General features: G+C 42.0%; 2 protein-coding genes across 6 annotated transcripts; one reads left to right on the top strand and one right to left on the bottom strand.

The window, feature by feature from the left end:
* Positions 1 to 34,448: 34,448 nt before the first annotated feature.
* CDK8 (cyclin dependent kinase 8) lies at positions 34,449 to 107,224 on the bottom strand. Of its 3 annotated transcripts, none has more exons than XM_080614030.1 (13): positions 106,903 to 107,224; positions 81,517 to 81,592; positions 72,207 to 72,317; positions 68,999 to 69,139; positions 53,213 to 53,270; positions 50,333 to 50,464; positions 48,044 to 48,187; positions 45,937 to 46,006; positions 44,853 to 44,925; positions 41,817 to 41,914; positions 40,342 to 40,420; positions 40,064 to 40,219; positions 34,449 to 35,516 (listed from the first exon to the last, which is right to left on the bottom strand). In XM_080614030.1, the coding sequence occupies exons 1-13, from the start codon at positions 107,028 to 107,030 to the stop codon at positions 35,391 to 35,393; spliced, it is 1,392 nt and encodes a 463-aa protein (XP_080470156.1). In that variant the 5' UTR covers positions 107,031 to 107,224; the 3' UTR covers positions 34,449 to 35,390. The 3 variants fall into 3 exon arrangements, with proteins under 3 accessions (XP_080470156.1, XP_080470155.1, XP_080470157.1); XM_080614029.1 differs by having other exon boundaries at positions 40,064 to 40,222; XM_080614031.1 differs by lacking the exons at positions 53,213 to 53,270; positions 72,207 to 72,317; positions 81,517 to 81,592; positions 106,903 to 107,224 and having other exon boundaries at positions 40,064 to 40,222; positions 68,999 to 69,124.
* A 6,426-nt stretch (positions 107,225 to 113,650) lies between these two features.
* On the top strand, positions 113,651 to 121,614 carry RNF6 (ring finger protein 6). Of its 3 annotated transcripts, none has more exons than XM_080613205.1 (4): positions 113,651 to 113,740; positions 117,519 to 117,728; positions 118,289 to 118,396; positions 119,594 to 121,614. In XM_080613205.1, the coding sequence occupies exons 2-4, from the start codon at positions 117,536 to 117,538 to the stop codon at positions 121,327 to 121,329; spliced, it is 2,037 nt and encodes a 678-aa protein (XP_080469331.1). In that variant the 5' UTR covers positions 113,651 to 113,740; positions 117,519 to 117,535; the 3' UTR covers positions 121,330 to 121,614. The 3 variants fall into 3 exon arrangements, with proteins under 3 accessions (XP_080469331.1, XP_080469332.1, XP_080469333.1); XM_080613206.1 differs by having other exon boundaries at positions 113,695 to 113,755; XM_080613207.1 differs by having other exon boundaries at positions 113,702 to 113,740; positions 117,524 to 117,728.
* The last annotated feature ends 282 nt before the right edge of the window (positions 121,615 to 121,896 follow it).

A 121,896-nucleotide genomic window follows, 5' to 3' on the forward strand; every position in this document is an offset into this window, starting at 1 on the left:
GAGTTCTAACGCTGCCTTTCCTATTTCAGTCTCGTTAATGAAAAGCAAAACAAAACAATAAGCTAGCAAATTTGAGCTTCTCTTAGATATCACAGCAGGCACATGGAATGACTTCTCCCAAGCATAGTGATAGCTCTTACCACATTCATAGTACTCTAATAAATGCTGCTTGGAGCTGCTCCAGGCAATTGTAATTAATTCTCAGTAGAATGCTCATAGTGGTCACCCCGGATCAGAAAGGTCAGGAGTTTGTCTGTGCCTTTACAACAGCAGTAAAAATTAAATACCCACTTTCCCCAAAGGTCATCGCAAGCTGAATGCACGAAACGATCAATCTCAATCAGTTTCCCATTCCTTGCTGTTTCTCATTATTTCTGCAGTTATCCAAAAAATTAAAAGTAAGCACATAAACAAATCAAAGCAGACACCAGTTCTAGTGTTGATATAATCCTCTCTCCTGTGCAAGTAACTGATGAAGATGCAAAGAGGAAAAGTGAGAGAGCCCCCCGGAACACGTGGAGAGCCATTCACCTAGGGGGACTCTGCCTTTAATTAATCTCCCTGCCTTCTTAGGGTGGCTAAAAGAGGAAAATCCAGGCTGGCAAACATCTGTTGCACCGCGCATGCAGCAGTACTTCAAGGTAAAAGCCCACGGAGCCTGAAGAGAAATGTTTCCACTGCTCACGACTGGGCCCGCCGCGGGGGCGGGCGCGGGGTGAGGGGCGCCGCCGCCGCTCAGCACCATGGACAGGGTGCGCGCCAGCCCCGCCGCCGGGGAAGGGAGAGCTGCAGGGGACACAGAGACAGCCCGGGAGGGGTGGCCCGACCAGCGGCCCCTCGGAGGCTGCCGCACCTCCGCTCCCCTCCCCGCGGACCGCGGTCCCGGCCGTTCGCTCCCATCCCGCCGGGCAGCCGGCCGGGAGGGGCAGCAGGCTTGGCGAGGCTGCGTTTTAAAGTCTGGGCTCGGCTTTGTTTTCCATAACTCGTAATGCCCTTTGGAAAGGGCAATGTGGAATTGGCTGTGAGATCTCTTTCTGGTTTTTTGTGTTTTTTGTTGTTTGTTTTGTTTTGTTTTTTTAATTATTGCTGCATATCTTGAAGCCTGGCACTTCTGCAGAGGAGGAGGAGGGAGGAGACCAAACATAAGAGAAGAACAAAAATAAGGAAGAGAAATAGAGTACTCAGTGTGAGGAATAGTGTGCACTCAGCCGAAGTTATGCACAAAATAATACTGGTTCTGGACCATTCTGACCATTCAGTTACTTAAAACTACGGTCTTCCTGATGGGGAGAACATCAGTCAATTTTTTCTTAGTGACAGTTGTAAATCCAGCTGCCTTTTTCAATATTACTGGATTCTCTTTTCAGTGCAAGAAAGGTCAAATTTGTGATTTTATAAAAGAAAAAAAGAAGTTTTACTGCAAATTTTTTCCTGCATCTTCTGCCATGTGTTTCCTTTATCTGACAAATCATAGTTTCTTTCTCTGGCCTGGTGGAAATCCTGAACATGACATCACTTCTTTCAGAAACCATGTAATTTTGCTTGTAAATGTCAAATCCCATTGTTCAGCATGGGAAGTGCCAACCTCAGGGCCAAGGCAGACAGGTTGGCTTAAACAAGTGCAAGAAACAGTCTTCAAAGACAATTGGACCCGGGGTGTCATTACACTGCTGATTTCCCAGGAGATACTCTCCATCTCTGCCCATAGGCTTCTTGCGGACCCCTGCAAAGTCTTCCCAGCCTCCCTCTCCTTACATCAATCTCTGCCTCCCTCTCCTCCACTTTATCCCCACTTATGTGCATCATCTCGCTCACTTTGTTTTTCTGTTTAGCCATTGTGCACCCCCATTAAAACAGCCAAGAAGCAGAAAATGTTCAAGCCATACTGCCTTTTCTCAATGCCCTACTTCCCTCAAAAAGCCAGAGAGCCAAACTAAGGTGGATACCGTCACATTCTACCTGATGTTCTCAGGAGCATCTCTTATATATTTCACTTATCTTGTCTGCAACTCATTGGGCAGTCAGACTCTGAACAGTACAATCTCAGAAGATCTTTGGCTGCTGCTGAAGTACAAATGAGAAGAAATTATCTGTCTTCAACTTGTACACAAGATAATTTAATTTTCCATCAAATAGTGGTCTTGTAAGAGACGCAGACAGATGATGGACTCTGCCTGGTGTTTATTATATGAAGAGCAACAGCGGCTATGATGCAGCCCTCCCTCTTTGCTCTGTCTATTGATTCCCATCACATAATTAAATTGTGAACTCTGAAAGGGAAAGCCATCTTTCATTTCAAGTACTGATCAGCATCTAGCCCACCAGGGCTCTGAGCCATTATTAGATCTCTGGTAATACTGCAATGCAAATAATGAGGGAGCTGCATCTGCCTGCTCACTAGCCCCAAGACTTCATGCTTGCCTAATGCAGAGGATCTTATATATCCAATCACACAATAGCCAGAGTGACAGATCATTACAGTGCTATTGTGCTGGAAGTGTTGTTATGAGTATAAAGGATTGAGCCGGTTATTAATCATCTCAAAGTATTTTACTTGGGCACAAACATAAATCAAAGCACTCCATCCAGTTGGGTAATTATATTCTGCCACAATGAATTCCTTCTAAAATTTCTACCAATAATATTATTTTTCACTTCCACTCCTAAAATCTGTGTTTTGTTGCTTTACACCACTAAACAGCTGATGTATTTCTCTTCTGGGGCAATCAGTTGCCTTCTGTGGAAATTCAGATATACACAGAGCTGCACTATATTCTTTATGTAGCCATCAGAGAACTCTATAAAGCCCTTTCTTCATACTAAATTATTCATACATGCACAGTTTTCTTATGCTAAAGAAAATACACTAATGATGTTTAGCAGCAGAGCTCTTTTGGCAGCCTTTTTGAATGCCGAAGCAGTACACATTGACTCCTAAATCATATTTATCCCATGATGTCATCAAATCCAAAAGCAGACAGGAAAGAGAGAAAATACTCTAATCTCCTCTTAATGCACCTTTCAAAATCTCCACATAATTTGGACAGTTCTGAATATAAAATAGAAATGTCATGTGCAACTGGCTATTTATTATTTAGTATACAGGGATGTATCACTGTGCATTCCTTTATAATACATGAAGGGAGCTTTCAGTTAGTAAAACAGGGAAAATTTGGCCCTTTAAACAGCCACACTTGAGGACACTTGAAAAACCTCAATGAACCATAGTTTCTAGAGACTTGTGCTGCTATTCATATCTACCACTTAGGATTTGTTCCTTGGACAGAGCAATTCCCCCTGACCACAGTAAAATGTTGGTGTCCAACTGAAAATAGCATATTGGAGGATGCCATGCTGGTGGCAGTGCGGGTCATTTCCCTTATTAAAAAATAAGAACAATAAAAATCACTTGCTGGTTTCCTCATGTAAGCCCTGCTGCACTGCTTAAATCAGCTTCAAAAGAGAGGATAAATGGACCATCTTTTCAGAACAACATCTTGAAATGATGTGCAACATCTGATACCATCAGTTTTGCAGCTATCTTTGGAAGCTTCTCTGGCTTAGCAGCAAACTAAAGAGATAAGCAAACACATACTAGGATCTGCATCGTTGCTTGGAAACAATCAGTTTGGGAATGGCATAATCCTATTAGTCTAAAGAAGACCAAAATTTTAATAGACTTCATGCCATTCAGATGCAAACTCTTCCTCTTGAATCAAATTTTACTACAGATATATAACAGCTTTTCCTCTTCTCTTTTTTTTCCTCCCTACTAAAGGGCATACCTAAGTGCCTCATGGCATTGCAACAATGAATAATGATGTGCTAAACCTTTATTGATTTGCCTGGCATTCTCATAGACTCCCCACTCCCAAAACATATGCACTGAATTACACACTGATGTTTGCAGTATAAAAAATACATTGCCTTCAAAAGAGGAGGTTGAAGAGCTTAAAGGACTCCTAGTGGGATATAGAGGTCTGGATTATTCAAGCTGGGCTTGGATCAAGAGCACATTTGGGAGCACCGAGGGATGTTCATACCACAATTTTAGGCAACTGCATTAGTTATTGTGTCTGATTAGAGTCCTGCTACTGAGAATGGAGGAACACGAGCACCTCCAGGGACTGAGCCAGGGGATGGGTCTAACTTACTGTCCTACTCCTTCTCTGTTGAATACAGAAGGAGCACGCTACCTTAAAAGATCACTGACGTTGAGCAGAGCATCCTCAGGCCTACTGTAATGTACTTTCAGCTGTCTCATGAGTCAGGCTGACACCCTGGACTGCTGCAGCATGGTGAAGCCCTGTGCTCATGCCGCAGTGTCAACCTGGAGGGTGCTGGGCCATGACACAGTTCCTTAGCTCCAACATGTAGGTAGTTCTAGTGGTGACTCATGAAGACAACTTTCCAAATTAAAAGTGGATCAGAGCATCAATAAAGAAATAGCGGATGAAGCCTGTAGTCTTCCATGGATAGAATGCCAGTTTTGGAAGTGCCAAACTACACTGAAATCCATCTCATTGAGAGAAGCTCTCATTTACATGCTGAACTCCCACTCACTTCGGTGGAGCAGAAACTTGTGTAAAGTGTACATACACTCTAGTGCTAGTGAGAAGGTCTCCTGCCTTGTGGTCATGGCTGCTGCCTTCAATTCAGCCAAGAACAATATTTACCTAACCTTACCGTGTCAGTGTGAAATTCACATAATGGCCATTGGCAACTTCTACTGAGCATATATCAAGATCAGAGCTACGATTTCATACCTGGTCAGCAGCAAGGCAAAGGATAGGAACAGTCTTATGGACGGACCTGCTTCTTCACCCCAAGACACTTTTCTTTGAGGCAGTGTTGACACATGCAGGCTAGGAATAATACTGAGGCACCTACTGATGTTGCCTGGTCTGAACTCCGTTCTCTCAGGCTGTCAAGCAAACCTGCACTTTCAATGGGTATAATATTCCTATTAAAAACAGAAATTGTAAAACTACAATTGGGAGATGATTCTCAAAAGGCATTTCTACAGCCAGCAGAAAGCTTCATGCCAATTGCTTAAAGAGGCTTTGAAAGTTTTCCAAGACGGCATAACACAGGCCCAGATCACTCCTACCAGTTTAGCTTCATAATTGCCTTCCCTTTCAATACTTATTTTTGTCTTCAGCTGAGTGCCTCCCTCCGCACCGTCCAAGTCCCCTCTCCCTGCCAGCATCCTTCAGAAAGGGCTGAATAGAGCTTCCCTTCCCACCCTGCTGTGCCACAGATCGCCATGGGCAGAAGCACAAAGTGCACTTATCCAGCTGTGCCCAAAAATATTTCCAGCATTCCCAGCATGAAGTGTTAGAAAGTCCATCCCTCAAGGACAGCACAGCTGACTGCCAACTCCTGAAACCTGGAGCGATCCCACAGGCTTTGGCAATTTCTGCTTTGCCAGCACAGCTCTTGCAAGGCTCAACCTTTTCTGTCCCCAAGAATTACATGACCAGCTGAGAAGAGGCAATATTTGTGTTTCAGCCTCTGAGGGTTGGGTTTTACTGAGACAGGTTTCCACAAGTAACTTCAATGAAAGATCATACTCTGAGCAATAGCACAAGTTCCAGGAGTTTCCAAGAAGCCTTTTTTCACCCTATATAATGTCTGTCCTCAGCCGATGCTGAAGATCCCATAAATTTTTAAATGCTGTATTTAGCTTAGAATTTTTCTAACCTCCTTTTCTGCCATTTCTGTACATGTTGCAGAAGAGCCAGTCTGACCTGAGCTCTCTAAGACTGTTCTTTATTCTTTATTAACTGTTCTGCTGGTGTCTAGATCTCCTGGGCACTTGTATTTCCACTTCAAGATCTCCTGTGGTGCTGTCCTTACTCGTGCTTCCAAGCCCTGAGAAGTTTTTGAGCTAGCTGCTTCAGAAATGCAAATCAGTGGATGAGAAGATAATAACCTTTCCTCATTTGTGTCCCTTAACTACTTTTTCTGTTAGTTAAAAAATCTTTTCTTTTTTTCCCTTGTCTTTTCTGTACCTTCAGCATGTGAATGATCAGATACTTCTTAGTTCTTCCTCTTTGGACTTTTTTTATATATATTGCTAATAACACACTCTTATCCTAAAAAGATTTCTCAGCTTCTTCAGTCTCTAACCATGAGATTATTCTTTATTAATATATTATTGTTAGCTGGCTGTTAATTATATAGATCTGTGTGGGATACAGCTGTGTGTGCACCGAGCTGGTCCTGATGGTCAGCGTTTGCTGGGGAGAGGTCAACACAGTGTGAGAGTGATGATGCTAAAGTAGCTCAATGCCCATTTTTATTTTAATTTTTGACTTTTCATAGGAATAGAGGGGTCTTTCTGCTCCATGTGTGATCTGAGCTCTTTTCCTTGATTGTCCCTCCAAGGAGCCTGGGGTTGAGACGGCTGTGGGTGCAGTTCACATGGAAATGTCTGCAGTCATCACAGCACACATTCTGGGAGTCTGAGGCTACCACAGGGAGCAGAGGCTGACATCAGCAAGGAGACACAGGTGAGCCAATGGTGTGGAGCCCAGCTGGGTGGAAAGAGGAACAGCCAGGGAAGTGAGGCTGATGTTACCAAGGGAAAAATGGCCTTTCCAGTAAGGCTGGAGGCAGCAGATTGTGACAGAAAGTGAATGTCCACATGCTGTGGAGTTAAGAGCTTGCCTGCCTGTCACAAAGCGCGATGAAGCTGAGGATGAAGAATGAGCCACAAGCTCTAATTTTCCCTGAGAGGCTTAAACATTTCAAGTACCAGTACCCATAGCCCATAGCCCTGTAACTACAGCGCTGGCACTGCTGCTGTGTGCGGTGCTGAGTTTGGAAGGTATCAAGACTGAGGTTTATCAGGCTTTTTTTGTCTGAACTTCTGTTAATCTGTCTTAAGCCTGATTAGGTCTATCTGTATTTTTTTTCTAATGACTAGGAGGCTATGCGTGATTTGTTTGCTTATTTTTGCATGCTATAACCATAATGTTTACATTGAGAATAGCAACAAATAGCTCTTTCATGCAGAATGAAGCCTTTATGTCTAACACAGTGAGGTGGTGTAGAGGAAGGCAGGCTGGGCACGATAGGTGAGGCCTTGAACATGAGAACACAGGGCACGGCGTACAGGCATGGGATGATAAGAGAAAGGGCAGAGGCTGACATGGCAGAGGCCAAGGCTGTAAGTGAAATGAAGAACCTAAAGAAATTAAGATCTGGGAGCTGAACAAAGCATGTGTCAAGGGTAGCAAACAGAGCAAAGAAGAGGTATTTAAGTAAAAGATACCACATATGTAGATTTGATTGCAATGCAGAGTGGCAAAGCAAGGTGTGAACCAAACTAGCAATCTTACAGAAATTATCCCTATTGGCTTCTACAGAGAGGAAGAAACCATCGAATTCACAAGGGGCTCGAGCGTGTTGATGCTACCCTCAGCCCCCCAGCCTGAAGTCATCAATCTGAGCACCCAAAAGGGCAGTGGAAGGAGTTGCAAAACACTGGGAAAAAGACTAGACAGTAGGACTGGATGTAACAATTTTAGCTGTATTGTTATTATAGAAACTTTTTCTATAGTAGTATTCCTTGCTTTTTTATTACTTTATTTTCCTATAATAACTAGATCTGTATTAATAAGAATTCTTTGATTAGATCATTTAGATTTCACTTGCGCAAACAGCAGATTCTTAGCTCTGCATATGAAGTATGTTTCCTTTTTGTTCATGACAAGGTTTTGAGCTTAACACATTCAATAAATCCTCTATGCCTTGGGGACTGAAGCAATTTCTGTTTCTCTCTGTGTTAACAGCTATGCACACCAGACACCTGAAGGCACTAACATTCTCACCATTCTCCCAGAGCAGTGAGAATAAGTGGGAAAGAGACAATCAGTAGCCACAGAGCATCCATTAGAGCCACTCAGCCGGAGTAGCAGCTTCACTGAGGCCCTGCATAACCACCCCAGTATAAAGCATTTCTATTTCCTATGAGAAACCTTACTTTTTCACATGACTCTGCAGTGCATGCAGGTAATTCCCACCAACTCCCAGCAGCTCTATGCTGTGTGGTTTTTATGTGCTCCTCCTGCTTTTCTGAGTATGACAGAATGAGGTCCTGAAAAAAGGGGGATCATCCCCAGTATCTTTGTTTCGGCATTGTGGTGAAGGGGCTCTAGCACTGTGTTACAACAGTCTTCAGCCAAGCATCACAGAGCAGAAGTAAGCCCCAGCTGATATTGGACATATGGGATCCATTATACCAGCATGTTGCCCACAGAGGCAGAGTCAGCTCTTAACTATGGTCGGTTTATGGTCATTTTGCCTGAGGAGAGCAATTTAAAGCAGGTGCAGCATCACCAAGAAATGACGCCAGTGACCTGCAGTTTCAAAGGGATTTCAGCATCTAGGTGGAAGTACAGCCTTGCTGAAACTATTACACACTCCTCGGGATACTTCTTCCTCTACTGCTGATTACTTGGAGTTGCTTTTCCTTTGGTTACTTTCAGGACTTCCAACATTTTGCTCAAAATCCCAACAATTCCAACATTTTGCTCAAAAACTTCCCGATCTCTGCTGAAATGGATGAATTCAAGAGATGAAATGCCAGCATTTCCTTCTATAACCACTGAGATAATCCACTCGATTTCCAAAGCTGCTGCCTGCAAGTCTTGCTCAATAGCAGGAACTCCAATGGGAATTCAGTGCCTCTGAAAGTCCAGGAAGGGAAAAAACAACAGGCTACAGAGAAGCTGGAGAGGATATTGGTGAATGAAATAGAAGAGCAAGTCTCTGAGAGATGTGGTATCCCTGGAGAAGGGGATGCCAAATCTGACTGCTCTATAGATTTTTAGGTTGCTTTTGAAAAAAAAATGTAATTATGAATATGTAAAAAGAAGAAGTTTGCACTGACAGATGAGCACCTAAATCCTTCGTGGAAAAAGTCCATTAAAGAGGAATTTGAGGGAGGAAATGAGAGTTGCTGGGGACAGGAGAGCAATCCTCTATGCACAGTGTACATGTCCTTACAGCATGCATGCATTCTCCTTGCATTAACTATGTCTCTGCCCTCTAATTTAAGGTTGCATTTTCCAATAGTAAACGTTTCACAGCTGCAGAAAGGAAGTGGCAGACAGCCTGTAATTTACTGCCAAACATCACTCTGAAGAAGTTTGCAGTCTGTGATAATGTTATTGTTCCTTCAATTCAGTTCTTTTAGCTCATCCTTCATTACACACAATGCTTCACAAAGCCGCCTGTGTTTAGCAGCATTAGCCCCTCAAGCAGGAGATTACAGTAAGAATATTTAAAATTTTATTACTGCAGCTACTTGTTTAAGTCCCTAGTGGTGGGAAGTACAAGGTATGAGTGGGAAGTGCCAGGAAAAATCATTCCTGTTTGTATCAGGCAACAAATAAACCCCACACTTCTAGTACAATTCGACATAATAAACCCTCAGTGCAATTAGCCTGTAGATTAGTAGTTTTATAATTCAGCTGTTCAGTAGTGATTCAAACCTGTTGTATTCCATCTATCAAGTAACGCTATAAATAGCTTTAGCAAGCAAAACAGACCTGCAGCTTACTGTTTCAAAATGCACTTTTCCATTCCAGACTTATGATCTTTTTCCTGATAAAACTGTCTGAGGCTGACTTGGATTAAATGGATGCAGTCTGAGGCTAAGCTAAAAGTGTATAATCTGTGTCAGTGCTGAATGGACTGGGTAAGTATACCCTAGCCCAACAATAGGCCATTTCTCTGCTAGAGAATATACACTTTACCACTTTCCCAGGCAAGATATGCATCATCCCTTACCTCTGAGGAGGGATAGGAGTTTGCACAGAGAATCACTGCGCAGGCGGAATCACACAGGCAGGATTCAAAGCAGACAGATTTGCTGTGTCTTTCAGCTAAAGGCTGAGGTCTGCTTCTAATTATGATACTGTTCAAATCCACATAGGAATAAAATCTGTGAAATCCAAGGGGTTTGTTTGGTTGGGGTTTTTTTTAGTTTATTTTGATTTGTGATATTAGTCTTGTTGCAGTTCCCCATCAATGATTCATTCCAGAAACATTACTTAGTGTCACCAAGCCTCCTGAGGAAGGAGTTTGCTCAGGTCTGTTGCAGAGCTGTTACTTACAGACCACAGGTGATCGCTTTGGATTTGTGACACTGTACTTGGCACCCAGATTATTCCTGTACTTCTGGATTGGATCAGTACCCAATATGTCCTCCGCAGTGTTATATTTAATTGGTTAAGATGTTCCTCTTCTGTGTTCCAGTATGCTTATTTCCCCAACCAGGATACACCTTTCCTCTAGAGAAATAATACTCAGTGCTTCAAAATTTTCTTGTGCTGTGGAAATACACTGCTTCTTTATTGAAAAGTCTGTGTTTTACCCTAAAATATGATTTTACCCTCTGGGTTGATAAACCCACTTAATACTCCACTGTCCAAACTCCACTGCCTTATTTTCTATGTCTTCCTTCTCACCTTAGTATGGAGAGAAAGAGGGAACTGTGCAGGTTAGATCACTCACCTGCTTCATGGTAGCTAATTGGTCATGCTCTTAAACGTGGCCTCTGTCCAGCAGATAGAAGTTTCTCCAACTCTCGTAATATCTATCAAAAGGAAATATATACCAAAAGGAACAGGGCTCCTGTAGACTTTGCTTCAGTTGGTAAATCAGAAACAGGAGTATGAATGATCTACCTTTTTCGTATCAATCATTAGCTGTATTTAATCAAATAGCAGGTCAATAAAGGCTTGTGATCTGATAAGTTTTTTAAGTGAAATGAACTTAGACAAGGCAGACAAGTTGATCAGGCATTTGTGAATTTGGGTTTATTTTTCAAGAAAAATTTTGGTAAGGTTTTGTAAAGCTAACGTGACCTCAACCATGTTACATATATAGAGGTGGTATAATTAGAAGGTAGTTCACAGTTAGCCAGTATTATAAAATTCTCCGAACGCTTTGGTGGATAGATCATCATATGTAGTTTTAAATAAGAATACAAAGAAGATTGATTCAGAAAAAGTAATCTTTTCAGAGCAATTCTGTGGCTGATTTTTTTCCCCAAATGCCATCTTGTTCTGTCAGACTGAGAAGTTCAGCTGCACAAAAGGGAGAAACTGCTGCAAGAGTGTGCTTTGTGAGAGTGCTTTAAAAAATCTACTAGCAGAAAATGCTTGATTTGCTTTCTGATTTCCTGCTAAAGAATTCTGTGGCCTCTGTTGGTAATTTGTGTCTGATCAGTCAGGAGCAAGTCTAGTAGAAGCGTTACCCAAGCTCTATCTCACTGCAGTGTAATAGAAGTGAGAAGTGGTCTCTGTGTGATTTTGTTTTTAGTTTTAACTGTTAAATTGACATCTTAAATTATTTTCAGAAATACAGTATGCTTTACTGTACTTCTACAATATGCTGAAATAGAACTTTTGCTTTGGTTTCTTTAGGAAATGATGTCTGTCATATTCAGGGATTTGTGACACACAGAGATGGGTAGGTGTGAGGCATCTTTGGACAGCAAGGTTTGTTCTGGCAGCCCTTATATTCTAGCTTTTACCCAGATTTCCTCAGTTAGCAAAGAGCACCATAGCAGCAGGGAACCCCAGAAAGCACCACAGAACCTGTATGAGCAATACATTAAAGACCACTTGCAGAATAATTACTGTCTTTGCTTTCATCCTTGCATGACTGGCTACATGCAGTCTCCTTCTAGTGACCAGCAAGTCGTGACTTCCATCTCCCATGTGAATGCAGATTGCATCTTCAGGGAAGACTTTTCAGAAGATCTTGCTTCACATGGCTGCTGACCTGTAGGAGCATGACTAAGAACATGGCGTGATGTGATTAGATGGGGTGATACTTCAGGTTTGTTATTAACAGTGGGAGACATTTCAGCTACTGATCCCTAGAGAGGCTGGGAGAGATGTTGCTTCTGCTTGCTGAGGGCAGGTTTGAACCAGAACTTGGCATTAAAAGATAACAACCCTAAGAATAATCTTTTTCAGATATTTTGTGAGTCCTTAGGTACCTGATTGCATCTCTGGGTGAAGGCTCCCTCACATCTCTTTGTTAAGGGTTTGTGATACCTACAGATCAGCACCTCACACTCAAGCTCATCTGAGCCAACCTCAAGAGTAAACACCGGCACTGCTGGTGAGACAAAGCTCCGTTTACCCACCAAGAGATATGGTCAGGTTTCTGTTAGAAGACTGCAAACTAAATTGCCAGCAAATCATAAATACAGTTTTAATCTCAGCCCTGCAACACAATGTGTCTGTTTGCTTAGATTATCTTAGCAAGGACATGTCTCCACTCTGAGAAGAAAGGGTTGAAGGCACCATCCCACTATCAAGGTATCCCACTATCATCTATTGTTCAGAAGCAGAGACCTAAGGCCTATAAACCAGCTTTGCGTTGGTTTATAGGCCTTAGGACTGGACTCAGAGGTAAAAAGGCAAATGCTAAGGAGAGTATTTAGGAGACAGGCTGGAAATTAGGAGCACCTTAAATATCTACAAACCATCTTTCCTCTGGTCTCTAGACAAGATAATGTAATACATTGCTGTTATACATTTTCCTGTAATTGATCACAGAAAATATTTGTGAAGATCGTATGGTTTGCTGTATACTTGCAGCTCAGATGCCTATTTGAATATTGCCTTATTTCCATCCTTCTCCCTCCAGCAAATGTCACAATCAGCACAGCAGAGCCTTTGAAGGTTTTGTTTTCCTCTGATAGCATGAAGCAGCCCAAATAATATCAATGGGCTGTGGCTATAAAGCTGCACTAGGGAGAATTAAAGCAGCTGAATAAACATGGGTCGGGTTTGGCTAACACCTCAGGGTGAAATCTCTAGGTCACTTTGGCTGAAAATGACAGTCTGAAGTGGGTCACACATCCAGGCCTCCGCTCCCCCTGTTTTCTAGGCTCTACAGTCAGTCTTCATAGGCAAAATAAGCAGGGAATGATTTCCTGCTGACCCAGTGGGGTTAATGGGCTCTGAAAGGGCACAGGAGAGTGCTGGAGCCTACAGAAAAGAAGGATGGGGACAACCATCCTTGGGGAGGACAGGACAGTGGAGAGGAGGTAGAAAGGGAGTATAACACTGCTGCAGTGATGGTGATCTCCTGCAACACTATCCAACTGCACCCTGATTCTCTGCACAGGTGATAGAGAGGAATAATCATGTTTTGAAATGGTTGGTTTTAAAAGACACAATAAATATCCTGACTGACACCTCTCTGGTAAATATGTATAAATTCCCTTGGATAACATGTCACTCGGGGTATTACAGCTCCAAGTGCCTGGGTAAGTTTTACTGCTTCATTTTCTGTCGGCTGGCTAATGGCTGTGAAATTCCCTCCCAGCTCTTAGTTTGAACACTACATCTGCAATTTAAAAGCACTCACTTGTTTACCCCTATGCTAGATAAAGAAAGAGGCTACATGGGCTTTATAGTGTGTTATCCTTGTCGCAGCTAGGGGGATACCAGAAAGCCCAGTCCATCAGCACGGCTGTAACCTTAAGTTGATAAACACACAGAAGAGCTTCTCCAGCAAAAAAACAGCTTTGAGCACCAGGAACAAAAAGCACCCAATTCTGCAAATATATTATCAGCAGCCACTGCAGCACCTATTGTTTCTATTCATAAGCTCCCTCCTATATCTTTGCCTCTTTTACTTCATCAGTTTCAGGCTACTGAGAAATTCCTCGGTTCCCAAATCAGGCTCAAGCTACTGTAACCCCTGGATGAGCTTGAAAGCAACTGATTCTGATTTGTTTTTTGCTCTATTATCTCAAGTTTCCTCCCTTGACCTTTAGAAGAGATACCATTCAAACACTCTGAAAAGAAGCTCTGACTTGCTAGTTACACAAACTTTCAAACAGAAGGCATGCATAATTAGATCACCCAGTTTTGCGCAGCAGCAGAAGCCTTATTAACAGAAAGCAACCCTAGAAAAAGAGCTTTTTCTTAACCAAAGCAAAACTACAGTGCTCTGAGGCTGAAATGCTGAGAAAACTTGGACACTACTTAGCTATTGCTGTCTTATAGATGACATAATGCTGCTGATTAATGGACTCCAAACACAACTCTTTTTAGTTGTCTTTGTCTACAAGCACATTTAAATAAGAACATTTCTGTCACTGGGCTGAACTCTCTTTTAGGGACCAATTCTCGTTGCATTTGCAATGGAAACAAACACCAGTAAAATAGCTGTATGGCAAAATAGGGTCATAGGGAGTTCACTCAGCATGGAGTAACAACTTGGTACTCCTGCCTGTTAGCGATGGCAATATATCACATGTCAGGCAGCACTTGATGTTACACATATTTGCACAAAGTGAAGCTAAAACTCAGGCAATGGTAGTGATGGTCATTTGGTTGTTAGAAAACTGCTGTTACACAGCTAAACAAGCAAACATCAACTCCAGGAAGATTATGGCTCCTCCAGACATGGCTGATGTTCAGTTACTACAAAAGCTTGCAACCTGCTCCTCAGCCTAAGGCTAGCCTACTTACTGGGCTACTTGACCATTATAGGTAGCAAACTGTATCTCTTGGTGTTTATCTGGGAACACAGAGCAATTTGAACTTTTATGACTCTCTCCAAAGACACAACATTAAGAGAAGCTGACAGTGTCCACGGGAGATAGGGACCAAGATGATGTCCAGATCATAGCCACAGTTTGGGGCTGTGAAAACCTCAAACAGCTTCGTTTTTCCTCTCTCATGAGAAATGGAGAGAATGGAGACAAGGAGAACTATCCTGCAGAGCTCAGCTCATTTGGAAGGACTCCAGTGGCCTTGCGCAGGCACTGCATGGTGTCTTCAGATCACCCGTGAGCAAGGTGCCTGCTCTGCCTTTATAGTCAAGGCAGTCCCTGGCTCTTGAGGACAATTTTACTCCTCTTAAAGTAGACAGTAGCTTAGCTAAGATGGATGCTTGGCAGATGCAAAGGATGTGTCTCGCTCTTGGTTTGGTTTGGATCATGAGTGAGCTTTAGAAGAGATTCTCCTGATTATCTCCATGGAGCTTTCCGTGGCTATTGAGAACAGCCCAAATATTCCTTCCAGCATCCTCCTCCTTATTTTAGGGGGAGCTTCAGATAATGAAACAATTGTCAAATTTGAAAGCTTTTCAAAGCAGCTCTTTTACTCTGGAAGGAGGTACACTTTGTTCTTCCTGAGCAATAGCCCTGAAGTCTGATCATGAAGTGTGACCATGACAACAAAGGAGAACCTGGACCAGGGTGGCAGTGGCAGATGCAGTGTATATGGGTTTCAGCCCCTGTGCACTCCATGGCTCTCAAGACAGTGCAAAGCTGACTGTTTCCTCATGGGGATGAGATGAAGGCCAGGGTCACCAGAGCCCCAGTCCAGCTGACAGACTATTGACAGCTCCCGTCATTTCTTAACTGGGCCAAGGGCACAGCTGGGAAGGAGAATTCAATTTGAACACTACAGCTTGGTGAGGAGGTATTGACTTCTCTTTCCCTTTTATTTCTGGGCAGAAATTTGTCACGCTCGCCTGTTTTTTGGTGGAAAAGACTTTCCTCTGGGAGTTAAAATGAAGATATTTTCATGAAAAGCAAATTAACTTCTTTGGGCTCAAAGCATCACTGGAAATTAATCTGCATGTGATAAGAAGTTCAATGTCAAAAGGCAATGGATGTTGAATTTTACTTTCGTTTTATCTATGTGGTTGCTGAGGACATCCTCCTCCTCTCTCTTTCCCAGAGGGAGATGGTGCTGGTGCTCTGCCTGTACCAAAGGGTCAGTCACCCTCATTTCCTCCATCAAAATGATTCAACTTTCTCCATGCAAAAAGACAAAGCAATACCTGACCAAAACAGGCTCTGCCACCCCTCACTGCAGCTCTGGGCCAGTCCTCTCTGGGGCTGGAGCAGTAAATTCCATCTTGGCCATGTGCCTTGGAAAACAACATGTTTCTGACAGAAATATGGCACAGCTTCAGCTCCCCAACAGCTCTAACCATGGCTCATGTCCTTCTGGCTCTTCAGTGACCCCCTTGAACACACCCATGTGTTCTCACTTCTCATGTACACTGCCCGCAAACACCTTAGCACAGGGAGCAACTCTTCATTGGATATTCGTACAGCACTTAACACAATAAAGTTTACAGCAGTTTGGGTTTGTTTCTCCTTTATTTTTTTTTAGAAGGGACCCCAGAAACACAAAAATAAATACAGGCAGAAAGCAGAAGATTATGTTACCCACCACCTGATCCAAGCTGTTATTCACTGACATCATAATGGATCTGTTATGCTGAAATGTGGATTTTCTCAGCTGGTCATGGAATACAAATGTGAAGTCAGTATGAGCTAAAGATTTGTAGCCAGGTCCAGCCAGGTCATGGAGTGCCAAGAAGATTTTTCTAGTCACCTAAATCAAGGAATTGTGTGAGCCACAGGACTAATAAATCCTGATGTTCTGTGTCCTTCTGCATACATCTCTACTGCCTAATGAGGGGACAGTTGCTAGGGTTTCCTTCCAAAAAGGAAGGAAGTTCACTCAAACCACTTGAGACCACTTCATCACTGGTTCTTGAGATAACCTGGGAGGGGTAGGACTTGCCATCTGCCCCAGGAGCTCCCCAAGGAGCTAAGGGAAGCCAGAGCACTGGCTACAGTAGTACTGGAATACCTCTGAGGAAGTCTGGAAACACCATTTGTGTTTGGAGCTTTTTCCTTCCGTCACTTTGTCTTGCTTAGAGGAACCACCAACTCTTTGGAAAAGCAATTGTGCTTTGTGAAGTGTCTAACATAAAGGAGCTCTGACCCAGGCAGGTGCTTACTAGAGGAACAGAGTTATCCTACCTTGTGAGGAACTTGCTGGTAAGCTGCTCAGATACTAGAAATGGAGCTGCCTTGGTGATGATGGCTTTTAGTTCTAGAGAACAACTGCTCACAACATTGTCTCCTGGCCATAAGAGGAAGGCAAGTCCAGACCTTTCATTTCCCTATTTGTTCCCAGCATGATGAAGCAGAAATTTCTTGTGACCTACTAAGATTCCTGTGGGGAGATGGCAACCATTTGAAGAGCAATCTGATGAACTGAACAGATTAACAGCATGCTCTGCAACAGACACAGGAGTGTCCTTTGGAAGTCTTTGAAAGATCCTGCCTAGAATTCCCTTTTATTGGCAAAATATAGTTATGGCTCCTGTTCCCTTATTCTGCCTTGAGAAAAAGCCAGGGGAGACTGTGAGTCACCCTTCTGCTCCTCCAGACGCCCCATCTGATGTCCTGCCTGGAAAGTGGTTGTACCTGTACCCATCCTGGGGCTGCTCAGTTCCTGCTCTTGTGGAAGCAAGACAGATGGAGCAGCACTGGAGAACTGGTGCAAAAGTCTCTCTTGACTGAGAAGTAATGAGTACTGAACTACTTACCTCCTCCAAGGGGTCACCACTTTTGACAGCTGAAGAGCTCAAGGAATACTTGTATCTGATGGCTCTCTCAGGGATTAGACATGTCTCACTCTTACTGAGTGGAAAGAGAAAGCTAAGGCCACACTGGCACTGCTGGTTATTTCCTTCCGTCCTGCTGCCCCCATCCAGTCAGCCTCATTTGCTGTTGTCTTTCATTACTCCTTTTTAAGATGTAACAGATGAGTTGTGGGTGATGTCCTGGTGTCTCTGCCCTGCTACCACTTCCATTGCACCATGTGGGAGCTGCAGGGTCATGTGGGACACCTGGAAGAAATCTCTGAGTTTGTCTTCATCACCCTGAGCAAACTTGATACCGGCTGTGGAGCAGTAATCTCCACTTTGTGCTTCCATGTGGTACCCTCTGAGAGCTGCGAGAAGGGATCCTTCCCTCTCCCACCAGCACTCAGTGCTAAACTGAAGGGCTGCAGCATTATCACTGCTTCATTCCCAGTGTCCAGGACCTGCTGCACACTGTGACCTACTGACACAAGTTCCCTTGGGACTGGAACATGAGGGAAGACCAAGCCTACCAAAGACCTGCTCCACCTTCTCCTCCCAGTCCCACCCATGAGTGCTTCCCTGCTCCGATCCGTCCCGCTGGAGACCAGTCCACAAGAGACTTTCTTGCTTGGTAACTATCTGTTGACTTCCTTTAGCATCTTCTGAGTCTCCGCTGCCTTTCTCCCTCCCCCCAGAGGCCTGGCAGCCCTGAACCCTTGCCCAGCAGAGCACAGCATGGTGCTCAGAGGTGATGAGGGGTTTACACAGTAGCCTCCCATAGGAGGCTTCTCCCCTTCTCTCTGCCCTCTTCCTCATGCCAAGGGGGCAGCAGCAAGCACATACAAGCTTCTCTGTGGCTGTATTTGCTGCAAGTGCAGGGAGAGCAGAGCTGGCCACCCCGTGTTGCACACTTCAGTTTGTTCTCAGGCTGTCACAGAAACTTTTGAACTTGGCCAAGTTCAGGTCCTTTCCAGCTTCAAACAGCCTTGGCAAAAACAGTGTCTGCAGCTCAGGAGATTGATGTGGACTGGAAGAAGGAGGCAGTTGATGTAATTCTGTTCCCTAACCTCCTGCGATGGGGCTTGGAGAGAAGGGAACAGAAAGGTGTGATGGGAAGAGGAGGAGGAGGTGGGAAATCGCTCACTGCTTTAATGAAGGCTTTTCAAAATGTCTCAAACCTTGTATCTGGATTCAAATCCTTTCCAGAAATGAACAGTGGGGTACATGGTGCCCTTGTTCGAGGCAGCCAGCTGTGGTAATGCAAGATACCCACACTGGTACATACTTTTTGGTTGATCTGGTTTTCCCCTTCTTTTGTAGAAGTTCCAGAAACGTGGTTCGGAAGGTGTAAGTGTGCATTTCAGACTTTGGGAACACATCCCTTCCCTTGGAGGAGGAAGGCTGGTTTTGTGACAAAGTTCATTTTTCCTTCTGTGGAGCTTTTAGAAACCAGCTTTACAGAGAATAATATTTAAAAGAATTTGTTTGGAAATGACTGCAGCCTTTTTTTGTATTGCAGCACACTGGAATACCTGAAACTCTCCTTCAGGTGCAGCAGCCTTTCCTAGGCAACCTCCTGCAATAAACCCATGGAAAGGACATCACGCTCCTGAGATGAGGGATCCTGAGATGTCCCCATCTTCTCTCTGTCAGACCTTTAGCCCACCTGTTGCACTGTCACCCACTACTCACGACAGGTCCACAGCTCCCCCGGAAAATCCACAGGGAATCATCTCCCTCTTATGGTGCGATCCCGTACTACACTTGGGTGCTCCTCTCCGAGTTCCCCATCGTTTGCTGCTCCAACGAGTGCTTGGAAATGAGGAGCCAAGAGGTGGCATCTCGCCTGCCTGCGGCAGGTGGCCAGACAGAAAACAGGTCAGCTAAACCATCCCAGGAACGAGGGGGTCTAGAATGGGGATGGGCTGGAAATTAGAAGAGGTTTAACTGCTGGGGGAGGAAAATGGGAGCGGGAAGGTGTGACAGGGTTGTTCAGTTGAAGCGAAACCGGAGGAGGGGATGGCCTGCAGCTGCTGAGGGCTGGAACCAGCGAGGCAGAGCTCCCAGCCGGGCCTTTACACACACAGCCAAAAATACCTCTTTGCCCTGGAGCTGTGCTGGCTGTGGCTGTGCTGGAGAATGCGGTCTCTCCCCGGGGGAAGGATGCCAGGGATGTGGCACAGGTCTGTTTGCCCATCGCACAGGGAGCACTGACATGGCAGGACTCAGCACTGGGGCTGGAGGCGTTGCCCTCACCTCTTTGTCTCAGCTCTTACAAATTCCATACATCTCTTGTTGGCATCTCTGGTAGAGCTTGGTCTTACAGCAAAAGGGGCTGCAGCTTGGGAACAGGGCGCTGACAGCCAGGCAGGCTGCCATGCCCACAGTCCCAGCTTGCAGCCTGGCTCTACCCTGCACATGATCACCATAGTAGACCTTGTGATCTTGACTCAATGGCTGTGCAGGGAATAAGTTGTCAACCAAACTTGCCAAAACAACCCTTACAGCTGCAAGAAAAGTGCAGAAGGCTGGGGCAGGGCTGAGGCATGCCCATGCCACCCCATGGAAACCCAACTGCCTGGCTGGGAAGCACTGCAGCTCCTGGCTGAATGGGAAAGTAGCTCTTTCCTGGCAGTGCCCAGCTGGGAAGGAAGGTGGCATGTGCCAATGTCCTGCCTAGGGCCCCTTGACTGAAAGACAAGGCAGCCAATGTGCTCTGATGGTGCTTGCTCAGTACTTCCAGCACAGCAGTCCCAGACCAGGCTTGCACAGAGGCTGATCTTGGTTTTCATCGTCAATCTGGGAAACAGGAAGCCTTCATGGAGCAATTTCTGCCATGTCTGTGCATCAGTATTAAAGAGGAATGCAGGAGCTTCCCTGTGTCCATGTGACTGTGTTCACAGAGCTCAGGGCAACTGGGGAGGCCTCACTTCATGATAAATATTCAGAGAGCAAATCCAGCCTAGATTAACAAGGATTCCCAGTGACACTGGCTACATTAATCTGAACGGCCAAGCTGTCCCCGTTTTGCTCTTCACACTGTGTGATTCTCACCAATCTCACAAGTGCTTGAATGATTGCTTTTAAGCTGGACCACTTGTGTCCAGGTGACACCAGCAGCATCTCAAGAGGAAGTACAAGAAGTGCAGATCATGGCAGAGGTGCTACCCCTCCACAGAGCTCCCCTCCACTTCCCACCGCCCAACCACCTCTCCTGCAGCTCAGCCAATGTCACAGCCAGTTAAATACACTAACAGCCAGGTGCTTATCCTTTGACATGGACCTGGGAGTTATCCAGGGGTTACTTCTGCTTCCAAGCAGTGATGCTGGCTGGGGCCAGGCTTCATGGGCTGCTCCCGTGCCCAGTCCTCTTCTGTGAGTTCTGTCCCCAGATTAAATCACCTTTATGCACTGCAGCCGTAGTGAAGAGGAAGAGCCCGACACAGCTGAGGCTGGGTTTGTATTCTGACCATGCTCATCCCTTCACAATCCCAACCTGGTGAGTGGCTGAGTGCTCTAAGGCTGCTCATGTTGTTGGGTTACATCCTTACAGTGTGAAGGCTTGGAGAGGGAATGAGCTCCCATTAAAGATGGGATTGCTATTTACACCTGGCAGGGAACAGGTCAGGAACAACTCACTTCCAAACTGCTCGGGTACCTTCCCTGTAATGCTGCTAGGAGAACCTGCATACGGTTAGCCCTTCTGCACCAGATGTGCTGCTCTCGAGGTGAAATTCCTCGACCCAAAGACCCATTAATCACCACAAAACCAAGGCAGAAAGCAGGAGATGGGTGTTCGTAAATCCTGGATTCTCATTTGCAAGGAATTGTCCAGTTCTAAGTCTCCAATTGTAATCACATTCAAGTTACAGCAAAAAGGAGGAAAAAAAAATCTGAGAATCTGTTTGCTATTCTGGAATCTCTGACTAATGTTCCCTACAGATGCAATGGCTGAAAATTAAACAGATATCATGGAATTGAATGGATAGTCATGGTACAGCAAGCAGAGGTAGACATGTCCTACTGAAGTTGTAATTTAACATGAAAAGTACAGGGGGAAAAAGCTGAAGAGAAGAGTAAGAAGGATACCTACTGTGAGGGAAAGTGGTGATGGAGAGGGAGGAAAATTGCCTGTTGAGAGATTTGTGCAAATCGCCAAGTGTCTTGTTCACACTCCATGTCCTGTCCATGCTCCCAGTGCACAGATGTCACGGGAGGTCCCTGTCCCACCTGGAAGGAGCATTTGGACCATTAAGATTTCTTTGTGTGACTGGCTCCTCCAAAGCAGGTTTTTAATGGGCTGCAGTGATGGGAGCTGCTTGTGGCATTGCTTCTGGTCACTGACTGGGTGACATTTCACTTGGTATAAATTACAAACGTTACAACTGAATGAGCAGTTTGAAATTCATAGAGTCATAAACTGGGAGGCCGGGGGGGCCATTTACCATCAGCAGCTCTGACCTCTGCATAACACCAGCCATAAAACCACAGCCGGGAGCTCCTGCATCCAGCCTGGCAATTCCTGCCTGAGCAGGAGTGAATCTGTGAGAAAGACACTCTGTCTTGATTAAAGTCCTGGTGTGACAGGGAGCTCATACATCCTGGCTGAGGTCTCCTCATTACTTGCACAGAATTCATACCTTGTTCTCCCTTTGGGTTTGCTCCTCTCTACAGGGTTCCTTACCTACATCGCGCACAAAGCTCCCCTGCAAAAACCAACTGGATATTCAATTGTACCCAGTGGTATTTGGCTGCCTTAGGGACCATTGCTGGGGTCTAGATTCATAAATCACTAGGGGTTTAGTCTGGGGGCTGGATTCATAAATCACCCTGAGCAGACAGGGTGGCATGTGATCACCTGCAGGTTTTGGAAACACCAAAATATTCAGGTCATTCATCAAATATATCTTACACAAATGATTCACTGAGCCCTCATCTGAAAGGGGTCAGTGGGTGCTTGTGCCCCCAGTAAGGGAATACATGGAAAAGAGAGAAGGAGGGGGTCGGATGGGTGAAAGGATTGCCCCAGGGCTGATTAAGGAGGCAGGGTGCTGAACCTCACCAGCAACTGAGGACTGAAAATACAAAGAAAAGAAAAAGGAACATTTTAGGAAGCTCAAATGCTGTGGGAAAGATGCAGGAAAAGAGAAAAGGGGGTTTGGAAGGCAGGTGCCAGGTGGAGGGATGCGTGTGCTGGGTGCGGGCTGGAAGATGCTTAACACAGGAGGGCAGGGAACCAGATAGATTCTCCACGTCCACACCAGCGCAGACCCTGACCTCCCATCCCCATGGCAACCCTAACTCGGCTGCATCGCACCGAGACAGATGAAGGCATAAATTGAACAGCAAAGCCAGGCACCTCAGACCCTCGGTGCAGCCGAGTGCGGGTTGCTGGGGAACCATAACTTTTTAATCACGCTGCATTAAGGGTTTTATTACTCTGCATATTTATAAGGGTTGGTTTATTCAGATCCGTTGAGAGAGAGAAAGAGGGATTTGCCATTTTGACTGTCTCTCACATTACCCCAGGTTTTTCCCTCGCTTTGTATTACACCGATGCTGGTGCGGGTGACTTCGGTATTGCTGCTGAGGCCCAACAGGGTGTAGAATAGTCACAGTGTGTGCAAACAAAACTGCAAACAGAGATGCTAAAGAGAGAGCTGCAAAGAGTCAGAGGAAGGGATTTCATCGAGGGGGTACATCAGTGCTGGATACAATATGTAATATTTCTGTGGATTTTGAGTGAAAAGGCAGCTGAGACAAACATTAGGAGGTGTTTTACATAAATGGCAGCTACAGACATTTCAACAACCAAAGGGAAAATAACATTCCTTTCTGGAAAGACTGAGGAATAAATTCAACCCAGAAGAGACATTTTTGCCCTCCAAGGCATTTGCACACCCTTGTTATTTCCCTTCCTGGCCTGTACGGCCTTGCTCAAAAACCTACTTGGAAAGCCTTTGGAAAAACATTGCCACTAGTCTTTGTTTGAATCAGCTGGAAAATAATGTCCTTTCCAAAACGTTTGGAAAGGCACAGAAATGACCTAAAGAAACTTTTGGAGGCTGTCCCTGCCTCAGGGCTCAGACAGACTTGTTCCTTTGGATTTGGCTGCAGTGATTTAATATGTCCCTCCAAACTGCATACTTTCACCCCACTGACCTGAGTATATCTGGGCTTCTTGCTGAGCCCATTGGACTGGCTAGATGGGAGGTGTGGGATGCTAGGGCCAGGCATCCCCTTCTTCAGCCCTGGGGAGGACCAATCTCAGTGCTGGGAGGCTGTGTGCAGCCTGTGCCTTGGGAGTGATTTGGCTGCCCTTGCCAACCTTACAAACAGATGAGCTCATTGCCACGAAAAGTCCCTTCTGAAAGCAGCAGGAAAACCAAAAGCTGCCAGATTTGTACCACATGCTTTAGAAAATCCCTTCCAGTGCTCCAGCCACGATGAGCTCCATCCTAGATAAGCTGAGCATCTGGCTGTGCCTCAGCCCAGGCTTTCGGTGCCAGCCCCATCTGTGGCAGTGGTGCAGCAGAATAGGAACAAGACGTATTGCTTCCTCAGAATGATTTCCAGCACTGGCTGCTGGGGCTTTGAGAGGGCTGTGGGCACCAGAAACACTGGAGCCTCCAGAGGGGCCGAGGAGAGCTGGTTTCTTTATTCCACTTAAATAAAAACTGGGGGAGAAGGAAGAAGAAGGAGCTGGTACCACGTGTACCATGGTGTGTTGCACAGATTGGCGTGCTCACAGTGCTGACATTTGTCCTTTCCTCCATCACCTCCCCTTGCTGCAGCTCCCCAGCCCCTTCCTGCTCCCTCCAGCCATGCCGACACTGTTGGTGGTGCCAGCAGCAGGAGCTGGGGTACCAGCAGTGGTGCCCCCAGGGCCCTGATGCCTTTGCCTCTCTTGTCCCTCCTCTAACGCTCTCTGCTTGGTCTCTCTCCTCACTCATTTCCCTGCAGTGCTGGTATTTCAGTGTTTGAATACTCCAGGCTCTGGCTGTGGGGACGGTGAACACACAAATGCATTCCACATCAAAAGGCTCCAGCCGTGCTGGGCGAGCTGCTGCACTGAGGGACAGGGCTGAGCACAGCGTGTTCTCTGCACGTGTGCTTGCCAGGCTCAGCAGCAGGGTGACCTTCACGTGGTGGGTCAGGGACAGCCACGCCGACCATGAGGTGCTGCGTGTCGTACAGAGCCATCACCCTATGGACCCAGTGTCCATCCACCCCCACAGCTTCTCCCTGCCAGCAGCAGATGCCATGGGAAGAGGGTGAGGAGAGGGTGAACCCATTGCGGCACCCCCCCAACCTCTCCTCCCACACATCCAGAAACTCAAGGGACCTCCTGGGCCAGAGCTGATGTCTCCGTAGCCAACAGCCTTTAAATGATTTTCCTTGCATAATGTTTCTCTGCCACAGTCTGAAGCTGCAGCGAGCACTGACGGCTCCCCATGGCAGAGCTCCATGTGTAAGGACAAGCATCTCTCTGTTTCAAAGCTGCTGCCTCCTGCTTTTGCTCCACGCCTCAAGGTGTTGGCTGGGAAGAGGTGACGAATGGCCATGGCCTGTTTGCTGTCCCCAGGCCTCTTCTATCACCTCTCCCTTCAGCTGGCTGGAAAACCCTTATCTTTTATCCTGATGCTGCAACTACCCTATGCCTACAGCTGCCCCTGCACCCAGCCCTGCCTCTTCTCCTTTCTGAAGGCGAGGGGGAGCAGAGTGTCGCTGCTGCAGGCACAGCGGGGATCTCCATTGCGCTACGATGAGCATCAAGGAAGAAGACAGTCCCCAAGGGACCTCCCTGGAGGTATGGCATGGCACGGCAAACCCTGGTGCTGAGCGAGCCGCTGGGTACCTGCTGCTGCTTGCCCTGAGTCCTGGGCAGGAGGTTTCTATGGATGCATTCCATGGTAATGCCGTCATGTCAGTAAAGCAATGCAGCATTGCAGCTGGCACACACACAGCCTGAAGCAGGACACTCTGGGCTTAGGATAATGTCATTCCATAAAGCTTTATGGGTCAGGCTGTTGCACTTGGCTGTTGGTGCAGAGACTGAGAGCCTGTTCCTGCAGTGAGCCGCTGGCACTGGGTTCCCACACAGCCGTGCCGACTGCTAGCACCACAGCCTGGGGACAACACCCAGACCTTATCCCAGGGTGCTTTGTGCACTCACTGTCAGCGCTGTGAAGCCTTGCCTTTCCAGTGCCCTTTTCTTCTCCGTGCAGCCAGTGACTTAGAGAAGAACACAAGATTATTTTTAGACCTAACTTTGAAGCACTTCAGGTCTGCAATTGGGTGACTCAGCTGTCAGTGCTGTTTACTTTAGTTTTACATTCAAACTGGGCAATTACAGCCCTGAACAGCTACTTAGAGACCATATTTCCTTGTCATGCTGTCATATAGCTTGCACGCAGCATTGTCTGTAAAGAAGCACTTTGTGCACCCAGGTACGTGTCTAAAGGATTTACAAAGCAGGAGAGTAAAGCCCTGGGCAGTCCCCACCTCTTTCCTCTGGCTGCCTGTGAACCCACCTTCCTGTGCCCTTCCTAACACTGTCTTGTTCCAAGCTGATCCGGCGCACTCTGTCAGGGATGTGCCCACGATGACAGCTCGCAAAGGATTGCTGCAGGATGTGGGTCACGGCCGGAGCACAAGGTGGCATTTTATCCCTAATGAAAGTCTCTCACACAGCTTTTTCCTTTCAGAGGAAGAAATCACTGCAGCTCACAGCCATTTGTACTTGCTTAATGATGCTCGAGACACATCCCAGGGAAGGGTTCTGCCTGAGCTCCCTGTTTACTTCGAGCCCACTTATTTATAACATCCTTCCCTCCAGTTCTTGAATCCTTCACCTGCATGAACATCTCCTTTAGATCATCCTTAGTGAATACAGTTAAGTGTAGCTCATGGGGTTATTGAATTGCAGGCATGAACTTACCAAAATGAGATAAATCACTCACATATTAGCCTCTCTCTATTAAACACATTCCACCCGGAGGCATTTTCCCAGAGAACAGATTCTATATATCAAGCATTTGAACACTCCAAGTAGCAAATGCAGGCTTCTCCCCAGCCACAAGGCACGCGACAGGAATGCAGCAGCCCTCTGAAGGAAGCTAAAACATGCATTAGAAACAACACCCTTTGTGTGAGGCTGGAACGGGAAGAGCTTGGAATGGAGCCTGAGCAACGTTTGCTCGCATTGGATCCTCTTTGATGCGGTGCAGCATTAAACAGCGGTGTGCAGTGGCCATCGCAAGGCGCCGAGCTGCAGTCACCACCGGTCCTGATGTGTGCTTCTGCCCAGCCCCTGGCACACGGGGAGCGGTGCTCCCCCTGGAGTCACTCACCAGCACGCTCCTGCCCAGCGCCGGCTCTGTCCCACAGGTGAGGGCTGTGAGAGATGGGTTTTGTCTTCATGAGCGATTGAGCACCCGTGGGGCTGGGGAGGACACAGCGCTGGGCAATGCTGACATTCGGGGATGCGGGGGGGACACTTATTTGGGGAATGCTGATCCCAGACTGCACCTGCTGACTTCAAGCCACTGATGCTCTAAAGTCGCTGCCTGAGCTGCAGCCCAAGGTCCGGGAGGTGAAGGCAGGAAATCTCTTCTCACCACTTCACCAGGGGTGTGCAAATATCCCTGCAGGTGTTGGTCCTCTGTAGGGAAAGTGATGCAAAACCACCTCCCCTTTGGTGCAGTCCTGTCCAGGTACAGAACTTGAGGGAAACCTTCAGCGGCCTTTGGCATCCCTCCTAGGATTAGAGAAGGGGACTGACAGTTTTGGCTTGCTGCTGCTCAGCCTGCTGACAACTGGCTGAAATCTGTGCAGAAATCGTCTTCTGCTGAATGCTCCCATTTCCTGCGCTTTTCAGTGGAGCCAAAGGAATTATTTTCAATAAAATGATTCACTGAAATACAAAGAAGGGGAAAAATACATACATGTATACAGTAATCTGCCGCGATACATCGCCGCGAGGATTAGCAACCTTTTAGGAACAAGCCCATTCACTGCAGCACTGCTGGATCCTTGCTTCTTATGCACAGGATCTTGGTCTGAATAGCTCTCAGGTATTAATGAAAAATGTATAAATAGTCAGCATTATCAATATTGTAAATCCTGGCATTGCTGAGGATTACAGAAGGATTGTTAAGGATTGATACAGGTGCATTTGTAACCAGAAGGAGCATAAATTAATCTATTTAAATGCTATTTAAGTTGCTTCTCTCAAGGAAAGTAATTTTGACAATCAATTAATGAGGTTTCCAGCCAGTGAAGGTGGTTTTCAGTGTGGATGTTGAACTTCTTTCTCTGGGAATGCTTTTAATTAAGGAATAAACTGTAAATTCAACAACACTGATGACATCCATGTATTGTATTCAGTGTCCTCTGTCCACAGAGAGGGTTTTCCTGCCCAGTTTCGCAATGCTCTGCAAAAGCCTGTGATGGAAGCAAAAGCTACATCATCCCTTCCCCTGCCTGTGCCCCTGCACCCCCTCAAACACACTGGACCCCACGAGCAGCACTTCTGGCCACTGCCCACGGGCACATGTGTGCAATGTGCTGGAAACAAACCAAGGGGAGCTCCCCTCTCACAGCCCTTGTGTCCATACTGCAGGTTTAAGATGTGTTACACCCACTTTGTCTTCCGGATTCCAGCTTGGATTGTCCCCATTCCTTTGGGTTACATGCATGTTGCGGGTTTACAGACACTGCATTAAAACACAAACCTCCGTGATACCGTCTCTTCTCCTTCCAAGTGAATTGGATTTCATACTTCTAAATTTCTGTTAAAAAAACCCCAAATAGACAAATCTGACAGACCAGCTTTGATGACTGTGTTCTAAAGTGATCCATTTTCAGCCTTCTCTCCTGGTGGAAGCTAGAATCACTCTCAGAGCCACCTCCCACTCTGCACTACTTTAACCAGAGTTGTCCATCGCATGTAAGCATGACCCAGCTCCCAGTTTGTCAGAATTTGCCAGGCAAGGGCATGGCAATGAATCCCTGCAGGGGCTAAGAATGGGTTTACAGCTCCTGGCACACACTGAAGGTCAAGCTCCACAAGCAGCCAGGTGCTCTGAGGCTCTACACCATCAGCTGGTCTCACCTTTAGCCCCCCGTCAGCAATTGATCTGCCTTTGGGCATCCATCCACACGTTCTTCAACATTCCAGACAGGGAAAAGGAAGTTTCCAGCAGATCGGCCCTTCTGCAGTGGGTCCCTGCAGTGTTTTGAGCCACTAGCATCCCGCTGAGCCCAGGGTGCAGAGCAGCCTCTCCTCTCCCCTCAGTATGGCCTGTGCCTCTGGGGGAGCAGGGAACCGTGTGATCGCAAGTGACAGCATCACCTCCTCACCCACGGCGCGAGGGTTGGGTGAGATTGGGTCAAGCTGCTGCTCACCAGCCCCAGGCACCGGCTGCCGGTGGCTCAGGAGGCACAGGCTGCTCTGCACGGGGATCTCCCAGCACAGCCTCCAGTGCGGCCACGGGGACTTTCAAACCAGCTGGGTTTGGGCCGTGTGCAAGTGAATTGCAGAGATACCTTAACCCACCTGCGTGCCTGGTGGTAGTGCAACATAAATTAGGAGCTTATATAGGGATTTTTAAGTTCCTGGGCTGAGCCATCACATTCCTCTCGCCTTTTCCCGATCTTCTGATGGTAGGATGTGGCAGAGAGCTAGAGCAAAGCCTGAAGCCTGTGCACATCAGGAGTGCCTGAGCTGCGCATGAGCTGCCTACACTGAGGTGAGCACACCTCAAAGCACACAGCCACCACGGTGATCTCTTGTGGCACACAAATACAGAATTTATCCACAAGAATCCTTCTCCAAAGCTTGCTGGGTGTCTGTATGACAACCTACAGGAGCACGGGCTGGAGGAGATGTGGTGCATGCCAAACATGCATCACACGCATGTTCTATTGCCTTCCCTAGGCAGTTAATGGGAAGAAATTAAGGCAGAGCTTGGCAGGAAGCCTGACAGCCCCAGGTGTATTTGGAAAACACTATAAACAGCAAAATAATTGTGGTTTAAAAGCTGATGGATGAGAACCGCTCTGTGCACACCTTGCAGCGTCCGTGGGAAGAGCAGCCAGGTGATACTAAAGGTGACCCTGCATAAACTGGAAACACAAATGTGGAACATGGACAGGTTTTGGCACAGCGACCCAGAGAAGGAATGAGCTCCCATTAAAGACAGGAGTGCTGCTTACACCTCATAGGGCAAGACCACATCTCTTTGCCTTCTCATGGAGTGTCTTTGGGAAAGGTTTAACAAGGGCTTTCCACAAGCTTCAAGTTCAAGGCTTTCAGCTCTAACCTCAGCACTCCTGTAGGCACTCCCCTTAGAGAAATCCCTGCTTCATCTCCCCCCTTCCTGAGTCAGCTGGCTGCATTCCTTATGTAGTTGTGGTGGGGCAGAGGGGCTGCTGCTCTTCAAACACCGAGTGAAGCACTGCACAAATCCAAAGCTTCCACAAGTACAAACCAAAGGCTTGCTCCGAGCACACGGGGGCTTTCCCGCATCCCAGGCTGAGAAGTGGAGATGTTTGCTGTAACATTTTCAGTAAAGGCTGTCCCTGGTGTTTCCGGGGCAGGGTCTGTGCCAAGATGTGCTGCGCGGCTTGAGTAACACACACTGCTGCTCCCAGCTCACATGGGTAGGACCAGAAATGCAAAGCAATAGTCAGAAGTCAAACTCAGTGTGAAGGCCAAGGAAAGACTCCCTGACCCCAGCAGGCTGAGAAGTGCCCTTCAACATCCCGTGATGGGGGGGCTTTCAGAGCAGAGATGGAGCTTGTCCAGATTCCCACCCTGGGCTGGAGCTGGTGCACATCACCCCAGGGCAAGGGCTTCGTTAACATCAGCACCAGTGCCAAGCTGTAAGTGCAGGACCTCTTTAACTACAGACATTGCTCTGGAGATAGCCCCCTTCTGGCATTGCTAGAGCCAGCCACTAAGACAGAGGCTGCTTGAAGCCCTTGAGGAGAGGAACTTACCACAGGAGTCCTAGTGGAAGAAGCAGCTTTGTTTGTTTTCCTTTCAAAGGGCAAGCACCTTTTCCTCTCCCTCTCCTACTGCCAGAGCACAGTTGGTACATCCCACCATTCAGACGTCTGACATGTTATTTCACAAACTGTTCTTCATCCATAGCCGTGACGAGCAAATTACACTGACTTAAGCTCATCTACCCTGGCGTCCCATCAAGGGACGCTGGCTATTAACCTGTCTCAGAGCTGGCATTCTGAAGCACTGTCACCACTCAGCCTAGAGAAGACGCCGAGACAGCTCGGCTACCCAACAAGAGCGAGCTGCTCTGCTCAGAGGGCTAACTGAAGCAGCACACAGGGCGCACATCACTCCCTGCACATCACTTTTCCTGCACAAAACAGGTTCAGCTTACGATGGCAACACTCAGTCCCGATAGCAGGACTGCAACTGCACCACTGGCGCTGAGAAATTCTCTCTTTCCTGTCTGATACACAATGACCACCGTGAGATCCTGCAGGCTCCATCCCACCTCCATTATCCCACTCGGTGCCAGTCAAACTGTGCCCATAAAATCATCAACAGCCACAACACATGGAAGGCAGAGATCACAGCCTGCCTTTCAGTGAAGCCAGGATGGATCTGAGGGAGATACGAGAGCTGCTGTTGTCCGAAGGCAATTTTAGAAAGAAATGGATAGGACACCAGGGTGACACAAGCCATTTCTTCACAGAAAACCTTCACTTGTGACTCACTGCAACCCTTGTTCTCACTGCCTGCCAGCTGTGCTGAATGGGCAACAAACAAACAACAAGGTGAAAACCACAGGAACAGCTTCTAAAATCCTCTTTTGACAGAGCTTAAGGCCACTTCACATGACACGGGAAACTCCTACATGCTTCACCCCACTCGTGCTTTGCCATCTTCTTTTCACTGCAGTTGGCAACAGGGAGTTGAGCTGGCACCACTTCCTATAAAATAACATCCCAAATGGAAATGGTCAGAAATTATCACATCCTAAGTGAGTAGTGATAGAACAAGGGGGAACGCTTTAAACTGAAAGACTTAGAAAGATTTAGAGATTGGATGCTACAAGGAAGTTGCTCCCTGCGAGGGTGCTGAGGCGCTGGCACAGGTTGCCCAGAGAAGCTGTGGCTGCCCCATCGCTGGCAGTGTTCAAGGCCAGGTTGGATGGGGCTTGGAGCAACCTGATCTTAGTGGAAGGTGTCCCTGCCCATGGCAGGAGATTGGAACTGGGTGAGCTTTAAAGTCCTTTTGAACCCAAATCATTCCATGATTTTATGGCCAGTCTCACAAAAACATGCTCCTCCACATTGTGGGGAACTCTTTGTACAAAGCTGCTATGGATGCAGTAGCTGGTGAGACACCTGGGCTGCTGATGGCCCTTGGCAAAGAAACCCCGAGGAACCTGCTCTTTTCTTTTGAAGGAGCTCACCTAGCGGAAATGACATGCCAAGGAATGTGCTACTGTTTGAACAGGCAATGGCACATACCTGCCACCTGCACTACGTACCTCCCCTGAGAAAGCAAAGCATGAACTAACTGAACTAGCACTGGGTTATCCCTCAGCTGGGCATTGCTTGGGCACCACTGTGGGCAACCGAGTTGAGTATTTTCCAATGTGTATGTACACACAGGAAAGGAGAGGACATTTCCTCCTTCAGACTGCTCCTCCCACCACTAGCGCAGAAACCCTCTTTAAAAGGGATCATTGCAAAAGCTGTTTCTTAAAGAACCTGGGTCCTTATCAGGTATGATAAATCCAGAGCTGCCACGAGCTAGGCTTGCTGAGAATGCCAAGGTGAAAGTGCTGCTGTATTTGTCATCAAGTTAAGCTTGCAGCCTGCTTTCAACATAACCCTACTCTAGAAAAACAATTTATTCTTTCATCAGAGCACAAAGGCAGGCTCTCAGAACCCAGCTACGTGAAATATGCTCAGATGGGTCCAGGTAATTGTTGGTGAAAGATGAAAAGCTTTGAAGTTCTTGAGTCTGGTGACAAAAGCTGTGCCAGGTGAGCAAGGAGCTGCGGCTCACACACTGCTGCTGCGCGCTGAGCTGCCATCCCCCTCATGGGGATTTGCACCTCTTCTTTTCAATGTTCTCAAAGGCGCTTTCTTCTTCCTCCCCTTCCTGTCACCCTCATGTAAAAAGCCCCCAGAACAGAACAGGGACAGGATTGGCTGTTTCAAACAGTTCAGGAAAGTAATTTAGAGCCTTGCCCTCAGTATTCATAAAGCCAGTATTAAAAAAGCTTATTTGATGCAAAAGATCATTTCTAATTATCATGAATATGACAAGATTAACCTTACCTGCAAGAGATATATATACGCTGTCTCGAAGGCACCGGACATTATACTAAGCATTGAAAACCCATTTCTTTCCACAGTTCTAGAGAAAGCAAGCTCACGTTTCTCCCCCACCACGTCCAGCTGGCTCAGACATCAGAACAAGTCAAAGACTAAGATTCTGCTTCCCTGCAGGATCTCAGGTTGTTGTGGTAATCTGCAACACATCTACTAAAAATGGAGGAAGAATGAATGACATTACTGAGAGTAGCAGGCTATTCAGAACTAAATGCAGAGTATCATTCAGCTTTATTATAATAATATAATTATAATTATTAATATATTGATATAATATAATTAGTTGATAACGCTGCATACCCTTCTTAATAGAAAAATTACATTCAAGTGCAAACTAATGGCAAGGAGTCCTTTTTGTCAGCTGGATGCATTTCCCTTCGCAAAAAGGAAATTAAAGCCAGCCTGCTACTTTCAAACAAAGCATTGAAGGCATCACAATATACTGCTATTAAGGTTTGCATTAATGTGAATAATAACTGTTATGGATTAACATGCATCAATAAGAAAGCAAAGATTCTAGGCTAATGGTACTTTGGCCAAAGAAAAGTTACTCTTGTCACCATTTCAGTACCTAGGAAAAGTCTGGAGATACTAAACAGGCAAGTTCAAAGCCTAAATATAAATTAAGGAAAGGTTAAAAAAAGGCTTTCACTTGAGAACCAAATCAAAAAGTTTAAGGCACTCCCACCTACGTGTTTGTGTTCCAAAACCTCAGGAAGGCCATATTTTGACAACACTTATTTCAGAATGAAGAAGGTATCACACAGTATTACTAAAGCTGCATAAACCTTGCACTTGGATTTTTCTGAAGTCTCCCAAACACTTAAACACAGATAATTTTATCTCCACCTCACACATGGTTTGCATTTTGGGCTGGCTACCAATTTGCTTTTTCTTTTGCCCCTTGTCAGCAGCTTCAGTGCATTTGAATGGCTCCCACTAGTTGATATTCACACTACATGAAGCACTTGCAGAAATAAATTCTGCATATATTGCATACATTTATGTCAGAATCACTGTGTGGTGTTAGATGTCAAGGTAAGAATGAGTTACAGAAACCTTCAAAGAACTACTCAGATAGGAATGTCTCCAGACCTTGTAGATGAAAGAAGCCATCTGATCTAGGAAAGGTAGCTTGTAATAACCCCATGTTCCGTGTCTCCAGCTGATCAGCCACAGGTACACAACAGGGGGAATGACATTTTACAGTGGTACTGTGTTTTTACTCTGCTATTAAAAAACACCCTTCTCCGCAGTTAATGGAAGCCTGCCCTCTTGCAAGAAGAATTCCCCTCGGACAGTGATTCTCAGGACACAACCCAATCCAGGTGTATGAAGGGCGAGGAATGTTGTTGCTGATAAGAAGAAATACAGGCAAAGGTCATGTGCAGATTTATGAAAAATAAATTTATTACATAACACCTTGTCTTAACAATGTTTGATTTTTTCTTTTATTCAGAATACTTGTGTCATTCATGTAAAATAGTTTGATACAGTACGTTGTATGCAAGTTTTTCCTCATAAACTCTAAGGCTCTCCTAACACCTTGCTCCTCTGCAGTAGGAGTGGCACCCCTAAACAACGTGCGAACGTTAAAAATGAAATGATAATCATTAACTGAAGAGAATTTAAAATCCACTACACCAAGCTGGTTCTCAAAACTCATGACGAAAGAGCTGAACGGATGCCGCACCTCTTTAGGAAATATCACTCATGCTTTTTTATTCCCAAAGCATGCTCACAAATCAGTAACACCAACAGGAAAAAATAAAACAAAACACTCTCTATGACAATCAGTTTAGTTTGTTTGCTGAACCAAACATGTTTATATCAATGACAACATACTTATTTTACTATCAAATAGCAGCTTTAATACCAGTCAAGTCATAGATTTAAAAACAAAACCAAGAACTCATGTTGGAAATTAATCTTTGGGACATTTGTAATTGCTGGAAAAGAATGCAAATGTTTGCATGTTCCTAAAAAAATCCCATCGTAGCAATCGTGTTGGTCATAAAACATTGATCTGGGTGGAAAATGAACCATCCACAAAAGTCACTAAAAATAAACGTCTATCAAAACTGTCTCCGAGTCATGGTTAGTTTGCTTTGCTTTTTTGCCATGGTAACATATACTGTATGCTTCAAGTACCAGTTCAAAGATCTTGTGTACTATTGGTCAGATAAAGTTGTTACACCAAGAGAACTCACCACATACGACAACAAAAATGCTTGCCCCTAGCACATTTCACAGCTTCAACTGCTACAGACTGTCACTGAAAACAATGCATCGGTCAGTCTGAACCATGTCAAGTAAACTACAGAAGTAGCATATCCACAACACAAACTGTGCTAGCACTTTCTTTTCAAGTCTAACCCCAAAACCAGGAACAATTTGGGAGCCACTACTCCGCTCTGTGGAAGGGGGTGGATCGTGGCGATCGGACAGGTTGGAGGTGAGGTTGTACAGTACATTCGCGTGGCCCAAGCCGGGTTCCAGGCAGGCAGCTGTGCGGCCGGTCCTGCAGCATTACCAGCAGTGCATTGACGGTATCAGGGTGCAGCTCAGTACCGATGTGTCTGATGCGAGTACTGTGGCGGCTGCTGGGAGGTAGCTGAATATCCCATGCTGCTCTGTGGCTGTGATGTGCTTGGTCCGGGGTTGGGGTAGGCAGCATGGGGGTTGGAACGCTGCAGAGTGGTTAAAGCAGAGAAATGTAGTTCTTCATAACAGGTACATCACCAGTTTCACCTACTGATTTATTTCAAGAGGTATCAAGCACACACAGTCTCAAAGCAGCTGCACCTCCAGACTTCTTTTCACTTACTCTGATTACAGCAGGTGCAGGTATGAACATCAGAAATACTAGATTAGAAAGTGACAGGTACCACACTTCAGTCATCCACCCTAATTATCTCCTGTGAGTCTACACCCATCATAGTCAAACCTCCAGCCAACCCTTCAGATGACTGCAGTACACCTGCAAGTTACACAACACTTCCACTGCTCACAGCAGCCAATTCCTCCCCTTGCTCTCTTCCCCTTCAAGAAGCTATACTGGAGTGGAGGTTCAAACAGTGCATCTACTGCTCATAAGTGCATCTTACTTACTGATCTTACTTGGCATCACTGTGGAGATTTTATTATACACCACCCTTTATGTGACCTAAGAGTAAAGACTGAGCATGCTGTGCTTATTTAGGCTAATGTGTCATCTAGCAAAAGCCTTAAAAATACTTGAAGGAGAGTAAAAGGTAACAAGCACCGCCTTCTCAGTGCAACCAGATTATTCCAGGGGGAAATGGCCCCACAGTCACAGATCATAGCTTGGGAGGTTCAGGCTGGACACTAAGGGGTGTGGAGAATCCTCAAGAGACCAGTACAGCAGAAGAACCTGCCCAGAGAGGCTGTGAAATCTCCATCTATAGAGGTTTTAAGACTCGGCTAAACAAAGCCATGGCTGACCTGATTTAGCATTAGCAACAGTCCTGCTTCAAGCAGGAGGCTGGGCTAGATGGTCTCTGCAGGCCCCTTTCAACCAGCATTTCTATCACCTATTTACCGAGTGGAGCACTCATCTCTGAGCAAACCAGCAAGTGCCTACTCCAATTTTAACCTAAAATGTAGTTATTTACAAACCATGCATTATAAAGGAAAAAAGACTGCATGTCAGATTTTCAATCTGAACATGTGACCACTTAGTAGCCTTTAACATTCCATTAAATTAAGATAATTTCAGTACATTACTGTGCTGGTTTACACAGACAAATTTTGCAGCATTTGGAAACTGCTGTAACTAACTTCTGACCTCTTGATATCACAAGATGTATTACGAGGTTTAGAAAAACACGCTTCTAGGAAAGGTCTGGAAACTTTCCTAAGCTGAATATTCCAGGCCTAGGGCATTACTACTGAGACACGAATATGCAAAACTCTGGTGAACTAACATCCTGAAACAGTATTAAAATAGCTTTACAGATTTTGTAAGTCACAACATAAAGTAACAACAATTTTTTTTCCTGCTGCTCAGCCTGTAGAACAGAAGCAAGAATCAGGTTGCTGAGATGATGGCAGAAGTGAAAAAGCAAACTCTACTTGTTAACATATGTTCACAGGACTGATCTAATTCCCTAGGGGTGTATAGTGTAAAGGGGAAGAAATGGCTGAGCCATCACTTAATGTCAATGGGAACAAGCCAGCACTGCTAAACCGCACTGTTACAGCGACTGAACTTCTGTGACATTTGTCTTCAGTCTTGAGGGACAGACTGAGCCACTCATCAACAGACGTGTCACAGCTCTGGGTCACGCATCTCCACATCACAAATATCAGATGCACTTCAGAGAGCAAAAAATCTCTGAATATTCTTTTTGCCCAAGTGGAGCTCCTGCATGTAAGAAACCATCACAAGTTCAGCGATTTAAAGCCTGACTATTCATGTCAGTTGTGAACACTGTCTGCATCCTGACTTCTAAAATAGATCTTAAGACAGACACGGATAAAAATCAGCAGATTCTTTCATGACACCCAGTGCAACAAATGTCTTTTGTTTTAGAACAGATATAAATATCCAATCATTCCTAAATACCATTAAGCACCCAGAGGGTTATCACAAGCAAAAGCCCAGAGTAGTGGACTTGTTCTAGCCTGTTTAATCCCATTGCCTTTGGAAGTGTCACACTGCATATTTAAATAACAAGGCAAGGAAGTCTCTGTGCCATGTGTCTATTATTTTTATGCATGGCAGAAAAGGATGCAAGGTCAACTTGCTTTGCAGGGGGTAATTCCATCTGAGTGGATAGAGAAACTGTCTTAGTATGCCTTGCCCAGGAGATGGCAATCCTTCTTCACAAGCTTTATATGGGCAATTTGAGCAAATTAAATGAAGAACAAAGGAGCAGGTGTTTGATTAAAACAGAGGCCTGCATTGTAATAGTTGTTTGCCATCTCCTCAAATTGCAGGCTCACAAGCAAAAAATGTAAGGAATTTTGTTCAGGGAGACGTGAAACCACCAATAGGCAACTCTAAAACTGCTTTTATTCTAATGCCAGCAAGTTCAGGTCTCCTCCCTTTGATTACCATGTTTTCCAAATACCAGAACAAATCTACCCCCTGCATTCTTGCAAGACTGGGGAAGAGATTTGTTTAGTTCTTTCTGAAAACCAGGTGTTTTGACTCTTAGAGAGACAGCAAAGAGATTAGTTGGGAGCAGTCACATTAGCAGTAAGAGCCCCTCAGATGGCAAAGTAGCAGTTGTCATTGTCTGCAGGCAAAAGTATTCGGAAATGATGGTTGTTGACAAGGGCTGCCCCCAGCTATAGTCCTGGGATGGATACCCGAGAGTTCAAAAGTTCTGATGAGCATGAGCTGAAAACAAAACAACATCAGCTCTCGCAGAAGCAATTTGAGTCTTCTGACTTCTCAACTAGCAAACCTCAGCTCTTGCTCACAGAAGCAGAAACTGAAGTTTGTTCAAAATGCCAAGCTGCAGCAGCAAAATGAGGTGAAGGGAGTGTAAACAGAGCATGCAAACAGGGCTCCCTGACAGTACCTGCAACCTCTGCATCAATCTGCTTAGGTATGTGACTCAACACAAGGGGAAGATTCAGAGTTACAGCTGCATTTGCCTGCTTAGAAACACACACAGAACTAAAGTGGTAGAGCGAGCCAGCTATAAGGCCAAAACAGCGATCGACTGCAGCTTGCCAAATTGAAAGGGGCGAAGCTCCCTTAAGAGTGCTCTGTGATGCATAATACAACTAAATATGTTTATATTTAGAGGCACCCCACACTACAGCGCTGTAGTCAAGGCTGGCCACTTCCTCAAATGTTTCAAACAACTCTAAAAATTTACATCATTCAAGGAGAATGACTTGAAAACTGATGTACTACCAATGTCCTAGGATAAACTGAGCCAAGGCACTTGGGAACTAGATGAAAAGCCTCACAAAAAAGCTCCTGAAAATGACCTTATATTACGTTTTCAGTGCTTTTTAAGTTTTGCCCAATGCTGGAAGTATACAGGTTTAGATAAGGATGAGGGTAATGCCCTCACACAGCTTTTGAGAATATTTGGTGCTCTCAGGGATAAACTGAAAAGGAAGACTTCAAAAATCCACTGGTGTCTCCCCATAAACAGCGTCAAAACTGTGAATAGCAAGTTGACAGCGGAAGTTTTGCTGACACCATTCTTTCAGTTTTGCTATAGAATATAAGCATAGCTAAGTGGCTTTCCAATGTTAGGGTCCCAGTTTTAGATATTAATCTTTAACTGTAAACACTGCCAGTAATTTCTGACTTCCCCATCTTTTGATTTCATCCAAGACACTCTTCCAACTGCTCTTCTGTATCACGCATTCCATGTGAACCAGTATGTAATAGTTCCTGCAGGCTAACGTTTCCACCAGCATGTCGCCTCTTGAAATCTTCTATTCCCCAGGCTTCCAAAATCTACCCCCTCTACAACTGCTCCTATGCGTATCATTCCTTGCATTAACTAACGGTTGTGTCCTTAATTCTCTTCTCCCCCGTCTCCAGGAGTAGCATCATCCAAACTCACAAATTCAGGTATCATTCCCTGGGGTGACTCTCAGACATTCTTCTGCCCCAGACTCTTTTGATTTCCTAATGTCTGATCACAAGCTCAAATGCACGAAGACTAGAACATAGCCTTCAAGTTTTCGGCAAGCTTTTTTCCTATACTCCTTATCTTCCTCACTCACTGATTGCCACCACCTCACCTGTCTCTTCAGATCTATAATACTGGTTTTACTCAACCTGGAATCCTCCTTTGCCTTCGAAACAGAGATTATGACAGCATCATCATCCAAAATACTCCTTTCCCATTCATCTGCCCCACTAAAACGCTTGTTTGAATTCTTATTTCACAGCTTGTTTACTGTAATATCCTTTGCTTTCTGCCATTACAGGCTTGTTCAAAAAAAGGAATGGTACAGAGCATAGCACAACAGGTCCACAATCAGCATTCCCTAATATGAATGTAATAAATGAGTAACTGTAATAATATCTGATCCTGATTTCCTTATTGCTAACCTAAAGAGCATCAGCATATCAATTTACAGGCAAACCACCAACTAAATGAATCTGAAAACACATCTGAAAATAACAAAAAATATCAGTTAATACAGTGACACTTAACAAGTTACTTTTTTAGCTTAAAGAAACACTGCTGTAAACTTGAGAACCAAACACTCAATATATGAATAGAATAAATACCTGATAGTCTGAGGTCATAATAAGTCCACCTGAGGTAGTGGTAGGAGGAACAACTCTCACTTTTTTCAGTGGGGGTCCCTGTGTGTGACTGTTGTCTTGGTTCCCTGGGTGACCAGTTCCATTAGTATGGTTATTGCCCTGCTGCTGCTGCTGGTTCTTCTCAATTGTTTAAACACAAAGAAAAATTTCAACTCAAAAGCAGCACGTGAAATAACATGGACACATGAAATAGTGTGAAGGCCAGTGAAGCATGATGATGCTGTTCTTCCAGTACTTACTTTATCTCCTTTATCATCTGGCTCTTCCTCTGTTAAAAATTCTCGTTTTGGGTAAGGGATTTGACAACCTGCAAAAACACTGCCCCCAAAAAAAGTCTATTTATCACTGTATTAGAACAGAAGGGTTAAACCTGTAAGATTCATACTTCACACCCATGCTACTTTCAAGCTGCCTGAGCCACAGTCCATAACTAATGGAGAAGTTTTTCCTGTCTTACTTTCATCATATTCTAAACATAGTAAACCTATTGACATTTATTTTTAATCTTCAGTTGCCTCTTATACACTCATTGAAACTCCTAGTAGTTTTCAGAGTTTCTGTAACTGGTGACCAAACTGATGGCTGGAAAGGTACATGGCCCATTTGATATCTGCAAGGTCACAAAGAGCTATCTTAATCCAGCTTTTGTGTAATGCACAATCTCAGGACTAACTAAAAATACTCCTGGAAACTCCACTGACAAGTAATAAAATCACCTTGAATAAAGTTTAAAAAATAACGAGAAATTTCATCTGGCAATTCCTTATCTCATGGTCCACATGAATTTGCTACTGCGACTGCAAGCTAATATTTACCCACCCTTAATCAGTAGAATGTATTTATAATCAAGTCTCTGTACACCTGTTAGCATTACTCATTGTGTATTCACATTAAAATGCCAACCTAAAGTCAAGAAAAACCCAAAGACTGTCCTAAATGCAGTTTCTGCAAAAGTAAATAATTCACCTGACAACATTAAATCACAGAGACAGGTCAGGGGGTGTTATAAACAGTCTAGTAGGTTTTAATGAAATAATTTAATTTTTAATTAATTGCTTATAAATATACATACCATATGTCAAATTCTTCCATAGATAATGGTAGAGAATCACACACAGGACGTACTAATAGCACTAACAGCTTTCTTAAAAGGACATACAATCATGCTGTATGCCTACTCTTTTGGGAGGAGGCTTAATTTTTAAAGAAATCATTCACTGTCCCTGAATTTTCTTCCTTTCGTAAATGTCCCTACACAAACAAAGAGGAACGTCTACAGAAAGTGGATTTAAGTTGTTCAGGATGACAGCAGAGAGACACAGAATTGACTTCCCCACCCACTGAATTTACAACAAAGGCTAAGACAGAAAAATGTAAACTAATTAGATAATGTCATCTGGCATGCTGGTGCAGAGAAGTGGACCTACGGGCACTTAGCAGTTGTCTACAAAGATCTATAGCATGCATAATCAACCTGTCAGTGAGTAACAAGATTAGTACTGCGACTAATAGGATCAAAGTTCCATAAAGCAAGAGATTAGTAAGAATGCTACTTAATTTTAAAAACCACAAATGGCATTTTTTGTGGTTGCAGCTTTATTTGGTTGTCAGACAGTAAGTATTTGGCTCACTATTCACAAACACAGGAGAGAGAAAGCACACATTTCTAAAGCATCTCTAGATGTACTGATAGGTTAATAAACCGACCACTTACTCGGAAGTGGGAAGAGGATCTTCTAAGAAATAGGGATCCTGCATAGCCTGTTCTGAGGTAATTCTCTTGATTGGATCCATAGTGAGCAGTTTCTGAAGCTGAAAAAATAAAAGATAAGCAGCTCTGCATTACCAAAACAATTAACAGAAACTTCACTATTATTCCTGAAAGACAAGCTGATACAAATGCATCTGAACTCAAAACCACAACCATAAATGGCATAACCACATTCTTCTCTTTTGTTAAAATAGTAACTTCATTTCCCATTGAAAAACACCTGCAAAGCCCAGGACACTCAGTTCAGTCACAAATGTTCTAATAAAAACATTCCAAGAGTTTCCATGACTTAACAGCAGTATTTATCATAGAACAGTTTGGGTTACAATGAGTATGCACATCTTCAACTAGATCAGGTTGCCCAGAACCATATCCACCCTGGCCTTCAATGTCTCCATGGATGGCACATCCACCACCTCTCTAAGCAACCTGTGCGGGTATTTTACAACCCTCATTGTAAAAATTTGTTCCTCACATGCAGCCTGAATCTCCCCCCTTCTAGTTTAAAACCATCACCCCTCACATCCTATTGCAACAGGCCCAGCTAAAAAAGTCTCCCCCAATCTTTCTCATAAGCCCCCTTTATATATTGAAAGGCCACAAGAAGATCTCCGCAGGGTCTTCCCTTCTCCAGGCTGAACAATGCCAGCTCTCTCAGCCTTTCCTGCCACACAGAAACAGGAAAATAGCAAGTCTTCATGTTTCACTATAGGATACAGTGTCCAAGAAAAAACTACAGTAGGATGGTAAGAGACAGTGATCTTTAAAAGAAATGCTACACGTTCCATCTATAGCTTTTTAATAAATCATGGATCTAACAAGATATGCAGAAGCTACATATGCAAATAATACTCATTTTACATTTGCTATTTGTATTTTCATGGGATTAAATTCTCCTTTTTACAGAGATCCAGTGTCATGACCTGTGTCTGAACGGGTCATCTCCTTTCACTAGCTATTAAGCGAGTGTACACAACCACAATGCAGACCTCCATGCTGCAGAAAGCTAAAGTTAGGAAAGTACATTTTCTTTTCTCAGCTGTCAGTTTAATGGCATAGTTAAGAACATAATAAATATGTATTACGACCATCAATCCAGTTACGTTTTTCGTATCATCAGCAAGGACTCACAATAAGTTACTTCAGCCCTCCAAGTCTGCATGTAGTCTTTGTAGAATATCAGTTTGAACAGAACAATTCTTGTTCTTTCAAACAGCTCAAAAAGCAAACCCAGGAGCCAGAAAAGGGGAAGGCAAAAAAAAAGAGAAACAATTGCCAACATGCTGAAAAACATCACAATCAAAAAATACTGCAAAATTCTGGCATCATTTCTGGCAATTGTGTTGTATAAAGCTGTCCATCACACACTCACAAAATGTGAGCAAACTTGGTCATAATCAGCAACAGAAAACAGAAACCACAAGAAAAGTTTAATGACTGTGCAACCATTATCACACGGGGGATCTATACTCTTATTTTGCCCCCTTGTTCAGGTGCCAGCACAGAAGTGAGTCTTCCACTTAGCACTACAAATATTTTCTATTTAAAAACTGTTAAATTAAAATTTCACGCAACAAAATAAAATAATTTCAATGACAAAATAAAAATCCAATAAACTTTATGTATCAGCAGTGAATGTGACAATTGCTACCGTTCATATGGACCAAGGTAACCAAATGGAAGATGAAGCATCACTCAGTTAACGAGAAGCAGCAGCTGCATATATCCATTTTCTAGGGCATAAAGAAGTAAGTAGGAAAGAAAAATAAAAATCAGGAAAGTGAAAGTGGGAAAAAAACCAAACAAACAAAACCCAAAGCACAACCCTGTAAACTGCAAAAGCAGGAAGGAGCCAAAGTTGTCTCATGCTAACACATCAGTTCTGCATGTGGAAAGGGACCGGATGCATGAATGCAAGTAAAAAGGGGAAAAAAAAAAGCCTGGCTAATCCAAGCTGGGAAATCAGAGCATGTCAATTTTTGGCAACGATAACGATCTCTGTACTTACTACTGCTGTAATTATTAGTTCTGGCACATTTTACAATAACAGATGTAAACAACTTGCTATGTCAAATTGTATTTTTTAAAGTATGTATTGTCATACTAAAACATAAGATCACCTTGGTAAATACTAAAAATGCATTTCTGAAGCTCTGTTATAAATAGCTACATGTAAAAACTGGATTAATTATGAGCACTTCAGTTCTTCACATATCAACATAAACGTTTCATGCATTATACACAAATACACACAGACTGCTCAGCAGCTTCCACTGTGCTTGGATACAAAAATCCAGCAAAAATCCCAAATCTCCATCAGAAAGGACTAGTTTCCTCACTTACGTTAAGCATCGTAATATAGCATCCCTAGTATTCCACCAACTTTTAACTTTAAAGGGAAAGACACTTCACAGAAAATGATGCCTAATGGTACAACTGCCAGGTAACTTCCTGCAAAGTTTACTTGAATCAGCTGGTTGTATTTTTGGTTTTAATTCGAATCTTGAACATAGATTCTGTTTTAGCTATTGCAGTATAATTCATCTGCTTCGCAATGCCCAGTTATAAATGCCCATGCAGTATGCCACGAGAAGAGTATTTCCTCAGAGCAGCTCTGGCTGAAGGATAAATTCCAAAATCTATATGGAAAAAAAAGAACTGAATGGAAAAAAAAGACAGCTGCTTAAAAACTTTGAAGTCTGATCAGAGAAGGTACATCTTCCAATGACTTGAACAAAAGCCACATGGTCCTCAGACACACAGGCCTCGTAACCATCTTCCCTTTTCTCCAATTTATTTCTCTCACCTCCAAGATCAAAAAGCTTCCTGTTTTCTTCCCCCAGTCCTGTCTGCTCCCCCTCCCCCAAATAATATATTTACCTTACAATTTTAGCTTGAAAGCATTTAATTAAAGTTGGAAACATCAAAGTAAGGAGAATGTCCATTCAGAGAGAACAGCTGGGAACTGGAGGAACTTACCAAGTGGAATGCCTTACTATCTGGTTTAACTTTATGTTTTTCCATATATTTGATAAGGCTGCAGTTGGTGTACCTAGGAAACAAAGAAAATGTGATATTTCTATATATACACATCACCAATACTGCAAAGCTTTCCTAATAGCCACAAAACATAGTAACAAGAACCATTTAGTCTCCACTGCTAATGGACTAATCAGGAAAACAAACACAACTACCAACACTGGAAACTGCTTAAAAATCATTCAGACACTACAGAAATGCATCTCTCCCTCACATACTTGTAAAAATACATCATATCCACACAAAAAGCACACTTTGAACCCACAAGCATACAGCAAACTATCACTTGGATTTAAACTGCCTTTTAGCAATTCTACTACTATACTGTTGCATTCTGTGTATTTCTCATGCTACTAAACCCATCTTAACACTCTCCTGCAAAGTACAGGTTGCTACAAGAACATCCACAAATTCACTCTTTTGAAAAGAAGCTAAGAAATAAGGTTTCCAAATGGTTGCAACAGCATGGCAGATGCAAGAAATGTATGTAACAGTACAGCACCAAATCTCTCAGCATGGAAACAAGGCAACAGGGTAAGCAGGGTCTTAAGTGCAGGTATTAGACTCTGGCAATGTGACAGCAAGACTGAAAAGTATTCTTTTCTTTAGCCTTCGTAGCTGACAATTACACCCACTGTTTGCTGGAAGCAGCCTAAGGTTACTGGCTCTCTTGTGCAGCTATTACAGAAGAATCATTTCCAGTACCACGGATTTGGAACCAGCTGTGACAAACTGTGCTTTGCAATCTTCAGAGCTGTGTGGGGTCTTACTGGCATCACCCATTCCACACCTGCCACCTCATTATTTACAGTCTGTCCCTGGCCTACTCTTCTGATTCACACCACCTCAGCAGGCAAAGTTCACCATTATCAAACAACTCTCTTTTTCACAATCTAAACCATAACCATTTCATAGTCCTTGTTTGGCATTTACATAGAAAACAACCTGAGCTACAATAAATTCAGTGTAGGAGGGAGAAGTAAAGTATGCTTCCTTAAGACAGCTCAACTCAAAGCAGACTTACGTGTTTCTCCGGAAGTCTTTCATTAAAGTTGAATGTTCGGGCATCTTTTTTATGTCTTCCCAATCTTTATCTGCAAAATCAATACTTATTAGTAATATTTTTTTCTTTCACCCTGAGTAAAACAAAGGCTTTCCAAGTATCTCTATAGCCCTGGTTTTTTAAGCTGTTTTAAGTCTGCTTTTCTAACCTTGCAGTTCTTAGTTCTTTGTGCTCCTTGGCTCCTATCCCTTCATCACCTCTTCACAATAAATCTTACCAATACCTAAGAAGTTCCAGCTGCATGTTGATTAACGCAAGAACTGTAAAAAGCAGCTGCAAGCCACAGTGAAGATCACCATATGCCCAAAATACAACACATAAGAAAAACATATTAGGCATTGGTGCTTGCACCCTTCCGGACTGTTCCTCCATTTATTTAGACAGCGTTGGGATCTCAGAACAGAAGCACCTAAGACTCTCACAAGCACTATCTCCTTCTAAGGGATTTTCCATTTTGACAGCCTGTCATTAGTTATCAGAAGATGCCCAGAGGTACTGGGTAAACTTCTGCTGTATCAAACTGAAAGAAATGCTGTTAGCCAACAAAAAGTTAAGAAAAAGTAACAACTGCACACTCAAATAATATTTAATCTCAGCTTCTCTGTGTAGACAAAGCCTGCAATGGATTTAAATATAAACCAAAAAGCTCACTACCAGCACTTGGCCTCAAATGTATTATGCACTGTAACTCCTGAAAGTGCTCCGTAGGCAAGTAGTTTGATTCAAGTCAAAGCTCTACTAAGTCTTAGCATAACTGCAGAACACTGGGAGCCTAAAAAAAGTAAATAAATCAGAGATCAGATAATTACTGTTTTAGTAAAATATTCTTTTCTTTACCTCTCCAAAAGACATGTGAAACTTTTAAATATGACAAACGTCAACAAAACAAACCAAATAAAAAATCTGCTGCTATTAAACGAAAAGTACTGTTTATCAGTGAGAAACAAACACACTTAAAAATCAAATGTAGATCATTAGAAAGGATTATTTAAACCAATTGGAAAACAATAATGAAAGTGCCATCTACTTATGCAAGCTACACAAAGACAATGTAAAACCCAAATGAAGAAAAGCACATAGAGGATAAAATTCTAGGCTAAAAGCAGGACAGTACTGTTTACAGAAGCAAAATTAACGGAGAATTCCAAGAAACTACAACTATTCAATATGCAAGGGCAACACTTCCAGGAGTCTCATACAGCAGTATAGAAGCGATGAAGTACATACAGGACCAAAAAAAAAAAGTGAAAGGGAAAAATAAGAGCAAATTTAATAACAATTTTCCTAGAACAACAAAATCCATATGATGGGAAGAAGAAAGTCCACCAGAACAGTAAAAAAAAAAATATTATTAACAGACAATGGACAACAGCAAAGAACACAAGCAGTGAGGAGAAAAATGACCAAAAAGTAAAAATAAGGCCTCTGCTATTCTGGCATCTGCAATCAGATGCACACTAGAAGACAAAGCATTAACTGAAAAGATGCAAGACAGCCAGTAGAAAAACAAGATATGACCAACACTGAGGGGAAAATGCAACAAGTGGCACCCACATTGTAATTTGTTTTGGTTCATGCAACCAATTCTTTGTTCTGGTTCAGAATAGAGAAATTTTCTCCATACCACAAAGGTTTCTACCAGGAAAAATAATTAAATACCCTCCCTTACTTCCAGATGCTGTGCTTAATTTATCATGAGTTAAGCATCTGCATAATATTCACTAAATACATAGATTTTTGCTTGGTTTCATACAATGGCCAGTCACTTTCCAAATCTAGAATCAGTACTGAAGAAATACAGAAATATTCCTTCTGATTTTTAATCATCCACAATTAAACACGATCTTTTAAAATTATAAAACATTGGTGCATGTATACACAAAGAGTGCTGTCAATAATAGGAAAAATAGCCAATATGACCATTAGATGCTAGATTTATAACTCATGAAATAAAGATCGTGTTTGAACAGCTTTGTTGCTTCTGTCAGCTGCCACCTTCACTTGCAAAGAAAGCAATACAGATATCTTTCTTTGAACAGCAGTGAAAATAAATAAATACAGTATGTACCTGCAGGAAATCCCATTACATTGAATATTCTGTCCAGCTGGTCATGGTGATAAGGATTACTAGTTTTGATATCTTCTTGTCGACAATGGAATATTGGTTCTGATGTTAGCAGCTCTGCAAATATACACCCTATGGCCCAAATATCTTGGAAAAAGAACAGAAATCAAAAAATAAATCAAATTAATCTTTCCAAAAGCATCTTGGTAAGGTAGAATGTTAGTTTTTCGCTTATCAGAGATAAGGTCCCTGCGCTGAAAATTTCAAGTTTCCATTGCAGAAGTGCAAGACTTGCTCAACTTTTCCTTTTAGCTACAGAGGCAGTACACAATCCAGTAACTACACAGGAGCTGAATGTATCATACAAGTTTTTTGTGGGGTTTTTAAAGCATAGCTCTCATTTACTGACAGAAAAAAAGATTCTGACAAAGAACTAGGAAAAAAAAAAAAAAAAGAAGGAAACTTTCTGGGTAACTGTCCACACATAATATACAAGAAAAGAAAAAAGCCAACCAACATCTTGCCCATTAACTGCCATATTCTCCCAGCCAAGAAGTACACCCTCTCTATCAACACTGGGTTTAGTAAGTATTAAATGACCTAAAAAGACAAGTTGAAAAGCAGTGATACTGAAATAAGCCAAATGCTATGTATGAAAGAATTAGGCCATGTATACGCATAACATGTATAACATTAGGCCATGCTATGTATAACAAGAATTAGGCCATGCCCATGTACCTCACCCCTTTTTTTTCATAGCATTAATTTAAAACAAATGAGAAACCCCAAAACCTGTTTAACTGCTGTGTCCCAGTCTGCAAAACCAGACAGCCTGACTCCTCCCAGTTTTGTCGATTTTTTTTCCTAGTGTACACAAATGCAATTTCTAACTTACATAAAGGAAAGCTACACTGAACCTTGAATGAACAAGAAAAGGTCATGAACAAGGACAAAAGCAAATGATGTAAAGAGCATAACCCCATTACTCAGTGTTTTCATACAGTCAATTTTTATCTATGCTGAAACAAATGATGTACTAAAGGCTATGCCTGTCCATGCAGTTTCACATGCTGCAAGCATAAGAAAATGCCAGTAAAGTGAAGGACCATGCAAATGCAACAAATAAAGCAGTTTAAGGGAACATATAAAGAAATGTATTTGATCTACAAAAGAAATACAGTATTAACAGAAAAGCAAATGAAAATACATTAAGTCAAACATTTTAGAGCTTCTGACAAAAACACTGACATGGTCTTAAAAAAAGAAAACAATGCCTGGGGTCTGAGGAAAGAATTTCAGGTTATAGAAACAACACGTTTGCTGATACACAACCTCCATGTTTGTGCAAAGTAAGTGGAGCGTTGCAGAAGTTACTTCCTCCAAAACGATTGTCAGGCTTTAACATATCTTTTACACCAGCTAGCAAGAGAAAAACTTCCCAGTCCTCTTCCCTGCAGTGTCTCCTCCTTCCATGGCAAAGCTGTTGACATCCACTAAGGGCTGGGCTATTCCCCCTTTGCTACATCATAGTTGCTCTTCATAGCTGCCAGTGATCCCTCACCTGGGAAATGGCAAGTACAGGAACTAGTGGAGTGAAGTCAACTGTGCCATGACAAAGCTCTTGAAATGCAGACTGGCAACTATGAATTAAGTGGCAAAGAGGATGCAGCATTAAGCTGATGTAACTGATACCATCCTCCCAGCATCTGTATTCTGTGAGGCCTGGTTTTTTTCTGGATATGCCTGATGCAGCATCATAGCCTAGCCTGGTGCATAACTGACCACATGTCTTTACTTCAAGCAATTCCCATTTACATTTATGCTTTGAAAAAACAGACAGAGGCTAAAATGTAGCTTATTTTTACATCTTAGTTTCAGTGCAGCCAGTATATTCTCCATTCTGTACACTCCATCTATTTAAACTAGGTAAAAACCTCTGTAATAAAATTAATGTACAGTGCCTCATCATCATCTGGATTCTACTGATAGTTCAAAGATGCATCCATATTTTGTATTGCCTCTAACAATGTTTATCGAAGTCTTGTATAAAAGCTACATAAACTTACACTGCATCACAGGGCATGTAGAGCCAAAACCCAGAAATATTTCACTCCTACACATAGCCAGAGGCCATAATAAACTAAACAATTTGTCAAAGTTGAGTATTTCTTTAAGAAATCAGTAACATAGCTTTAAATCAGCTACTGTTGTCTGTATTATTTATCAATGCTTCAATATTTGGGTACACTTCACATGAAGAAAAAACAGTAAGCTTTGGTCCAATTTACTTACCAATAGCTTTGGTATAATGCCTGGCCCCAAGAAGCAACTCTGGAGCTCGATACCAGAATGTTACAACTACTGGATCCAAGTCTGCTAAAGGCTTCAGAGGTGAATTAAATAATCGGGCAAAGCCCATGTCAGCTGCAAAATTCAAAGAGAGATGCTTTAAAATCAGAGGAAAACTATCCTTTTTTCTTTAACAAACTGATTGAGTTTACTTGTTAGCGCTACCATCACTGCTAAACAAAATGCAAACGCAGACTGTAGCAGATATGAATTCTGTGAGATTTTCTTAAAGCTTTTGTAGAAGTTACAGGATATCATCACCTATAAAGTATATCATTATAAATCATTACTAACATGAGCCATTGAGAACAAAGAATTAACCACTGTTCTGAAAAAGCGCATCAACTCACTTCTCAGGACACTGGTAAATCCTGACTCATTTTACCTGATATTCTCTGATAAAATATTCCATTATTACAGGATGGTCTTTCAAGAAGCAGCATTTTAAATGTGAGCCAAGTGCAGGTTCTGCAAAGGTTAGAATGATTTATAATACATACGTGCAGATCACAAAACCTCCCTCCTCGTGAAGTTGGCTATAGCAAGATTTTCTTCACACAAAACCAGCAATTAAGCCTAGAGCATCTGCCTTCCTTCTTATTTTCAGTCAAGAAGTATTTCCAGTATCAAGAACCAGTACTAAATATCATATAGGCTATGATTTTTAAACTGTTTGGGGGCATCATATCATTAAAACCTGCTTTTTATAATTGGTAGTATACAACTGCCTAGAAAGCTGTGTGAACTACCAAATATAAGTGATACAGGAGAACATGGGCAGAGACTAAAATAGGCACCTTCCCCCACCAAATTACTTTCCCAACCCACCATTCCCCAAATCCCAAAGCAGAGGGACTCTGTGGTGCAGGGATATACACATCTGCTGAGAAGACTTGAATGGAATGAAATGAGTAGCCGTTCTGAGGGAAAAGGACCTACACGCTATACAGCTCAGTGGCTGAGGGAAAACTGCAGTGTAAATATGGGTCTGTAACTTGACTGCACAATCCTTAATAATTTATTCATAGGCATTCCTATTTATGATTGTTTTAATGCATTTAAAAAGAGAAACATTTTACAGTTTTCTACATTAAAATACTGATTACTCAAGATATCAAGTCACTAGTAACTATGAAAAAATAAGGAAAAGATGTTGGCAGAAAATAAATTTATGACTCAAAATAACACAAAAAGCCTGTAAAAATTATTTTAAGTTAAAAGACCAGTTATGTATTTTTTAGAAAACTTAGTTACACTGGAAAAGTGGAAGCCCTTGGTATGGGTGTAACTTCTGCATTCTTTTCTTGCTGTGGCAGTATCTTAATAAGAAAAATCTATATTTTGACAACACACTTAGAAATCCAGGGTTCCCCTCCCTTTTTCCCTGCTGGGAACGGATGGCTCAGAGGACTGGTGGTCCGATACAGAATCTTTCACCTGTCCATTAGTAGAATCTGACTAAATTTAGTTGTTATTCCCAAATTAATTCGCAACTATAAATTAAGAAATAAATGGGTGGTCTATGTGTAATTACTAGCAAGTAGTTGTGTACAGCAAGTATCACCACCACAGCTGAAAGTGAACATGCCTGAGTATGACCTATGTTCTCAATTTGGGAAGTAACCACTCCATGAAGAATAAGGTAATGGGAAGAAATCTTCCCTTCCGCTGTTTGCACTGTACCTGTTTTGTACGGAAAAGAACTTCAATCTCTACTGTCAACCTTAAACCTTGGAAGGGCATTAATAACTTTCAGGGCAGGATCTGAAGGAGTGTTCTGCCTCAGCCCATCTGCTCCTTGGATTTCAAAGGACAAGGGAAGGACTAGAGCAGCACTGAACACCCCAAGAAAATCCTGCCCTGAGTCATTACACTAGTGATTAACAATATAGTTCAGATAAACAAAAACAGTAAGAGTACAGAGCCACAATGCAGAATAATCTCAGAAAAGAAAACCAGAGGGATGAAAAAGATGAACTAGCTTTAAAAAACCCCTTCCAAACGGGGCTGCATTACCATAACAAATATAAGCAGGCTGTGCATTAGCAGTCTGCTGTCAAAGCACCGCCACACTAATGCACAGCCTGGTATAGCTTATTACTGTTAGACTACAGTTAATCCTTATTTATTTGTTTATTTTAAAACAATTGAAGCTTTACAAATTGTCACCTCACTCTGAACAGTAACTTCCACCAGAAAACGTTACAATAGTGGGGAAAGTGTTGGGGAAATTGTTTCTACCCTGGCACACCCCGGTTTGAGCATTTAGCAGTACTTCTTACTAAGCATTTTGGCTGGATTACTGTGTTTTCTGGACTTTTAAGATCCCTTGCATTTATCTCCAAGAGACTGTCTACCCTTTCAAGAACACTGTGAAGGCTAAATGCCACCTTGATTCCATTATAAAAATTTAAGGTTCGTAGCAATGAGTAATTCCCTATTTAGATTTTATAAGCAGCAGCAAGATAATGTCATGGCATTACAGGGGTAAATGGAGGAAATGTTAAAATCCCATTTCTTCCTCCTCCTTTCCCCTAGCTAGCTGTCATATTCATCCCCATATCAAAATCCCCCTCCCCACACAAACACCCACTTAAACAAAATACAATGACATTTTCCACTTTGTATTAATGAGGCTACAGCATTTCATGGTCAGAACTAGTGCATGGGGCTAATATCAAGAGGCCCATCACCCAGAAAGCAGCATTTAGGCAATGTGCCCAGGCACATAACTAGTATTACAGTGACTACGTGGTATAACTGCACCTTCAGAACATTCTAACTTAAATGCTACACTGGGACTTATCAAAGATATAAACATACCAATTTTTACTCTTCCTCGCTCAGGACCTTCACCCATAACTAAAATATTAGCAGGTTTCTGTGGAAAAAAAAATAAATATACAATACATATACCACGATAAACCTAAACATCAGTCTCTGAAAAATCAGTTAAGCTTTGTTTTGCCAGTTTTAAACCAACTTTGTTTTGATAAAAATGAGAAGTTTCTCTGTCACAGTAAAGCTGTGCAAGGACCCAGACACAAGCTCTCCCTGACTGCAAGTTTCCCACGTTTCTTTTAGCCATTTCTGTGCTCCAACACTGCGCTCCCCTAACTTAAACCCTGGTGTCTGTCCTCAACCCTCATGAGCTGGCATTTACCAAGCCGCTGAGATTTCTACCAAAATTGCCCTCGATCCTTCTGTTGGGAAGCAGTCCTGTTGCTGCCCACCACTCTGCACCCCCAGCACAGGAATAGGAAGCCAGCTCTACAACATGTTTTGCCCGGCATCTTTAAGCACATTTGCAGCCACATTTTACAGTAAAAAAAATCCCAAACCACCCAAGTGAGATACAGATTAATCATTACCATATCACTTGATACTGGAGAGAAATATCATCTACATTATTCCTATTTACAAGTGCATACCAATTCAGACAACTGCGAAACTAGAAAATACTACCTTTACAATATTCTTCTTTCTTCCCTTCCTTTCTGTTACTAGGGATGTGAGTTAAACAATTGAGCTAGAGTTTAGCTGGTTAGAAATAAAACCATTCACTTAATCCTGTATTTTCTGCTGTCCTGTTTCGCATAATCCAGTCTTGGCATGTGTAGTCTGAAGATTCTTCAAATGCTAATGCTGTTTAGATAAATCAAACCTGAAGTGCTTATACTGAGAGAAAGAAGTCAGGAACTTTTTCAACTAAAACTGAAAATGTATGCTAGACTTGCTTTGAAGAGGAGAGATTTAGACACCCATTCATACTGTAAGCCCTTGACAAAACAGGGGCTTCTATTAGGTTGTGAACTGTAAGAATTTTAATAAGGCCGAGTTACAGCTCTTGCTTTGCTTCCCAGTTTAAATTCATCTGAAGAAAAAAGTACCCCAGTGAGATAGTTTAGGCTACCTAAAATTCAGTATAAGACATCCTAATATCTCAGCATGAATTAACAAACTTATTCTAGGAAATTCTCAAGTCTTCCTGAATCTACCAGGCTCCAGTGTAAACACGTTCAAAGAAACAAGAGACCACAATTTTATATCAGTCTGTAAGTAATTTATATTGTATAAAACAAGGTGCAAAAAATTAATACTCCAGCAAAATTTTGAGAAACGTAACTACGACTGCTTATGAAAGGCTCCAACATGGATTTTGGAAACTGTACAATCCATGTGCAAATCATGTAAAAGGAATTTGAGGGGTTGCATCTCTGAGAGCCAGTTAAAGCAGAAGAAAACATTACAGCTTGACTGTGATCAAAAAGGTAAGATATATCCTGTTATCTTTCAACAGCAGTATCAACAGATCCAAATTGTGCTGCATTTGCTCAGCAAGACACAGAACAAGTTGTGTCCTACACTATCACCACCCAGTCTGGCTTTTTCAATCAAGGCATACACTCCAGGTAAGTACTGCTGCAACACAAGCAAAAAGCAGTGTGTGAGCATACAGCTCACAAAGCATTCACATTTGGTTGCTTCCTAGTAAAAGTCCTAGGAATAAACAAGCAGCATAAACCTTTAAATTCAGAGTTAATGTTGAATTTTAAAGCAATTCAAACTGCTAGGTAAGAAGATACAACTTCACCACACAAACCATTCTAGAGCAAATACACATATCTCTTGCCAAAGCTGGTTTCAATATGTCTGGGTGTTAATAAGCTACAGGCCTGATTAATATTTTTGGAGTAGTTAACAACACATTACACAAGCACTAAGTTTTGTCAGATAAATAATACACTGAAGTAAAGCATAATTCCCCCCTGCATTTTCACAGGTTCATAACACTCTACAAAAACCCTCGCAACATCCTCAGGATGTTTTCGTCTTAAAATGTTACTATTTGTATTTTGATAGGGACAAGGAGTCATAATCACACAAAGACTCCATTATGCCAGATGATTAATCAGCACAGCACTGGGTAACAATTCCTGCTCCAAAGATCTTCTACCCTAAGTTCAAGGTAGTACAGATGAGAAGAGAAAGCACAAAGAGATGAGGCAATACTGCTTAACAAAACAAGTAGCAACAGCTTGATTCACACACAGGGTTTGGTTTTTTATTTTCCCTTTCTCCCTTCAGGATTTACAAAAAACATTTAAAAAATCCAGACAATTCAGAAATCTGTGTAAGAGTCTTCAAAAGCAGCAAGATAAAAAAAACCTCAGTCAATCTGGAATAATCACTGCCAGCAGCCCACGTCTTTCTAGAGTCAAGGCCCTTCACAAGCAGTTCTGTTTGAAACATAAGATTCTTTCTATAGACAAAAATATTTATACAGTCACATCACTGTAAATATACATCATTATAGTTAAAGATTCAAAAAAAAAAAAAAAAAAAAAAGAAAATTCAAATCAGAGGTCTTATCCTGAAGGCTCAAAGGTTCTCATTCCTAAAATCACTGCATTAGTAGCCTGCAGCAACTTCATTAGTTGAAAGAATTTTCCAAACAAGAACATTAAACACTATCCAAATTCAACAGGGAAGAATCTACCAGAAAGCAGTACGGGAACAGTACTGGTGGTCCTAAAACATACACATTTTGAGGACTCCCTGAAAAACATTCATGTCCACTAACAAAAGTCAAAACATGGCTCAGGGATTCTCTTCTGGTATCTCTGATTCAAGCCCACCATCTGGAGAAAAGAAACCCAACCTCCCAGATTTGTCTCTTTGGGCAACTCATTACACTTCAGAAATTTAATTGCAAAGAAAAATAAGCAGTCATTAGAAACTGAAGGGAGAAATCTGGACAAACTTCAGTTTAATTTGTTACATTTCAGTTTAATTTTAATTATCCAGAGCAAATGAAAGTTTAAAGTGCTTACTCAAATTACTTGGGCTGAGAAAGTGAAGAAAAATCTTCCAGCAATTTTTATGGTGTGCTCTGAAAGCACACTACTTTATACAGCTGTCCTTTTTTAATAACTACAAATGATCTCATTTTTGTTCTAACAGAGGCATGTTTACTCATGCCATACAAATGAGAAAGCTGTTATGATCCCAAGCAGAACGTGAAGAGCCATGCGGAGAGGTACAGCTGAGTACTTCAGAGACCAGCAAAATAACTTTAACAACCCTATAGAACAAAATACAGGCAGAAATCACCACCCACCCCCAAAACCCCACACCTCAGCAACAGGGAAATAATGAATTCCCATGAAAGACTGGCTTACGACCACAGCACAGCACTGTATCTTATCCTGTCCTAGATGAGGCTTTATGGGACTCCTTGTGCCATTTCTAAACAAACCCTGATCTTGCGCATTTAATCACTGTCACTACTGAGGAGAGAACAAAAATTCTCTCCAAAACATTTTCAGGTCCTCCTAACTGTATCATTATTTGCAAAGTGCAAACAGCAATCATAACAGGCTTTTTTTTAAATAAAGGAACTAAAAAACTCCAAAGGTTAAACTGACAAGTTCCTGGATCTCCAAAGATCTTCAGGCTACCTTCATCTGCCTGCCCTAACACATGATACTACTCCCTGTTCACCCTGATTCTAAAGCCTCTGATGAGGAAGGCTGCACGTTCTCCATTGCAGTGTTTTTCCGTTCCTCCCATCACAACAAATGAAGTTACTCCCATTGCCTCTTCTTTTACACATCAGCACAAAGATCAGACAACCAGTGCTTCACTGCAAGGATATACATCTCTTTACAGTCCTACCATGTGGATTAAAAGAACCCTCCTCTGCTCAGTGTTTCCCCATAAGTAATTTTCTTTCTGCACGTATGGTCATTGTTGTTGCTTCACTCTAGCTGTTCTGCCTTAAGCCGCCTATTTGTTTGAACTGGAGTGCTCCAAATTGCACACTGCTCCTGCCTAGACTTCACTAATGCTAAATACAGCAGAGGGACTTGTATTATATGCCTTGCACAGCATCTTCCACTTACACAATCCCAGTATGGTATCTTGCTTTGCCTCATTGTGTAAGGTTATTGAGTCTATGTTAAGGTTACAAGCCATGCATTTTCTTCACATCTTTTCTGCAGGACTGCTACTTAGTTTTTCTTTAAAACAAAACCAGAAATAAATCATTGTTCCATTTGAACAAACACTGCAGCCACATACTGCTTCTTAACATACATTGAAGATGCTGGTGTTTGTTCAGAAGAGAAACTCAGACTTCAGAACTTACTTGGATTTTTATTTTGAGCATAAAGATACAAACAACATGAAAATTATACCAGTCTATGTCTCGAAGAGATGTGATTTTATCAACATAGACAGCATTTCTATTGCTCTCAGCAAGTTATTCATAGGAGAGGGAAATGATTATTTATTCTGTGTCAGCATATTAGATGTCTGGAAATCACGAGACATTTTCTCATGCTCCAGGAAAGGTATTCTGCTGTTGAGTCCTCCTTCTGCCAAATATTACTTATCAAAGCAGTGAGGGTAAAAAAAAAAAAGGCACTTTTCAACATCTTAGCCATTGTGATCTTTGATACTTACTACTTTTGGCATCAAACCAGGTCTGTAGGAACTATTACTCCACTTTTTGTTTGCTACTAGGTAGTTTCTGAACACATTCATTTTCAAAGGTTTATTTTAAACATGCCTACCAATGAGTAACCAAAACTTTCAGTTATCTATGGTGGTACAATGTAGATCCCCCCTCCATGTTAACGGTTTGCAGTAGTCCCATTTATACTTATGAACAGACTCACTCCCTTTATACCTCTGTTTTCATGCATGTTCTAATAAGGTTTTAGTATCATCCTAACCAGTTTTTATTTGGATAATTCCATGCTTAAGAGTTTGGCTACCAAAACATTACCCTGTAGAGGGTTCACAGTTACAAGGTGAGTCACACCAGTGACAGTGACTTCTGTTAACCACTAATATTTGTGCATCGTTAATAGCTGTGCTACTCCTTCTCAGAAGCAGCCGCCCCACCCATTCCTACCCTGTGATGAGCCAAGATAATTGGAAAAAAAAACCCCAACCAAACCCAAAACAAAACCCAAAACCCCAAACAAAACCCCTGGTTTTCATTTTAGAAAAAAGCATCGTAACTTCAAAAAAGCAACAGTGAACAAAGTTTTTATCCCTAAATTATTTTGCTTTTGCAAACATTATCCAACAACGGTTAAGATTTAAAATTAATAACTTTAATATTTTAGACTTTAAAGTGTTATATTAAACAATACAGGAATAGACTCAAATGCACAACCCCACAATCCTACCAAAAAATTCAACAACTTTGGCTGTACGTGAGCAAGTGCCTGAGAAGAATGAAACACAAATGAGTTGGAAAAGTCTCGCTGTGAAGTCTGTAATTCAATGAACACATCGATGAAACCATAATCAAATGAGAGATAGCATCAGCCTTTTCCTGAAGTTTACTTCTTCAAATTCAAAGACATGCATTCACAATTAAGATATTTTATTTTCAGTTACATTTATTAACTGATTTAGGGCTTTAAAATAAACTTTCAAAAGACATGGGTGAAAAAAATGGCTCCACAGAACTCAACATGTAGCAAATCTACACATTAAAGCCTTTTTAATTAAAAACACACATGAAACGTGAAAAGCACTGGAAAATAAAGAAAAACTATTTTAATTTAATACTTCATGTTTATCTTCTTATAAAGATCTGAGTTGCTTAAAAAATAAAGTATTTAAATAAAAGTCTCATTAAAACCAGAAACCATTAAAATTGCCAGTAACAATCAAACAAAATCAAACACCTACGTGATCAAAGCACACATGCTCAAAAATTTTAGAAGTACAGAAAGTATCTGGGTGGGACAGAAGATAGAGGGATGCTGTATCTATGCCAGGGAGGCCTTCTGCTAGTTACCATCACCATACTTTATCTCTGTTTCAAGCCTAATGAGAGCTGTTGGCCTCAGTATCACATTTTTATGCTCTGAACACATTCCAAGAATTTCCTTACATTGCTGTCATGCAGTTACTGCCAACTTAAAGCCTGTACATAGCCCAATACACAGGCTTTGCTATCACTTTCACTGGAACTGTCTTAAAGTTGAAAGAAAAAAAAAATAATTACACTTTCCAGTAACTCTCCTGCTCCCTAAAAATGCCCATCAGGATAAGGTGCAGGGTGTGACTTCCTGTACTAAGTCTCTAAGGAAGGAAAGGTGGACATTATAGCAAAAACATTATAGCAGGAAAACCTAACATGTCAAATAGCAGTAACACATCATTCAAGAGTGTAATAACAAACTTAAGAAATGAAAACTAATAGTCTTGCAGAAATATAATTCCTGTGTGTTTTGCTACACAAGCGATTACTCTGTGCATAGATCAGGATGTCTCTGGATGCTCTGGACACATCACAGCAGGATCAAATGCAAGAAGAGACTGTGCACTGGAACCAGGTTTTAGGTACTACTTATTCCAGACATAATTCTGTCTCCTTTTTCAATTCAGAGTTCTGCCTCACAAGTGAGGATTTTGAATGGGTAACAAAAAGATCAAACACTATTTTTGCTTGCCCATTTCGTTGCCACAACTTCTGCAGTTGACAGACACTCAGTAGTACCATAATCTTGTACTTTCTAGTAGCCCTTGCCATTTTCCTCAACAGCCCTGTTTTAGTTTTGGTTTTCATTTAAATAGTAGTTTCATCACTTCCGTATCACCCTACTTGTATTGCCTAATACACAACTCCTCTGGACAAAGAAAAAAATTAAGGAAGTGAAAAGCCCATGCAATTTTTTACTATGCACTTTCCAGTGGTTGCCTGGGTTTTGTTTGTGCTTATTTGTTAAACACCTTTGTACACAGAACAAACATAATATTTCAAACAAGACCCCAGAGATCGTGTTCTGTGTCACCCATATTCAGAGCAAGTCAGATAAAGTTAGGCATTCATAGAATCATAGAATAGTTAGGGTTGGAAAGGACCTCGAGATCATCCAGTTCCAACCCCCCTGCCATGGGCAGGAACACCTCACACTAAACCATGTCACCCAAGGCTCTGTCCAACCTGGCCTTGAACACCACCAGGGATGGAGCATTCACAACTTCCCTGGGCAACCCATTCCAGTGCCTCACCACCCTCTCAGTAAAGAATTTCTTCCTTATATCCAATCTAAACTTCCCCTGTTTAAGTTTTGACCCGTTACCCCTTGTCCTGTCACTACAGTCCCTGCCCAGTATCCTTGTAGCCCCCTTCAGATACTGGAAGGCTGCTATGAGGTCTCCACGCAGCCTTCTCTTCTCCAGGCTGAACAGCCCCAACTTTCTCAGCCTGTCTTCATACGGGAGGTGCTCCAGTCCCCTGATCATCCTCGTGGCCCTCCTCTGGACTTGTTCCAACAGTTCCATGTCCTTTTTATGTTGAGGACACCAGAACTGCACACAATACTCCAAGCGAGGCCTCACGAGAGCAGAGAAGAGAAGCAGGATCACCTCCTTTGACCTGCTGGTCACGCTCCTTTTGATGCAGCCCAGGATACGGTTGGCTTTCTGGGCTGCGAGTACACACTGAAGCTGACTCATATTCATTTTCTCATTGACCAACACCCCCAAGTCCTTCTCTGCAGGGCTGCTCTGAATCTCTTCTTTGCCCAACCTGTAGCCGTGCCTGGGATTGCTCCGACCCCGGTGTAGGACCTTGCAGTTGGCATGGTTAAACTTCATCAGGTTGGCATCAGCCCACCTCACAAGCGTGTCGAGGTCCCTCTGGATGGCATCCCTTCCCTCCAGCGTATCAACCATTGACCACAACTCTTTGTGTGCAGCCATCCAGCCAGTTCTTTATCCACTGAGTGGTCCATCCATCAAATTGATGTCTCTCCAATTTAGAGACAAGGATGTCATGTGGGACAGTGTCGAACGCTTTGCACAAGTCCAGGTAGATGACGTCAACTGCTCTGCCCCTGTCCATCAGTTTTGTAGCCCCATCATAGAAGGCCACCAAATTGGTCAGGCAGGATTTCCCCTTAGTGAAGCCATGCTGGCTGTCACCAACCACCTCCTTGTTTTTCATGTGCCTTAGCATGTCTTCCAGGAGAATCTGCTCCAAGATTTTGCCAGGCACAGAGGTGAGACTGACTGGTCTGTAATTCCCCGGGTCATCCATTTTCCCCTTCTTGAAAATGGGAGTTATATTTCCCTTTTTCCAGTCGTCGGGAACTTCACCTGACTGCCATGATTTTTCAAATATGATGGCCAGTGGCTTAGCAACTTCATTCGCCAGCTCCTTCAGGACCCGTGGATGGATTTCGTCAGGTCCCATGGACTTGCGTATGTTTAGGTTTTTAAGATGGTCTTGAACCAGATCCTCTCCTACAGTGGGCCTAGGGTCTTCATATGGGATAAGTGTGCCCTATTTGTAAGGTGAATTTTTCACAGGTTCCTTTGAAACTGCTCAGATGTAGCCACAATACTGTTTTCTTTGCGACTCTTCTTCTGTGAGTATAGATCATTCACACAGATCATTACATTTTCTCTCTACAACAGGATCCAGAAAAAACAATTATGGCCATTTAACCTATTTTGAACAATTTATATTCCTATCTGCCGTATCATTTTCATAGTGATTACTTTGTCACGACCTCAATAGGTATTTGGTACTAAAAAACCCAACAAAACTAAACTCTAAACTGCATCTAAGTGTTTCTAAAATCATACTACAATTTTTTCACCAAATTAGGGTATTTATTGACTAAGCGTACTTCAAAGGCAGATTTGTGATCAAAGAGCTTCTGGTTCTCCACACCTCTCTCATGTCAGAACCAAAAGTTGTGTTGATACATTCTCCATCTGGCTAGTACAGCTCATTACCTGTATGATAGGAGCTAGATCTGAAGCTTCCAGAATGCCTTTTCTCTGTAGAACCTCTATTTGTATTTATGAGAGTTATCTCAGGCAGTTTACCTATCGCCACTGCATGGCAATGCACCGAGATGACTAAGCTTGCCTTCAAACAGGGAAGGATTACTTACATTACGCTCTTGGCAGCACCATAATCAGGTATCTGGCTATCTTGGAAAGCCAACAGATTAAAATTCAGGCTAGTAACAAAAGAACAAGTTTAAAACTACAGTGAAGAAAGAAATGTATTGCATTCCCAGAATTCCACTTAATTCAGGCATGGCTTCTGCTATTAAGATAAAAACAGATTCAAACAACTTCTGTAAATCCTTATATAAACAAATAGATATTAAAAAAATTATATATCAGGTATCCATATATGAATTATATTCCCCATTACTTATATTACACATAATTCTTATTACATTTTTCTACTTCAGTTATCTACTTAAATGCCATGGAGTTTAAAAAAGTCAAAATACTTCCAAACTTGAAAAAAAGCAATAGCTGAAGTATTTTACTAAATCCAGATTTGACAAAACAGCACCTTCATTAATGAGATAGGATAGACCTTTCACAACAATTACTTAAAACCTCTTAAGTGACCTTACACTTGATCTGAGATCAAAGATGATCACCTTGTGAAAACCGATGAAATATTACATTCACGTTCAAGAATTGTCTGCATGGAGGTGGCCTACGAATTAAAAAAGATCTGTCAACTATCTTTAAAGTTGGCCAATTAACAAAATCCTCAGGAAACCCTGCAATGAAGACTCAAATACAACTAAAGTAGTAGAGTGAATATTGTCTTTTTATTTATCTTTTCCATTTCATTTCAGTGCTTAAGCACAATAGGAACAGTATTCCAGCTAAGAATAAAAGACGTGGGGCTAATCCAAGAGATGTCTAAAAATACAAATCTCCATAACACTTTAATTCTACAGAATTGACAATTTTTTTTCATCTCTCAAGACCAGGGTATCTCCTTCTAGAGATACTGCAGTTACAGAAGTGTTTCATACTCAAAGTTGGTGACGATTTGATGATCCAGTAGTAGTACATCCTTCATTTTATGACCAAGCAGCTTCCATAAAAACTTTTGGGGATATACATCATCTTTTTTCTTCAGGACAAGAAAATGGCACCGTGTCCTCCCTCTCATCATGCTGCAGTCAAGATACATCACAAAAATGTCCTCCTTCACTGCGAAGTTTTTGTACTTCACTTCTTTCTTCACATTGTTTCTTTCCCATTCCAGCTATCTGATCTTTCATATTCTTACTCACTCCTGCTCCCACTTCCCCTCTACCACAGCTTCTATTGATTTGTCATGATTTTAGATTTTGAAAAAGCAGTAACTAGATTTTTTGAGACAGATCAAATGAAACCAAAGATATAACACATTCACAGAGTGGCTGAGGTTGGAAGGCAACTCTGGAAATCATCTGCTCACTTGTTAAGGGTGCATCCTGTCCCATTGTCCAGGTTATTAATGATGATGCTAAACAGCACTGAATACAGTATCAAGCCCGTGCAATGCTCCACTAGCAACTGGTGTCCAGCTTGATGGCAATGATCACAATCCTTTGAGTCCATGAACTCAGCCAGCTTTCAGCCCACCTCACTTCACTGTGTGCTTTGAGAGTCTGTACTTCATTTGTTTGACTACATGGATATTACAGGATGCTGTGCTGAAAGCCTTACCAAAGTAAGCAACACCCACTGCTCTTCTGACAAAGTCATTAAAGGCTTTCAGGTTGGCTAAGCATGATTTCCCCTTCATAAATCCATGCTGACTACTCCCAATCACCTTCGTGTCTTTCAGGTATTGGGAAGTAGCTTCCAGAAGGATTTAATCCATCACCTTCCCAGTGACCAAGGTGAGAATGATTGGCATATAATTTTCCAGATCCTCTTTCTTGCCTTTCTTGAAGACTGGAGTGATAATTTGCTTTTTTCCCAACAGGAACCACCCCTTATAGCTATGACCTTTCAAAGAGAGTGGTCTCACAATGATTTGTTTCTATAATTTTATGGTGAACATAAAGATCTCCAAGCATCACGCCTTCGAATTTTCTGACTGCAAGGTTAGCAGTACTGCAGCAATGTATTCTGGATTTCTAACTTTACATCTGCATTTGTACAAACCTGACAGACATGACTCAATCAAGAGCTTGACCTAACAGGCCTCTGTCAACAATGATGTCCAAGATGAAAGCCAGACAAATGGATTCTCATTTCCACAGCAGTTCTTAAAAAAAAAAAAAATCACTTTGACTATTTACTGGTTTGAAAGATCTCTCTAAGACAAAGAAAATGCTCAGAACAGTGAGCAGAGAGTAGTCATGCTCCCTGTATATAGGAGAACTAAGAAACAGCAGATAATGCTATTTTAACTATGGAATATTTAGAATTATAGTAAATTACAGAGAAGCATGTTAGTACAGCCTATGCAAGAAAACAAGGTTTTGCCAGACACATTGTTCTTTTGTGAACTCATGAAAGCACACACATAATGAAAAACACCTTGGAAACAGAAATCTTGGGAAATGTGACAGCTGACAACCAAAACTGTGATTAGGTTCAGGTTAGCTTGTTTGTTTCTTCCTCCTTTTAAAGCAAATCACTAGCAAGTCATTGCAATACCTTTTGGGAAATAATGCCCATTATCCATTTATATACCTAAAGAGGGCAGAAGACCATCCTGCTTTTAAAAGCTGGTAACTTCTTTCTAGTAGGAAAACTTGTGCACATTACTATTTTTTTTTAAGCATTTAGGTGCATTTCTTCAAATGACCATTTTTGTAAGCACTAGAGCAGGACTGCAGGGTATTCATGTATTTCTGAAGTAATCTTTGAATATTGATGACAGAGACATCCTCGGATTCAAGAGCTCTAATGTGGAAAACAGAAAACTGGCAGGGTAAATGTTCCATATATTTAACTTAGCCTAAAGCATATACTTCATTGATTCACAGCCAGAGCCTGGGAAGCCATTGATGTCTACAAAAACAAACCCTGGCAGTGGGTCTCCTCATTTACTGTTGAAAGAAAATATTTAATGTTCTTAGTAATCCCAAAGCTGGCAGCAGGTACCCTTGGGAAGAGGTCCCAGGAAGCTACATTCCAACTGTATTAAACTTGTCTGTCTGAAAGCTTGTTAAAAACCAGTGCTCATCCTGCAGCAGCAGTTCTGTCGAGCTGCACGCTAGAAACATATTAAATAGGCTGCATTATCCAGTGCTAGTGCTAGTTTGCAAATGGCCACATCCTAACTGTGTGGACAAGGCCACCACAAACTAATATTAAAGAAAGATGCACTTTTACATACTAACAGGTGTGACAGATGTTGCTGTACCATGCAAAGGGACCTCTATTTTAGGCCCATTACTTGAAATCTTACAGGCATCCTCTCTTTTCTCTTGCTTTTGAGGTTGCAGATTGATGAAAACAGATCTACAGCCACTCTTCTGCTTAAGCTTATTTTTGGTGTGGAATAAGAACTTTGAGTAAAGGAAGGAGTCCAATAGCTGGATATCATAAACAGGAAAAAATACTAGAAAAAGTAGTCAGCAAAACGGGGTATGTTTGAAGGATGCTTGATAACTAAATTCAAAATATTACTAAAACTATAATTGATGCACTTTGTGGTAATTACATGAAGTGTTATTTCCTTCCTGCTACAGTCAGAGCATGAATAAACAATCTGCTTTCAATTGCTCTCAGTCATGAAATTTAAAAAGCTGAAGCATATGCAAGTCAAATAAGAAATTTTAAAAAGACTGACACTCATTTACTGAAAAATTTTACTGGTGTTTCAGCCTTCTGGAAAAGCTAACTACTCAAGCACAACAATGTTCAGATAACAAATACAATCCACATCTCTCTTGCTCTGGTGGAAACAGTGAATTGGCTTTCATGCAAGCAGTGAAAGAGGGAAAAAACCCAGCAAAGAGTTTAAATTTAAATAGTTAAGTTATTGCCAAGATTTGTAAAAAATTTCCTTTGTAAAAGGCAAACCACAACTACAAAAACCCCAACAGACAACTATTGTCTTCCTACCGTTTTTACTGTTTCATATAGAATATATATTATTTAAGAATCTTATAGGAATTAAAAATTCCTCAATTCCACCATTATGAAGAAAAACTTCAGTCTAAGTTGATGATTTTAATTGCCATTAAATTTTACTGCCTAAACCAAAAAGGAGTTACTTTATGCCATATTTTGTTTCTGATTACACGTGTCAAGATCTCAAAAACTCCAAAACATTGGCTACCTAAAAGCTACCTTCATTAAGACATCTTAAAAAAGACCAAAACCCCAAAAGCAGAAAATTGCGCTTCAATGAAAGATAATTACTTTCTCAAGAGATGAGTTTTCTTACCCTTTCAACAAATCCTCATCCTAAGAGAGATGTAGCAAAGAACAGATTTTTTTCTGCCGAAAGACTGTTCTTATGCTTCCCACCACCCCAAGCACCATCACTCTTATAATAGCTAGTGAATGAAATGAAAGTAAGAATGTTACTTGAGCAACAACATGGGCGTATCTGTACACATCTAAATCTAGGGAAACGTAAAACATTTAGCAATACCCATAATTTAAAGGTAGCAGAAACATCAAATCTGTCCAGCCATCCAGTCAAGAGTGAAAATCAATTATTTAACACCAATATTCCTGAAGGCTAATATTACAGGTATCCTGGAATAGAAACCCACATCTAAGAACAAGTGCTAATGTCAGTTACTTTGCTTTGAATCAGACTATATGCGTCACTGAAGTCCCAAATGACAAGCTTAACTTTGCATCAGTATGCCCCTGTCTTGCTAGAACAAAACACTAGATAGAAACCCTTCTATTATTCAGTCTACTCCCTGATGAAAGGAAGAAAATACCCGACACATACAGTTCTGACTTTTCTCCTGCTTGAAACATGCGCCTTCTAAATTCAGCTCAAACTCAGCGGTTTCAACGACAAACTCAAAAGGTTTCCATGGACAAGGCAGCACAGGCAGCCCCAGCACAGGTTTCATAAGACTCTCACCAAAATGGCTTGACAAGGTTCCACTAGTGGGAAGACCTCTCAGTCTCTGCCTCAAGCAGAGAGCAGGTCTCTTCCTTAGATTATCAAAAGACAGCCAATTGTGATGGTGGTTTTTCTGCTGGAAGGACACTTTGTGCTGGACTGAGACCAACTCTTTTCACATAGGTCAGAAAATGAGATGGTAACAGTTTTTTGCAGTTGCCAACTTAAACTGTATTTGAGCTACAGACCTAGATGTGAAAGGCTCTGTAACAAATTACCAATCTCCTGAGCCATCCAGTTAATCTGCATGGTTTTGTTTTTAAACTCAGTTATGCTTAGGTTCTTAAATTATCTGAAACTGTAGAAAGTAAAACTTCAGAACAATTAAGATTCTTGATTATAGGTCATTTGTTTTCTGTGTGCCTCTTACCAATATACCAAAGAGTACTAGTGCAGGCAGAACATTTACATAACATTACATTTTGGTTTAAAACAAAGTGTGTCTAAGTAGTAACAAGCGCTATATATTTCTACATTATGTTTTGCTCCACTATTACATGAGTCTTGACAAAGCCACCACAACTTTTCTGACTTTTCCCCTCAGTGCTGAGGTTTCTGTTCCGTTTCTAAGACCAGGAGCAAATTAGAAACAATATCCATAAAATTATATTAATAAAGCAAAACTTCCTTGCATTTCAGTTCTGAAAATGTTATTTATCAAAGTTATATCTTTTCCCCATCAGTTTAAACAGACACTGGCACTCTGTAAAAGGCTTACTAGGCACAAAAATAGAAGACAAATAACTAGGCATTGACTGCATTTCCAGAAACACTATTAATGCTATTTCAAAGACAAAAAGTGACTCTGAAAGAGTAACAAGGAAGCCAGACTTACTGCACCAAGCACAGAGTAACACTGGTAATACTGATTCATGGGAATGAATCAAACTAATGATACTCTCATGCACTAATGAAATTTCAGTAATTAGAAGCATCATATACAGATAATACTTTGATAGCTCCCCCTGCCCCAAATTTACTTCTAAGAATAAGAGCTACAGACAACTGAGTTGGAAAAACTACCCAATATTAGGACAGAAAGAACCAGCCCAGCCAGCCATAGGCATATTTCAAAGGCAAACACACATAAGAATTTATGAGATTTACCAATTTTAAACATATAATGGAATTTGCGGGTTAAAAACCACTCAGGTTCAAAATGTGTTGCTTATACGTAGTTTGGACAAACATTAGGTTATTTGCAGAAGTCTTCAAAAGTTGGCATGGCTGTATTTCTGACAGATTATAAGTATTAGAAGAAGATAATGGCCTTCAAAAGTTATTTCGTAAGTAAAAGTGATAATTTTAGGGAGTTATTATTTTTTCAGCAGTTCTTACAGCCAATCATCCTCTTCCCCACCTACACACATGCTGTACTTACTTACTTATCTTGCCTGCAGTGATACTACCAAAGGCATTTTCTGTACCTCAACATGCCCGTTATTTAAATGAACACTTTTAAAGTAGTTTCTTTAGAAAATCAAAAATGGAAACCAGCCATCTGATATACTTTGCTGTCATAAGCATATCAGATCATAGCCAGCTTTTAAAAGTCACTCTACTAATCAAGGCTGACTGCAGTACAAAACCATCTATTTATTAACACATGCCCTTAGCAAAAGGTGTTTTCTCCCCATAAATTTTTCATAAACAAACCCATCCTTGCCCTCAGTCATCATCCCAGTGCTAAAACCCATTGCGGATCCACTTACCAAATCCCTGTGTAACACCCAGTTAGCATGCAGGTAGTGAATACCATCTAGGATCTGATATAACAGTGACTTCACCATTCCCCGAGGTAACTGAACTGGTTTCTTGTTTGCTTTAGAAGCCCTGTGAAACTTGATTATATGCTGTAAAGGGGAAAAAGAAATCAAAATGAAAAAGTGTAATGTTATCTACAGCATTACAGAAAAAAATTGCCAGCAATTCCTTACACAGACTTCTTAGGTTTTTTTTCAACCTTTCATCATTCATTTTCAAAACTAGCAAGTTGTACTTTTAGTACCAGAAAATTAATACTATATGAGGTAATGTGATGGCTGTCCCAAGGAAATCTCTCAAATGAAATCAGTTGTTGCTGTGGTTAACCCTGGCAGGCAGCTAAGCCTCACACAGCCACTCAATCACTCTCCCACAGTGGGATGAGGAATACAAAACCAATACAACTGACAAAGCAAACTCCCTTGCAGACCACTGACCTTGAAGGGTTTTGGGGTATTTTTGTTTGGGGATTCTTTTTGTTAAGATAGGCTTCTATTTTCTATATCACAGCACAGAATTAGAAGTGCATCACCTAGTTCCTTTATTATCTTAATTTTAGGATTTTTCCTACAGTAATGATGACACTGTAACATTCAACACATAAGGCAAGACAAATTTCTTGCAAACTGTATTGGGAGTTTTAAACATTTTAATTAGAGGCCCAGATTTATACCTTCTTTATTTACTACATGCTTAAAGCACAGACTCTAAAAACAGAAGCTGTCGACAGAGCAAAGTTATAAATCTGTCAACCTTAAAGTCAGCCACCAAGCCAGAAGCAGAAAATACCTTTAGCAATTTTAGAGCATACACACAGGCATTGTCTAGCAACAATGAGAAGTCCAAAAGGTATGTTGTCTTAGCATTTGAGTCCCAGGTGCCACTAACTTCAATAGCATAAGGTGTGTCAGGGTCATGATAACCACTTCCATGCTTGTCTCCTTTTAAGAGAGAGGTCATTTCTAGAGCAAATTTTTTCATGCACTTACACTTACTTCCTGTACTGGCTTGCACTTGTGAGATCATAAAAAAAGCCCTGACCTTGTCCATCCAAAACCTGGCACCAAACTTCTATCACATGTTCCTCCTATATTCATGAACTTTCATATTCCAGGTACCAATGAAGCACCCAACTACTTAAACCCCTTTGGGAAACTGTCTTTCCTCCTTGCTGCAGCCTAGCTCCATACAGCCTGCCCTCCTTTGCTTCAGGTATTGAGCTTGGCTTTCCTGGGAGAAAAAGGATCATCCCTTCCCTCTCAAAGGTAAAAAATGGAGCTGTACAGAGAAAAGAAACATTGAAAAGGAGACAGTGTGCCCAGTCAGCCAAGCACCTAGTGCATGAGCATCCCTCAGCTTAAGCCACAGGTTTCACCTTCCACTCAACTGACTCCAAAGGAAAAGTTATTTTTCATGCAGTGGCCAAAGAGAAGTGAATACTCAGAGACAGATGGCTCTCCTGGACTTTTTTATTCCCACTCCAATACACTCTGTGCCTTTTCCCCTAGTCTTGCTTGAGACCTGCTGTGCTAGATATGCTCAGGACTGGAGGACTTAGTCCATAGCCGGTTCTCTGGGGCACAGAGCCAGCCCAGTCACTGCACCTACGTCTCTTGCATTCAGACACAGTGAACCAAAAGGAGCTGGTATGGCGGTGGAGTTAGGAGCTCGCACAGGTATGTGCATGGAAACGTAATGGTCAAAATTAAGGGTCATTCCTAAGTTGCTAATGTACAAGCCAGTGTTTCATTAACAGAAGTACTTCTGCAGTGATGCAGAAATGCATAAATACAAAAAAGGACAGGTCACTACTAGTCACAATCATCCAAACAAATATTAAGCCTTGCAGTATATTTTGAAACAAAAAATCCTCCAACAAACTCAGACATTCCTAAACTCCTGGAGGTTAACAGAGCATAAATACGGAGGAGCAGTGAAAAAGTCAGAAAGCGCTTGTTCTTTTTTCCAGGTAAAAATATGTTGGGTTTGGGTTTGCTTTTGTTGTTCTGTACATCAGCTTTTAGAATGTCTCGACATTACAATGTCTCGACTCAGTAACTTTTTTTCCTCCCACTTTAATTTTATTTTGGTAACAAGTTCTCAATACCAAGTACCAAAGCTTCCAAGACATTTAACTGGGAGAAAATACCTTCAATTCAGCTTAGCTGAAGGAAAACCAACACACTAGTTCTTCAGCAAATACTGCTGATTTATTCCCAAATACAATGAACTCCATTTTCTAAAGCATTTAGTTTTGCTTTGGTTTATGCTTCCTGACTGAACTACATGCAGAGAAAAAAACAACTCATGATTCATGCTGTGTAATTCTTACGCTAATGCATGCATCAAAGGTTCTGTCTCATTCCAAATTGCCTCTTTGATCCGAATTGTCTTGATCTCTTTTAAGGTTCTATTATGAGAGCAGAGCTCAGAATGCATGTAAGATTTAATTTGAAGACCACATACTTTTTTTCAGGGAAGTCAAGGTTGCATGGTATTTTGGATTCTTTACAATGCCACTTTAAGTATTCCAAATGGATGTTGAGCTTACAAATATTAAATTAATAGAAGAAAAATGTAGGTATCTTAAAACAAATTTACCTGGCCTCCAATGTGTTTATATTTTAAAGCTATGTTTTGCAATTAGGAATAAACAGCTTTTCTCCCAAATATATAAAAATCTCAGAAAATGAGTAAAAAGATCTTCTGCTGAAACATATGAATTAAATTTCCATTACATACAGTGGCATTGCTCTCACATCCATTCATGGATGACATGCAATGCACCTAAAAGTCTGAACTGCAGCATTCAGTCCATAATTCTGTCATTTTTCAAAGGGAATCTACCTCTACAATCAATTATATTTTCCTGCACCCTACTTAAGCTGTAATGGAAGACTATATCTGCATTTATTTAACTAGATTTCTAGCTACTGAGAGCTGAACACAGATTTTTTCTTTCTAAAGAGGTCACAGATTAACTGTGTAGTGTGTTTACCAAACATTTTCCATTGCTTTTCTTTAAGCACTGAAAGAGTTTCCAACAAACAGGGAGTAAGAGGTCACACTATTTTTAAACCAATGTGTTTTCCCTGACCTTGTCTGTTTTCTGCAGCTAAAACTTTAAGCCTGGTACCTACAAACAATTCACCTTACCCAGAGGTCATGCTCAGCGTAGTCAAAGAGAAGCCACACTTTCCTGTCAGCATGAGAAAGAAACACCTTTTGCAGAGAAATGACATTTGGATGCTTGAGCTCCCGCAGCAACTGCAAAATAAAGAAAGTCCACAAGAGTTATACCCATACATCCAGAACTGTGAGAGGGCTGGAAAGATGAATGCTTTAAAATCTTTACTACATACAATACCAACAATAAAAGTTGAAATCTGCTAGTCACAGAAAACAGCACATACTTTTTAATGAAAGAACCAGTCATTAGTTTGAAACTGATGCTGGACACAGGTCATAACCCCCTTAGGGCATTCACTTCCTATTCATTTCCTAAAAAGTAGAAGTCTATGCAAACCCCACTATTATCCAGGATCAAGGAGACTCCACAAACAGCCAGCTGTGGAACCTGCCCTTTCCCATAGGCTGTAATCTTCAACAGAGCTGTTTTGGGTATCCATTTTTCTCCTCAGTCCCAATTACCTGTAAACCCTGCATTTTTGGTGGCAGTCATTCAAGGCTGAATGAGGGGGCTCATTTAGAGCCTGTCAATGCAGCCAGCTTAAGGACGGTATGGTTTTTAAGATGGTGACCTTGTAGATCAACTGACTCCACCACCTACAGAAGGTGGTCCAGGTCCTCCCACAACATATATTACACCAGCTACAGTACTCAAAAGCCATCCATGAAACAGCTCCCAGTTCAAGAAAAAACTAACCCAGACACAAAAATGCAGTCATTTTCTGCTGAGGTCCTGAGCTGAAATGACCCACAGCACTAACAGCAAACCCAGCACTAGCAAACGGACACAGCTAGGAGCCATTAAACCAGCTCAGCTCTTTAAAAACTATATCTTTAATCACCACCAAAAGGAAAACAAAAGAAGGATATAGCACAAAAACTGCATGCAGAGATCGGCCTATTTCAGCTCTGCTTACTGGTCATGTTGCAGTTACACTGTACTCACACAATTGCTAAGAAACAAACAAAAACTGTAAGCAAACTATTGTCAAGCAGGGCTACCTAAGACTGGGTAAATTTTTGCCAGCTCAGTCCACCAGAAACTATGACATTTTTAATAAAAGGAATGGCTTTTAAAAGCCAAGGACAATTTGAACTATTCGAATACAGAATAGAAAATTAACATTTCTGAGATCGCCCATTTTCAATAAAACATAATTTTCCTGCTACAGAACAGAAGAAACAAGAAAATTAATTCCTTTCTACTGATACCTTTGTCACACGTGGTAACATTTTAGCTGCTACTGAGGTAGCAAAGAGGGAGTAGATATCTGCATATGTTTTTTTTCTTCTTTTTTATTTCCCTTGAGACAGACTCCCATTCCTACCCACTGACCAGAGTCTTCAGTATGGCATTTCTTGAGCAAGGGAACCTATAGCCTACAGAGCTTTCATGTCAAGTATGAAATCAAACAGGGAGACAGAGGGTTGAGGAGACAACGCAGCATTACAAATCAATGCAGAAGGTATTAGTTTCAGCATGTTAAACCTCTTAATCTTGATTTGTAAAAGCATTACATGGAAGAATTTTAAGGCAGGATCTTCAAGAAGCAGTGTGGAATTCTGTAAATGCCTATAATTCCTACAAAGCATAAGATCAGTAGGGAAAAAAACTGTAAGAAATGCTTATTTGCATTTTTTTTTCCAATTACAGGTGGTAGGTTGACCCCAGCCAGCAGCAAAGCCCCACACGGCTGCTTGCTCACCCCCCTCAGTCAATAGGAGAAGAATAAAAAAAAACAAGAAAATTTGTAAGTGAGGACAGACAGTTTAATAAATGGAGGAAAGAGGAATTTAAGAAATAAAGAAGCCCCGCCAGCCTCCGAGCAAAGGCTAACTCCCAAAAGGGAGGACGTTCAGCAGCAGCCAAAATACTGGTTATCAACAGTGGTTTAGTCCCAAATCCAAAGCACTATACCATACAGGCTGCTATGGAGAAGATTAACTGCATCCCTGTCAGGCTCTGTACAGCATCAAAGACCATCAGCGAGAGTCAGCCTCTTAATAGCAAATGAGGTTACAGGGTTTAAAGACAGACTTTGCCAGTCCTTACTGTGAAGGACTTTGTTAAATAAGTAAATACACAAAAATTTATGCTAAACAACTTGATGAATTAACTGTACCCAGAAGACTGCAACACAGGCTATCAACTGTGTGTCCATACCAAAGTTTTATTTGATTTCCTGTGGTCTGATGACACACTTGTATCAGACACCACAGACATTTCCAGCAACCTCACTCTTCATGAACCAGACCTCCCCAGGTCACAGGCCACATGCCTTTCCTACCAGATGACTGACTCATGTCCAGCAGCTGACAGAGTTCACTGAGGACAAAGTAGACTACAACAAACATGGTTGGGCTGTCAGTACAATGCCCACTAATGATAAAGACCATTTTTTTTGTCTAGTGTCTCTGGTATCTAATTGCTTTTGTCTATCCTAGTCCAGTTCTATAGAACACAAGGAGAAGGTAGAGAAAAACTATGCATTTGGCTCTCAGTAAATTACCTTCCTTTTCATTTGTGTATCATGACAGCTGAAATCCATTTGCACAACTAGAAAGCTTTCCCCTAAATTAGGTAGTCTGGGTACCCTTTGTGAAGAAAGAAGATACTATTTACCTTCAAAAAAAAAATAAAAATTGGCCAATGATGAAGATGCTGATAGATCTGGTCTGACTTAAGTGTTATGATCCAGTGCTGTCCCTGGTTGGTCTTACCCTTGCTTTCATAAATATTAAGACACAGCAAGGGGAAGAGCATTCTTATGTCAAAGACCTGGGCTTGCACTAGGGTTCCCCTATCTCCCTCTTCAAATGCAGAAATAGGTACTCCACAGCCATGGGTCAGCTGAGGGACAGCAAATTAAAGTGTTCTAATGATGTATAAGTTGTTAAATTGCTTCACAAACAAGGACAAAGTGAAGTAAGACAGGACATTATTGAACAATCAACAGCAGCAGTGAGGCAGCCTGGCAAACTGCCACATGACCAAGGCAAACCTTTTCTTGCACAGGGACACTAACCATAATTACCTTGCACATCAGATACAAGCTGAACTCAGCACAAGTCTTCATGAACATGACATCCTTCCTCCAGTGATGTTTCCCCATTTCCTGTACAGCTCTCCACCCCTAGACAAGTGGTGGAGAGCCAAGACACAGCACTTCATGTGACGGTTTCTAGCTTTACTGCAAATGTCATTCCACCCCCGCTCCTGATGCTTGTACTACTATATGTGGTCTGCAATGAATGTAAGCTGCTCAGTGCTGCAATACTACCATGCTTACTTCCATCATGGAGCACATTTGCTAGAGCAACTGGCCTGGTAACCTGGTCCAGAAGGAGCTTCTCTGATGTCCTGTCTCAGGATATAAGCTATTTGAGAAAAGGCAACTCCTTCCTCTCACCATCTTCCTTTGCGTGCTATTGCAACACATTTCTCCCAGAGCTTAGGACAATCACAAAGCTGGCTAGACACAAAGCCATTGGCAATATCAAGCAAAGCATTCACACAGGCAAAAAATTGCTATTGATGCATCTTGCTAGTTTGATGGCATTAATCCAAAATCTAATCATCGTCTCAAGCTTCAGAAAGGCTCACATCAGATTCATTAAGTGATCCAGCAAAAAGCATGCCATAGATTAATAGTCTCCCATGGCCCTGAGATGGAAAATGGGTAAACAGGGCAGTGGAACAGAAAGCAGATTGAGGCTGATGCATAAAGAAAGGCAATTTTCAGAGCAGAAGATGACTGACAAGGAGGATTTAGTCATCCTCTAACAGATAGGATCCCAGTGGAACTACGCTACAACAAATGAGTACAGACAGTAGTGAGACATAACCTGAAACACTGTGCACAGTTCTGGCCAATTCAGGGAAGATTAATTCCAACTGCAGTAGGTCAAAGAAAGCTCAAGGCTACACTGAGTGGAAGGGAGAACAGCAAGCCAAACCAAAATCCTTCTAGCCTGTCAAAACCAAGCCAGAGAAAGCAGCAGTCTCTCTTGAAAATGAAAGTGGGAGAGAAGAGCTATTCTAACTAAATGACAATATTATCCAGTACAAATGGGTATGAACTAGTCGTGATTAATTTCGGCTTAAAAGCTGAATGAATGATGTTTACAGAGTCATTACTAGAAAGAGACTGAGGAACTGCCTTCAAAGATTTTTCTTTTCAAGCTTAACTCAGTTTGCTAAATTTCTGGCGGTGCACTCTGCTTGTCTGAGAGAGCAAGAGCAGGACACAACAACTCCAATTCCATATCAATGAAAAAAATCCTAAAATACATTCTAATCGCTTTTCTCAGTTTCCTATAAAACACTGGACCCCTTTAAGCTTGTGTGATAAAATTTGGGTTTTAGTTTAAATAAAAAGTTATTCAACCCCAGTTGACTTTGCTGCTATACCAGTAGATTCAAAAATCTGTTTGTTTCAATGTAAATACAATTTTAAAGTTTCATATTCTCATGAGTCAGATATTCCACAGTACTAAAAAGAAAATCCCTGCTGAAAGTACATGCTGTTTTCCTTTCAAAAATATTCAGATAAAGGCTTACAAAGGCAATGTAACAGAAAATTACAATACTGCTCACTGTAAGAATTTATTATGAAGCTGACAGTACATTTTTGAAGCTCCAGTTCTTCAGACATACGACCATGTAAAATTATTGCTTTAAACATAAAAACAAAAGAATAAAGTCCTAAATGTTGCAAAAAAGAAGGCTGACAACACGAAATGTCGGGAGAAGAAAAAAAATGCACATTTCTGTTCTCAGCTTCTGGGTTTTCCGAGACAAATGTGTCTTACCTGATCACACATATAAGTCAATATTTATTAGCACCTCTTACATCCAAATACATTCAAAGTATTAGAAGAGGTACTAATAAAGGTTCTCTGAAAGTGAGGTGGTGGATGAAGAATCCACAGGAGACAGACACTGGATGTCAAACTTGGTCAAACTGTGCTGTTCACAGAAAAAATTATTATTTCAAAGGACTCCAATTTCTAACATTTAATCAGTATCTTTATCACACTTTAACAGAACTAAAAGCAGTAACTACCCTCTCCCTTGACATATAATCTCTCAAGAACACCATTTGTAGCCCTGTAACACAGCTCAATACAGTACTCAGCCACAATTTACATTTTATGTATCGTATTACTATTAAAGCATTTGAAAGGCATTAGACTTGTCAAAGAGGATCAAATCAAACATTTGTCTTCCTCAACACCTTGTTGCCTTTCACCACATGAGAAGATTGCTAAGGAACCATTACTTGTCTTCTGACATGAGGACTGCACTCATCTAAAGGATTTCTGGTTTTGGTCTTGTGGGAAACTGCTTTCACTGTTAGCATGGAAGGGACTTCACAACTCCCATAACCTGAGGAACCTATGCCAAAGTATTGTTCCTTTTCACATAGCTGGTACAGGATCTCTTCCAGAAAGCTTATTGTGACAGTAATCTGTTCCTTGCCAGGGGAAGATGTTGAAGAGGGTGAATCCTTGAGTCACGCAGTTTCAGCTTCTGCTTCATAGGGTCCCTTCCAGCTGCAGCATGCTCCCTCAAAGCCCTTGGTCACCCTCAGACTGGCTCTGAAAGGGCCTTTACACCCTTCTTCCATCCCCTCCACTGGCAGAGGGGAAAGAGGTCTGATAATCGTGTAATGACATGTTCTTGTCACCCACGACATGGAAGCCTCAACAGCCTGCCTGAGCTCAATATCTCTACAGCAGCCTGCTCTGCTGAGGTCAACTTGGCCAAGACCACCACAGACAGCTTCCTTCTCACCTGCCATGGGGCACAGGCAGGCTGCTCTAGCTCTGCCTCCTTCCTGCCCAGAAGCTGAAAGTCTGAGGTAAGACTGCTGCAGAGGCTTTCCCTTTCAGGTAAGGGCAGCAGTCATCAACCAGCCACCTCTCTGCTTAATTCTCACGATCCCTGGGTACTGTGTGCCTGCTCCCTGCAAACCCAGCCAAGTTCCTGAGGCAATGAGAGCTGTTATGGGACCCAAGCCTCCTGCCTGGGAGACAAAAACCAGTACTCCCTTTTCTTTTATCAACACTCAGACATGTGAACTTTAGGCTTCAGCATTATACCCAAACTACACCTGCAGGTTCCTGGCACCAAAGGAAGTACAGGCAAGTAAAGCACTTGCAAACCTACTAAAACTGACTAAAAAATGCTAATCACCAAGAAAAATGTCAGAAAGTCACTTGATTACTTTAATACACAAGACTTCTGTGGAGGAAACTGCCAAACCCAAAATCCTAAATTTGAAGCCTGGTTAACTGCTCTAGCTTCCTACAGCCTTAAAGAATTTTCCTGCTTTGCAAACTGTGAAATAGCATTTGCAGCACTATTCCAGGTGGATAGGCTTTAATGACTTTCTTCTCTGTGATTAAATCAGAAGATGAGGAATGGAGAGTTTGGGATTGTATGTTTTGCATATTTTTTTACAAATCTTCCCACCATCCTATCCCTCTGGTCTCTTTCTCATAACAAATTCATCTCTTGGTATGATAAGCATGTAACTTTAAAAGCCTGCTTAAGTCCTCAGAAGTCAAAGTGCTGATCATACGAGATACCCAGAATCCCAGGCAGTACACAAGTCTACAGAGAACAAGAGCCTAGCAGGCAAATGTTCAGTTAAGGTTCTGGAAGAGGCAGGATTCACAAACGCTTACCATGTGGTGGATGACTGGGGGAAGATAAGGAAGATTATAACACTACAACTATCTTGATATTAAAGATACTGATTCACTTAGCATAATTAGCACAATAACTGCTAACTCTACCAGTTAAACAAATCATTTATATAAAATCATTAAAATCCTCCTCTTTTTCAACAGGGTAAGAGACTAGCTGGGTTCTTGAACATGAGGTCTGAGTTCTCATGCTGCAGGAAGTACAAAAACATAGGCATTCTTTCAAATACATTCACATGAGTTGAGCTCATCCGTAACCGAGTCAGCTGTTTCAACTCAGGTCTCTGACCTAGTTCTAGCCTTTCCCCATAACTGATGTATTTCAATAATTATTTTACTTTTCTGAATAAGTCTTTGTGTATTTTTAAACATGTAGGTTACTCAATAGTCCAAAACTGAAATAAGTCATTATAAGCAACACAAAAGCCATTGCAGAGTTATAAAAACAAAGGAGTGTCACTGGGATTTATGCCAAACTACTTTCTTCCCCGGTAGTCAGAGTGAAACACACAAGCTTCAGCTCTCCAGAGAAACATAAATGGATATACCTCATGCAAGCCAATTCACCTTAGTTCCTCTTAATACCACCATACTTGTAAAATGCATTAATTGGGGTAGTCCAGAACACACTGTAACGAAGTCTGAGATTCAGCCTTGACTTTTTAAGTATGACAACAAATAATACAACTAATTAGATTTACAGATGACATTTTAGGGTACAACACTGCTGATTAACCCAGTAGCATTTTCATGTATACATTACACATACATAATCAGTATAAACAGTATGGCTACTATCCTTAATTTGATCCATCCCCAAATGAGGTTCCCTTTTTCCCTTTTAGAATATTAATTGCCAGAAACGGGGGGAAGCTATTTAACAGAATTAGAATTAACAATTTGGGGAACATCAACATTTCTGGGGGGGGGGGAAAAAAAATAAAAATCTTCTGTTAACTCTGAACAGCAACATCAGAAGAACAGTAAGAAAGAGGGATTCAAACCCTAGAAGTCCATGGTGAATTATTAAATCAACTGCAGGAAAATTCAACCACAGAATCAGCAGTTGCAAGTCTGGAAGCACAACCAGAAGCAAAGTCAGCAACAGCTCAAGAAATGCTGCTTCAGGCCACTCTTTCCATCCTATACCTGCTTCTGGGTTCCACTCCCCTCACTGCTCTCCACACCTGCCTTCTTGACAACTTTGGTGTCTTCAGTATGTTCCCCTCCTTCCCTCCACTAACTCTGTCCCACACAAGTCCTGCATTGCACTGCTGTTGTCTTCAAAGGATGCATGCTGCAGCAGCTCAGAGCAAGGAGAAAGCCTCTCTGCTTCTTGCCCCTCTTCATCACTACCAGGGACCCTGCTGCCAAAGAGGAATGATTACACAACAATCCTCAAGCCATGGAATGAGGCCAAATCCTTCCTGACTGTCAGCCAAGTTACTGATTCTCTTAGTAGACAGAATCTGATTTAGGGTCATATTGAAAGCAGAAGCACCTCCCTAACAGTAACCAAGCTTCTGCTGCAGAACAAAACTCTTCAGTTAAATCACTGCAAAATGACAAAAAACATACCCAAATCCCCCAGAAACAGCAGCTGACTTCCCAAAAGCATTCAGCCTGAAGGAGCCACAATATTTGGAAAATTTCTGCCAAAATGGTTGAAATAAGCAAAATATAAGATCCTGTTTTCAGCTCCTTTAGTTCAGAGTGTATGCCCACGATAGCGGGGAGACTAAGCTTTCATCAATGGATAGGAAGAGGTTCTCCTGAAGAATATTTTTTGGGCTTCTTTTTTTTTTTTTACCTTACTCAGTTCATAGACTAACATGTTTGAAATCACAAAGCTGACTGGAAGTAGACAAAGCAGCAAAGCCTGGTACTCACTTCAGGCAACAAAAATGAAATTAGGGTAGGTATGGTTTTCTATTCCTGAGGAGTACGGTCTGGAAAGAAACTATTCACTTTCCCCCATACACTTATGTCACATGCATTTCCTTTTATTAAGCAATTTCAGTTGAAGCATTTCAAGAAACATAAACCCAAGCATCATAAAACATAAGAATATAAACCAGTTACATTTCAAAATACTGGTTTTACCACTGTTTCTTTGAACGATATTCATGGCTGTATTACAGCTTCCAAGGCAACAATGCCAGTTTAGTTTGAAGTCTTCACTTAAATAGAAGCTACAATGTTTTGATCATTATTAGCCAATAAGAACTCAACTCTTTAGGAATATAACTGAAGTGCTAATGCAAATTATGTATTTGATCTGACTTTTAAGCCACTGACTCTAATCATGTTTTTAAACTACTGCGTTTAATCTGCCCTGAGGCAGGCAGGCAGTAAATTGTAACTTAAAAACATTGTCATTTTTAGACAGCAAAGGTAACAGGTGGGGAAAATCTTTCAAGACATTTGTACTTATTTTCTACCTCTATGATAAAAAATATAGCACCCATAGAATAACATGATTCAGCAAATGAAACCCAGCATGCACTCAAAGCAATACTTCTAATAAGTCTTTTTGCTAATAGAAAGAACTAATGTTACTTACTGCTATTTCTCTGCATGCAGACATAGAAATTCCAGTACCTTCTATCTGCTTTAAAGCGTAGTCTTTATCATCTTTCCTGTGGAAGAACAAAAGAAATTGTTTTATTTAAATTGCACCATGGATTCAAAGCCAAGGTTTTCACTCCCAGTCAGAGGACAGTTTCTAACTAATACAAACTCTGCATGACACTTTATTTTGACTCTTTAGTAGTGTAACGTCTGGATACCTAGCTAAACCATAAGCTCTCCACACTATCTTGGTAAAGCTAACATATAAATTTTATCTCACTACACAGATAGGGATCACCACAATGTATCTGTTGTATATGAAGAATCCAGATATATGCTTGTTCAGCTTTAAAAAGGTATACAATTAAAAGCCTGTTTTGTATAACCATCACCCCCTCATTCTTCAACCAGTACGTACCTTGCAGTCATTTATTTAAAATGCAGGCCAATTAGTAACTGAGTACCAAAAGCAAAACGAAGAAGAGATGCACTTCAGCAAAAGAAGATATTGAACTTCTGCCTATCCTCAGCCTCAAAGAGCTCAAACTTTTAAGGGATGGAGCACCAGTCCTTCCCACCTATGGGCTGGCATTCACAGCACTCCTGGGGGACACGGCACTTACTGCCTTCAGTATCTACAGCACTTGCATAGCCCCAAATCTCCAGGTTCCCTAAGAATCCTTATTAATTATTAATGAATCCAGCTTCCACAGCAGTGAAGAGCCATGCTGAAAAAATGCAACTCAAACATCCTAGAGGCAAATAAACCAAAACTGTAGATAAGCATTTAAAATGTATGCACTTATTTCTTCCAGCTCTTGCTAAATATTTGCAAGGCTTTGAATTGCTGTATTCCTACCTGAAACACTTCCCCCTATTTGTCACTACCTGTTTAATCACTCAAATTATCAGGTCCTGTCCAAGGGATTTTTCATGGGGTTCAAAGACAACCTATTGTTAGCAATAACCTTTCAAAATGGAGAACAGGGAAAAAGTGGGAAATTAATGAATAAAACCTGAACACACTTAGTGATGAAGAACAATGAAACATCAAGCACACGAGCAGATTTCACTAAGAGGGCTATTACATGGATTCAGCAAGATAGAAGAGGGGTAAAGATACAGGACCTGACACAAACAGGGAATAAAAGTCAGGAGGACAATGACAGAAGGTATCAAAAAGTTTCCTATAATAAATCTTAAAATTTCCCAGCCTGGAAGAGAAAGAGCCTGTGCTGAGCACAAACTCATACATGGCCAACAAAAGGTGTGAACAAGGAACAACTCGCCATTTCACACCTTAAAGGAAAACAAGTTGCACAAAGTCCCAAACCAAGAAACCATTATGGTATTAATCACGTAATTAAACTGTGCAAGTCATGATGACAGAATGTTATGGGTTCCAAAGTACAAATGGATTTCAAATCAAATAACACACATCTATGGCAGAAAAGAGTTATGGACCACTCCACGAGCAGCTACTGAACATAATCCCCATCTGCTTTCCAGCACATAAAGTTTCTGTGCTGCTGACAGAAAAAGATAAAGGGAAATTCTCTTAGTTAAAAATCATTTTACCCTCTATCTGCCTTATCTAGCAACAGTTGACAGCCCTTACTGGATACAAACATGAAACAAATGGATTGGACTAGAGCTTATTCTCTTTGCCTTATGTGCTCATCTTACTTTGAGGTGTTTGGAAAAATCAAGGACAAGGGATAATGGGTTCAAACATAAACAGGGGAAGTTCAGGTTAGATATAAGGAAGAAATTCTTTACTGTGAGGGTGGTAAGGCACTGGAACAGGTTGCCCGAAGAAATGGTAAATGCCCTGTCCCTGGCAGCATTCAAGGCCAGGTTAGACAGAGCCTTGGGCAACATGGTTTAGTGTGGGGTGTCCCTGCCCACGGCAGGGGGGTTGGAACTGGATGATCTTAAGGTCCTTTCAACCCTAACTATTCTATGATTTTGTGATCCCTATTTCATTAGAAGTGCTACCACACACCTGATACTGTTACAAGCATTATCACCAACAGAATATGGAGCAAAATGGGTCAGACTAAATATTCTTCTCATTGCCCTGCTGCTCATCTACTTAGTTATTTGAAGGAGAACTCAGTATAACAGGAGGCGATACCATAAAAACAGTATCATTACAAGCATTTCTGGTAGCACTGCCTACAGTGAAGCTTGCTCTGCATTTAAGATTGCCCAACTATTTTTAATTGGTCAAACTTTTGCCAAATTAAGTCTGGACAAAAATTTTCCATGCCAGATGGCAGAGTTTCTCTGGAGAAATTTAGGGGGGAAAAAAAAAATAAAAAGGAAAAAATACTTCATCTGTTTCCTAGGACAAAACACAGAACACTTTCAGTTGTGCATGTTAACCCTTTCACCATCATTGCTTTAATGCTGAAATTTGACAGGGTGGTAGAAGAAATGTACCACTTGGTCTCCTCAAAGCAAAGGAAGAAATAAGAAGTCTCTGAAAATTAACATTCTCACATTAAAAGGCAGTTAGAGTGGAGATCCAGAGATATCATGCCCAGCCTTGCTCTGTTCACAGCCTGTCCACAGCCAGGGCTGGGGGGAATCAGCTGCTCACTCCTTTGCTCTGCCCAGGTGCTGCACACAGGAAATGAGAGCAAGTAGCCTCTGCCTTGTCCTCAACCTACCCAAGCAGTTTAGATGAAATATAAGAACAGCAAAAAGGAGGAAAATAAATTAAAATTTAGAGATAAAGCACATTTTTATCACCACACTACACTCTCCTCCAGAACCGGAAAAAAATAACCGAAGACTTCCAAGACTGAAATCCTGAATTGTGCACACACAAGTGAGATAAAGTAATAAATCAATTCCTAACCTTCCCCAACATCTGTTCTATAGTGATGCAGGTAACATGCCACGGCTACCCCATGCACCATTAGTACCAGTGTTTCCCTTAACAGAATGGGAAAATCATACTTGCCTTTGAGCCAAGCAACTTTTGTTTTAGTAAAATGTGGTTTAATTCCTTGGGAGCCACAGGAATTGAGGGCACAGCTTTTAAAGGGAGTGAGAACAGCCCATAAGTGTTACGAAGCCAAAAGAAGAGCCATCAAGCTTATTTTACACAACTTCTGAAACTATTTTGCTAATAGTCTGTTTAGAATCATAAAACATCCCAAAATGGGTTCCCCATAGTTTTAGATACGGACAATTTCCTTGTCTGAAATAAAGAAATGGTCAATGACAGGACAGGAAAAAGCAAACAGCGAGAGGAAAAAAAAGGAGGGGAGGAGGGAACCTCATTTGAAGCATTTTCTGTAAGTAACAAAATCAGCCACTAAGCAGCTTGTGTTTTAAGGGCACAGTAAGACACAGAGCACAAATCAACTAAATTTCTTCCTTCTAACGGAGAGGTCTCATTAGGAAAACCTGTCCACTTTCCCTGCTGCCTGGGGATGACACATGAAGTAACTCCAGCAGCCCCTCCACCTACCTGCAGGCTTAGAAAAGCCAGTCAATCTGCAAACTTATTTTCATACCAATATATTCACTCTTTCCTGCACTTCAGTAGGCTGGCATCCTCAACACAGTAATACTCCCCACTAGAAACAGGCAGTTGTGAGTGTGATAAGAAAACTCACTTGTAGAGGGCTGCTGAAATAGCAGCGTTTATTGTAGTCACGCACAAACAACATAACCTTGTGTAAAAATGCCACTTCCTCAGAAGGATAATATGAGCATCAGAGGCTGAAACTGGAAAAGAAATGGGTAGTTGCAACCTCACTTCCATTGGACTTTAATGACGAGTATACCTGCAAAATCACCATAAAAGAGTGCAACTGCCTAGTTCTGTTCTTACAGCTTGAATAAGCTAAACCAAAAAATGTCATCTTAAAGCAAATTAAGCTATTATTATAATGCCACTTCCAAATTTTTTTTTTAATGTTCTACTGGATTTGGAAGCACAACAGCACCATAAGAAATATTCAGCATATCTGGAAAAAAAAATAAATATCAAAAGCAGTAGGAACAGATGCCTGCTGAATGTGAGCATGTTGCAAAGCTTTCGTATTAAAATGCCTGGTATTTCTACCCTTTATTTAGAAGGATACTTTAAGTATAAATATGTTCAGCAAGGGGGAGAAAATATCCTACACATGGAGAAAAAGGAGGATTACATAAAAGGCAGTAAAAAAAAAAAAAAAATATATCTGTCCTACTGCTATTTCATCTCACATTTTGTAGAAATGTACTGACACAACCCTACACCATTTCCTTTATTCAGATCACTATCAGTTCAAGGTTCAATTCAGCCCTAAAAATAACAGAATAAAGTCCTGAAGCACAAAGATCAGTGGTAAAAATTCTAAATTTACATAACAGTTAAAAAACCCTCAAATTCAAAATTCACTGCTGACAATTTTGGAATAGTTCTACCTTTATAAACAAAGAAATCTAAACCTCAACTGCAGGAAATAGGCTCTACAGTCTGACAATTATCCCAGGAAACTGTAAACACAGCATCTCTTCTACTGAAAACTCTAAGGAATCTGTTAATTGTTTACAGTTCTTATTCCCTACAGAACATAAAAACCCTGATAATTACAAGACAAGCCTACCAACAAAACACATGTGTGGGTTCTTCTAATTCCACCCTTGAGAATTCCATTAACATCAATAGTAGTCAAAGTAACACATCCTGAGCAAGCACAACTCTCACACTGTTGCTGGAGCCTCAGCAGTACTAACTCAAAATTCTCTGAAAGCATTAAATAATGGTATTTCAATTTTAGCAGCAGAAAATGAATTTGTGCTGAATAGAACCTTAGCTTTGAACTCACCTAGATAAGCACTAACTACAAGCCCTAAACTGTACAAACAGTAGAACATCTTCACTATTAAAAGCAGAATATGGACAGAAGCTTTAACACATGCTAAGGAGCCAGGTAAGGCAAAAAAACCCTCAACAACTAAATCTGGATTACCTTTTAAAACCTCCAACAAGGAAATGGATGAATCAGAGGTTTTATTATAGTTTACTCATAAGAATCAGAATAGTGTTCGACAGCAAAGATCTAAACTACAGATGAAAAGAAAGACAACATGGAGTCCAGCTGTGGCATTCCAGTTAGTTTTCTTTGTCCCCCCTCTCTGTGTTTTACTGAACTGGAACATAACAAATGCCTGGACACACTATTCATGTAGATTTGAGATGGAAGGAAGAACTTAGCCAAACACACTGTTATAGGTTAGTGTACAAACATACAACACAACAGCAAATTATAACATCTAGGAGACTTGGCATTTTAACCTTATGGCATCATCCCCTGCCTCCTTCCCCAAGTCACAGTGTTACTTTCTGGGTTTGTTTTTAAATCACATTTTTAAGTAAATGAAAAATCACCCTACTCACCCGTAACAGCCAGTGAAGTCTATTAGAAGCAGCAGCTCTTTGGAAGCATATGAATACACAAACACAATTTTTGAAGTGGAAAAATTATATACGTTTATACTAATTGCCAATGCTGTATACACAGCAAACAACTACACACCAAAATAATACATCATTTCCTGAAAGTACAGCAAGATCAGGCAGACTAGCACCCATTCAAATGATGACTTGAAAGAAAATAATTACCTCAGTTTCCTCCTGAAACACCACACACCTGGCACCAAACAGTCCTGCCAGAATAAGACACTGACACCAGAAGTTCTATTTACTTTTGCATTTTGTACCTATTAACTACCAATACAGAAAATAAGTGTGGTCAAGAACCAAGTGACAAAGGACACAAACAAGATCAAGGCTCTCAATGCCTTCTTGGCTTTGGTTTTGACATCACAGTCCAGTCATCCAACCACCACATTCCCAACACTAATGAAAGGAAGTAGAGGAAAACCAAATTAGGGATGACTTCAACTAACTGGACACACAGACAAGTCCATGTGACCAGGTGGCTGCATTTAAGGGTGCTTAACAGAGCTGGCAAATATCATGGCAAAGCCAATCTATTATCTGTGAAAGTTCACAGTGATCATGGCAGACTCCTGACAATTACATAAGGGCAAATATCGGGATCCTGTAAGAAGGGCAAAAATGCTCAGTATTATAGGCCAACCAGCATAACCTCAAGTCCTTGAAAAGGTCATGCAGCAAACCCTCCTGGGAAGCCATTTTCAGACCCATGAAGGAAAAGAAGCAACTGGGAACAGCTGGCAAAGGATTTTTCCAAGGATGAGTTGTGCTTTATCAACCTTTTTATCCTAAACAATGACAGAACCTCCTCTACGGACAATGGAAAAGCACTGGATGCTACCTTGGCCTCAGCAAAGCTTGTGACATGATTTCATAGCAGGCTCATGGCCAAATTAGAGAGCTTGGACAGCTGAACTACAGAACAGACTAGAAAAAAATAGTCAATTGGACTGCCAGACTGGATTGGTTGTGATCAATGGTACAAATCCAACAGGCTGCCAGTTACTAGTGCATCCCTTGGGGGCAGACACTGGGGCTGATATAACATCTTCATTAACAAATGGACAACAGGATGGAAGGCATCCTCAGCAAATCCAACCAATGATGCCAAACTGGAGACAATGGGCTGATGCACAGAGGAACTGAGCTGCCATTTGGACAGACCTCAGTAGTCAGGAAAAGTGGGCAGACAAGAACCTGAGAAAGCTATAAGACAAGCAAAACCACCTATCTCTAATCTGGAATAACTGCACACAACTGGACACATTGCCAAGTGGGTCAAAAGCAGCTTTACAGAGCAAGACCTGCGGGTCTTGACAGCCAAGCAGAGCACGACACAGCAATGTGCCCCTGTAGCAAAGGCAGCCAGCCATATCCTGGGCTGTATTAGCAATAGCACACCCAGCACATAGAAAAAGGTGATTATTCCCCTACATGCAGCAGTACGAAGCCACACGTGGGATCTCCCCATTCAGTTTTAGGCTTTCCAGTGCAAGACAGACACTGACATAATAAGCAAGCGCAGCAGAGCAGCAGGAGTCCGAAGTACATGACCCATAAGGAGAGCCAGGTTTGCTCAACCTTCCTGAAGGCCATGGAAGGATCCTATCACTGCCTTCAGTTACCTAATGAGGGGTACAGGAAAGGAGTCAGACTCTTCTTGGAGGTGCTCAGTAAACTGATGAGAGGCAGAGGTCACAAGTGGCAAAAAGAGAAACTGTACCATAAACTACACTGTTTATGATTCATCTGAGACCATGAGGAGTTTCACAGCTTATTCCTAACACCGCTTTCCAAGTCTGGCAACTTTGCCAAAACTTAGCTAGGAAATAAACAGGGCAATTCTGGTTACATACATAACTTTGAGGACCTTTTATTATAAAGAGATTTAAGCTATTCCTTTTTAATTTAATTTAGATCAGTGCAAGGACACAACTTGGAATTCCATCTCTTCATGTCTGGATTTTCTTCTTGTCATCTCTGGAACAGTAATTTTTATTCATTCAATATTTAGGATTTGTTCAAGTGTTTCCAGTGTCTGCAGTGGTAGCTGTCGAAAAAGCAAACCATTTTATGGCTCCTTGTAAAGTTCAGGCAATGCACAGATACTTTCTATGCGTAAGCAGTTTAAAAAAGAAACCCAAAGGTTACATTCTTGTGAAAAAGAACAAGCCTCTAGAATTATGTGTTTCCTCAATAGCGTAAATAGTGGTATCTGAATCTGCAGACCTTAGTATATCCTGTAGATTACGTGTATGGATGCCACACAAATCAGCAATTCATTCTACCTATTTGATTTCAGTGGCTTTCATGTAAAGTCCACAAACTTCCGAAGTGCTTTATGCTTAGACACAGAAAACCACAGAGACCTAACAAAAATCCTTTCATCCCTCAAGTAAGTTGATTTACATCCCAAAGACCACTGCACCCTGACAAGATCAGTGTATTCTAAACATGGGTACTACAGCACTGTACTGGTTTTGGCTGGGATGGTGTAGTTCCTATGGGGCTATGTTTTGGGTTTGTGACCAAGCCCACGCTCCTAACACATCCGCATTATTGACGCTGTGTAACCACTGCTCTGCAAAGTCTTTCCTGCTCCTCAGACTGCCCCATCAGTGAGTGGGCTTGGGGGTGCACAAGAAGCTGGGAGGTGACACAGCTGGGACAGCTGATCCCAACTGTCCAAAGGAATATTCCAGATCATGGGATGTCATTCTCAGCAATTAAAGCTGTGAGAAGGACACAAGGGGTGGGCATTTGGAGTTATGGTGTTTGTCTTCCCAATAACCACCGCATGTGACAGAACCCTGCTTCCCTGCAGATGGCTGAACACCTGCCTGCCTGCTGATGGGAAGTGGCAAATTAATTCTTTATTCTGTTTTGCTTGTATGCACAGCTTTTGCTTTACCAATTAAACTATATTTATCTCAACACATGAGTTTTTGCACTTCTATACTTCTGATTCTCTTTCACGTCCCACTGCAGGGAGAAAGCAGCTGTGTGCGGCTAAGCTGCCTAACAGCATTAACCTCAGCAAGCACATCCAACACACACAGCCTTTATAACTGAAGAATGCATCAAAGTCTACCCAGGTTTATAGTCACAGTCCAGCTGTCTGAGACGGAAGAAAGTTTCAAGTTCTAAAACATTTCAATGTCTGAAACCCACTGGTTACCAATGCATACATTTAAAGGTACAAAGCTGGACAGAATGAGATGTAACTCCTCTGTGAGGACAGAAAGTAACAGCCAAACAGCAAAGATGATAGCATCAGCAGAAAACAAACCATATAGGAAAAAAATGGTACTAACAACGTGGTACAAAGGCTGAGAAATTACATTATAAGCATCTGACTTCCCAGAAAGCATATTTTAGGTCAAACATTGTCAAACAAATTAGTACACACAGTATGTGTGCACGTATGCAGGCTATACACAGTTAAGTACCATCACTGACCCTGTACCTTGAGATAAACCTAGAGAGCAAAATCTTATAAAGCACTCCCTAAAAAGATTCTGAGCTAACAGTGATGCAATGATAAACACTTCATCTTTTTGTCATTCCATTATTACAAAACCTGCTGAGTAATTCATACATTTAAATCTTCTACAATTATTCTGATAACAGAAAAAAAAAAAAAAAAAGAAGAAAAAAACACCTGAAAACTAACAGTGAAGTTATGGGTCAAAGCAGGCTATTGTACAATGGTTTGCTGCTTAAAGAACCCCATCTTCATCCCCATGCACACTCCTGTCCTTTGCACTGGAGCCGAGGCACTCATTTTCACATAGAGACAAGCTTCTTCAGAGTAGAAAAGTAATTCCACTTTTTTGTTTGGTACACTGTCTGCCACATTAGTGAGATGAAATGGATTGCCAAATACTCAGATGAGCGCAGGAGTTATCTAAATGCAGAGAGCACTCATAGCAGAAGCACAGCAGTTTCTGTCCACATTATGGACCAAGTGAGTTTATCTTCCAATTAGAACTTTCTTTCCATGTCAGCTTGATGCTGTACACTCCCCTTTCCCAGAAAGCTGCAGGTAAAATGCTGCACCCACCGAAGAAATAGTTCTGTTCACTGCAAAAACTCACCACAGCAACAGAAAAATTTTAAAGGCTTTTTCAAATAATATAAACAACAAAACGCAGAATTATATCCTTCACTTATAGCTCTTTGAGGGTCACTTGAAAGATATTTTACTTTTACTGATGTTCTATGCATTATATATGTATATATATACACATTTCCAAAATGAGATTATTCTTAAAAATACTTATTTTTCCAAAGGCCACTTTTTGTGGGTTTTGTGAGCAAACAAAACACACATTTCAGTTATACTGGCTAAAAGAAGTTGGATGAAGCAAGAGAAAATACACATTAGCACAAATTACTGCTCCTTCATTTGACTGAACTTAAAAGCATTTTGAAAAATGGAGTAGTCCAGTAACATGTGTTAAACCTACAGAAAATAGGTTAACATCTTCTCTATTATAAATGGCCTGCTACACAGCCAAAGCACAACTATTTTTAAAAGTTCAGATTTATTCAAGCCCAGAGTATTTAAATGTATTTACAATCAGCTTAAAGTTTATCCCATCATAGATTTTAGCTTGCTCCTTTCATGGAAGAAATCTGCCAAAAATCAGATAAAACCCCAGATTGTCATGAAAGCCTCTTATGTATTAATAAACGAGAAAGGATCATGAATAACACAGCCCAGTCAGAAAAGCTCGGAGTCCAAGCTACTGTGCCAAGGATTTCAGCCAAGAAAGAATAGTTCCCAACTATTCTCTCCTCTACAAAGCTACCTGCAAAGACTTCCCAGGAAGAGTTGAATAAAGAACAGTTGGCAATAATTAATCTGAAGATGTGGATAACTACAGTTCATAGAGTAGCATGACTTCTTACATATTCATGCTTGCCACTAGAAACAGCACCACACACCCATTCTAATGGGGCTGCTGGCATCACAACATGCTTTACAGTTTCATACACTTGTAACAGTGCTCACTTTCAAAGGCAAAATTTCAGACTGGTTCCATATTTCTACAGGAGTATTATCTACTACTTCTCTATCTTTGAACTTCAGATATGCAAGAAAAATATGAATCAAAAAATGCATGGAAGCATCACATCCTTTATCTCTTTAGGTTCCTCCTCCTCTGTGTTTAAGCAGTGCAAGAACAACTACAAGTTAACAATACAGTGGAAATCCAGAACCTCAAATCTTAATTTCACCTTAAAACAGTAGTTCTGGATACCACATGAAGCAGAAACTTGTCAGTACGAAAGCACCACTTCATGCTTGCTCTAATCTTCCTTCACTTCCTAAAGATCTGCTGGAGTTAACCGTCAAAGACAGCTGGATAAACCTTTTCATACAACGCAGAGCAACCACTCCCTTTAGTTTTACAAGGATGTGCCATAGATTACAGCTATCTCCATTCAAGCTTCAATCAACATGTAGTGTGACCACACTAAGTTTTGGTAAGCATTAGGAAGTGCTTGCATAGTCACAGCACTAAATTTAAACAAACTGCAAAACTCACAGAAGTTGACAGAAACTTCATATTTCATTTCAATTACTCTGCTGTTCTCTTTGCCTTCCAGAGAAGTAACAAAAGTATATTACTATCTTAATGTAAGCAATTAGCTTAAAGTTTGCCCATTTCTAACTGAACTAGAAATTTAAAAATTTAGCTTATAGGACTAATAAAAAGATATTTAAAAGTAAATACTAAACAACCTAGAAAAATAAAGAAATAAGGTAACATTTCAACTAATTTCCATGGTTAGGAGTTATTTTCCCTTTGAAGACATGCACATGATGCACAAAAAAAGCAAACAGGTAAAAGGCAACATATTCACAAGCAGGAAGAAAAAGCCAAGTTCTGCTCTTGTTGCTATTAGCCCCCTCCTCAGAAACATACATTTTATCCTGAAAGAAAAGTAATACTTCAGCATGACTAAATCTTGCTAACACTTTAATATGCAGACTTTAGATACAGTGTGCTTTAAGACAAAAAAAACCCTTTACAGAAGGACAGAAAAGTACAAGGAACACAGTTTGTGACTGAAGCACATTTCATGGGTTCAGATCTAAACTTACAAGAAAATAAAGTTGTATTACTCACCAAAATGCTAATGCAATAAATTACTGCAGGGGAAGATGCTAACAGACCTGAGTTTATTAAGGGTCTAGCTCAGGCATTCATCTCCAGAATACTTGCAGGACAAGGCAAGACTGCAGTACCAGAACAGCACTACTACTCTGATCAGATAGCAAGGCTTATGCTAAGAATATTTTCTACTTTAAAACAAATCCTTCAGTAATAAGACCATTTTGTGGGTAAAGAAAAGCTAATTTCCACAGCTGGAGGAAAAACCATCAACTGCAAACCAATAAACACTAAGGCTTCTGAGACAGCTTATACTACATGGTGAATGGCAATTACTGACTCACTTCATTCCTTTTGTTCTTTGTGCCTCTTTTCTTAAATTAACACCTTTCACCACAACATGTAGTTTGGCAAGAAGTTCAAAGCAATCAAGTAAACTCAATGATATACTGTACATGTGGTTCTTCTGATCTAAGAATTTGCTGCTGTCAAAAGCCTTCCCTTGACATCTCTGCCTTACTGCTTCCAGCCAGAAAATCCCTTCCCTTACACCAGCTCCAATCTGCGCCACACTCCTCCATGACATGATTCACCTCCTGCATTTGGCAAAAAGTTACACACTTTTTCCTGGGTTAACAAATTCTGTTAGTCTACAGTGGGGTACGAGGAGTATAGAAACCAGCACTAAAATATGTGGTAAGAGCATAAGGCAATGAAGGAATGGGTAGAGGTGACAAAGATAAAGGACAAAAAGCCAGATGATATTCACTTTACTCCCTGCTTTCTGGTGGTGGTGAAAACCACAGGGAGTGTGGCTGGCCTTAATTAAAATAAATAAAATTAAAACCAAGCCACCGCCCACACCTAACCCTGCAATTAACTCCAGCACAGAAATTGCACAGAAGGAGAATCCCTGGGATTTGATGAAGTATCTTATCCTCCCTTCTCCCACAAAACTGTCATTTGACAGCCAGCCTAAAATGTAAGTTCTAAACCCACACACATATGAGGACTCCTATGAGAGTAGCTGATGGGGAGCAATACCCTACCCCAGACCCAAAGCCCCATGCTGTTTTATTAAAGGACATGGCAGTCTTACCAGTACTTACATAAATCCAAGAGATACCTATACAAATTCGCTATAAAGGAAAAGACTGATGTACTTCATTTGCACTTTCCTCCTCTCAGATTGTTCTTAGGTCCCCTGAATATTTATATGACTCGACAAACTAGAGGTTGTATAAAGACAATACAGCATTTCAAAGCATCTGTTCTGAAAAGCAAACAACAGTGCTGAAGTACTGACCTAAACTTCAAAAAACCACAGTTTCATTGGGTAACTTATTTTCGGCACTTTTTTCTTCAGAAGTCAAATCTGTGAAATTTAGTTTACTTATTTGCTGCTTTAAAAGCAACTCATCGCGAGAAGCTTTTTAAGTCATTACTACTGACAGGGCTACAGATTCACAAGTGACATTTTCTTATTTCATAGCACTTAATAGATTTTTTTCTTTCATAAAGGCATCCAGTCACTGAATGACTGTTTCCTATCTTCTCAATGACACTCAGGATTTTAGAGACTCTCCCTGTCCCTCGCTCTCACAGACAGAAGAGTCCTTGTCTATGGGAATGACTGAAGTTTTCACACAGACACTGCTCCACATTTCTGAGTATCCTTGTTGGCCCTCCTTAGATCTATTATAACCTGCCTGGAACAAAGGGATTAGAAGTGCATACAATACTGAAAATAGGATTTACAGCAACAATGACACCATGCTTGCGCTCCACTCTACTGCTAGTGAGTCCCCTGTGATTCTTTCTGCTTTTGAGCAATTACTTGCACTGAGCTGCCACTTTCACAAAACTGTCATTATAAACTCAAAAATCTTTTTCTTAAGTAATAATAAATTCAGAGACTACTATTGTGTGAGTAAAGAACCATTTTCCTCAAGCACATCACATCAATGAGTATGGTATCTTACTGGAGAAGGACTTTGTGATACTGAGAGCCAATCCTTCACAATTGCTTCATGCCTTCACTATCCCAAGTAACACTCTCATCAGCAAAGCTGTCTCCCAACTACAGACGACAAGTGATTTCAAAACAAAACTTTTGAGCAGCACAGATTCCCAAGAGATACCACTAATGACCTTTCACCATTAATTCACATCTCCAACCAGTTTCTCTATCCAGAGAAGGACCACCTCTAAGATCAGCTTAAGTCTTTAGTAGAGGGCTTTAGAGAATACCATTTGGAACTCTAGACAGATTACATCTACTATGTTGCCTTAACCTGTATGTTAACTTTGTCAAAGGATTTTAATAGAATGAATGTATTTTGTAAGACTGCTGTCTCTCCACCTCAGCATCTTTCATGTGTCCACTCTCTTGGCTCTTGGTTTAGCTTACCAGCTAGTAGCTCCTACTCTTCCAAAAAGTTCTTTAAAAAACATCTCACCACTGCCCCTTTCCAGCCTTCTAAGACTAGGACAACTTAAAGCAATGGGTTATACTGTCTGGGTAGTAACTTATTTCATTCTTGAACTCCTCTAGATGTACAAACAGATCTCAGCTTGACAACTGCTCTTCAGTTTGTTCAAACAGCCCCTTCCCTAGACACTCAATTTGAGACAGATCCCCTAATGCATTCCTTCACCTCCAGTTCTTTAAGTTCTTGCATAACACACAGACAAATCCAAAGCTTTACTCTTTCTGTCATTTTCTAAACACTTACTTAATAGGTCAGTGGTGCTCTGATCTACAGACAGTTTTGTGCTACTGGTGCACTGGAAAAGAGAGAGGAAAAGGAAAATTAATTTCATGCCCCTCTCAAGTAGTTTCTCAGGCTGGGAGGAGCTTGCTTATGTGTGTTTGAGACTAATATGGGTGGAAGGTTCCGAGGGAGAATTTAGGGAAAATGTCACACCACAGTTTTACATTTAGTCTACCATCATTAACCTTTGTATTTCGAGATTCATCATTCAAAGAAGACTCCATTTTTCGAAGAAGTCTTTTTCAAAGGAAGCCCCACTCTGAAGGGCTTCCTTTACTATTTTACCATGTCAGATTTTAGTAATTTATGGTTTTACAGTGTGTTTTGCAGAGTGATGCCTAATCAGAGTTTAGCAAAGCTTCAAAAATGGTTCTGAAGCAGCTTGCAGTATTCACCTTCTTGGCTCTTTCAGTTTTAAGAAGCCATCTCCTCCCATCATTACCCCCATATTTTCTTTAACTGAAGTGGTACTTGAAGCAGTTTTCTTAACCTTGTGTAGATTCAGCATTCCTCCAGGAACAAAAAACACACCGTATTTCTCACAGCCCTCAGTAGTAAAATCTGAATCTGCTCTTTCATTCTACTGCAGGCCAAGTCCTGCCTGGATTCTCCATTGCGGGTGCCCTGACTAGCTGTTTCAGTAAGTTGCTACTCACAGTCCCATTTTGTCTTGGCATCTCTTCCTGCCAAAGCATCCCTCTAAATGAAATAAGGCCAATGAGGCATTCGTTATTGTATTTTCTGCTTTGTAGCTTCACTGATCTCACACAGCATAGGCAAACTAGCCAGGCAGATGGAAACATAACCCTAATGCTATTTTTCCCTCCCCTGTATTTGTGCCTGGAATTCTATCCATAGCACCTTCAGTGTTGCAACAGCTACTCTTTTTTTTTTATTCTTCTTTTGAGTCCTTCGGTACCTGACAGACACTCATCTGACAGAGTTATATAAGCTTATAGAATCATAGAATAGTGAGGGTTGGAAAGGACCTTAAGATCATCTCACTCCAACCACCCTGCCATGTGCAGGGACACCCCACACTAAACCATGTCACCCAAGGCCTCATCCAACCTGGCCTTGAACACCGCCAAGGATGGAGCATTCACAACTTCCCTGGGCAGCCCATTCCAGTGCCTCACCACCCTCTCAGTAAAGAATTTCTTCCTTATATCCAATCTAAACTTACCCTGTTCAAGTTTGAACCCATTGCCCCTTGTCCTATCGCTACAGTCCCTGATGAATAGTCCATCCCCAGCATCCTTGTAGGCCCCCTTCAGATACTGGAAGGCTGCTATGAGGTCTCCACGCAGCCTTCTCTTCTCCAGGCTGAACAGCCCCAGCTTTCTCGGCCTGTCTTCTTATGGGAGGTGCTCCAGTCCCCTGATCATCCTCGTGGCCCTCCTCTGGACTTGTTCCAACAGTTCCATGCCCTTTTTACATTGAGGACACCAGAACTGCACACAGTACTCCAAGTGAGGCCAAGCTTCCAGTTGAGCTTTTATAAAATTGAACTAACATAAGTGTGATAGCACTGTTAGCACATTTACTTGTGAGGGATTGTTTTGTTCAACTCTACTTAGACAGGACTGACATTCACCAAAAAGAAAACAGGGAGTTTGAACACCACACAGTTCACATACAAAAAGTCAGATAAGATTCAAATTACACGCAGGCACAAATCTGCTGCCTTGCTGTCTTGAAGTCCACCCAGGCAGCTCCAGTTGCTTTTGTTATGCTCCAATACCTTGCACAGTAGTTCCATGAGAACAAGAGGGTTGGTGAAACCTGACTTTCCAAGGGCTCGTTGTGGGATTATCCAGTGTCTGAATGCAAACTGTAATTGAAAGTACACCTGCAGTTAATGCTCCCCCATCTCAGGGTAAAGGCTATGCCTCTTCTAGAAAACACATCTTGGCCAGAAACATGAAGTGGAATAAGGGTTTGCTGCCATTCAGCTCTTTTTGTATTCCAAGTTCTCAGTTGCACATATTATTCACATAGACAGTAATGAATTAAGTCTTCTTTTTTAGTGCAACTCTCAAGTGTCCTTTATTCAAATGTCAACATCTTGTATGCAAGGTGTTACAAGCACACAGCACAGAGCTTTCTCAAAAACAGGCAGATTGTTGCAGTGACCTTTAGTTGTGTTCTTCCCTGTTCGCAAAATGTGCATTTTTATAAGGCTGATTTTAATTTTGGATGTTTAGGCTATCATCTGTAGTTAAGAAAATTAACTATGTTCTCTTGAACATTTTGTCCTTTAAAGACAATATCTGCAGCTTTAATCCTGGCTTATAGTTCTTTTCCTGCAAATTCTAAACTGACTACACAATATGCTTTGCCATACTACCACTTACCTCTCAAGGTAGTTAAGATACAGTTGAATAGAAACCGTTGCCTCAATAACGGTTTTGCTCAAGTGTTGCATACAATTTTACAAGGACTCTTTAGCAACCTTCATATGCTTAAGTCAGTCTTCCATTAGGGTATGCAGAATACAAGCAATAGGGAAACATCAGTAAAATTCTCTGTAGAAAGAATACTCAATTGTCTATCCAGTACCTTTCCTACATAAGCTAAGGATTTTACATGCTTCTGTATTGTATTTGAAAGTATTTAGTCAAATAGTCATTTCTCAAATGGGAAGCCTACAATAGACAAAAGTTAATAACTAGTTCACAAGTGGCCTTGTATCAAACAAAAAATTGTAGCTATGAATAAAGCTATGCTGTAATCCCAAATGTGCTATTATGGGGGCTTGACAAGGTCCCAGCAACCATTTGTTGAGCCTCGGAGGAGACAAGAGAGAACAGCAGGCTAGCCAGCCACAACACAAAACCCTCCTGAATGGCTACCAGCCAGCATGTAGCAGTAACACACAGCATTACTTGCCAAACCTGCAAAGAAAAGATGGGGGCAGCGGGGGGGAGAGCAGCATGAGAGTTGGAGTACTGGTGGGATGGAGCCTGAAACTGAAACTTTATCCCCTCCATATAAGACAGTCCTTTCTAATCTCAAAACTGCCTTACAGTGGAAGCATAACAGAAGCAAGCTAAAGTATTTTTATGGTCCTGTCTCAGCTTCATCACCTTACTTGAACAAACTTAGATGAGGGGTTTTTCTGTATTAAACCCTAAGGAGCATTTCCAAGACTTAAATTAACAAGAGGAGGGTGAACTGATTACCATCATCTACATAAAGTGAAAATCCACAAGTCCGAGTACAAAATCATAACACAAACTGCTGGCTTGCTTTGTTAATACTTTAAGCAAACATAAAAGAGAGCCAATTATATATTGATCAAACACAGGCTTATGCAGTTTCAAAATGAGAGTTTTGAATGAGATTTGACATCCTGTTAGCATGGGCCCTTTTGTTATATTTCAAACGTTTAAGACTGTCAGTTCCTCTTCCCCCAAGACATGCCCAGAAAGCACAGCATTTTTACCTCAAATTACTGGAGCTGATCTAATCTAAGAGTGCTCATAGCAGCAGACTGGCAGAAGACATGCAGATTGTTACTTCTGCACAGCACATCATTTACCTCATCGGAGTAGACATCCCCAGCTGCTAGCATACTTCCAATGAGAACCTGCATTTTGACAGTGGATAATTCCACAATAAAGCAAAGAGCCTTGGGGAGGAGGGAAAAAAAAACAAAAAACAAAAATCAGGTTTCATAAATGCCATGATTCAAGTACTGTGCAAGCTACAAAAACTGCAACCAAAGCCAGTGTAGCTTCTCTAAGACAGTTGCAAGTCCAACTTCAATTCTTTAGTATCTCAAGAGCAGCTAGTACCTCAGATCTCTTTATACAAGGCCTCAGAGCACCCACAGAATGCACTGGGTTTTAATAGGTTCAGAAATAGAGAGATTATCAGTGTGTGTAGCCATAAAATTCGTGTTCTTTCCTGGTTTTATGATTAAGAAATTTCTGATGTTTTTGCAGAAATATTTGAAATCTACATTTTCCACTGAACAGGTATCACACACAGAGACCACAAACAGTGATGTTTAAAGTCAGCAAAAAGGTTAAGGAATACAGGTGGATATTTGTCCACTACAGGTTAGTGTTTCAGAATCCGCAAAGGCCAGCAAAGGTCTTGTAGCAGCGGGAAAAGGTGTTAGAGCCTCCTCACACTCACCCTTAAAAGCAAAGGAGACACCACCACTACCCCTTTTTTGTTTGTTTAAAAAAAACACACACACAAAACCCCCAAACTTTAATCTCAAAATCTGCTGTCAATCTGTTCACTGAAGAACTGCTTCTGCACTGTAAATTACCTGCAGTGTGTGTACTTAACACTTACTACTCTAACTTTTGTTGTTCAAGTACTTTTACTCAAATACACAAAACTACTAAGTCAGATTCACCCTTTAATGCCACTATGTTATTCCTGCTCTCAGACATAAGGGCTCCTTCCAGGCCAGGTCTAGCATCTTTCTATAATTTCTATCACAACTCTCAAAACTTAGTGCTGGAAACAACAGCTGCAAGATCTGTCCTCCTGGTCCAGGAGACCTCCAGGACTCAGTTTCCTCACTTACCTCTCCCTCCCTACTCACTCCTTGAGACAGAAACCCAGTAAGGGTTCATTAACTCTATTCCAGCCAAAACCAAGACAGAAAGAATTCTGTTCCCAAGAAAGCCATTAGGAAAAAACAAACACACACACACACCCCTTCCCAGGATTTTGCTGAGAAAATGCTGCTATCCAGAGATTTGCAACTGACATCCTGCTTCTCATCTATGGAAAATTATTTTGATGGAAGATGGAAGCATCTCATTATTAACTGGATATTCAGAATGATCTGCTTCTATCACTATTTCAGGCATACCAACGAATAAGTCAGGAAGGTCAATGAAAAGCCAGATTTTTATAACTATTTTGATATAGCGGCACAACAATAACCTTTTAATGCCAAAATGGATGCATCAGTGCCATAACCTGTAGGTCTTGTGAAATACATATCACAACGTTGGTTGTTGTTGCATACCATTGGGAGTACAACCTTGCCATACACAAATCTGAGCCATTGTAGCTTCCTTAGGTTTCCACTGGAATTTCCAAACTTCAACATAACTAAAATTCTGTTCTTAAACAGGAGGCTTTTTAGTTTCTGCTACAGCAGACTGTAAGTTACAGCTCTTCAGATTCCAATAACAATAAATGAGAGCTCTGCTGTTTTGGGGGGGAGGTCAGTTGGTGTTTTAAACTTCCAATAGACTTTAAAACAGAAAAATCAAATACTCAAGAGCTGGAGTAATCATGCTATCTGTCATTTGGCCAGAAGCAGTATCCTCTGATGACATGCACCTTATCTGTAATCAGCACCCTCCAAAACTACTCCCTCATGAGAAATCAAACACAACAGCGCATGCCCCCTTTATTTACATATAGTATTCCAATTTGTAAGTCCAGAATAAAAGCTGATAGAGATCTTTGGTGTTTTGCAACACTATTTTCACAACCTCCTCTCTGCACTTGTCAAGGCTTCTGGTAGGAATGAAACACTAACTCAGCTTTGCTGGAGGCTATGAAAACAAATCAACACATCTGTGACAAGATAACAGAAGATCACACCAAATAAAGTCCAAGGGCTGCAGGAGGACTCACTCAACTGCATGACCTTAAAAATCTATACAGCTTGGAGCCACCTAACCAGGTGAGAAGAGAAGGAAACAGATGAGAAGACAGTTACATGAGTGATTTACCAGAAACATTTAAGAGCTCAAGACTTCATGCCATACAGCATGCACACCTCATTATGTAGATAGTTTAATTAGGAACTTCCTAACTACTGTGGTAATGAATCCAAGAGACTCAGGGCATGTATTTTAAGAAAATAATACCACATATTACATACATAAATAAAGTCTGTGGCATTTAGAAATTCCACACTATTATTGACAGGAGTCAGAAGCCAAAGGCTTGCATGCCCACACTTCAGCTCTCTCTGCAGGTCTGTATCTGCACCAACTGCTTCAGTTCAGAACTGTGAAAATCAACACACATGAACATTCAGGAGAAACGAAACAAAAAAAAAAACCCTCATGTCTATTAAACAGAGGGAAGACTAGAGTGTTTGGAAGTTTACACTGAAAAATAACAGCATGAACTTCACGATACAGCTTCTGCAAAGGCTCCATACAGAATTAATTAAGAAGCTCAAGTCCAGACCTGTTGTCTCACCTCTTGCCAAATACAATCTCTCCCCGAATTCACACACCAAAATGTTTGTGGCACACCAAAACTCAACAGACCTCTCAATAAAAATCAGTTTGATATAAACACTGACAAAGCAATCTACAAGGTGACATAACTCAGTCAATACATATCCTTATGAACACAAACTGTAACTAATCTGGTATCAACCTTATGAAACGCCAAGTGTTTAAAAAAAAAATAATATCAAAATTCCTAAATGTGAGCTTTTCCACATGCACTGCAAAGCCTGGCCTGACTTCTAACAGAGCAGCCTAACTTCTAGAGCAGAACAGTCAACCAGTTACATTAGTCAGAAGTGACTGCTCTTGATAAGATTACAGGACACTAAGCTCTTGACTTATTTTTGCCTTTGACAACACATGATGCAGTTTATTTACATTGCAATAAAATTTCCTTACTGGTAATCAAGAAATTCCATGTCCCCCTCTTCAAATACTGTGAAACAAGAATAACATCCATCTTACACATTAGCCAAACCATCCACTATTTTATCTAACTGAAGTACATTCTCCTTTCTCTTTTTTCCCCCCAAAGGGAAATAAATACTCCCGATCTTTTCAGTTTCTCTTTATACAAAAGTTTTTGAGATAATCACCATTCTAGAAATATCCTTTTAACCAGCAAGTAGAAACTGTAACATACTGTACTAGAGATTAAGCAAACCACTAGTTTACTGGACATCCACTGGTTTTCCACCATTCTGCCTCTTGTACAACTCAGACTCTCAAGGAAAAAAAGTAGCTATTGATTTGATTGAAGCATGCAAGGAGAAGTCCAGCAGATGAATATATTTCCACCATTTCAATGTGCCAGTATGTCCAAATGAAACATTCTGGCCTTCTACTGACAGCAAAACTTCCACCACAGAACTGAATAGCTGAAATAAAAATAAATTTCAAAAAATCCCCAACTGCACTTGTGTTTGGGACCTGCATCACTTATCACAGTTTCTGAGTGTGACTAGGAGAGCACTAGTTTGCTCACTGTTGGTTCCCACCGACAGTCTCACCACACAAGTCTCCTTCCAAGAGATTAAGAAAAGCTTCCAATAAAGCACCAGGGATTGCTACTACAATTTGAAACCTCCAATTATATCATTTTTAGGTATTGTAATTAGGAAGTTAGATACATCCAACAGTTTTTTATTCTCATCCAAACCACATCTGATAAGCAGGAAAAATGAATATTTGGAAACATTCCAAATTGTCACTGGAACAGATAGCCTCGTTCCACTGAATAGGCTTCTCTCTCAGATTTCTGACCATATCTGCAACATAAAACAGCAGGGAGAGAGGAGAGTGAACAAAAGAACGCACTGAAAGATCAATCCCATTAAAACTGGGCACCAGCTCAGCATCAGCACCTGCTGTCAGCTCCAGGAGAGCATCTACCTGGTGTGCTGCACCAGGCTTGCACAAGCTGTCCCAGTGTCCTGCATCTCAGGTCCCCCATATCTCACTCTTGGTTCTAGTGAGCTTTGAAGGTGCTTGATCCAGTCAATTACAAAGAAAATAAAATGTGTATGTCAGTCCAACAAGCTAAAAGCTGCTGGCATATATTCCAAGTCCAGCATAAGTCAAATAGGTAGGGTTAATATCTGGGTTGAACAACATTCCTGAGGGAGCACTCAACTGGCACTCAAAGCAGCTTTTATGCAGGAAATAACTGTCATTTTCCGGACAAAAAAAAGAGCAAACTATTCTACTACTATTAGAGACAAGCAACCGCTTCTTTATCTGAAGACTGATGTGCAACATGCCATGCCTGCATTTTATTCTCAGTGTCTGCCATTAGAGTCAACTGCCACCTTGTACACCTTTCTGCTATAAAAATAAACCACATCAATTCACATAGAGCTTGTTCTAAGCAGGTTTTAGAGTGCACTGCAGGTACTGCACTGATGAAAGACAGCATCATTCAATAAAAAGCCAGGAAGACTTAACCACAGAGACCACGGACTTCAAAATAAGAAGGATTAAAATAAAAGCTTGCAAACAGAATGCACCTTTGCTGCAGGCAATGCACTAGGTAGAGCTCAGCTGTGGTGCTTTACATCGTTACTCAGCTGGTTTGATGTTCAGCTGGGTCAAGTTTGGCAGCTAATATGAAGATACCTCTGTGGAGCTGTACCTCATGACCCTCTAAGACAGAGCAGTCAAGGCCCCAAATGTCACCTTATGGCAAAGGGCACTGCAGGGCTGGACTGGCAGGTTTGCGGGAAGAAGGCAGGAAACCCAGGTTACACCCTCACCAGCTCACCAAAGCACTGTCTCCGGAACATCCCTTTCACTCACTAGAAGGATTCTCACTCCATCAAGGTTCCTACAACACTGTCCTCCAGAACATTCCCATGTAGCTTTAATGGCATCCAATTAACATCCTACAATTAGGGCCCACAGCTGCTATCTTGTTTTCAGTTGCCACACTGCACCTCAGAGGCAGCTCTAAAAGCCATCAAAAAACAAGAGGTGAAGAATGCAGTCATACTACAGGCACCATCTCCTACTACTCTTAAACTGCATTTTTATCACCAACAGCTTTTGAACATACATTTACAAGCTAAATTATTCAGTTATTTTCTTTCTTCTACTCAGACATCTGTATGCAGATGTCATTTCAGAAAAAGCTGTGTCAATATTCTTAATAAAATGTTATTTAACACAAGAATTAGAATAATGTAACAAAGTTTGCTTAAAATTTATAAAGGGGAAATTAGGAAAATTAACTACAAGATAGAGAACAACTTCATATCTATGGACAGTTTGAGCTATGCAAGCACTACAAAACTCAAAAAGCAGGCTGGCTATTCATCATCAGTACACACCATTTAAGCAATATTGAAACAACACAAGAATGTTTTTTCAGCTTGTTCACCTAACAGCATAAAAACACTGAACTGTTTTATATACTCCCCACTGCAAGATACAACATATATCCATACATTACCATCGCTTCAGGAAAATGAAGTGTTATTACATATTTGCTCTTGCAATTTAATTGATTTCTTTGGATAAAGGAATGTAAATGGAACCTTTAACTTCAAGCCTAATCTCATCCATGTAATTTAACATCACATAGGTGCTATGTTTTATAAGCCACAAAAGCATCTACAGATGTTTCTGGTTTACATATCTTACTGATTGTCCAAATGCAGTTACACAGTACATTTAAAAGAGAAAGTTTTCAGTAATCTGGAAGGGAAGAGGATTTAAAAATTGCATATGCCCAAGAACTGAGAGGAAATCCTATTGTAAAGCCTCCTTTTTTAAACCACACACCTCCATTTTCCCTTCAAATTTCTCAAAATAGCACTACCAGGAGCAGCTCTAAACACACTCTCCCAAACAACATCCAGCAGACTGATGATTTCACCAGAAATATGATGGAATATATGCTTCAGCAGTATTGCGTGCTGAATTCCCTACACGTTGCTGCAGTCCAACATGCTACAAAGCGCCTGACACAAACATTAGAATCATACTCAAATCTTTCAGTATCTCAATCTATTTTTCATATTACAGGTCTCCTTACTGGCACTGAAACCACGACTGGCTGTACAGCGAAGTTACTACCTGCCTGTAAGTAGACTTCAGGCAACAGCTTATCACATGCACAACAGTTTATTCCCCTTTCCCTCCCAGAAAACAAAACTAGAATTCAGGCAAGGTAAGAATCTCCCCTGTGATGAGTCTGAAGGATCCAAATGTAAAGTTTGAGTAGAAAAGCAGTTAGCTGACTCACAGCAGCAAACAAAATTCATGCTGAAGAAACTGTGCTGCAATTAAAATCAGAGTGTTTGAGACACAGACAAGACACAGTGCAACCAGTCCCATTACAGCCCTTCTGTACGTACCGGCTACAGCATTTCTAGAATTAAAGCTTATGTAAACAGAACCAAATCATAAGTCAGCTGTGACTGACCACAGCCTGCTTTTAGAGTTCTCTTTTTAGTGTATCAGCTGTAAAAAATTACACTCCAACTTCTAAAATACACCTTGAGTGACAGAGCACCACTGTAACAGAACAAATGGATGTAGTCTGAAATATAGGACCTGTTACAAAGCCAACCCCTGCCTCTCTTGCTTCCTCTGCTCCCTACTTCCTATTGTTCTGCTGTTCAGCAAGTGATGCCATGTCATGGGCGAGGGAAACCTAAATGACAGTTTGTTAGACCTTTCCTTAACACGTTTAGGCAAAGAAATTCATTTACTCGGGTCTGTACCGAGAACTGGCCACACATAAAAGCCCTTTTAAAGCATTCTAAAACCCCCAAAGGACCAGCAGAGTTAGGTTCCAGAGGAAGCTAATGAGAATACTTAAAATGGTGACTACAAACAATAAATCAGACAAAAAAAGCATTGTAATTAAATAAAATCAAACCCCGTTTTACGGAGCTGCTGGCCAGGCTGAACACTAAGCGGCTACTGATTTATTCGCAAAGAAAACCCGTTTTCCACAGCTACATATTTTTTTTTCCTCGGAACCTGCCCTACCGAAGCGCGACTCCACCAACCCCCTGAAGGGACGGGAACGCTTCGAGCGACCCGCGGGAGCCGAGCACAGCCCGAGACGCGAACCGCGGTGCTTAACCCGGCGGCAGCAGCAGCGGCGGCACCAAGCGGTACAGCAGGTCCGGGAAGTGCGGCACGACCGGGGGACGGCAGGCGCAGAGCAGGTCGGCCGGGTCAGGACTGATCGGGGCCGGGGAGGAGAGCGCGGACGGGCCAGGGGGTGGCGGAGAGCCCGCGGCGGGTGCAGGAGGGTCCCGGCTGGTCACTCACCCGTCCTTCCGCTTGGCTTTGTAGACGTGCCCGTAGGTGCCCCTGCCCACCTTGCAGCCCTCGTACTCGAAGAGGTCCTCCACCCGCTCGCGCTCCCCGGTCAGCTTCACCTTGAAGTCATAGTCCATCTTCAGCGCCCGCCGCGCCGCGCCGACCCGACCCCAACCGCGGCGCGCCCCGCCCGGCAGCAGCTACAGCAGCAGCAGGAGGAGAAGCAGGAGACCGCCGGGCCGCCCCGCGGACCATGCAGTGGCGGGCAGGCGGCGGCGGGGCTGCTGCCTGCGCTCCCGAGCCCCGTCCTCCACTGCGCCCTCCCTGCCCCGCCAGCTAGCGGCACAACAGCCGGTCTCACGGGCGGAATACGGCGGCCGCGCCTGGCCGCAATGCCGCAAAGAAGCGTCGCAAACCGCGGACACCTCCCCGGCCCCGGGCGCGGCGGGCAGCGCACCACGTGGAAGGCGCGGGCTGCGACCTCCGCCTTAGCCCCGCCCCCCCGTCCCGGCATCCCCCGCGAGCGCAGCGGCACGCCGGGAGGTGTGGTACGGACGGAGCTGTGCCGTGGGGCATGCCGGGAGCTGTAGTCCATCCGGGAGCTGTGGTGCCTGGGCCAGGCCTGTCTGGGACAGCAGCATCGGGACGGGCAGAGCCTCAGGTCTGAGTGCTCCCTAGATGGGGCTCCCGTCACTGGGCACCCACCCGTGGGCTGCTCCGGATCAGCCCCTTGGGCTTGGGCATAGGGCCTGCCTCGAGCAGTCACCACACGCAGTGGTTGTCATCAAGATGGGGGTCATTACAGTGAATATTGGGGTCCAGTTCCTCTCCTCAGCTGACAGCTGCAGTTACCAGCCCCGCACAAAGCCAGGCAGGCATTTTATAGAATAGAGAGCTTTTAACTTCACCAAAGTTGCAACAATCTTTCTCATTACAGTCCATATTTTGGCATTTTCAGTAATCGTGCACATAGGCTTCTCATTTCATCTCAAGAGCACAAAGTGGGTAAGTGGGTACTGAAATCCCTGAAGTTGAGATAAAATATCATAGAATGTGGGGCTCCTGAAGAAGAAACATTTTCTGGAAACTTCTGAAATTATCTCCATTTTCATTTACAAATCTCCCGTTTGATTTACACCTTAATTGACTCCTGAAACTGGGGGTAGGGGTGTGCCAGCCTCCTGAGCTGGCATCACTCAATCAGACTGGTGTGCGGTGCCCACAGCTGGACCTTCGGTATGTTGCTATGTAGTTGTTAGGGACATCACGTATGTTGGATAAGGCAATTAGGCAAATGATGAAAAACATGCACTTAATCAAGAGAAGCCACAACTTTTGTTTGCCCACCAACTCAACTGAAGTATACAAGAACATTGCCCGGTGCCTCACTACACCAGTCAGCCAGGCACAGCTCACGGCAGTGCTGCAGACCACAAGGATCAAGCGGTCTGGGAGACATCGTCCACCTCTAAACGTTCATCCTCAGCCCAAGGCACAGCAGTGTGACTCTGCCTTCGGGGCCGCCTGGCTTTGAGGATGGCAAGGCCCAAGCTTAGATGGCCAAACCCACCTCATTCAGATCCCCAGTCCTGCCAGCAAGGAGGGGGGAAGTAAAAATAACTGCTCTTTTGTTACTTTGTACTCTTCTTCATATCATTTGTCGTTCTTTCAGGGAGGCAACAAATACCCCAACTCCTTCACACAGATCCAATTATTGCACAGTACTGAATGGGTGAGTTTAGTCTGTCATGACCTAAAAAGCACTGCAGGTTGTAAAGGAAGAACAGTATCTGCTTAGAAAGAAAAGAGGACACAAAGGAAAAGAGGAATACAGAATCCAGACTAATTTTCTTAGGACCTGTATGTTCTACATGTTTTCATAATCCACTTGGAAAGAATTCCATACTGTGACAAATAAACTTCAAGGAGTCAAAACCACAATAGAAATATCCTCTTTTTCAGACTTTGGTCCTTTTGCAAGAGTGTTTACAAGTCTGCTTTTCTGCAAATGTTTCTTCCATTAGTTTCTCCTAACACTTGGATCGTGTGCCTTCCAGCTCAAGGCTAGCTGAAAATTCACTGCTTCTTCATTCTGTTTTCACTTCAGGTCCTTGTACTGCTGGTAATGTCCAGTTTTACCAATTCATATGGATGATCCCCACATCATAAGAGATTTGAAACAGAAACCACACCTTGATTCTTTTAATGATGGGAAATTCATAATGACATCTGAAGGTCAACTTTTAATTCTTTTTCATGGAAAGTTGCATGGTTTTTGTGCTTTATTTTAAAAATCTGTTATGGTATAATATCATTTCAAGAAAAAGTTTAATTTTGGTGTCTTTCCATGCTAATGGCCATGGTGTTAGTGCTAGAATCAGAGTTTCTTCAGAAAGCAAAGCTTACAGCTGCAGAATATACAACAAGCTGCTTGCTCTGCACTCTTCAGAAATAGAGTAAAAATATAGAGAGAAGCATATCCGTAATGTTTTTGCTTTCTCATCTTTGTATTTTAGAAGTGGATAACCTACAATGCTCAATCACACTCCCATGCCACTAGAATGTCCACTTGCTCCACTTCATAATTTGCCAAATTTAAACACATTTCTGCTTTTTAGAGAATTTTTCACATAAAAGTAACTACCTGCTAAAAGTTCTCTGTATCCCCAAAGGGACATTATTTAGCAATGTGAGTGATGAGTTCCCAGCTTGGTATTGAGTGAAAAGGGCCAGCCCTGCTAAGTGCTGTACATCTTCCACTTTTGCTTAGACCAGGACAAGCTGAAGGCAAGAGAATGTGTGTTTTTTTCTTTTCTGGGTGTAAACAGAACCAAATCATACTTGCCCAGCTGGAGTATTTTCCAGAAACCTTGCAGTTGTTCACGTGCCGATGAGTGAGTCAGCCGAATACAGGCAGCATTTAAGAACGCTCTTTACTCACAGCAGGTAAGTAAAGTGCTTGTTGTACAAGTAGTTTTTTATGTAAAGCAACACGGGGGTTTTAATTTTGCTTTCAATTGCACTTTACTATCAAGTTGCTCGGACTAGTGATGTGCTTGATCCTACAAGGGGTCCTAGATTCTGGCAGGAATATAAGTTATTAGCAAACACAGATTGGTTCTTTGGGTCCAGGTGCTGGACAGGAGAGTCATGCTTACACACCGTGCACATCTGCTTGCCTGACTCAGGACCACTTGCAGTCACTGTCAGCCTGGTTGTGTTATGCTCCCGGGGAAACCAGAGAATCAGTTCTCAAGAATCTCAACAGACCTTGAATATTCAGCCTATGAACTCATGATTACTTTTGTTATTGAAAAGAGCCCTACCTGAAGGGAAATATACCCTCATAGGTAGTATGTTATTATTTTATATTATTTTGGTAAAGAGAATCATAGAAATATTCAGGTTGGAATGGGCCTCTGCATGTTACTTTGTTTAATATCCTGCTCAAAGCAGGGCAACTGTTTAATCCAGGTTGCTTGTCCACTCGGGTCTTGAAAACCTCTATGGAGGGAGATTTCCACAGACTCTCAATCTGAACTGTCCTTGGGGTGAAGTTTTTTGTCCTTCTACGGGTAAAAATCCTGGCTCCGTATTCTCAGTAACCTCCTTGCTGGTACTGGCAGGCTGCACCTCCACCCAGCTGAAGAAGCCCAGGTATCCACAGCCCCTCTCCCATGGCAAGGGCTCTGGCCCATGACCATCTTGGTGCTCTCAGCTCAACATACTCCAGGTCATCAAGAATTTTCCATATCAGGATTGTTCTCCTGGAGACCCCCAAACTGGGCATCTTATTCCACTTGTAGGCAAACAAGAGCCACATGAAGGGAGATAATCACTTCCCAATCACCTCCTGGTAATCCATTGTCTGTGTTCCTCTTGATACAGTGCTGATAGCCTTCATGGGTGCTGGGATGCATTCTTGACTCCTCTTTAACCACTGCCCGCCAGGATCCCCCCATCCTTTCCAGCAAAGAGTGTCAGTAAAGCCCCCAGTCAGTCTTGTCGCAGAGGAATGGTCACTCCCAGATGGAGGACATGGCATTTGCCTTTGTTGAACGTGAAGTTCCTGATGGCCCATTGCTACACCCTCTCCAAGTTCCTCTCAACGTCACCACTTCGGTGTCATCTACATATACTAAGACCCAGGTTTTTGTTGGGTTTTTTTTATTTTTTAATAAATATTATGAAGCTCTGCCTTATGTATATAATATCAAGTAATAAAATATAATAGAATCAAGTTACTTTCCAAAGAACTTAAATGACTGAAAAATCAAATTAAAACCAGGTTTACAGAATTTCTATTACAGAACTTTGTAATTGCCTGAGCTTTGCTGCCCTCCATAGGCTATTTTTATTACAGAATCATAGAATGGTTTGGGTTGGAAAGGACCTTGATGATTATGTAGTTCCAACCCCCTGCCATGGGCAGGGACACCTTCAACTAGATCAGGTTGATCCAAGCTCTGTCTAACCTGGCCTTGAACACTACCAGGGACGGGGCAGCCACAGCTTCTCCAAACAGCCTGTTCCAGTGCCTCACCACCCTCACAGTAAAGAACTTCTTCCTAACATCTAATCTAAATCTCTCCTCTTCCAGTTTAAAGCCATTCACCTTGTCCTATCCCTACATGTCCTTGTAAAAAGTCCCTCTTCAGCTTACTTGTAAGCCGCCTTTAGGTACTGGAAGGCTGCTCTAAGGACTCCCCAGAGTCCTTATAGTTCCAAAGATAGTATTTTCCTCTTGAAAGCAATAATAATATTCCAGGAAAGATCTACTATGGCATTTTGTATTAACAACACAGCATAAAATAAAATTTATACATAGTTATATTGTTGTGATGCATCAGGATGAACAGGACATGAATGCAAAATTCTACATTGGAAGACAGGTCAGTGGAAAATAAACTAAATCAGTATAAGGTTTCAGTACAGAAATATGGGTTTATTTATCTATCTACAACATAACCTTCTTCTGGGTGAGCAGCCCATATGTGGGCTTGCTACCAGAGAAGATACTGTGTTTGACTGTGGAATAATGATTACTAAAACCAGACTATGACAGGAAAAGATTTCAAAGAGAGCACAAAAATAATTGTGGGCAGCAACTGACTTTTTAAAGGATCCAGGAACTACTTTATATACTATGATCTTTATTGTGAAAGTAAAATTGATCTTCAGGAAGGACTCCAGGCAAACAAAATCATAATACAATGCTAATTATTCATACTGTGGCAAGGAACCTGAATAATGATGAGGCTTCCATTTTCTGAATACAATGAGCAGGAAGTAGGTTCCTGGTCTGGCCCCAGTGCTAATTAGGTATCCCAGCTGGCAATTTGTCTCATGGAAGCAACATCCCAGCACAAAAGGAGTGTAAACTATAATGGAACCTGAACATAACACCTGTATAAACTCTTTTTCTCAGCTGGAATAGAGCAATCTTGGGGAGCATAGCTGAGGTGGAGAGTGGAGGTACGTTAGTGGACACTGGCCCTTGAGCCCTTTGTACTGCTTCACTCATTAGTGAGGGTTTGCCTTTGCAACAAGACCAGTTGCATAAAACTCACCCAAACTTTGTTTATTTCTGCTAGCATATTTGAACACAAGTATGAGCAGTTTGGATGTTCTAGGGATAAGCTGCTTTTACATAGTTAAAGCATCCTTCTCATTAAATCGTCGCGTTTTGCTGATTCAAAGTTTATGCAGAACGCACTCCTCTGTCACAGCCTGCCAGCTTCCGCCACATGTTGACTCCATCTGCAGAGCAACTCAGAAAGTTTGTGAATGTGATCAGCAAGTGGCATGTGTGAAATATGTAAAAGGGTTTGCATCGAGTATGAAAAACTCAGCCCTGCAAATTGAAATTACTAAAATCACAGCTCGAAACACAAGTTTTGGTGGTGGCTCTGAGCAACTAACAGCTTGTCTTAGAAAATGGAATCACAGAACATTAGGTTGGAAGGGACCTCAGGGATCATCTGGTCCAACCTTTATTGGCAAAAGCACAGTCTAAACACAATGCTCCAACACCCTGTCGAGCTGAATACTAAGTGTCCAACTTTGGTGAATCCACCACTTCCCTGGGGAGATTATTCCAGTGTGTGTGATTGCTCTCACTGTGGAAAATTTTATTGCTTATATAAAGTATCAAATGAGTAACTGAAACCTTATGCTCATTTGGTAAAACACAGCATTGGTCACTGATATTATGAGGTTAAAGACGTTGAGGTTGTTCTGCAGCTGAGAAGCAATGAACTGTGGAACCCTCTCTGTGTAGTGTTATTTACCTTTACAGTCGAAGCTCGCCCCCACCAGGGCGGGCATAACCATACGAGTTCTGCCCAACCAGGAGCTTGCTGACACAATGCAGGGGCTGAAACGACTCCCATTCCGTTTAAAAGCAAGAAGGGATGCGGAGAATGGCAAGTTAGGCAAAACAAACCAAACCCTTAGTGAGAATATACCCCGGGAGAGTGCGCACAGCGAGAGCAGGGACTCGCGGGCAGCCCAAGGCCCGCGGCAGGAGCAGCCGAGGATGGCGTGTTCCACCGGGCAGGATCAGCCCGAGCTGCGGCGGTAAAGAACCACGGCCCCGGACCGCCGACAGTTTCCATCTCCTCACGGCATTACGCCCACTCCGCCTCAACCGAGCCTGCGCGCGACGCGACCGTTGGCCGAGCGGCCAGCACACCGCCCCGCCGCCGTCCGCGCCGTAGCTGCGCGCATGCGCGAGAGGGGCGGGGCTGGCCGCGGGGCCGTGCCGCGCGCACGGAACTTGCGCTGGCGGCTCCCGGCAGCCGCCCGGACCGCAATCGGGGCTGGAGCGCGCCGCTCGCACACAGGGGTCGGTGCCGTTCCGGTGTAGGCGGCGGGTGCTCCTGCCGGGAGGGGAGGGCGGTGGGCGCGGAGAGGGCTGCGCCGCGGATAGCAGGCAGGGACGGGCTCTCGGGTGTCCCCGGCTGCGCTCTCGGCAGACACCTCTCCGCCCAGGGCAGGCGGCGGCATGGTCCCCACCCTTCTGAGTCGCCGCGGGTGATGCCGCTCCCCGGCGCGCAGGGCAGGCGGGGGCGCGGGCAGCGCTGGAGCGAGTCGATCTAGCCGGTGGCGGTTAGTGGCGGGGCCTGACCGGGAAGCCTGGGGAGGAGAGAAGCGGGAGGACATGGGCTACCCTGCCCTGCTGTGATTGGTCGCTGGCCGCCAGCTGGCCAGCTGATTGGACGGGAGCGGTGTCAGTCGCTCCGCTCACCCTCCGCTGCCCCAGGCAGCTGGCAACAGGCGCAGTCCAGGGCGGCGAGGCCAGACCGGGGCTCACTGCCCGCAGGCGCACCCCGCAGCACCCGCCGCGGGGCGGGGAACTCGGCCCGAGGCCTTGCGCCACCGTGCCTCAGCTCGGTGCGCGGCTGGGAGCTGTAGGCCCGGCTGCTGGCCTTGGGGAGGGCCGAGGGGAGGCGGGCGGGAGGCCCCAGACGCGGGGTCGGGACGCTGCGGGTGTCCTGCGAGGTGTCTGATAGCGACCTTTTGGTTTTGCGTTTGCGTGTGGCCCCTTCCTCTTTCTCCTTTCTTTCCCCAGGCTCTGGGGGTTCTCGGGGTTTGCGTTATTTATTTATTTATTTATTTCGGTGAGATCATCTTGGCTGGAGGCTGCATGTGACAGAAATGCTAAACAGCCCTGGCGCGCGGGGAGCCTTCCTCGTCCAAACTGTAGTCATCTTGCTTGCAGTCAGGTGGTGGCTTTTCAGTTCGAGTACCTAATTGAATTGGGGGTAGTAATTCGTGGAAGGAAGCCAAAGCATAAAAGCCGAAGGTATATATATAATCATAATATATATATATATAAAAATCAATGTAAATCTGCAAGAATGGACCAGAGTAACTGTGAATTAAGAGCTAAAGGAGTTAGTTTTGGTTGAAAATTGTAGAAAACTGTTGGCATGGACCTGTTTCTTTGCAAAGGAAGGGCAATCCTGAGTCATAACTGGATTTCGATTTCAGGTTTTTACATCTTGGTAGTTAATACCCATCAGCTTTTCAATACTCTCAAGTATTTTATGTGCCAAAGTACTTCAATTTGATGCAGTTAATACCCTTCAACTTTCACTACCTCGAAACATTGTAAGTGCCGAAGTACTTAGTTTTGATGGCATTTGATAAATATGGATAGTAGTTGTCATCGTGCAGTTATGTTAAACAGATGGGAAAACTGAACACTTCACGCTTCTTACTGCTTCTGAGTGAGTCATTTAAAGAGTGTGACTAATCATCCTACTGTACAGTTGTCAACAAACCAGCAATTTTTTTCTACCACCCACAAAATCTGAAGAAGAGATTTCCAGACTTTCTGTGGATGAGAAATGAAAAGCAAAGAACCTCTCTTTCGAGCAAGAGTTTAAATAGTGATTGAGAGGGGACTGCATGTGATGGACTCTTCATGTTAGGAATTTACGTGTCAGTTTTTTTCTGGGCAGCAATATAGTGACGTACCCAGCAAGTCTGTTAACATTGTCGTTGTCAGACAGACAGTAACACACGAGTTGTTTTAAGGCTTTCATCAAAGTAGCAACCTTATGTGAAACTAAATGAATTTTATCTGTTCTCTTTCTCCTCCCTGCTTTACCTGTGTCAGGTTGTAAGTCATTTAGGACAGAGGCACTTTAATCTTCAGTGCAGTGTAGGTTGGGCATTTTCATGATAGTAGTAAAGTGACCAGTCATTAGGGTGGTAATAGTGCTCTGTGGTTGGGGAGGGGGACACAACTGCATTTGTTTTGAGGAAAGCAGGGCAGTAGGGTAGAGAGCTGGCTGAGAAATCTGTGTTTAGCAATGTGATCTGAGAAGTGACTTCATTTGAACGTAGCTCTTGAAGGAGATGGAAGTCAGCAATTACCTACAGCTTGCGAGGCTGAGCCATGAGAGCAGCACTGAATTTTAAACCCCCACAAGTATTATAGGAACAGAAAACATCTTGAAAGTATGCAAATCTGCATACTGAGTTTGGGTTTAAATTAAGTGAGTTAAAGAGCTGTGAGGGAAGTATTAAGTACATAAAAATGCAGTATTTGACCTTGGAGGCAGATGAGTGGAATGTTGATTGGGAAGAGGCGTTTAGAACTGCAGTTACCTGGGGTGGGGAGAAGTAGTGTACAGGGTAGAAAATGGGGAGACCAAGGATGCGTCAGAATGGATCCCACAAAGAACATGAGAGGTCTATTAAATGTACGGCAGCTTCTGCTGTTGGCAAGTACGCTTTCTGGTTCTTCGTATCTGTTGGCAGCATTGATAAAGGTTTGTTCTTTATTGAATGTATGTCTAATAGTTGGTTGATCTGTTTGTTGTCTCATGACCTTTCCTGTCAAGATTTAATTACTGATCAGGAATGTGCTGAGAATGCTGTGCTGTGTTTTCTCATAATACATACTTGAAGTGACTTTGATATGTTGGTGAATTGGCCCAAAAAAGAAAAAAAGTACTTATCCAATAGTTCCCTCTCCATACACAGGCAGAATGGTGCCATATGGTTGGTATTTTGGTTGGTTTGGGGGTTTTTTGGTTGCTTGTTTTGTTCTTTTTTCTGGCCTGGTGATCTCCTCTTTAAAGAAGTGACCTCTCTTTGTCAGGTGTCAACTCAGCAGGTGTTACAGGTGGGTTTTGTTAAGCAGGAAACCCCATTGAAAGGATAGTGCTTTTTCTTCTTTCAAATTGAACACTGAAGAACAGGTTTTGTTTAGAAGACAGAAAAGTTGGGGAGTGGTCTAAGAGCCGATAGGCTCAGGATTGAGTCCTAACCATGGAGAGGGGCTAATGGCACAAAAATAAACAAAGACAATGCCTCTTTCTGACACTGAAAGGTTATTAATGCCTTCTAATAGGATTGTCCCAGTATTTGGAAAGTGACGGAGAACTGTGGGTGAAGTATAGCCCCTTCTCTTTTACACCAGTTTTCTGGAGATGGGTATCCCTTTGCTAGCTAATCCTTGGATTAGAGAGTGCAATGAAAATATACAAATAACGTAAGAATGTTGAAAGAGTCAGTTCCACCAAAAAGGAATCTGTAGGCTTCATGCTCTGTGAGGGGTAGTGCTGACAGAGATATTAATGTAGTCTTACCTGCATACCAGTAAATGTCTAAATGTTTCAAGTGGAAGATGGCAATAGTTGTGGTTGTCAGAAGTCTGTGCTGGGTAATTACAGTCCCATTATTCAAGAATTATGTTTTCAATGACATTTTTGCTTTTAAAATCCTCCACCCTGCTATTGTATTTTACTTGGGAGAAGGAAAATAGATTTTATGTTATTCCTTTAAATTTCTAAAATATCCTTCTTTAGCTAAAAAAAAAAAAAGGTAAAAAATCTGTCGTTTCTTTTTTTTATTTTAAAGTTGCTGTACCAACTGGTATGTCCTTTCAGTGAGCAAAGGGGACGTCTCGCTGTTTTTCAGCAAGCTAGAACTAAAATAAAGGCATCATAAACTACACTGTTGACTTGGCAAATAGCATGGAGCTTCACCTCAATCATCTTTAGCTATTAATAAACTGATTTCATTGGAAATGCTGGGAACATTTTACTGTAAATTAAGTAAATACTTACTGTAATTACTTTGCTGTCTAACCTCCTGGTTTTGTTCAGGACAGCCTGGCATCATTATGGATCGCTCTCGGCACCGTGCAGGAAATGGCAATGAGCAGGCGTCTTCACAGGAGCATCGTCATGGTGAAGATGAGAGGCAGCGACAGCTGGAGCGCCTCAGTAGGGAGGAGGCCTATTACCAGTTCATTAATGAACTCAATGAGGAAGACTACAGGTTAATGAGAGACCGCAACCTGCTTGGCACTCCTGGTAAGGCATGGATACCTTCAGTAGAAAACATGTAATGGGAAGTAACCCTACTGCTGTCAGGCACTGCATGTGGTTGTATGACTTCAGTAGCTTGCCTTCTGTGGCTTTGTAGAAAGGAAACCGTCCCTCCATCTCCATTCAAAATTAATGACATTCAGTAAAAATGAACCACTTAAACACATACTGAAGCTGGGATAAAAATACAAGTCTTTCAAATGCAACATCTCTGTATAAAGGTAATAATCCAAACACAAATAATTAACATCTGGTACACTAAAGTGTATCTGCCGGTATGTGGCAATTTTGAGGGCCTCTGAGTTGTTACTGGACGTTGGCATGTTCTTGATACACATTCAGCTTCTTTTTTACTTCCACCCCAGTACCTACTTCCTCTGTGTACCCGTGTTAGTCTCACACTAGTGCTGTTTTCTTTTTGGTTTCATTAATTTTACTTTGTTCCTGAAGATTTTTGTTCAAGATAGAAATTACTGTTATTTCTGCACAGCTGCGTTGAGCAATAATAATATCTAATAGTGTTGTCAAAATGTAAACTATTTCAGGGGAAATAACAGCGGAAGAGTTGCAGCAGCGCTTGGAGGGGGCTAAGGAGCGTCTGGCGTCACAGACTGATATGGATAACAGAGAAGGTGAAGGTAGAACTGTTGGAGGTAAACATTCTTCATTCATATATATTAGATATGCGTAGTATGTGATGCCCAAATACTGTTCTGTACAAGTATTTTACAGAAATGCTGATGGATTTCAGTAGCAGCTATTTCGAGTTTTGTTTTCTCATTGTACCTCTCTGGATTACTCTAAAAAGTAAGAGAGATTTCCTAATGACATGAGAACAAACTTGAAATACTTAATGAAATCTGATTCATGTGCACCACAAATTATTTTCTCCTCTTTTCCTGTTTCCCCTTGCTAGTAAACTTAATAGCAGAAAAATAATTCATTCTAATTCTTAAGAGGTTTTATCATGTATTAGAGAAGTTGGAATAGAGAAGAAATTAATTGGCAAACATGTAATTTCTCCACTGTTTTGTTGTTGTTTCATTCCTGTTTGTTTTAATGGCTTGTGTTATGTGCACTGTCTGTCTTCACTTCCCCAGCAATGTTGGCTGAATCGTTTGGCCAGTTCTAGTCAGATTTAGGAGAGCGATAGGTAACTCTGAAGTAAAGATACCAAAGTCCTTGCAGGTTTCATGAAAGCAGGGACGTGGCGGAAGACAGAGACCTTAATCTGATCCCGTCAAGAAAAAACCTTCACTGTGATCATCACTGTTGACTTATTTTATACACATAGTTAGCACTAACCACAATTTTAGATGTTCTTGAGCTTGTAGTTGGAAGAGATTTGGGAACAGATCTGTGAGCATTGTAGGAAAAGACTGTCTATGCACAAAAGGAGCAAATCTGTCAAGACCGTGCATCATTTATTCCACTGCTTATAGAAAACAACTGTTTTTATAATGTTTTCCATAAGAAGACAAAATCTGTCGTAATCTTCCTTGCTTTATTGAAATTAATTAACCAGGATGCCTTCAAATTGATAGCTTAAGCAAGGGACAGATATTGGACAAATACAACTAACTTTCTATTGACAGAAGAGGCCATTTGGGTACATTCATTTCTCTGTATATCTGCTGGCGAGACAAAGTTCTAGTTTGAACTGATGAGTTTTGCTGCCATTTTTACACAGAACATGTTTTCAGCAAAGTGATGTTAGCTCGGCAAGGTAGTTGTCCTGCTCCTGTATTGTTTGTGAAGTTGGGGCCCAGCAAGCATAGAGAATTCGGAGCGCATTGTAGTGTGCCGACCACACAGTCGTATGAATATTTGCCATTCTTTGTTTTTCTCAGATTCTGATGTTCTTGGAGAAAACTCAAATGGTGACTCTCTGCTTGAATGGCTGAACACATTTCGTCGTACAGGCAATGCCACTCGCAGTGGGCAGAGTGGGAACCAAACCTGGAGAGCTGTGAGTCGAACAAATCCAAACAGTGGGGAGTTTCGATTTAGTCTTGAAATCAACATAAATCATGATCATAACAGTTTTGAAACTGCTGGTGAGGCATATATGGGTATAGATACCAGCAGAATGTATTTGGAAAGAAGATATCAAAGACCTGTTAGCCCAATACCCACACGAACAAGGAGCAGGACCACAAGAGAGGCAAACAGTGAGGCTTCAAGCACTGCAAGGACCAGGTCTGTAAGAAGCTCCGTGGCACAAAGCTCTGAAGCAGCCTCTGATCCAGTCTCAGGGAGGCTCAGGAGTAGAACAAGAGAGTTGGCAGGCCTTTCCCAGTCAAATACTACACGTAGTAATTCTACAGCTGCTGGTGAACGAAGAGAAACACCAGGAAGAGGTACTTCTGCAGGAATCACAAGAGGTAGAGCTAGAACTAATGTTCGGATGAGTGCAAACCAAAGACTAGAAATTCTGCGGCTGAGGTCTACTTTAAGTAGTCGAAGCCGCTCTCCATTGCAAAGGCAAGGTGATACTGCTCGTTCTGAGGAACATGGGCAGAGGCAGGATAGAAATGCACAGCAAGCCAGCAGAAGTAGAAGACAAACAGCTCAGCCTTCTTCACAGCCTGCCGAAGAACCAGCAAGAGGTAATACTCAAACGCCTCAGCTTTCCAGTGTAGCCCCATCCTTGGGAATAACTTTGGAAGAGGAGGAATCTAGTAGGCCAGTAGCTGCTGTTAGAAGGCATCCAACAATTACATTAGATCTTCAGGTGAGAAGAATTCGTCCTGGAGAAAACCGAGATCGGGACAGTATTGCCAGTAGAACTCGTTCTAGAGTAGGAATGGCAGAAAACACAGTTACCTTTGAAAGCGACAGCGGGGGATTTCGGCGCACGATCTCACGATCAGAACGTGCGGGTATTCGCACCTACGTTAGCACTATAAGGATACCTCTCCGCCGGATCTCGGAAACGGGGCTTGGTGAGCCTTCCTCAGTGGCTCTACGATCAATCCTTAGACAAATTATGACAGGCTTCGGAGAACTGAGTTCATTAATGGAAACTGAATCTAACTCAGAAGTGCAAAGAGGTGGTCATCACTTACCGGATGTACAGTCAGAGCAGAGTAACTCAAGTTCAGCAAACAATAGCAGTGATTCAAGTGAGGTTTCATCTAGAAATGGGCGCACAGTAGAAGGCAGCAGGGGAGCAAATGGAGAGAGTGATGATACTCAACGCTATGGTCACAATAATGAAACCCAAGATAACAGGCAGTCCCAAGATGCAAACAACCTGGTGGAAAATGGAACGCTGCCCATACTCCGGCTTGCCCACTTCTTCTTGCTGAATGAAGAAGATGATGATGATCGTTTAAGAGGTTTAACCAAAGAGCAGATTGACAATCTTTCCACACGAAACTATGGGGATATTCACACTGAAAATGAAATAAGTAAAACGTGTAGTGTTTGCATTAATGAGTATGTAACAGGGAATAAGCTAAGGCAGTTACCTTGTATGCATGAGTTTCATATTCATTGTATTGATCGCTGGCTTTCTGAAAACTCCACTTGCCCAATCTGTCGGCAGCCTGTGTTGGGGTCTAATGCCACAGACAATGGCTAGAATAATTTGTACTGCTCAGTACTCAAGGATTTGCTTCTGCTCTATTTATGATGAGCCAGGTGGAATGAATTGACTTACATAGGGGTCCATTTGTGTGGGGAGTTTTGTTAAATTTCTTTAAAAAGAATAGGAAACTTGTCTAAATCTAGCAATGTAAATACTATTTTTCTCCAAATGCAGATCTAGGAGTACACATAGAACCAAACGATACTGGTAAAGTTTATATTTTTTTAGGTAATTTTGTTATGCTAAGCACTTTTGTAAATACAGAAATGCAATAGTTAATCAGTCCTGCTTAATGTATGTTTTTTTAACAGTGTAATGGACTCACTTTATTTAGATTACAAATTGTTTCACACAGACCCACCACTGTGTTGAAAAATTAGTGTCTAAATAGCCATTCATTAGCTTTTTGTTCTAAGAACAATTTCTTTTACGGAGAGTTTCTTGCTGGACATGTTTGCTAAAGATATTTAAGTTACTTGAAGTGCTCATTTGAATAGACTATATTTTTTTTAACATTGAAATATCCTTTCCAAAAACTTGCCAATTTGGTTCTACTTTAAA

This window comes from Psittacula echo (assembly GCF_963264785.1).
Source record: "Psittacula echo genome assembly, chromosome: 3".
NCBI lineage: Eukaryota > Metazoa > Chordata > Aves > Psittaciformes > Psittacidae > Psittacula > Psittacula echo.

Excerpts from the sequence above, each read along its gene's own strand:
- CDK8 (XM_080614029.1), bottom strand. The coding sequence starts at position 107,030 with ATGGACTATGACTTCAAGGTGAAGCTGACCGGGGAGCGCGAGCGGGTG. Across the intron at positions 50,465-53,212 it reads GCGAGGAAGAGTAAAAATTG|CTGACATGGGCTTTGCCCGA; the intron begins GTATGTTTATAT and ends TGAATTTTGCAG. Across the intron at positions 40,223-40,341 it reads CAGATGATAAAGGAGATAAA|AAGAACCAGCAGCAGCAGCA; the intron begins GTAAGTACTGGA and ends TAAACAATTGAG.
- RNF6 (XM_080613205.1), top strand. The coding sequence starts at position 117,536 with ATGGATCGCTCTCGGCACCGTGCAGGAAATGGCAATGAGCAGGCGTCT. Across the intron at positions 117,729-118,288 it reads CAACCTGCTTGGCACTCCTG|GGGAAATAACAGCGGAAGAG; the intron begins GTAAGGCATGGA and ends AAACTATTTCAG. Across the intron at positions 118,397-119,593 it reads TGAAGGTAGAACTGTTGGAG|ATTCTGATGTTCTTGGAGAA; the intron begins GTAAACATTCTT and ends TGTTTTTCTCAG.